At 44.6% G+C, this 140617-nt stretch overlaps 1 protein-coding gene across 3 annotated transcripts; it reads right to left on the bottom strand.

Moving 5' to 3' along the window:
* Positions 1–29872: 29872 nt before the first annotated feature.
* On the bottom strand, positions 29873–132540 carry LOC147108792 (uncharacterized). 3 transcript variants are annotated; one of them, XR_015080655.1, is made up of 17 exons: positions 121425–121800; positions 117997–118076; positions 112583–112691; positions 112267–112309; positions 109246–109341; positions 103274–103386; positions 103106–103181; positions 101598–101764; positions 97078–97133; positions 94423–94559; positions 93631–94069; positions 92167–92275; positions 91598–91659; positions 81770–81899; positions 58564–58693; positions 31288–35028; positions 29873–31213 (listed from the first exon to the last, which is right to left on the bottom strand). XR_015080655.1 is itself a non-coding variant. In XM_086005628.1 (16 exons), the coding sequence occupies exons 3-15, from the start codon at positions 112647–112649 to the stop codon at positions 58575–58577; spliced, it is 1614 nt and encodes a 537-aa protein (XP_085861754.1). In that variant the 5' UTR covers positions 112650–112691; positions 117997–118076; positions 132374–132540; the 3' UTR covers positions 29873–35028; positions 58564–58574. The 3 variants fall into 3 exon arrangements, 2 of the variants coding, with proteins under 2 accessions (XP_085861754.1, XP_085861753.1); XM_086005628.1 differs by lacking the exon at positions 121425–121800 and adding an exon at positions 132374–132540 and having other exon boundaries at positions 29873–35028; XM_086005627.1 differs by having other exon boundaries at positions 29873–35028.
* Between the last annotated feature and the right edge of the window lie 8077 nt (positions 132541–140617).

Genomic DNA, 140617 nt, shown 5'->3' with positions numbered 1-140617 from the left:
CAGTAACCAGTGGTGTTCCGCAGGGGTCAGTGCTGGGTCCCCAACTCTTTACAATCTATATTAACGATTTGGAGGAGGGGACCGAGTGTAACATATCAAAGTTTGCAGATGATACTAAGATGGGAGGGAAAGTAGTGAGAGAGGAGGACATAAAAAACCTGCAAGGGGACATAGACAGGCTAAGTAAGTGGGCAGAGACTTGGCAGATGGAATACAATACTGGAAAGTGTGAGGTTATGCACTTTGGCAGGAAAAATCGTAGAGCAAGTTATTATTTTAATGGCAAGAAACTGGAAAGTACTGAAGTACAAAGGGATCTGGGGGTCCTGGTGCACGAAACTCAAAAGGTTAGTATGCAGGTGCAGCAAGTGATTAAGAAGGCCAATGGAATGTTGGCTTTCATTGCTAGGGGGATAGAATATAAAAATAGGGAGGTATTGCTTCAGTTGTACAAGGTATTGGTGAGACCGCACCTGGAATACTGCATACAGTTTTGGTGTCCATACTTAAGAAAAGACATACTTGCTCTCGAGTCAGTACAAAGAAGGTTCACACGGTTAATCCCGGGGATGAGGGGATGGACATATGAGGAGAGGTTGAGTAGGTTGGGACTCTACTCATTGGAGTTCAGAAGAATGAGAGGCGATCTTATTGAAACATATAAGATTGTGAAGGGGTTGGATCGGGTGGATGCGGGGAGGATGTTCCAGATGATGGGTGAAACTAGAACTAGGGGGCATAGTCTTAGAATAAGGGGCTGCTCTTTCAAAACTGAGATGAGGAGGAACTACTTCACTCAGAGGGTGGTAGGTCCATGGAATATGCTGCCCCAAAAAGCTGTCGAAGCTACATCATTACATAAATTTAAAACAGAAATAGACAGTTTCCTAGAAGAAAAGGGAATTAAGGGTTACGGGGAGCGGGCAGGAATTTGGACATGAGTTTAGGTGCGGATCGGTCATGGCCCTGTGGGTAGCGGAGCGGGCCCAGGGGCCGTGTAGCCTGATCCTGCTCCTGTTTCGTGTGTCTAATTCTGTTAGATTCAGGAGATAGTCCTGTCATAGTGGATTGGCGGTTAGGATCAGATCAGCCATGATCTTATTGAATGGCGGAGCAGGCTCGAGGGGCCAATTGGCCTACTCCTGCTCCTATTTCTTATGTTCTTATGTTCTTATACTCATTCCATCACTCTCACTCAACCTTCTCTTCCTTCCCTCCTTGCAGGAAAAGAGAGCGCTCAATAAGAGGGAGAGGGAGAGAACTGGAGGTGGACCTCCATTATTTGCCACCCTCACAACAGCAGAGGAGGCTGCACTGGAAGTATCAGGATTGGCCGAGCAGCTGGAGGTGAGTGACAGAGAGAGGACGACATCTCAGCAACCTGGTGATAGAATTACATATCATACAGCTACACGGCATACATCAGTCACTCATATGGGGACTGATGTCATCAGCCACTGAATGGACATTATACATAATGGTATCGGTACCCATTCTTCATATGGCATATTTAACTCACCTCTTTACTCTCCCACAGGTCCATCAAGAGCCCCCCCACCCCACTGTCCAGGAGGAAGAGGAAGACGACTAATCAGAGGAGCCTCCAGTCTCTAAGGGTGCAGCGTCACCAGACATAAACGCACCCAGCACCAGTGCAGAGACACACACCTCGGTGGGTCCCACGCAAGATAGAGTAGTGTTGTCACCGGGTCCGTCACAAGTCACAAGTGAGCAAGAGCAGATGGTGGAGACAGGGACAGTAGTGGAGACTCCTTGCCGGAGGGTGCAGGATGCTCCCAGCACTGCTCCCCTCCACACACCACCCTGACTTAGAAGTATATCCCCGATCCTTCATCGTCGCTGGGTCAAAATCCTGGAACTCCCTACCTAACAGCACTGTGGGAGTACCTTCACCACACGAACTACAGTGGTTCAAGAAGGCAGCTCACCACCACCTTCTCAAGGGCAATTAGGGATGGGCAATAAATGCTGGCCTTACCAGCGACGCCCACATCCCATAAAACGAATAAAAAAGCAGTTGCATTCAGACGCTGAGCCTCGGGGGACATTCAGGAAGAGGGCGATCCTGGAGGTGCAGGAACAAGTGCAGGGGGCTCTGACAGGTTTTGCAACCGCAATGTCTGCAAATGTTCAGAGAATGGAGGAGTCCATCTCCAACATGAGCACCACCGTGGCACAGGCAATGGCGACTGTACGTCTTCCATGGATAGGATGGCCACCTGTATGGAGCAGCTAATGCGCCACTCACAGGAGCACATGGTCTCTATGGTGAATAGATGGCTATCTATGGAGCATAGATGGCAGAGGCTCATAGACCTCCTGTCTAGGAGGGATGTCAGTGTAGATGTGGGCACTCATGGCCCCACTGATGTGCAGCAAGGTGCTCTCCAGCTTCTTGCTAGCAGGGAAGTGCGGGTGGCCCATGAGAGGGATGACGGTGAGAGGGGACATGGAAGTGTGGGCTCCTCTCAAAGCACCCACACTTCTCCCCCATTGTCACCTCCTCAGTCAGAGCCCCAGATGCCTCCTCGGACACCGACGGCTGAGTCTTCCCCTGCACAGGCTCCAAGACCCAGAGGACGTCTGCCAAAAGTGTCTAAGCAGTCGCAGCAACAGAAGTGATCAGGCTGCCTCTACCTCTGCTGAAGCCATAGGGGTAGTGCCTCGTGGAAGCATGCATAAGAGAAAGATGACACACACGTAGATTCACAACGGTAGCCACTTGGGTGTTTTATTCAATATTAATGTCATGTTTCCATTAATGTAACGTCAACCATAAAAATCCTTATTTTCACCACTTTCCGGTCTTGGACAGATTTGTGTGCACCTTTGGAAGTGGCTTAGTGAGTTGCAGTGAATGGTGAGACATAACGTTACCTCCAACAATGGTGGTCAGCGTGAAAGGAACGGCTTGGTCATTGTAGAGATCCTTTATGGTGTTGCTGTGGGGTGGTCTCAACCTAGCGCAGCATGTGGCAACCATAATGGGTGTAATGCCTGAAGTTAAGTAAATCTGGCCATGATGAGGCCGTCCCTGGCCTCCTGAGCAGCAATGTGCTTGGGTGCTGGTGGGATCTGGCCCACAGGTCGCTCCAGCTCCTGCTCCTCCTTGTCTTCCAGCTGATGCTCCTCCTCCTCCACCTGTTCCTCCTCCACTGAAGAGGCTGTGTGCTCAGTGCCTTGTTCTTCATACAGCGCTAATCCTCGCTGCTGCGCTATGTTGTGCGGGGCGCAGCAGACCATGATGATTCTGTAGACCCTGGCTGGTCTGTACTGAAGGGCTCCTTCAGATCTGTCAAGGCATCTGAAGCGTATTTTGAGCATGCCTATTGTCTGCTCTATGACACATAGGAACATAGGAATAGGAGTAGGCCATTCAGCCCCTCGGCCTGTTCCGCCATTCAATAAGATCATGGCTGATCTGCGATCTAACTCCATATACCCGCCTTTGGCCCATATCCCTTAATACCTTTGGTTAACAAAAAGCTATCAATCTCCGATTTAAAATTAACAATTGATCTAGCATCAATTGTCATTTGTGGAAGAGAGTTCCAAACTTCTACCACCCTTTGTGTGTAGAAGTGTTTCCTAATTTCACTCCTGAAAGGTCTGGCTCTAAATTTTTAGACTATGCCCCCTAGTCCTAGACTCCCCAACCAGCGGAAATAGTTTCTCTCCATCTGTTCCCCTTAATATCTTGAAAACTTCGATCAGATCACGCCTTAACCTTCTAAATTCTGGGGGATACAACTCTAATTTGTGTAATCTCTCGTCATAGCTTAACCCTTGAAGTCCGGGTATCATTCTAGTAAACCTACACTGCACTCCCTCTAAGGCCAATATATCCTTCCTAGGGTGTGGTGCCCAGAACTGCTCAAATACTCCAGGTGTGGTCTAACCAGGGTTTTGTACAGCTGCAGCATAACTTCTACCCCCTTGTATTCTAGTCCTCTAGATATAAAGGACAGCATTCCATTAGCCTTTTTGATTATTTTCTGTACCTGTTCATGATATTTAAATAATCTATGTACCTGGGCCCCCCAAGTCTCTTTGGACATCCACTGTTTTTAGCTTTTCACCATTTAGGAAGTACCCTGTTCTATCCTTTTTAGGTCCAAAGTGGATGACCTCACATTTGCTTACATTGAAATCCATTTGCCACAGTTTTGCCGATTCACTTAATCTATCAATATCCCTTTGTCATTTTATGCTTTCATCTACACTGCCTACAATGCTGCCTATCTTTGTGTCATCGGCAAATTTGGATATATGACTTTCTATGCCATCATCTAAGTCATTAATAAATATAGTGAATAGTTGAGGCCCCAACACAAATCCCTGCGGAACACCACTAATCACATTCTGCCAACTTGAGTACCTACCCATTATCCCTACTCTCTGTCTCCTGCCGCTCAGCCAATTTCCTAACCAGGTCAATAGTTTACCCTCAATTCCTTGGGCTTCTACCTTAGATAACAGTCTCTTATGTGGGACTTTATCAAATGCCTTCTGGAAGTCCATATAAATAACATCCATAGACATTCCCCTGTCCACTACTTTAGTCACCTCTTCAAAAAATTTAATCAGGTTTGTCAGGCATGACCTGCCTTTCACAAATCCCTGCCGATTCTCTGATCAACTGAAAATTTTTGAGGTGTTCATTCTTAATTATAGACTCTAGCAATTTTCCGACAACAGATGAAATTCCCTGCTTTCCCTCTCTCGCCATTCTTAAAAAGCGCAATTTTCCAATCTAAAGGGATGGATCCTGAATCTAGAGAATGTTGGAAGATTGTAGTTAGGGCATCTGCAATGTGCTCACCTACAGCCTTAAAACCCTGGGATGGAAACCATCGGGCCCTGGGGATTTGTCACTCTTTAGTGCCATTATTTACTTCATTACTGTTATTTTACTTACATTAATTTTATTGAGTCCCTGTCCCCGATCAATATTAGTTTCTTTGGGATTTCTGGCATGCTATCCTCTTCTACTGTAAATACAGATGCAAAGTAATTATTCAACATGTCTGCCATTTCCCCATTGTAATTGACAATATCACCACATTCAGTTTCTAAGGGGCCGACATTGCTCCTGACCACCCTCTTTTTCCTAAAGTAACTGTAAAAATTCTTCATATTGATTTTGATCTTGCAAGTTTCTTTTCATACTCCCTTTTTGTAGCTCTTACTATCTGTTTTGTTACTATCATATCTGGTGGAAATGTAGCTTTCATTATATCTCTCCTTGGTCTCAGTACTTGGTCTCCTCAAGTGTGTCGTGAGCCATGTCTTCAGTGGATAGCCCTTGTCTCCAAATAGCTAGCCGGAAAGTCTGTTTGAAGGAGCGAAGAGCTGAAGGAGGGTGGACTGGTGAAGGACGAAAGAGTCATGGCAGCTGCCAGGGAACTTGGCACACATATGCATGATGATCTTCCTATGGTTGCAGACCAGCTGCACATTGAGGGAGTGGAAGCCTTTGCAGTTGACAAAGACTCCTGGGTGATGATGGGGTGCCCTGATGGCCACATGTGTGCAGTCGATGACGTCCTGCACCCGTGGGAAGCCAGCCAGAGTGGCAAAGCCGAGCGCCCGCTCAATAACACTGGCTTCATCAGTGGCAAAGTTGATATAATTGGCTGACTTGTCAAAGAGGGCATCGGTGACCTGTGTGATGCATCTGTGGCAGCCGACAGTGAGATGCTGCAGATCCCTGGAAGGAGCCTGAGGTGAAGAAGTTGATGGCATAGTGACTTTGACAGCCACTAGTAAGCCATGTCCACTCACTCCTCTGGGCTGCAGGTCTTGCTCGAGCAATGTGCAAATGTCTGCGACGATCTGGCTCGAGAGTCTGAGCCTCCTTTGGCACTGCTGCTCAGTCATGTTGAGCAAGCTCATCCTCTGTGTTGGGGGCATCGCCTTTGGCACGGTGCAGCCCTGCGCTGATGCCCTCTGTCCTGTGCAGCATCAGGTGGTTGGGGAGAAGGTTGGTGGTGTTGTTGTTGGTGTCGCTGGTGCTGGGGATCATAGTGGTCCGATTCTGAGGACCAAGGTGAGACAGTATAAATGGCACCCATGCTGATGGAATAGATGGCAAGTCAAGTAGAGATGAGAGAAGCAATCTGATAGGTTGTACCAATGAGGCGACTTTGCTGCAAACACCTGAAACCCGTAGAAAGCTAAATGTGCGCTGGGAATGCAGTCTGCAGCAGCTTTTGCCAGAGGAAAGTGATCAGCTGTGAGGTGGGAGCTTTTATACGAACATACATACGAACATACGAATTAGGAGCAGGAGTAGGCCACTCGGCCCTTCGAGCCTGCTCTGCCATTCAATAAGATCATGGCTGATCTGATTACTCCACGTTCCCGCCTACCCCTGATAACTTTTCACCCCCTTGCTTACCAAGAATCTATCTACCTCTGCCTTAAAAATATTCAAAGACTCTGCTTCCACTGCCCTCTGAGGAAGAGAGTTCCAAAGACTCACGACCCTCTGTGAGAAAAAATTTCTCCTCATCTCTGTCTTAAATGGGCGACCCCTTATTTTTAAACAGTGACCCCTAGTTCTAGATTCTCCTACAAGAGGAAACATCCTCTCCACATCCACCCTGTCCAGACCCCTCAGGATCTTATATGTTTCAATCAAGTCACCTCTTATTCTTCTAAACTCCAGCAGATACAAGCCTAGCCTGTCCAACCTTTCCTCATAAGACAACCTGCCCATTCTAGTAAACCTTCTCTGAACTGCTTCCAACGCATTTACATCCTTCCTTAAATAAGGAGACCAATACTGTACACAGTACTCCAGATGTGGTCTCACCAATGCCCTGTATAACTGAAGCATAACCTCCCTACTTTTGTATTCAATTCCCCATGCTGTGATCTAATCAGCTGGAACAATGGCCACTCAACTCCCGCCTCAGGTTCACAGACGTGGTTCCCGAGCTGCGTGATTCCCGTAGGCAGCCAGGGAAATTTGAAAGGCAGGCTGAAAAAGGCACTTAAGGGTCTGACAACAAGGTGGTAATGATTTGAATTAGGTCTCCTGCCTCTGCCAGTCGGGTTGCTGTCGCACTGGCAAATGCGCCCGAGGGAATTGCGGGATGATGGCAGGTTCCCGACCAGCTGCAACTTATTTTAAATTTACCACTACAATCACGCCCGCATGGACCCCAGAAAATTCTGGTCCTAATATTTCTAATTTGCTTCAATGATTTAAATTCATAAATTCAATGCAAATTTGTCAAATTAACAGTGGATACTAGGAGGGCAAGCAAGGCTAATGGAGCAACCAAGGACTTACATAATGAACTGGACAAAATCTGTACGAGGACATAACAATAGCAGTTGAAATTCAATGCAGATAAATGTAAGGTATTGCACTTTGGAAGAAAAATGGGCAATGTATGTACAACAACAACAAATTGTATTTGTATAGCGCCTTTAACGTAGTAAAATGTCCCCAGGCGCTTCACAGGAGTATTACAAGACAAAAAATTTGACACTGAGCCACATAAGGAGAAGTTAGGGCAGATGATCGAAAGCTTGGTCAAAGAGGTAGGTTTTAAGGAGCGTCTTAAAGGAGGAAAGAGAGGTGGAGAGGTTTAGGCAGGGAATTCCAAAGCTTAGGGCCTAGGCAACAGACGGCATGGCCACCAAAGGTTGGGTGATTATAATCAGGGATGCTCAAGATGGCAGAAGGAGGAGCGCAGACATCCTGGGGGTGCGGGGGGGGGGTGCGTTGTGGGACTGGAGGAGATTACAGAGATAGGGAGAAGTGAGTCCATGGAGGGATTTGAAATCAAGGATGAGAATTTTGAAATTGAGGCGTTGCTTAACCGGGAGCCAATGTAGGTCAGCGAGCACAGGGGTGATGGGTGAACAGGATTTGGTGCGAGTTAGGACACGGACAGCCGAGTTTTGGATGACTTCAAGTTTACGTAGGGTAGAACATGGGAGGCCAGCCAGGAATGCATTGGAATAGTCAAGTCTAGAGGTAACAAAGGCATGGATGAGGGTTTCAGCAGTGGATGAGCTGAGGGAAACATAGAAACATAGAAACATAAAAGATAGGAGCAGGAGTAGGCCATTCGGCCCCTCGAGCCTGCTCCACCATTCAATGAGATCATGGCTGATCATCCTTTTTCAGTAACCTGTCCCTGCCTTCTCCCCATATCCCTTGATCCCTTTAGCCTTAAGAAATATATCCAACTCCTTCTTGAATATATTTAATGAACTGGCCTCCACCGCCCTCTGTGGCATAGAATTCCACAGGTTCACCACTCTCTGGGTGAAGAAATTCCACCTCATCTCAGTCCTAAATGGCTTACCCCTTATCCTTAGACTATGACCCCTGGTTCTGGACTCCCCGGCCATCGGGAACATCCTTCCTGCATCTTGTCTGTCCAGGCCTGACAGAATTTTATAGGTTTCGATGAGATCCCCTCTCAATCTTCTAAACTCCAGTGAGTATAAGCCCAATCGACCCAATCGCTCCTCATACGTCATTCCTGCCATCCCAGGTATCAGCCTGGTGAATCTTCGCTGCACTCCTTCCATGGCAAGAACATCATTCCTCAGATAAGGCAACCAAAACTGCACACAATACTCAAGGTGCAGTCTCACCAAGGCCCTGTACAACTGCAGCAAGACATCCTTGTTCCTGTACTCGAACCCTCTTGCTACGAAAGCCAACATACCATTTGCCTTCTTAACCGCCTGCTGCACCTGCATGCTTACCTTCAGCGACTGGAACACAAGAACACCCAGGTCTCTTTGCACTTCCCCTTCTCCCAATCTATTGCCATTCAAATAATAATCTGCCTTCCTGTTTTTGCCACCAAAGTGGATAACCTCACATTTATCCACATTATAGTGCATTTGCCATGTTTCTGCCCAATCACCCAACCTGTCCAAATCGTACTGGGGTTTCACGACATCCTCCTCACAGCATACCCTCCCACCCAGCTTTGTGTCGTCTGCAAATTTGGAGATATTACATCCAATTCCCTCGTCCAGATCATTAATATATATTGTGAACAGCTGGGGTCCTAGGACCGATCCTTGCGGTACCCCACTAGTCACTGCCTGCCACTCGGAAAACGACCCGTTTATTCCAACTCTTTGCTTTCTATCTGCCAACCAGTTCTCTATCCAAGTCAATACCTTGCCCCCAATCCCATGTGCCTTAATTTTGCACGCTAATCTCTTATGCGGGACCTTATCGAAAGCCTTCTGAAAGTCCAAATACACCACATCCACTGGTTCTCCCTTACCTATTTTACCAGTTACATCCTCAAAAAATTCCAGTAGATTAGTCAAGCACGATTTACCTTTTGTAAATCCATGTTGACTTTGTCCGATTCTCTCACTGCTTTCCAAGTGCTCTGTTATTACATCTTTCATAATGGACTCTAGCATTTTCTCCACTACCGATGTCAGGCTTACCGGTCTATAATTCCCTGCTTTTTCTCTACCACCTTTTTTGAATAGTGGGGTAACATTAGCTACCCTCCAATCCATGGGTACTGTTCCAGAGTCTATCGAGTTCTGGAAGATGACCAGCAATGCATCTACTATCTCCAGGGCCACTTCCTTAAGTACCCTAGGATGTAGATTATCAGACCCTGGGGATTTTTCGGCCTTCAATCCCGTCAACTTCCCCAACACCATTTCCCTACAAATACTGATTTCTTTCAGTTCCTCCCTCTCATTAGTCCCTATGTTCCCTGACACCTCTGGGAGGTTATTTGTGTCCTCCTTTGTGAAGACAGTACCAAAATATGTATTTAATTGGTCTGCCATTTCTTTGTTCCCCATTATAAATTCCCCTGATTCTGACTGCAAGGGACCTACACTTGACTTCACCAATCTTTTTCTCTTCACATATCTATGAAAGCTTTTACAGTCAGTTTTTATGTTCCCTGCAAGCTTACTTTCATAATCTATTTCCCCCCTCTTAATTAATCCCTTTGTCCTGCTTTGCTGAATCCTAAACTGCTCCCAATCCTCAGGTTTGCTGCTTTTTTTGGCCAATTTATATGTCCTCTCTTTGGATCTTATGTTATCCCTAATTTCCCTTGTTAGCCACGGTTGAGTCACCTTTTTTGATTTATTTTTATGCCAAACTGGGATAAACAAATTCTGTAGTTCATCCATGCAATCTTTGAATGTTTGCCATTGCCTATCCACCATCAACCCTTTGAGTGACATTACCCAATCAATCCTACCCAACTCGCGTCTCATACCATCATAGTTCCCTTTATTTAAATTCAGGACCTTAGTCTCTGAGTCAACTACAGAAAACTCTCGTTTAAACGGCACCTAAATTCGGAATTCTATATTAACCGGCAAAATTCATACTCCGAAAACACCTCAATAACCGGAAATGTTGCCAAGTCCGAGTCAGAGTCTCCCGCGTGGCCGAGTTAGTCAGTGGGGGTAGTTCTCCAAACTGCCACTACTCGGCTTCTTGGCACTGTCAGAAGTCCGAACACCTCAATAACAGGAGTCTGACTCTTTGTTTGTTAAAAATAGCCTCAGTAGATAACCCTCTCTGTCATCCGGAATTTTTAATCAACCGGCACAATCCCGGTCCCATCGGTGCCGGATACTAGAGAGTTTCCTGTACTTCACTCTCCATCTTAATGAAGAATTCTATCATATTTTGATCGCTCCGACCCAAGGGGCCTCGCACAACAAGATTGCTAATTAATCCTTTCTCATTGCATAATACCCAGTCTAAGATGGCCTGATCCCTAGTTGGTTCCTCAACATATTGGTCCAGGAAACCATCCCGTATACACTCCAGGAATTTCTCCTCCACAGTATTGTTACTAATTTGGTTAGCCCAATCTATATGTAGATTAAAGTCACCCATGATGACTGCTGCGCCCTTTTTGCACGCTTCCCTAATTTCCCTTTTAATGCCATCCCCAACCTCTGCATTACTGTTTGGGGGTCTATACACCACTCCCACTGATGTTTTCTGCCCTTTGGTATTTCTCAGTTCTACCCATACAGATTCCACATCATCAGAGCTAATATCTTTCCTTACAATTGTGTTAATCTGCTCTTTAACCAGCAATGCTACCCCACCTCCCTTTCCTTTTTGCCTATCTTTCCTGAATATTGAATACTCCTGGATGTTGAGTTCCCAGCCTTGGTCCCCCTGGAGCCATGTTTCTGTAATCCCAATCATATTGTATTCATTTACCTCTATTTGCGCTGCTAATTCATCCACCTTATTACGAATGCTCCTCGCATTAAGACACAAAGCCTTCAGGCTTGTTTTTTTAACACTCTTAGACCTTTTAGAATAATTATTTACTGTGGCCATGTTTGTTTTAAACCCTTGATTTCTCTGATTGCCACCTTTGTTTTTCTCCTTCCTGTCTTTTGCTTCTATCCTTGTTTCCCTTTCCTTTGTCTCCCTGCTCAGATTCCCAACACCCTGCCATTTTAGTTTAAACCCTCCCCCACAGCACTAACAAACACTCCCCCAAGGACATCGGTCCCGGTCCTGCCCAGGTGCAGACTGTCCGGTTTGTACTGGTCCCACCTCCCCCAGAACCGGTTCCAATGTCCTAGGAATTTGAATCCCTCCCCCTTGCACCATTCCTCTAGCCACGTATTCATTTGAAGTATCCTTCTATTTCTACTCTGACTAGCACGTGGCACTGTTAGCAATCCTGAGATTACTACCTTTGAGGTCCTATTTTTTAATTTACCTCCTAACTCCCTATATTCAGCTTTTAGGACCTCATCCCATTCTTTACCTATATCGTTGGTACCTATATGCAGCACGACAACTGGCTGTTCACCTTCCCTTTCCAAAATTTTCTGCAGCTTCTCCGAGACATCCTTGACCCTTGCACCAGGGAGACAACACACCATCCTGGAATCTCGTTTGCTGCCGCAGAAACGCCTAACATCTGTGGTTGGTAAAATGTTGGAGTCCATTATTAAGGAGACAGTAACGGGACATTTGGATAAACATAATTTAATAGGACAAACTCAGCATGGTTTCATGAAGGGGAAGTCATGTTTGACAAATTTGCTGGAGTTTTTTGAGGAAGTAACATACAGGGTGGATAAAGGGGAACCAGTGGACGTAGTGTATTTAGACTTCCAAAAGGCATTTGACAAGGTGCCACACAAAAGATTATTGCTCAAGATAAAAAATCACAGGATTGGGGGTAATATTCTGGCGTGGGTGGAGGATTGGCTCTCTAACAGAAAGCAGAGAGTTGGGATAAATGGTTCGTTCTCAGATTGGCAACCAGTAACTAGTGGTGTTCCGCAGGGGTCAGTGCTGGGTCCCCAACTCTTTACAATCTATATTAACGATTTGGAGGAGGGGACCGAGTGTAACATATCAAAGTTTGCAGATGATACCAAGATGGGATGGAAAGTAGTGAGTGAGGAGGACATAAAAAACCTGCAAAGGGACATAGACAGGCTAAGTAAGTGGGCAGAGATTTGGCAGATGGAATACAATACTGGAAAGTGTGAGGTTATGCACTTTGGCAGGAAAAATCATAGAGCAAGTTATTATCTTAATGGCAAGAAACTGGAAAGTACTGTAGTACAAAGGGGTCTGGGGGTCCTGGTGCACGAAACTCAAAGTTAGTATGCAGGTGCAGCAAGTGATCAAGAAGGCCAATGGAATGTTGGCTTTTATTGCTAGGGGAATGGAATATAAAAACAGGGAGATATTGCTGCAGTTGTACAAGGTATTGGTGAGACCGCACCTGGAATACTGCATACAGTTTTGGTGTCCATACTTAAGAAAAGACATACTTGCTCTCGAGTCAGTACAAAGAAGGTTCACTCGGTTAATCCCGGGGATGAGGGGGTGGTCATATGAGGAGAGGTTGAGTAGATTGGGACTCTACTCATTGGAGTTCAGAAGAATGAGAGGCGATCTCATTGAAACATATAAGATTGTGAAGGGGCTTGATCGGGTGGATGCGGTGAGGATGTTCCCAATGATGGGTGAAACTAGAACTAGGGGGCATAATCTTAAAATAAGGGGCTGCTCTTTCAAAACTGAGATGAGGAGAAACTTCTTCACTCAGAGGGTGGTAGGTTTGTGGAATTTGCTGCCCCAGAAAGCTGTGGAAGCTACATCATTAAATAAATTTAAAACAGAAATAGATAGTTTCCTAGAAGTAAAGGGAATTAAGGGTTACGGGGAGCGGGCAGGAAATTGGACATGAGTCTAGGTTCGGAATGGTCATGGCCCTGTGGGTAGTGGAGTGGGCCCAGGGGCCGTGTAGCCTGGTTCTGCTCCTACTGTGTTCTAATTCTGTGTTAGATTTCAGGAGATGGTTTTATTCCTGTTCCTGGCTGGGGTGGAGATCGCCTTTACAGAAGGTAAGTACTGTAGAAAATATAGGAACAGAGTGATCTCCTGGAAGAATTTCGATCGCCTAGATGGGTCGGAGAGGAATTTCCCAGATTTTTTTCTCCCAAATTGGCCATTGGGTCTTTATCTGGTTTTTCGCCTCTCCCGGGAGATCACATGGGTTCGGGTGGATGCAGAGTGATAGAAGATTTGAGGTTAGGATCAGATCAGCCATGATCTTATTGGATGGTGGAGCAGGCTCGAGGGGCCAATTGGCCTACTCCTGCTCCTATTTCTTATGTTCTTATGTATTCCCCTTATAATAGAATCCCCTATCTATAGCTCTACCCCTCTTTTTCCTCCCGTCCTGTGCAGCAGAACCACCCCTGGTGCCAGGAGGTTGGCTGCTGCTGCCTTCCCCTGTTAAGCCACCCCCCCAACAGTATCCAAAATGGTATAACTGTTTGAGAGGGGGATGACCCCAGGGGATTCCTGCACTACCTGCCTGCGCCTAGTATTCTGCCTGATGGTCACCCATTCCCTTTCTGCCTGTGCAACCTTTACCTGCGGTGTGACCACCTCCGTAAACGTGCTATCCATGACTTCCTCAGCTTCGCGAATGCTCCAATATGTATCCATCTGTTGCTCCAGTGCCGCAATGCGGTCTGTCAGTAGCTTCAGCTGGACACACTTACCGCACACATGGTCATCAGGGACACAGGAAGTGTCCCTGATTTCCCACATAGCGCAGGAGGAGCAAACTACGTGGCTGAGCTGTCCTGACATGACTTTCCCTTTACTTCCTTTAAATTAAGTTAAATTTTTGGTTACCAGCATCCCCCGCTACACCTCAGAGCTTAGAAACTATAAACCACAGAGTTTAAGTTTGGAAAAAAAGGAGAAAGAGAGAAATACTCACCAACCAATCACTTACCTGCTTTCTGGTGACGTCACACTTTGATTACTTTTTACCTTTCTCTCCCGCTGCTGAATTGGTAAGCCTCGCCTCGCTGCTGCCGCTTTTAGGCAAGGGCGGAGATGGGTTATGTTATGGAGGTAGAAATAGGCGGTCTTAGTTATGCCACGTATATGATGTTGGAAGCTCATTTCAGGGTTAAATATGACACCAAGGTTGCGAATAGTCTGGTTCAGCCTTAGACAGATGTTAGGAAGAGGGATGGAGTCAGTGGCTAGGGATCGGAGTTTGTGGCGGGGACCAATGACTTCAATCTTCCCAATATTTAATTGGAGAAAATTACTGCTCATCCAGAACTGGATGTTGGACAAACAGTCTGACAATTTAGAGACTGTGAAGGGATCGAGAGAAGCAGTGGTAAAGTAGAGCTGGGTGTCATCAGTGTACATGTGCAAACTGACGTCGTGTTTTCGGATGATGTCGTTAAGGGGCAGCGTGTAGATGAGAAATTGGAGGGGTTAAGAATAGATCCTTGGGGGACACCAGAGGTAACGATGTGGGAGCGGGAAGAGAAGCTGTTGCAGGTGATTCTCTGGCTACGATTAGATAGATAAGAATGGAACCAGGCGAGTGCAGTCCCATCCAGCTGGACGACGGTGGAGAGGCGTTGGAGAAGGATGGAGTGGTCAACTGTGTCAAAGTCAAGAAGGACGAGGAGGGATAGTTTACCTTTGTTACCATCACAAAGGATGTCATTTGTGACTTTGATGAGAGTCGTTTCGGTACTGTGGCAAGGGTGGAAACCTGATTGGAGGGATTCAAACATGGAATTGTGGGAAAGATGGGCATGGATTTGGGAGTCAACAACACGTTCAAGGACTTTGGAGAGGAAAGGGAGGTTGGAGATGGGTCGGTAGTTTGCAAGGACGGAGGGGTCAAGGGTTGGTTTTTTGAGGAGATGGGTGATGACGGCAGATTTGAGGGAGAGGGGGACAGTACCTGAGGAGAGAGAACCATTAACAATGTCAGCTAACATGGGAGCCAGAAAAGGAAGTTGGGTGGTCAGCAGTTTGGTGGGAATAGGATCGAGGGAGCAGGAAGTGGGTCTCATAGACAAGATGAGCGCAGAGAGGTCATGAGGGGAGATTGGAGAGAAACTGGAGAAAGATGTGAGTTCAGGGCTAGAGCAGGGGGGAACCTTAGAGGAAGTTTGGACTGGTGGGCTAGGGGAAGGAAGGGCTGTGGCAGAGGCAGCTGAACGGATGGTCTCAATCTTAGAGACAAAGAAGTCCATGAGCTCCTCATACTTGTTGTCAGAGGTGAGGGTGGAGGAGACAGGACAGAGAGGCTTAAGAAGACAGTTAGCAGTAAAGAATAGGAGCCGGGGTTTATCTTTGCATTCCAGAATGATTCTGGAATAGTGAGCAATTTTGACAGGCGAGAGCAGGTCCCGATAATGCTTTATGTGGTCCAGCAAGATCTGGCGGTGAATGGCTAAACCAGTTGTCCGCCATATCCGTTCAAGTCTGCGTCCCTTGGACTTAAGGAAGCAAAGATGAGGGCCGTATCAGGGGGAATGGCCATGGTGAGAGAGAGTGATTGTTTTAATAGGGACTAAGGCATCAAAGTTTGTGGTGAGGGTGTGGTTGAGCAGATCGGTAGCTGCAGAAATGTTGTGGTGAATGGAGGGCCAAAGGCTGGACAGTTGGGATTTCATAAGTGCAGTTGTAAGAGAGTTAGGAGAGAGTTTTTTCCAGGGGTAGACACAGAAGGAAGTAGGGTTGGGGGGGGGAGTGGGGTGGGGGTGGTGGGGGGGCAGGGGTAAGGGGGATGTAGGTGGAGTGTGATACGAGGAAATGACCTTATCTGCAATTGACATGATGCGAGTAGCGATGCCACGAAAAATGGCAAGGTCGAGGGGGTGGCCCTGAATATGGGCTGGGGAGTTTACATGGAGGGAGAGATTAAGGGAGGATAGTGAAATAAGAGGAGAGAGCATGATGAATTGAGATGGAGGTTGAAATCACAGAGGATGAGAAGTCGCTCGGTGCAGAGGCGGAGGGAGGAAAGCAGTATTCAATGAAAGATGTTAAACTAGTTACAGGTTAAGTGAAAGAGGCCTAGGAGTTTTGATAGTCTTGCAATTTTGAATGTCCAGTCAGTATAGAGCAGTGAACGAAGTAAATAGAATGTTGAACTATATTACTAAATCAATATAATGGAAAGGAAGAGCTATTCACAAGCTCATGGCATCCAAAGCACTTTACAGCCAATTAAGTACTTTTGAAGTGTAGTCACTGTTGTAATGTAGGAAATGCGGCAGCTATTTTGCACACAGCAAACAGACTCACAAACAGTAATCAGATACGTGACTGTAGTGATCAATAGCATGTCATTCTATAGTGGACACTAGGTGGAGCCGTAGAGCTGTATATAGCTGTATGTATACAAGACTACACTACCCAGCTGTATAGATATTAAGACTACATTACCCATGAGGCACGAGGCTACCCAGAGGGCAACAGTCAAGATGGCAGCCTGCACACAGCACACATGCAGCATCTCTACAGATACTGTACCTAGAGAACGTGTACTGAATAAATAACTAGCTAGAAGCTAGCTGTGTTCATAATAAGAATGTCTATTTATTAATGAACATAACATGGTACCAGGGTGGTGAAGATCTGCTGAAAATTGTGAAAAGCGACATGGAGAATTTGAAGCCACCAGAGCGTTTGAATCTCGAGGGAAATGTCGACTACAACTGGCGGATTTTTAAACAACAATTCAAACTCTACATTGCAGCCATCGGATTCGGTACGAAGCCAGATGCAAGGAAGATAGCGTTGCTGCTTACGGTTGCAGGCCCACAGGCGATAGAGGTATTTAATACATTTGTATTTAATCCAGCGGAGAACAGAGAAAAATTAGAAGATGTGCTAAAAAAATTTGATGCACATTGCTCTCCCAAAAAGAATGAGACGTATGAAAGATACATCTTCCATTCTCGGACACAGCAACAAAATGAGACTTTTGATAGCTTTCTAACTGATCTGAAACTGAAAGCACAGACATGTAATTTCTCTGAGCTCAAAGCATCCATGATTCGTGACCAGATTGTGTTTGGTATTCATGATAAAAAAGTCAGGGAACGTCTGTTGAGAGAAACCGAACTAAATTTGGAAAATGCAGTGAAAATATGCCAAGCCAGCGAGCTAGCTCGAAAGCATGCGAAGACTTTCAGTGAAATCAATAATGATGCGATTGTAATGAGTGATAATGCTGCTGTCGGTTCTGTGTCCTACAAGGGGAAGAAACGTGGGCAGAACAGAAATGAAAAGCAATCGGAGGATGAAATTTTTAATTGTAAACGCTGTGGTTACAAACACCAGTTAAGACAATGCCCAGCATTTGGAAAAATGTGCACAAAATGTAATGGAAAGAATCACTTTGCCAAACAATGCTTGTCAAAAGTACAAGCTAAGAAAGGGCAACGAGTTAATGTAATTGAGGACACTGATTTAAGTGAGACATTTTTTGTCGGAATGGTGTCATGTGACGATATCAAAAAAGATACAGAAAATGTGCAGCCCTCAGAAATGGACAATGCTGAACATAAAGTCAATGCAGTAAAAGTGGACAAATGGATGATCCCACTGCAGGTAAATGGAGCATTAGTTACCTTGAAACTAGACACTGGGGCAAAAGCAAACTTAATCAGTATGAGTGACATTAACAATATGAAAGAAAAGTCCAAAATACAGAAAAAGTCAGTACTACTGAAGAACTATAATGGACAGAAAATAGATAGCTTAGGTGTATGCAGACTTAAAGTGACAGTCAAAGACAAAGTGCATCATCTCATGTTTTCTGTTGTGGCTGAAAGACTTGATTCGATACTAGGTGACAAAGCTTGTGAAGACTTAGAACTGGTCAAGAGAGTCTACCGTATAAACTGTGCCATAAGCAGACCAGATGACTCAGGTGATGAAGCAGAGAGCCCATCAAGGATGAAAAGGCCAAAGGGTATCCATGTCTTCAAAAAGCCTAGTTTCTCCAAGAAGAAAGAAAAAGACTTTAAGGTCAAAGAGAAGCCAAAGGAAGAAAAGCACAAAGAGGAAAAACACAAGGAGAAAAAGTCCAAAGATATAACCGCAGCAGATGTTGTTAAGCAGTGGAAAGAGAAAAAGAAAAAGAAGAAGCCTGCACCAGAGCAGGAAGCAGTTCTGGTGGATACTCCTTCTTCCCTCAGGCCAATCTTTGGTGTTCCATTAGCAGAGGCTGCTGAGAGGACTATGCTGTATGATGGGATCCAGCTGCCAGCAGTTTTTCGAGAGTGCATTGACTACATTGAGAGTTATGGCATGAAGAGTGAAGGAAACACTGAAACCCTCTCCAAGCAAAGATCGCAAGGAGACCTCGATCTATACAAGAGCAGATTGATGACAATGCCGCAACTGCATCTTGTCATTCACCGCCAGAACAATCTCATGAAGACACATCAGACTTACCCGTGTTGAGAAGATCCACACGTGAAGTAAAAAAGCCTGATAGACTTAATCTTTGAGTACAATGTAAAGCTTTGAAAATGTGTTGACTGTTTTGAAAATGTTTATGTTTATAGAGCACTAACAAAAGTGTTACTGATATTATCTTTATTGTTTTCTTGAAAGTTGATTGATATTGATTTTGTTAAATCTCAAAGAAAGGGGGATGTAGTGATCAATAGCATGTCATTCTATAGTGGACACTAGGTGGAGCCGTAGAGCTGTATATAGCTGTATGTATACAAGACTACACTACCCAGCTGTATAGATATTAAGACTACATTACCCATGAGGCATGAGGCTACCCAGAGGGCAACAGTCAAGATGGCAGCCTGCACACAGGAGCACACATGCAGCATCTCTACAGATACTGTACCTAGAGAACGTGTACTGAATAAATAACTAGCTAGAAGCTAGCTGTGTTCATAATAAGAATGTCTATTTATTAATGAACATAACAGTGACTAGATAATCTGTTTTAGTGATATTGATTGAGGGATAAATATTGGCCAGTACATCAGGAGAACTCCCCTGCTATCCTTCAAATAGTGCTATGGGATCTTTTACATCCGCCTGACAGGGAAGACATTTAACGTCTCATCCGATAGTGCAGCACTCCCTCAGTACAGTTCTGAGATGTCAGCCTGGATTATGTGGGGCTTGAACTCACAACCTATGACCGGAAAGCCCTGCAGCGGGTAGTCAAAACTGCCCAACGCATTACCGGCACCCGGCTACCGACCATAGAGCACATATACCAGAAACGCTGTTTACGGAGGTCACGGTCCATCATCAAAGATCCTACCCACCCCAGCCACAGTCTGTTCGCCCTCCTGCCATCTGGGAGACGCTACAGATGCATTCGCACCCGAACGACCAGATTTAGGAACAGCTTCTTTCCCAGGGCTGTCATCCTACTGAACTCCACAAATAAACTCTAAAGCCTGCACATTTGCCAATGCACTTTATTATGGTTATGTTTATGTTAATGTATTACAAGCCAAATGTATGTTGAATGTTTAAATGTCTTAATCTAAATGTACACTCTCGGGAGCCGCAAGCCTACATTTCGTTGTACTGCACTTGTGCACTAACAATGACAATAAAAGTTGATTTGATTTTTGATTTCTGACTCAGAGGCACGAGTGCTACTACTGAACCAAGGCTTACATCGTGCATAAATTCAATATAATTTCCTTACTCCCTCAATGTCCCTTTTGTATGAAACTCAGAATTCCATTTGCCTTTTTATGGCCTCTCTACCTGATTTCCACCTTTAAAAATCAACACCCCTCAATCTATCTGTTCCCTCAACTAGTTAAGGATTTTACCATTTAAAGTATATTGCCTCTCACTGTGCTTTTTCATGACATGTAATACTTCACATTTCTCTGCACTGAATTGCACTTGCCATCTATTTAGCAACCTGTTCTCCTGTAATTTCCTACATTCGTTATCAGAGTATGATGTGTCTCCAAACTTGGTATTAGCGCAAATTTTAATATAATTCTTCTTGTGCATGTGTCCAAATCATTTGTATAAATGGAAAACAAAAGAGGCCCCACCACAGATCCATGCGTCACACCACAACCCACATTTCACCAACTTGAAGAACATCCATTTGTTCTAATTCTTAACTTTCTGTCTTGAACCAATTTTCATCCATCGATATATTCCCTCAAGTACCATATGCTTTAATTTTCATGTTTCTTATCTTCTGAAAATCCACATGTATGTTGACTGCTTTCCCTTTATCTATACACTGATTTCCTCAAAGATTGAACTTAATTTGTAAAATTCAACAATATATTTAGAAATTCACAGATTATTCTTGATTTGAGAATGTGTGGTGCTAGTAGGTAGGGAGTTCCAGGATATTGAGCCAGTGACAATGAAGGAAAAGCATGTCAAGTTCAGGATGGTGTATGGCGTAGAGGTGACGGTGTTCCCAAGCACCTGCTGCCCTTGTCCGTCAAGGTGGTGGAGATAGTGGGTTGGGAGGTGCTGCCAAAGGAGCCTTGGCAACTTGCTGCAATGCTTCCTGTAGATAATACACACTGCAGCCATGGAACGCTGATGGTGGAGGGAGTTGATGTTTAAGCTACTGGTTGGGGTGCCGTTCTAGTAGACTGCTTTGTCCTAGTTGTACATTTCATGAGGAAATACAGTACATGGGAAAATGAACACACTTATCTTACTGTTTACAACATTTGTGTTTGTGTTGAATGAATAGAATGCAAATATTAACATTTTATTGAACAGGGACATTCTTTCCCACCGCCTTTGTTGCCGTTATCGTTAAAGAACATCTGATGTGTTTATTATTAGGTCAGTTTTCATCAGCAAACAGATTTCATTCTCTGGCTTCAGCAGCAGTCCACTGTAGTGCACAGCTCAGATCATGTAGTAGTGGGCCGCAGGTTTTGAAATAAGAATAATGCGTGGGAACGATTGGGCGTAATGCCAGCTATGCAGTTTGGTGGATAAGCCTGAACTGATTACTGGAGCATAGTCCGTTGCATCATTTGCCAGGTTTCACATTAGATGAGAACAGATAGAAAGAGAGTCAATGACAAGCACTGTGACCTGGTGTAGGATTACAAACCACACAGTAATGTAAGCCATTGATTGATGTGTCAGAGTAGAACATACACCTTTGTTTCTTCTATAGGTGCCGATTCCTCTGGGGTATTTTTCCATGGGTGCCAGCAGCCCCTCCACTGCCTCGTTCAAGTGGCACTTTCTCATGTATGAGCCGGGACAGTTAATGTTGGCAGGCTATTTGAGCATGAAGGGCAACATTCTACAGCCCAGCTAGGACTAATAACATTTAAAACTGCGGACATACTTGGTGCAATATGCATAATGTGAATACTTTGATAACGGGGCAGCTTGTCAGTTCAAACAGTTCCCTGCTTAGAACAACAGCTTGCATTTATATAGTGCCTTTAACGTAGTAAAACGTTCCAAGGAGCTTCACAGGAGCGTTATCAAACAAAATTTGACACCGTGCCGCATAAGGAGATATTAGGGCAGATGACCAAAAACTTGGTCAAACAGGTAGGTTTTAAGGAGTGTCTTAAAGGAGGAGAGAGGGAGGTATAGATGCAGAGAGGTTTAGGGAGTGAATTCCAGAGCATAGTGCCTCGGTAGCGGAGAGGCATGGCCGCTAATGGTGGAGTGATTAAAAATCGGGGATGCGCAAAAGGGCAGAATTGGAGGAGCGCAGATATCTTGGAGGTGTGTAGGGCTGGAGGAGATTACAGAGATAGGGAGGGGCGAGGCCATGGAGGAATTTTAAAACAAGGATGAGAATTTTAAAATGAGGAGAGATTGGGCTTGTACTCGCTGGAGTTTAGAAGAATGAGAGGGGATCTCATCGAAACTTATAAAATTCTAACAGGACTAGACAGACTAGATGCTGGAAGGATGTTCCCGATGGTTGGGGAGTCCAGAACCAGGGGTCACAGTCTAAGGATAAGGGGTAAGCCATTTAGGACAGAGATGAGGAGGAATTTCTTCACCCAGAGAGTGGTGAACCTGTAGAATTCGCTACCACAGAAGGCAGTAGAGGCCAATTCATTAAATATATTCAAGAAGGAGTTAGATATATTTCTTAAGGCTAAAGGGATCAGGGGAGAAGGCAGGGACAGGGTACTGAATTTGGATGATCAGCCATGATCTCATTGAATGGCGGAGCAGGCTCAAGGGGCTGAATGGCCTACTCCTGCTCCTATCTTCTATGTTTCTATGTTTAAAATCGAGGCGTTGCCGGACTAGGTCAGCGAGCACAGGGGCGATGGGTGACCAGGACTTGGTGTGAGTTAGGATACGAGCAGCAGCATTTTGGATAAGCTCTGGTTTACAGAGGGCGCAAGGTGGGAGGCCTGCCAGGAGAAAGAAAAAGAAAAGAGAAAGAACAGAAGGCAGAAAATGTAGGAAACATGTCAGGCAGTATCCGTGGAGTTAGTGCTTCGGGTGAGGACCCTTCATTTTTGGCCTTATTTGCCATGAATTACTTTCTGGGCAAATAATTTATTCTCCTCAAAAACAGAAAAGCCCAGGAATAATCTCAGAGTTAAAATCCGGAGCATAAGGAGCAGACTCTGGTTTTAAGCAAAGTTGAGGTGAGACCAAAGTGAAGTGAAACAAAAATATGAATATACGATTTATATATTTATTCAAAAGCAAAATACTGCAGATGCTGGAAATCTGAAATAAAAACGGAGTTCTGATGAAAGGTCATTGACCTGAAACGTCTGTTTCTTTCTCCACGGATGCTGTCTGACCTGCTGTGTGTTGCCAGCATTTTATGTTTATATATTTACTATTTCTTTCAAATCTAATCCTCGAAGGGCTGGGAGCCCTCTGGCTGATTTTACTCCGCCATGGCATACTGGAACTGAGACCATCTATAACAGCCCAGCTGCTGTTTCAAGCTGAGATCATCTAAGGTAGACCAGATGAGGGCTCAGAACCTTCTCATAGAGTTCACCTTTGTAAGTTGTCTGTGAGGCTCCATCACACAGATGTGGCCTGTGCAGTCAAAAAGCTTGGGCAAAGCAGCTGTCACTCATGAAAAAAAAACATGAAAACATTTACGGAATTAAAATTAAATCCACTTCAAGGCTGGCTTTAATTGCTAAGCCTGCAGATTGTAGATGTGACCATGAGTGTGCAACACCTTATTTGTCCCTTCTGTAAGCCCGAGCTCCATAGTTTACTGTTGTAATACATACCAATATTTGTGTAATAGGATATTGGCATTTTAAACAGATGTATTTTGAAGACTGATACTTCGGGCTGGATTTTGTCACTGGGGCGGGCTGGGGTCGTGTAATCCGCTTTTCGTGTTAGCCACCCGATTCTAAATTGATGTGGGAGATTGATGCGATTTTAACTTAAGTGGGCAATTGAGTTCCAGTGTGTGGGAACCCATGGCCCAATTAGTTTTTTCAGTCTGAAACTCACCTCCGATGATGTCATCATTGCGGCTGCATTTAAGGTCTGCAACAAGCCTTGCTTCTTCTGCAGACTGCCAACCTTTTGGCCTTTCATGTTAGAGGCACCTGGAGGCAGAATGACCAGCGAGAGACCTAGGTCTGCTCCCAGGTTTGATGACGTTGCCTTGCAGGCTTTAGTGGAGGGAGCAAGAGCCAATAAAGAGGTGCTCTTCCCTTCTTCAGGAAGAAGCCTCCCCAGCAGACCAAGGCTGTGTGGATCCAGGTGGCAGAGGAGGTCAACTCTTTGTCGATAAAACGCAGAACCTGGCTTCAGTGCAGGAAGAGGTTTCATGACCTTCTGCGCACTGGAGAAGTGAGTATGACTTTCCCATCACCCTCAATCTGATCCCCATTGCCTCTCCTCACCAGCACTCAGCTTTAGCAATCTCTTCCTCCACATCCCACTTGACACGGACATCCCTGCACCCTTACCCATTCCCTCTCTCTCTATGGTCACATTCACCTAACTATTCGACTATGCAGCCCTCACACTCCCTATCACTGTGATACTATGAAAACAACTGACAACACACAGGGAAGGCCCTTGGTCTTGCCACCTCACTCCATCTTTGTCTCCTTCTAAGCATCTATGCTATGGATTCTCTACACTCACTCCTTCATTCTCACTCAAACTCCACTTGTCTCCCTCATTGCAGGGAAAGAAAGGTCACAATAAGAGGGAAAGAGCGAGGACAGGAGCAGGGCCACCCTCAGTAGCCCAGCTCACCCCTGGGAGGATGCAGTCCTGGAGATCGTGGGCGTGGAGGACGATGCGCAAGTGGGGGACGGACAGACGGGTGCATCCCAGCAAGCTGGTGACAGAATAGTTTTCCATCTCTCTCATTGAAATTGCACGAGTCACCGATAATGTTTCTGAAGCTTTGGGCAGTGTGAGAAGACTGAGGCTCAGATGGTGGCACGTAGCATTTGTTGAAGCATTCACTCACCCTGACCACCCGAGTGGAATTGTTCAATTTCTTCCTGCACTGTGTGTGGACCCTGGGGACCACAGTGGTGCCCGAGACGTGCTGCGCTACCTCCCTCCACATGGTGCAGAAGACTTGTGACGAGGGGCTCCTGCCACCTGCCGGGTAGAGTGCTGACCTCCGTCTCTCCACAGCGAAAACCAATGCCTCCAATGCAAAAACAAATGTCTCCAATGCTTCATCGGAGAATATGTGGGATCTCTCCCTGGGGCGTGGATCTGCCATGAGCACACCTGGTCTGCGTCTGCGTCTGCGTCTGCGTCTGCTTCCGCTTCCGCTTCCGCTTCCGCTTCCTGAGGCAGCTGCACAGCCAGCAATGTTGAGAATGAGGTGCTGCAGCATCATTGAACCTCCCCTTTTTAAGTAGTGAAAAAAGCCTCTGGCAATCATGACTTGTGATTAGACTGCACCTATTGGTCCACCCTTTAAGTCTAACGCCAATGAGCTTGGGTTTTAAGACTTGATTTAGGACTCCAATTATTTTATTGAGCAGTGAGCATGAATTTTGCGTGCAGCCTAAAGCATTTGCGCCTGGCACTAATTCTCCAACTTTTCTACTGACACCGCCCATTCCTGGGCTATAACACATTTCTAGCCTTAAATATCAGTTCAAACATGAGCAGATCAGCACAAACAAGAATTGTAATTTCCTCCTCAAAAATAAATATTTATCACTGAAAAATTTCGTTCTAGGACTGAGGAAAGATAAATCAGCTTACTATCAAAAATGGCAGCTGTAGCCAATACTTCTGCAATGCAATTCTGAAAGTTTTCTCATTTTTCTGCTATTCTGATCCTGCTTAAATCTTTAGTTCTTTGCTTTTGGCGGCAGCAAGAATGAAGAAGTTAAAACATTCAGCGAGTAAATACAATATACATTGGCCACGAGAAGGAAAATATTGTAGGATAGATTCTGCTGACTTTTGTCCCAAGGGAATGCCTATTATCCCAAGTGCAAAGGTGAGGAAAAAGGTGAGGAGATGCATTTCACCGGGTCTCCAGTCCACTCCATTTAAATTTCCTTGGATTCCCACGGCTTTCATAGAATCATAGAAAGTTACAGCACGGAAGGAGGCCATTTCGGCCCATCGTGTCCGCACTGGCCAACAAAGAGCTCTGCAGGTTACAGTATCCCAAGTGCACAGCCAAGTACTTTTTAAATGTGGTTAGGGTTCCTGCCTCTACCACCCTTTCAGGCAGTGAGTTCCAGACCCCCACAACCCTCTGGGTGAAGAAATTTCCCCTCAAATCACCTCTAAACCTTCCACAATTACTTTAAATCTGTGCCCCCTGGTTCTTGACCCCTCTGCTAAGGGAAATAGGTCCTTTCTATCCATTTTATCTAGGTCCCTCATAATTTTATACACCTCAATAAGGTCTCCCCTCAGCCTCCTCTGTTCCAAGGAAAACAAACACAGCCTATCCAGTCTTTCCTCATAGCTAAGATTCTCTACTCCCGGCAACATCCTTGTAAATCTCCTCTGTACCCTCTCTAGTACAATCACATCTTTCCTGTAATGTGGTGACCGGAACTGCACGCAGTACTCTAGCTGAGGCCTAACTAGTGTTTTATACAGTTGAAGCATAACCCCCCCTGCTCTTGTAGTCTATGCCACTGCTAATAAAGGCAAACATTTCGTATGCCTTCTTAACCACCTTATCTACCTGGCCTGCTACTTTCAGGGATCTGTGGACATGCACTCCAAGGTCCCTTTGTTCTTCTATGTTACTCAGTGTCCTACCATTTAATGTGTATTCCCTTTCCTCGTTAGCTCTCTCCAAATGCATTTCCTGAGGGAGTCAGAGATGGTAGATAGAGAGAAACTATTTCCGCTGGTTGGGGAGTCTAGGACTAGGGGGCACAGTCTAAAAATTAGAGCCAGACCTTTCAAGAGTGAAATTAGGAAGCACATCGACACACAAAGGGTGGTAGAAGTTTGGAACTCTCTTCCACAAACAGCAATTGATGCTAGATCATTTGTTAATTTTAAATCTGAGATTGATAGCTTTTTGGGTATTAAAGGATATGGGGCAAAGGCGGGTATATGCAGTTAGGTCGCAGATCAGCCATGATCTCATTGAATGGCGGAACAGGCTCGAGGGGCTAAATGGTGTACTCCTGTTCCTATGTTCACCTGCAGTTGGTTCAGGTCTGAGGATCCTATGCAAATGAGGCAGGAGGAGGCATTCCCAGTTTCCTGCCCTCCTTCCTCATTTCACAAAACCACCCTTGACTGGGCATTCCAGTGCAGGGACATCTCGTGAGACATGGGGCAGGATTTTCATTGGGCCATGGAGTCGGGATTGGAGGCGTGCGGGGGGTTAAAATCCCGAAATCAGGGGTCCCGACCCCATCCCGCACCCAAACCCGCCTCCATGCCAGTTTCAAAGGAGGTGGTTACCCGCCCCGCACTGGGACCCGCCTCCCCGAGGCGGGAAGGGATTAGTGCCAATTAACTGCCTGTTAACAGGTAGTTAACAGGCAGTTTTTAGCCTAATCCCTATTTTTAATGTTGAAGTGTGGGATTCCCGACGGCTCCAAACCACGCCAAGTTAGAGGAGGCGGGCCGTCGGGTTGAAGGACTTGGAGGGGTCGAGATGTCGGTGTTCAGGTGAGTAATGTGTGCATGAGTGTAAAGGTAAGTGTGTTTGCTGTGTCTAAAGTGATTAAATAAGTTTTACATACCTTTTCTTACCTTTTCAGCCTTCCTTCCTTTAGGTCCCGGGAGTCCCTCATCTCACCAGCACAGAAAGAGAATGGCTGCGAACTGTCAAAAGTGACAGCCTGCAGCTTTCTGTGCAGGAGAGATTTCTAACTGAGTCTGTGGCGAAGGACTCGTGTTAGAAGTAAGACTGTCAGTGTTTGACAGCTTCAAACAGCTGTGAAACACTGATATTTCATCTGTCAAAACCTCTTGACAGATGAAATTTCAGTCTGTGACGTCACCTGTTGCCGGGTGGCCCTTAATTGGCCTGCTGAGCTCGCTGGGCGGGCTCAACAAGGTCAATCAAGTTAAAATCGCGTGGATTGGCTGCATCTCTATGGAGGCGGGACTACGCTCCCGAAAGTTGTAGTCCTGCCTCCAACCCAACTCCTGAATGAAAATCCTGCCCATGGCATCTCCATCAGCAGCCAGAGAGCCTTAATCTCACAGGCCTAATATATAGCTGAAAAGCTGAGAGGCCTGCAGCAGTGCCTCACTTTCCTGCCCCTTCTACTGGAGTGGGTCTACACTGGGAATGCCCCAAAGAAGTCCCAATGCTCTGGGCCTGGACAGGAGCAAGACACTCCCAGTTTACGGCTTCTATTCAGCACTGGGGCGTAGGCACGGGCAAGGCAAATCTCCCCTCATCTCACAGCTGCAATGAGAGCAGGAAGAGGAAAGGCACATCTCATCCATGAACAAGCAGCCACAGCAAACTCCATGAGCTAATTCCTGAGTACTCGGCCCAGTGAAGACCCTTGTGCCTCATATTGCAGGCCTGTTGCCATTGCCAGTGTTTAATTGGAAAATGTAGGCAGGCTATCTTTGAGAGCCATACAAAGTCCATGTAGCGGGTAAGACAGAACTGATTTATTTGGGTGTGCTATTACTTTTTAATTTTAGTTTTACACTATCAAAACAGGGGAATGGTAGCTCAGTGGTTATGTTACTGGACTAGTAATCCAGAGGCCTGGACTAATAATCCAGAGACGTGAGTTCAAATCCCACCATGGCAGCTGAGGGAATTTAAATTCAGTTAATTAAATAAATTTGGAATTAAAAAGTTAGTATTATTAATGGTGACCATGAAACTACCGGATTGTTGGAAATACCCAACTGGTTCAGTAATGTCCTTTAGGGAAAGAAATCTGCCGTCCTTACCCGGTCTGGCCTATATGTGACTCCAGACCCACAGCAAAGTGGCTGACTCTTAATTGCCCTCTGAAATGGCCTAGCAAGCCACTCAGTTGTACCAAACTGCTACGTCAAAGTCAGAACTGTGGGAGTACCTTCACCACAAGGACTGCAGCGGTACAACACCAACATCTCAAGGGCAATTAGGGATGGGCAATAAATGCCAGCGATGCCCACAACCTGTGAATGAATAAAAAATACACTTACACAATTGAAGAGTATCGTAGGAGATCCACAGGTAATCTAACTATACATGTGTATATATATATGAAAAATCTTGGGGGAGAAATTCCCCTGGTTTGTGCCTCCCGTTAGCGCATGCGGGGGACGCTAAGGGGTTACCGACCGGGCGTGGCAAATTCACCGACGCCCGCGAACTTCCGTGGCGGATTTGTGCTGGCGCTAAGACTTACCGCCTCGCGCTCTTGCGCCCCGAAGATCGTGATGTCATCTGGTGCGCAGCGCCCCAGAAGTGATATTTGCTCCTGCAGCATCGCCGGGCATCAACAACGGCAGCTGCAGGAGGCATCGTCACCTCAGCTGGTTGCTTGGGGAGTGCTATTTAAAGGCAGCGGTGGTCAGGTAGGGCAAAATTTATTTATGTCCCCATTCTGGTGCCTCCTGCTTTCTTTTGCCCCCGTGATTGTTTAGCCCTGCACTCTCTTAGAGTACTTGGGGCTGCTATGTGCATTGCGCAGGTGCCGTCACCCAACAGACATAGCCTGAAGATTCATTCAATGCAGCATTGGCCCTTCCCTTTAAGGGAGGGAAGGAACCTGTAAAGATGGCAGTGCTGCCCCGAACATTGCTCAGCGCTCTGCCGATACCGCACCTCTCACTCCCTTTAGTGCTCTACGGGACTTGGTAGCACTTGATGCTTAGGAAGCATTAATCTCAGTTTAGAAAATTGTCCATAGTTTTGATTGTATGTGTGTGTCTGTTCATGTGTTTTTATATGTATGCGGGGTGATGTGGGGGGGGGGTGTCGGGTGCGGGGATAGGGGTGAAGGTTATTACCAATGGCAATACAAACATAACAGATTTTCTTGAGCAACTCACTATCATGTGCTACATATCTGGCTTCCAAGTAACAATATTATACATTTACAGTACGTGAACACAAGGGAAACAGGAAGATTAAAATAAATTGGAACAATTAATATTTTAATTTTTAACAGATTCTATGCAGGCATCTACAGCGTAAGCAAGTATTTTTTAGGATAAGTACATTAAATAATACATTCGAATTTAATTGTGAGAAAAAATGGAAAATGTGACCTTTATTCAGATATTACAGTACTAGTTACAATATTCACAAATAAACGGGTCAGTGTACCAGTGCGCCAGAGACGGATGCCAGCTTGCCTGTACACAAACTCGTGGAAATGCTGGTTTCTGAAGAATGTATTGTGCCTTGATCAACCTCTAGAGCAAATAAAAGACCTGCATTTCTATAGCGTCTTTCACGACCTCAGGACGTTCCAGAGCGCTTTACAGCCAATGAAGTACTTTTTTGAAGTGTAGTCGCTGTTATAATGTAGGAAATGCTTGAGCCAATTTGCGCACAGCAAGCTCCCACAAACAGCACTGTGATAATGACCAGATAATCTATTTTTACTGATGTTGATTGAGGGATAAATATTAGCTGAGTTGTTGTAGTAAGGGATTTGTTATCTCGCAGACCTGCTCAGAAATTGGCCTTTTCACTGCTTCTGGGACTTCTTATTTCAGTACTCAGGCAACAAATCACACCACACGTGGTGAGTAAAGACATTCAGGGGATTTGCCTCAGGTATTGTGCCATGATAAATTACTAGCCCCAAGTATAAACAAGGAAAAGGAAACAAGTGATCTGATCAAACTACACAATGTAATCGTAAAGTTTATTAACAGTGGCTGCTATCTTATTAGAGCCTGATGCTAAGGTTTCTTATGATAGAAACGGAAAAGTTTCTCACTTAAACCTTGGCCGGAATTTTGCCAGCGCTCAGGGGGTGGGTTTGGAGGCGGGACATCTGGCAAAATCGCAAAGATTGACAGTGGGTCGGAAACCCGCTGTCAACCCGTCTCCAATCAATCTTCCCAAGTGTCGGGTCCCCGATTTGCGCATGGACCCGACACCTAGCAGCGGGAAGAGGATTATAGCCACTTAACTGCTTGTTAACAGGTTGTTAACAGGCTTTTTCTAATTTTGACACTTCTACTGTGGGCTTCCTGACGTCCAGACACCACGCCAGGGTAAGTGTGGCATGTTGTGAGTCTGCTGTAATGTTTATGCATTGATGACAGCTGCAGAAGTGGTGTGAAGGATCCGATGGTGCACTGGTGAGTTTCAGAGGTAAGGAAATGTTGGGAAACTCATTTTTAATGTATTTACTCTTTTCTGTAGGTAACAGGTTTTGAATTGGCTGTCTAGTCCCACCTCATTGGGAGATCCTCTCTCACCAGTGACAGATCGCTTCTGTAACCTCACCTGCAGCTGCCATCTGTTCTAGCCTAAGGAGGGAGTCACTGGAGAGCCTGGGTGCAAGAGCTCCCCTTTGTACAGTCATTGTCAGTGTTTGCAGCACCTCAATGCTGTCAAACACTGAAAAATCAACTGTCAAAAAAAATTGTGCGTGGTCCCTTTAAGAAAACCGGCAGATGACGCGTCATCAAATGACGTCATCTGACACCGGATTCCTCTTAATTGGCTGGCAAACCCGCAGGGCGGGCTTAACAAGGCCAATTGACGTAAAATTCCGTCTGTGGGCCGGATGTAGTTGTGTAGTTGGGGGCGGGACTGGAACCCGGAAGGCAGCTGACCCGCTCCCAAGCCGCCTCGAAGCATAAAATCGCGGCCCTTGTGTTTGAAACCTATGGTGAACTCATTATATATCAAATGTTTGAAACTAAATCACAGGACTCTCACTTAGTGCAATAGATATTTACATTAGGAGCCAAATAATATTCTGTTAAAAAATTCTCTTTATGTTATGCGCTATCTTAAAGCAAGGCAGAAGGTATACAATCCACTCCCAGGACTTTATTGCTGTATTGCTAGTTACAAGGAGCTGCATGACTCTGTAATTTTCCCTTCTTTGGGAAGGCGTCTAGTCTTCACTCAGTGCCTCTGCACAGCTCTGAGACTCAGATAGGAATTCACTGAGCGGGGTGGAATCACAACTAGAAACTTACTGGCTCCCACTGGATGGGCCAGAACAGTGGAGCTCCGTAGCATGATGCCATCATGTTGTCCTATTTATTTATAAAATGGCAAACACCGGTAAATGATTACATGTAAATGCACTTCCAGCATGGTTTGTGCCACGTGTCAGAATTTTGTAGGCGCTTTGGGAAGGAAATGACCTTGTGTGGTGGATTCACAATCTGAAGGCTGTTTTCCTTGGATTGTAAGGGGGGGGGGGAGGCTGCTTCCATCTACTCAAATAAAAAGAGTGCTCAGGCCTTTCTGGAAGACATCTGTATTAACAGTAAATACGATTTTCTTTAGTAAAATTTTTTCTTTTAATTTACATGTACTGCAAACATCTCTTCACTGAGCATTGCACAGCTTGGTAGTTGTGACGGGTACGACAGGTATGCTACCTAAGAAATAATAAGAAAGTAGCAACTCAGCTATTGAATTCATACAGACTCCTGTTGCTCACTATAAAAGGAATGCACCACAGCAAATGGAAGGGGAAGAATAAATCCCCCGAATTAGGGTCGCGGCTGATTCCATGCTTTTATGGTCACAGCACGGAGTGGCGCTTGAAACGAGCACAGCTCAGGAAATCGGGGTCTGCACGTATGTGCTTTGGGTAGCCCCCCCAATATTCCCTGACCAATCATTGATTATTCAGTTTATAGTTTACAGGTGGAACTGTTATAAACAGGGCGTGTTGTGGCCAACCATGCAATGTGTCAAATATCTCCAAAGTGAAACTGACTGGATAACGGAGAATTGGCTGATGGTCATCCTCACTCATCGGGTGTCTACCTTATGTGGCTGGTCATTCTGCTCTAATATTCGAAGACGAGCTTTAATTGAAACCCCCTCATTTTAACGAGTATTGTGCATTGCTGGAGCCCATAAAAGTGAGTTGGGATTGGTTTGTTGTTTTGATGTTAAAACTGCAGCGATCCGATTTTTATTTCTTTTATATATATATACAATTGCAGTAAATAAAATTACGTAAGTGTGAGGGTGGAGGGCAATTTAGGCTGGATTTATATTGTAACGTTAGCATCGTGAAGTGGGTTCTGCCTTCCTGCAGGAGGCAGTGTCACACTATTTGGCACCACAGGAAGTATCATTCCAGTTTGGGGCCAAAGCTGTTTTGAAATGTGTTCAGGCCCATTTAAAATTTGATTTTAAAATGACTTCAAGTTGATTTTAAATGTTTAGACAATGCGTAATTTCCATCTGCACTCTCAAACGATTTAAGGTTGACCAGTTGGAAATGGATCGCTGCCCATTTGTAACGGAGATGGGGGAATTCCAGTTGGAGCCAGGCAGTATAACTGAGGTGGAACCAATGCTGCAGCTACTAGTCTAAATGCACCCTTTAACAGCCCTATTCCTACACGTGGAAAGGTTTTAACTACTTTATCCCCATAAAGGTTCCCTTTGCAGGTGCAAAGACCAAAACCAGATGCTTTATTAGCACAGAATTAATTTAAAACTGCTTTTATGCTGACTTTAGAGGTGGGTTATTGCCACCAGCTTCCAGTCTTATGCACCAAGCACCAACCTCAATGTAAACTTGCTGGATTCACTGCCCAGCCATTGGGAAGATCTGAAAAAATAGGTCCTCCTTGCGACTGGATTTAGTGAATCTAATAGGTTGGTGCTGGCTGTACACGTTCTATGTGCCAGGAGCTGATGGCGCTGATACCTCTCTAAGGCCAATGTAGAAGTTGCTTCACTTCATAACTTGATTCTTTCATTAGCATTTCAAATGTTACAAAAATGAAAATACATTTAAAAAAACGTCAGCATGTTACTAATCACCAGTAACAGGAATGTGCTTCCTGTTTCTGTTCAAACCTCACCTATTAAATGGGACCCTCTGTAATGACTATGCCCCAGAGAAAGATACAATGCTAGCATTTATGTTCTTTGAAAAATTACAGTGCGTTATGCAGTTACGTTCCTACAGCTTATCCTGAAACAAATTGTGATGCTCTTTTCCGAACACTTATGAAGGTAAGTCAGAGATTGAGAGGGATGTAGGTGGAGCTGAATAAATTATGCAATTGTTGGCAGAATGACTTAGTGTATTGAGATGCTACACCAGAGAGTGGTAGAGCACAGGCACATGAACTCAGGTTGGCCTGTCTGGGAATGAGATAGTGGAGGTCAAGCATTCCCATTAGGGATGAGGGGAAAAAGTCAGAGGGAGGTGTCATTAGGGTCTTTTTCTCAACTGCTCACCTCAATGGAGCAACACAGGAACCATATCAGAGTTCTAAAGACCCAAGACCAGGAGGAACAGTATAACCCACAAGTAATATAAGACTTGTAGAAGTACTGAATGATAGGCTGAAGGCTTCCTCCCTCTGTAAGGGTCCTAAGTGAAATGAATTTAGGCAAATTCAATCCAGTTCCTAGTACGTTAGTGTACAACACTTACTATTAATTTGGCATTAAATTGGTAATCTCATTTGGAGAGGCTGTAGGAATGGCTGGAGTTAGGAAATAGAAGAATGTATGGCAGCAGGAGCTATAATGAAGTTAGGGTTAAGGCACATCATTGTGGTAGAGTAGAGAAAGTCTTATTCTGTGCCTAGGCTGTGTTACATCTGACATGGGAATGCTCAGTATCAATACAGGATATCATAAGTGGAAGTCCTCCATTTCCTCAGCAATTAAGTCATTCCTCAACTCAACAAGAAAATGTCCGTTACAAATGGCAGCTTTTTTTAAAACTGTGTACTGGGTCAGGTAGTGCCTATGGTATTGTGATTCTGTCTATGTAACTTTTTAATTCAGTCTAGACATTTCATAAGTACGTAACATAACTGATTATGAAAAGCAAAATTAATTTCTACTCTTAACTGCGGGTGTTCAATTCTAAATGTGCTATTGATCCACTAGAGGGTTTGGTTGACTAGTGCTCAGGTAATGCAGAAAGAATATTGGAAGTTTGTGTGATTGAACTGCAGCTTAAAATAGTCATGTATGTATTGGTAGTCTTAACTTCTCTTCAGTTCATGGAGAGTCTTCATTCTTCAGCTCTGTAGCTTTGGAATCTTTGTATTAAATCTCCTCCTTAGTTTGGACCACAGAAGAAAACATATATTGTCAACGCGGTAACTGGATTCTTCTGTAACATACAAAGTCATGGAGTATTAATACACAGTCTACAGGCCCTCTCTCATCAGAAACTGTAAACCTTACCAACTACTACCTTTAAAACCTATCTATAAAATACTGAACTATGAATATCTCCATGTTTTTTCCCCAAGTCTATAGTGCCCTAATTTTATCTTTTTTTTTAATCGCTTATGGGATCTGGGCGTCGCTGGCAAGGCCAGCATTTATTGCCCATTCCTAGTTGCCCTTGAGAAGGTGGCGGTGAGCTGCCTTCTTGAACCGCTACAGTCCTTTTGGTGAAAGTACTCCCACAGTGCTATTAGGGAGGGAGTTCTAGGATTTTGACCCAGCGATGATGAAGGAACGGCGTTATACTTCTAAGTCAGAATGGTGTGTGACTTGGAGGGGATCTTGGAGGTGGTGGTGTTCCCATGCGCCTGCTGCCCTTGTCCTTCTAGGTGGAAGAGGTCGCGGGTTTGGGAGGTGCTGCCAAAAAAGCCTTGGCGAGTTGCTGCAGTGCATCTTGTAGATGGTACACACTGCAGCCACGGTACTTCAGTGGTGGAGGGAGTGAATGTTTAAGGTGGTGGATGGGGTGCCAATCAAGCGGGCTGCTTTGTCCTGGATGTTGTTGAGCTTCTTGAGTGTTGTTGGAGCTGCACTCATCCAGGCAAGTGGAGAGTATTCCATCACACTCCTTACTTGTGCCTTGTAGATGGTAGAAAGGCTTTGGGGATTCAGGAGGTGAGACACTCGCCGCAGAATACCTAGCCTCTGACCTGCTCTTGTTGCCACAGTATTTATGTGGCTGGCCCAGTTAAGTTTCTGGTCAATGGTGACCCCCAGGATGTTGATGGTGGGGGGTTCAGCGATGATAATGCCGTTGAATGTCAAGGGGAGGTGGTTAGATTCTCACTTGTTGGAGATAGTCATTGCCTGGCACTTCTGTGGCACGAATGTTACCTGCTTCACTGGAGCTTTAGCAAACAATATTTGACACCGAGCCACATAAAGACATATTAGGACAGTTGACCAAAAGCTTGGTCAAAAAGGTAGGTTTTAAGCAGCGTCTAAAAGGAGGAGAGAGAAGTATGGAGGTGGAGAGGTTTAGGGGGGGAATTCCAGAACTTAGGGCCTAGACAATGGTGGGGTGATGGAAATCGGGGATGCACAAGAGGCCGGAATTGGAGGCATGCAGAGATCTCGGAGGGTTGTAGGGCTGGAGGAGGTCACAGAGATAGGGAGGGGCGAGGCCATGGAAGGATTTGAACACAAAGATGAGAATTTTTAAACTGAGGTGTTGCTGGACCGGGAGCCAATGTAGGTCAGCGAGCACCGGAGTGATGGGTGAATGGGACTTGGTGCGAGTTAGGAGATGGGCAGCAAAGTTTTGGATGAGTTAAATTTTACAGAGGATGGTAGGTGGGAGGCCGGCCAAGAGAGCATTGGAATAGGTAACAAAGACATGGATGAGGGTTTCAGCAGCCGATGGGCTGAGACATTTTAATGATGATGGCGCCTTTCAAAGAATAAAATTAATAAAACTTTAACATTCTGTTGCATTTTATTCTATCCAGTTCTATTTTTTTTCTTTCTCTTCTCTCCTCTCCTTCTGCTAAAAACCATGACTCCTTGCTGAAGTATGGTTGAACGGGCAGCAGCCACCCTCTGCTACCTCGCCCAAATGGCCATTATTCCTGTGTGAGCCTTAACAATGAGGGTAGTTTATCATTAGGGGCCATTACAGCCAAACCCGGTCACGTCCTCTCCTGATGTCCATATGCACTCACTTCCAGCAGGGGGCAGTAATCAGCAGCAAGAGCCCGAGCTGAATTTGGCCCTCCTAATGCAGGAGCGCCAAGGTCAATCGGAGCAACTCTGGTGCCCCTAGTTGCGATGATTTATTTCAGCAAGCACCAGGATTGAACCTGGGACTGTACGGCCCATCATCTACTTAACCAGCTGAACTATTGGGGCAGCTTTACCATGTTATTTAATATCGTCTGCGTTACTGATAGCAGCAGCAGGAGGGAGTTGAATTAATATTGGGGTATTAACCCGGGCTGTTTCTGTGGTTGTTGCATTTCAGCTGTGGGTATTAATTTAACTCCTTCACCTTCACACCATTTGGCACAAGCTTGCTGCCAGGTCAGTCCTCTCATGATATCATCAATACAACAGGAACAAAGCCAAACAGTAACCAATACATAAAAATGCTAAACAAAACATCAAATAAAAAAGAAAATGATGGGTTTAAAGCATAACAATTCTCGATTTTTGATTCTTGACAGTTTGATCTCTAAATGCTAAACTGATGGCAAAACTCCCTCATTAAACTTGATCACAGTGACATGTTAATGTATTTGCTACTCATATTGTACATTGTGATATGAACCCATGCTTTTACATTTATGAAAGAAAGCTATTGTTCAGAGTATAATGGCGATTTTTTGAATTCGTTCCCCAACAAAATGAAATGATGTTTTGTTTTCCACTCAGGAATGCTGCACATCCTTAACTAAATACATCTTGGCATATTCCACATCCACTGACTCCGCCTATTGTAACACAACCAGTATTACATTGATAATGTAGCAGGCAACAAAGGCTTCCTGCTAATGGTGACGGGTAGAAATCGAGCAGGAACAGGGCGGTAAGTCTTTGCACAGCTATTTTAACCGCACACCCACCCTGTTCCCGCTGGGCAGGATGTGGCTGATGCACTAGTGAGTGACTGTGGCTAAAGGGGATATTATTAATAATGGCCCGTATTTTCTTTTAAAAAAGGTACTGTGGCAGTACCACCGGTTGTCCCTTACATAAAGATACATAATTCCCTTTAACTTACCTTACTGTATGTATAACTTACCTGTTTGGGCCGTTGCCCCTTTAACTTACCTGTTGGGGCCGTTGCCCCTTTAAGAGGCGACCTAACGCGCTGACGTCACGCATCACATGACGCACGCGCGCCGGCCGCCGGCCCGACTCGGCCTTCCATGACGGCCGCCGGCACAGCCCGGCCTACCGCGACTTCGGCCGCATCGGCCAGCCGACGGGAGCGACGCGATCTCCCGCTCCCGCGGCAAGCACCGGCACAGCCCAGCCTCGGGACCTTGGCCTCAACGGCCAGCCTCCGTACCGGGGAGATGCACCGATGCAACAGCGCAGGTCACATGACCGCCTAAGCGCACGCGAACGTGCTCACGTCACAACGTGGTCACATGACGCCCAAAGCGCGGGAACACACAGCAGAGCATCATCACGCTCTCCACAGGACTGCGAACTCAGTCCTCATGGAGTCCCCGCTGGGACAAGACCGACACCACGCTGCTCCTACAGTCAGCCATCTTACCTGCTATCTTACCTGCTGTAATTAGCCTGTTCCTGTAAATAAACAACTTATTTATAGTTCGTCGAAGTCGAACTCGATTATTTAGTGGCGATGCACACGAACCGCTACAGTACGTTTATTTTTAGCCCTGTAAAAAACTTTAATTATTTTTTTCAAAAAATTAAATTTTTGTTGAAAATGTTTAATTGAATGTAATTTTAACTAATTTTAAATACGTGATTCAAAAAAATATTTATTTAATGTTTCAGTGTGTTTTTTGAGTGATCCCCATTCATACGTTTGACAGGTCTAAGCTGAGAGACCTGTCAAAAGTATGAAGAGGGATTCCCTTCTTTGATTGGTTCCCTATGGCCCACATGGTCGCAGGGATGCTTGTGAACCGCCTGCGCCCCTGGGATACCCGGGCCTCTGCACGCGCGGACCAGGAGAGGCCCAGGAGTGGAAATATCCGGACCTCCAGAGCCCTCAGGTAAGGGCGTAGATTTTTTCCAGATTGGAGGCATTCGCACGCAGGAAGCCTCCGATCGGAAAATCTGGGCTTACATACTTAAACATAATAATGGCTACTTTCCTAGTTACAAATATTATTCCAGTCCCACATACCAATGTGATTGACTCTTAACTGCCTCCTCAAGTGGTCTAGCGAGCCACTCAGTTCCACCACCACCTTCTCAGGGCAACTGGGAATGGGCAATAAACATTGGCCTTGTCAGTGACGCCCACATCCCGAGAATGGATGATAACACAACAAAATCACAAAGGTGGTAAATTCACCAACTCCTGTGATATTGAGTCACATAGATAAAGAAGACCCCAAGTTTGATCCCTGGTCTGTGCTGGGGTGGGATTGGGGAGGGGGTGGGGGGCACTGCAATTGGTCTTGGCTTTCAGGGGCTGGGAGGGGTAACATCGGCCAAGGTTGCTGCTGCTAATTGGTATCCAGTGACTCCAGGAAGTGCATCTGTATGAAGATCAAGCAAATTCAGGGTTGGGTTCAGCTGTGATGCCCACCAAAATGGAATAGCCCAGTGAAACTGACAAATGATTGGCCAATTGGATGAGGTACCAGAGGGCTGAGGCTGTAGCATAAGTCACTACGCTCAGTCTACATTCCTGCCTGATGTTTGTCCAAGCCACCTCCTACCTGATCCACTATAGCAGTGCTAGCCTATTTACACAGTGTAAGAAAGGAGGCATAACCTCATAGGAATGATGAGGAGGCCATTCAGCCCCTCCAGCCTTTTCCGCCATTCAATTAGATCATGGTTGTCCTGTACCTCAACTGGCCGCTAACCTCATAGTCCCCAACCCCGCACAGCCCGCTTCTACCTCCTTCCCAAGATCCACAAACAGGACTGCCCTGGTAGACCCATCGTTTCAGCCTGTTCTTGCCCCACGGAACTTATCTCTTCCTATCTCGACTCTATTTTTTCTCCCCTTGTCCAGTCTCTTCCCACCTACATTCGCGACTCTTCCGATGCCCTCCGTCACTTTAACAGTTTCCAGTTTCCTGGCCCCAACCGTCTCCTTTTCACCTTGGACGTCCAATCCCTCTACACCTCCATCCCCCACCAGGACGGCCTTCGGGCGCTCCGTTTCTTCCTTGAACAGAGGCCCAGCCAATCCCCATCCACAACCACCCTCCTCCGCCTGGCTGAGCTTGTTCTCACATTGAACAACTTCTCCTTTGACTCCACTCACTTCCTCCAAATTAAAGGTGTTGCTATGGTAATCCGCATGGGCCCTAGCTATGCCTGCCTGTTCATGGGATGTGTGGAACATTCTTTGTTCCAGTCCTACTCAGGTCCCCTCCCTCACCTCTTTTTCCGGTACATCGATGACTGTATTGGTGCCGTTTCCTGCTCTCGCCCTGAACTAGATAAGTTCATTCACTTTACTTCCAATTTCCACCCTTCCCTCACCTTTACATGGTCCATCTCCGACTCTTCCCTTCCCTTCCTTGACTTCTCCGTCTCCATTTCTGGCGATCGGCTTTCAACAAACATCCACTATAAGCCCACCGACTCCCACAGCTACCTGGACTACATTTCCTCCCACCCCGCTTCCTGTAAGGACTCTATTCCATTCTCTCAGTTTCTCCATCTTCGCCGCGTCTGTTCTGACGATGCCACCTTCCATACCAGTGCTTCCGACATGTCTTCCTTTTTCCTCAACCGAGGATTCTCCTCTACCGTGGTTGACACGGCCCTTGACCGTGTCCGTTCTATTTCCCGCATTTCTGCTCTCACCCTTTCCCCTCCCTCCTGGAACCACATTAAGGTTCCCCTTGTTCTCACCTTTCACCCCACCAGCCTCCACATTCAACGGATCATCCTCTGCCATTTCCGCCACCTCCAACGTGATCCCACCACCAAACACATCTTCCCCTCACCTCCCCTTTCAGCATTCCAAAGGGACCGCTCCCTCCGCGACACCCTGGTCCACTCCTCAATCACCCCCAACAGCCCTTCTCCTTCACCTGGCACCTTCCCGTGCAAGCGCAGGAGATGCAACACATGCCCTTTTACCTCCTCCCTTCCCACTGTCCAGGGCCCCAAACACCCCTTCCAGGTGAAACAGCGATTTACTTGTACTTCTTGCAATTTAATATACTGTATTCGCTGCTCACGATGCGATCTCCTCTACATTGGGGAGACCAAACGTAGATCGGGTGACCGCTTTGTAAGGGTGACCCTGAGCTTCCGGTCGCCTGTCACTTTAATTCACCGCTTCACTCCCACTCTGATCTCTCTGTCCTCGGGCTATTGCATTGTTCCAATGAAGCTCAACGTAAGCTCGAGGAACAGCACCTCATCTTTCGATTGGGCACTTTACAGCCTGCCGGACTCAACATTGAGTTCAACAATTTCAGATAATTATCCCTGCCCCCATTTTTCATGCAGTATGATTTTTGCCATTCCCATTTGCAACATTTTATCTTTCCTGCCTCTTACAAAAGTACAGGATGTTCTTTCTATTCCTTCCTCCCCTCCTAACCACCCCCCCCCCCCGTCTCTGCACCTGCTTAATATCTGTTACATCTCCAGCTTTTTCCAGTTCTGATGAAGGGTCCCAGACCTGAAACATTAACTCTGTTTCTCTCTCCACGGATGCTGCCTGGCCTGCTGAGTATTTCCAGCATTTTCTGTTGTTATTTCAGATTTCCAGCATCCGCAGTATTTTGCTATTATATCATCTCCTAACCTCTCTGACCGTGAGACTGAGAACAGGATTGGGACAGCAGATGGAGTTGTTTGGGGTAGCGAGGGGAAACAGACACAGGCAGGAGAGGGAAAATGGCTGGTCATCGACTAAGTGTTTCGAGCATTCCACATGCCTGCAAACACTGCTTGGGCATAAAAACAGAAAATGCTGGAGATACTCAGCAGGTCAGGCAGCATCTGTGAAGAGAGAAACAGAGTTAACGTTTCAGGTCCATGACCTTTCGTCAGAAGTGCTTGGGCACTTGTGATTCTACCTATAAAGCCCAGCATAAAATCAATTGTCCCCCCGACCCCTGCAATGCCCTCTTTGTGCTGGCTGAAAGTGGATGTGGAAGACTAACCCAACAATAAAATGATTGATCTCTGCTCTGCATCTCTCCAGACTAGATGCAGGAAGGATGTTTCTGATGGCCGGGGAGTCCAGAACCAGGGGTCATAGTCTAAGGATAAGGGGTAAGCCATTTAGGACTGAAATGAGGAGGAATTTCTTCACCCAGAGAGTGGTGAACCTGTGGAATTCTCTGCCACAGAGGGCGGTGGAGGCCAGTTCATTAAATATATTCAGAAAGGAGTTGGATATATTTCTTAAGGCTAAAGGGATCAAGGGATATGGGGAGAAAGCAGGGACAGGGTACTGAATTTGGATGATCAGCCATGATCTCATTGAATGGCGGAGCAGGCTCAAGGGGCCGAATGGCCTACTCCTGCTCCTATCTTCTATGTTTCTATGTTTCTATGATGATATGGCTGAGGTCAGTGATTCAGCAGTGTGGGGTGTCACGAGCATAAAACCATGATGTCACATTTTTCGAGGTTCAACATACTGTTCAAAGCTTAACTAGCTCTGAGATTGTATAATCGGAAGCGTTGATATTGATTGATGTTCGGACAGTGAAGGTTATGGCCCCGGAATTCCGATCTGCCTGCTCCACCAGTGAGGAGGCCCGGACCTCGACCCAAATTATGGCGATGGGGGTCAGTTGCATAGCTGGCGCTGGCGCATCAACAGCAGTCGCCCCTATTCACCAGCGACAAAGTTGGAGAAGCACCGTGCCATGCCACGCCAATGGAGGAATGGAGGCCCCCTGGGAGAGCTCGTCTTCAGCTCCTAATGGGCCCAGCAGGGTATTTTCTTTGGGTAATTGATCTCCTCTGTGATCGAATACTTTTAACTGGAGGAGTTTTTGGGTCTTTCCTGGGAATCACTAACTCCCAACTCTCAGCCGACAGGAGCTCTTTAAAAGAAAGATCTACTGGGGTAGTTGGGATCTCCCCCAGTCAGGCCTCTGGATGTGGAAGGGTGGACAGAGACTTGGTCCATGCCTCACCTAACTGGAACCTTTCCTAAGGTGTAAATGGAGGGGAATCTTGGCAGAACTGGGGTCTGCCCCATTTTCCGATGCCCTACCAGAGATCCACTCCCCCCCCCCCACTCCACCACCCCTTACACCTTAGGCCGAAATGGAATTTCAGGGCCCATGGTTTCTCTGAGAAAGTTTCTAATGTTTTCCAGTGACAATAAATAGGCTCTCAAAATGAGTTCAGCAATAATCCTTACATGGAGTTTCTCTCCCTTTCTGTCACTAGGTGGCAGATTGTTAATCAAATTGCTCATTTTCCACAGGGCAGACTACAATTAATTCAAAGTCGTTTCATTGAAACCATTCAATAACTCAAATGATCCAATAGTTCAAATTTTCTCAACTCTAAATCTCACTTTGCTGTGTAATTTACATAGAATTGTTTGAATTAAGCAATTTTTTGGTGCAAAATGTGACTTTGAATCATCAGGAATAGACTGTATTGTCAGGAATTTAAAGGGGACATGATATGCACACCTAGTAAATTGTCTTGGATAAATAAGAGGTGTTCAACAATGTGACTGAGAACTCGGCTACATCACCACAAGGCCAATGGATAGTAACCTGCCTGAACTTAGGGTTTAACGACTCACCTTCCCTCAAATACACAGCAGCGGTTCTTACTGCAGCAATATATCTATATTCAATCTTTTATGTCACTCATAGACATCACCATACCCTGGCACAAAACCAGCAGCAACTCAAAGAGTAAGTAACTCAACCAGTTATAGAGTTAAATAGAATCACACAGCACAGGGGGAGGCCATTCAGCCCATTGTGCCTGAACCGGCTCTTTAAGAGAGCCATCCAGTTAGTCCCATTTCCCTGCTCCTTCCCCCTAGCCCTGCAAAAGTTTTCCTTTTCGAGTATGTAGCATTTGTGGTTGAGCAAACTTACTTCAGAAGCCGACAGTGAACGTTTAGCTGAGCTTTGTGAGCAGCCGAATCCTGTGTGTTGCAGGAATTCAGCCCATCAGAAATCTCCCCAACACAGTGACCGTACCCTTTTACATACCTTTACCTGGCTATTTGCTTCTATTGGTGTATTACAGTAGAAATACAGAATGGTGAACAAGTAAACATTTAGGCTGGGATTCTTCACTTTGGGGTGGAGTTCCGGTGGGCTGGGACTTCTGCTCACCCCTTCGAATACGCCCCACCCTCAACAACCCATTAGCCTGGGTTTAGCTCATTTGTGATGCCTGGTAGGCTCTTGGCACGAAGCCTAAAAAGCTTCAATAACTCAAAAACATCTGGGGGTGGGGAGAATGAAAGCCACTCACCTTCCAACCACTTATGTGCCTGCCCGTGGGATCTGACCCTCCTGTTGGCAGGGTTCCAGTGGTAGGCCATTGCAACATGTTTCACTGGGCACCCTTGTCCTGGGGTGCCCAGTGAGTGTTCCTCTAGGAAAATGAGGCAGGATACCAGGAATATTCCTTTCCTGCCTCATTAGCATGGCTCCAATAGGTCTGTGCCTACTGTTGGTGTAGGCCCAGCTCTGCTCCTGCACGTCAGCCCCAGAAATCCTGTGGCAATATTAAAGTGGTGGAGATCAGTGAGGCTGGGTCTACACCCCTTCTTGACATATGTATCTGGGGAAAGGGAGTCTTAGGGGCAAGGGTCAGCACACTGAAGCTTTAAAGGGGCAGATTTTCTATTTTAATTTTTCCTGTACGTTTATTGCTAGTTTCTGTATATTTTTGTGTTCCTCCCCCTCTATTTAAATTCTCTGGGGGAGAAATTGGGTGGAGCCGCAAACGGGGCGCCAAGCTCGCCTGGGCGCCAGATTTTGCGCTGCGATCGGAGCAGCAGCGATCGCCGGAAATTCAGCTTGAGCGCCCCAAGAGGGACACGGGGCGAGGCTCGAGGCGCTCTGCGTCCCTCTTAGGGCGCTGAAACTGAATATCGCAGTGCAACGTGCCGCAGCGCCACACGCTGCAGCACGGCGCGCTGCGGTACTGCAGGCCTTCCTCCCATTCTTAAGGGGGAGGAGCCTGCACCAGCGCGATGAGCGATTGCGAGTGCCGGCAAAAGAGCCCGGCACCAAGGAGAAGTGCCGGGCTCTCGGAAAACAGCCGGCCATGCCGCGGGGGAAGAACAGGAGGCCGGGGACGGAGGTGCTGGCAGGTGGCCGCCGAAAAAAACGGCCGCCCTGCACCTCCACCTTAATTTGCGCCACTGCCGCCACAGGTAGGCCCCGTGAACCGGGCGCGAGTTGCGAGCGGTGCTACAGAGGCGGTCGCTGCCAAATATCGCGATCGGGGCGGTAGCGGGGCGCTGCGCACACCGATGATGTCATCGGTGGCGGTGCAGCGCAACAGGCTAACGCCGCCATTAGCGCCCCAGCTAAATATCACGGGAGGCGTGGCCAGTGGCGCTAAAGCCACTGAGTGCCCTCTTTAGGCGCTAACTGGTGGCGCAGCCCACCGAATTTCTCCCCCTCTGTTTTTTCTTTAATTTTTAGAATTATTTTGTATCTGAACATCTAGGAAAGTTTATGTTGAAATGAAAAGAGCTGTGTGTGCAAAATCCTCTGAGAGCCAACTGATTATAAACATTTCTAACATTTCAAATGGACAGTAAGAACTTAGCAAAACAGGGGATTTATAGAGGGGTTCTTACAGTACAGAGATTTCACAGGAGCTCTAGGACCATCAAGGCATCTAAATGCATCCTGTGGCATTTGCCTCCTTCCCGGCTATTATAGGGATCATCTGCGGTATCAGTCAATGTATCAGTCAATCACCCAGATGACTGACTGATGCACCAGTCAGCTTGGCCAGCTCTTTTCCACAGAATAGCAACAGAAACATGACACACCTGCTCAATGTCCTGCTGCAGGGAAGATTCCTCTAATTTTTTGTTGTACTGAGCGGGCTGTTAAATCTGTGAGTTGTTTAAGTAATTAATACTCAGACTTAATCAGTAACAATAAAACAGGTCTTTACTGGTTGGAGGTAGGGACTATACGTAGGTCTTTACTTCATGCCCACAGGCGGGAACTGAGGGGAGATCAGTACCCACAGTACTATTTATACCCCTATGGCCAGGAGTGGTACTGCGTATCACTACGCCCAACAAGTAGTGCAGTCCTGTCCATAGGTTCAAAGTAGCACACATATTACATACACAACATTCCTCCCTTCCTAGCTTTACAGTCATCTCCCCATTTAACATAACGTAATAACATATATACATATATAACTTCAGGTTTACATAACAGAATAACATAGATACATAGATAACTTCATGTCAAAACAGATCACAGATTCAGTCTCTGCGGAAAACAGTTCACAGATTCAATCTCTGTGGTGGAGTCGGTTCACGTTGCTGGAGTGACTCATTCAATAGTCCTTCCATGGATTTAACAGTTTGAACTTCCGAACTGAATTGGCTCCGTTCGGAGGGACCACGTGTGTGATCTGGTAGAGGTGATAATGGTTCAGATGGGTCATCTTCTGTTTTTACTTTTCCTTTTCTGCTTCTTGGAGACTCTCTGGGCTCCATTGTCAGCTGCCACAGCTGCCAGCTGCATGCGCAGTTCCTCCTTCTCTTCCTCCTGTTTCCGTCGTAGAGCCAGCTTCTCCCGATGTTCCGTAGACTTTTGGTGCTCCTCCATGATTTCTGCACTTTGGGAGTCGAAGTTACAAGCTGGGCAGGACAGGACATCGTAATATTCGGTGTCGTCCACCAGGTCATAGTAATATTCGGTGTCGTCCTGAGCTAGACCAGTGAGAGGGTCGTCTATTTCCTCCATACCCAGCTGGACGTTAGCCAGCTCTTGTTCCAAATCCAGACATCTTTCCTGAAGAGACTTCTTCATGTGTACCTCTGCATCCAGCTTTTTCTGGGCTTTCAGCAAGTCGTTTACTAGTGACCTCATTTGTGATTTTAATACTTCAACTTCCTTTGGAGATTGATTGATCGGACTATGCAATCCCTCTACCGGAGCAGCTGTTTCAGCGGTCTGTTGTTCTACGTTGACGTGAGTCAGCGTACTTTTGGCATCCAAGGGCTGCTCTGTTGCAGTCATCTCAGTCTGTGTTGCCACCTCAGCTCTTCCAATAACCTTTGAGAGCTCCGAACCCCTTTCGTTTGAATATTGAAGTTCGTGTTCAAGTTTTTCCCATTTCAGAGTCCTGTCCTTCAGCATATGCAGGAGTTGGCTGACCGTTAACTCCTCTGACATCAGACGTTTTGTGTGCTCCTGTTCCATTTTCTCCATCAGCTGCTTCTGTTGTCTTTCCAGATTCTCCAACTCTATATCAAAGAACTCTTTCGTTGCATTCAACTCTTGCTCACAACGGCGAAGCATTTGTTCTAATTGCTGTTGTAATTTGAAATGGAGTTGAGTTCGAGCCCGGTGTCCCTCAGAAATGGGCACATCAGTAGACTTGCCAGACTCAGAATCCACAGTTAAACTATGTTGTTGTTGCTCAGTGGAATTCTGTGCTGAAACTTTGTCTTTTGCACCTGAGTTGGGCTTACCATCATCCGTTCCAGAGTCTGGGCCGACTATCTTCACCGAGTTCTCACTCGTTATTGTTTGTAGGAAATGCCAGTCCATATTCATTTTCCTAATCCACTCCCGTCCTAGTAGTGGAGGACCTCCTTCAGATATCACATATAAGTCCATTATTTGACTGTCTTCGCCCTTGTGGACCACTGCAACCTCTATTTTCCCGATGGGGTACACTCTTTGCCCCGTGTATGTTTCCAATATAATCCCCGTATCCAGTAGGGGAATATGTTGGAATAACTTTCCGTAATCTTTCTTATTTATGACCGTCAATGCCGATCCAGTGTCCAATTCCAGTTTTACTTGGACTCCTTCTATCTGAAGAGTGACCCAAATTGTCTGGAGGTCTGCACCCTTACCAGCGTTGAGTACTCTTAAGCTAGCCAGTTCATTACTGCTAGCGTCTGAATCGGACTCCTGTTCGGTCACCTTGTGTACCTTTGCGTATTTTCCTTGCGGTGACTTCTTGTTGCTGGTCTTCTTCCCTGACCTGCATACTCTAGCTATATGTCCAAGCCTACCACAAGTTCTACATTCTTGGTTTTTAAACCAACACTGGTTCTGATCATGCGTTGTCTTTCCACAACGATAACATTTGCCAGAACTCACACCCAATTTGTGTGCACTGAGCTCCGGTGACCGTAGCTGCATTACTGCCGTGCCTCTCGCTGCGGCTTCGTGTGCTGCTGCCATAGTGACCGCCTTCTCAAGCGTCAGCTCATTCTCCTCGAGCAGTCGCTTTTGTGTATCCTGTTTAAATAAACCACACACAAATTTGTCTCGAAGTGCCTCTGTCAGTCCCGTTCCAAACTGGCAATATTTCGCTAATTTACGCAATTCCAGCAAATAATCAGCATTGCTTTCATGCTGTAGCTGCCTTCTGTCGTAAAATTTAAATCGTTCCGCTAGCATCAGCGGCGTGGGGTTTAGATGATCTTTCAGGACAGTAACAATCTCATCGAACGTCTTATCCGCCGGTTCATCTGGTGATAACAGGTGTTTCAATTGCCCGTATGTCTTCGCACCCATTAAATTTAATAATGTTAGAGCTTTATCTTGGTCACGAATTTTATTGGCCTTACAATAATTTTTTACTCTTTCAACATATATGGCCCAATCTTCGAGGTCACTATCAAAGGTGCTAATATTCCCGTGTTTAGGCATTGTAGATTTGCAATTTCTCAGATTTTTTTTTTTACTGCTATCCAAGATGGCGGCTTCCCGCTCTTGCCGTCGTCCTCCGCCCACAAAATGGCGGTTTTCCCGCGCTTGGCGGTCTTCACCCGTCCCCCAACGCCGTCTCCCTTCAGCCCCGAGTGTGGCCCTTATCTTCGCCGCGATCGCCCGAGTGCGGCCCTTATCAGCGGATGCGATCGCTGGATCGCGAAGCGGCTCTCGGCTCTTATCAGGAGATGCGATCGCTCTGTTGAAACGCCTCCCGCTCGAAGCGGCTCTCGCGCCCTATTCCTCCAGCTCCCCCAGCCCCGTTCGTGCGGCCAACGCGGTCGACTGCCTGTCGCGTCGCTGCCCGGCTCAGACAACGGCTTACCCACCACCAAGCTGGAGAAGAAGCTGACGGTCGCCGATGGAGGCTCCGAGGTCAGGATGTCTTCCAGTGGGGTGGAGAGGGTGGAAACCTCTCTGCAACGTCCTGGCTGTGGACGAAGCTGCCGTGGAGTGACTGCCGCAGGGTCCGAATCAGACTCGTCGCCAGTGTTAAATCTGTGAGTTGTTTAAGTAATTAATACTCAGACTTAATCAGTAACAATAAAACAGGTCTTTACTGGTTGGAGGTAGGGACTATACGTAGGTCTTTACTTCATGCCCACAGGCGGGAACTGAGGGGAGATCAGTACCCACAGTACTATTTATACCCCTATGGCCAGGAGTGGTACTGCGTATCACTACGCCCAACAAGTAGTGCAGTCCTGTCCATAGGTTCAAAGTAGCACACATATTACATACACAACACGGGCCACGAACTCCTTTGAGCGCGACCTTTTCGTCCGTGGGCAAAGTTTATAACAACAACTTTTACAACAACAATGGCAGCAACAGAAACCACTTAGAAGCATACATACAGTAACGCCATATTGCCACCCCACGTCTCAAATCATGAGACAATCAGACAAGGTTCCATACAAGGTTCAGTCCATAAGGATGACCCCGAGCTTCCGGTTGCCTGTCACTTTAATTCACCGCCCCATTCCCACTCAGACCTCACTGTACTCGGGCTCTTGCATTGTTCCATGGAAGCTCAGCGTAAACTTGAGGAACAGCACCTCATCTTCCGATTAGGCACTTTATAGCCTTCCGGACTCAATATCGAGTTCAACAATTTCAGATCATAACCTCGGCCCCCATTACATTTTTACTTATTTTTTATCCACACCTTTGTTTTGGCCCTCCCCCCCCCCTTTTTCTCTCTCCCACATGGCAGCTGTCTCCCATTCTGCCAGCGCATTTCACACCTAATCTAGAGCCGTCTTTTGTCTCCACTAGTCCTATCACCATCTCGTCTCGTTTTGAATACCTCTTAATGTCTCTTCACTTCTCTTTTGTTCTCTCCCAGCCCCCAGCCTGGCCTTTTAACCTATTTCATTTCCTGTGCTTTTCCAGTCTTGACAAAGGGTTTTGACCCAAAACATTGACTCTAATTTCTCTCCACGGATGTTGCCTGGCCTGCTGAGTTTTTCCAGCATTTTCCGTTGTTATTAAGGTTCGATACAGGTTTAACATAACTTCTCTGCTTTTGAATTCTATTCCTCTAGAAATGAACCCCAGTGTTTTATTTGCACTGTTATGGCTTTTTTTAACCTGCGTTGCTACTTTTAATGATTTGTGAATCTATACCCCTAGATCCCTACTCCATTTAGTCTCTTATTTACCAAGGTGTAGGTCGTCTCCTTATTCTTCCTACCAAAATGCACCACCTCACACTTGTCTATATTGAAATTCATTTGTCGTTTACATGCCCATTCTGCAAATTTGTTTACGGTAAAATAAACATCACTTTCTGTAAAGTCCGCGCCTCAATAATACACGGACTTCGGGAGAACAGCTTAACAGGTACTTTTACTGAACAGGAGGCAGCGTCAAACTGAAACTACAGAAGCCTGCTAGGGCCTTTTATACAGTGGTGGTCACTGCCGGTACTGCAGTCTACGACCAGTTATTCCCTTAAAGGTACATACACAACAATTTCCTGTAATTTTTTTCCGGCTTTACACAATTTTCTGAATTTAAAATCTCCTATTTTTGTTTCTGACAAAGGCAACCTTTGTTGCCCCAGGCAGTTTGAATTCTTCAGCAGACAGATGTGCTAATTTGGTTGGCCTGTGGAAAGTGAGGTGCCTCAACGTTTCTAAAAATATAAACCTGACACCAGAATTCTGATTTTCAAAAGTAAGTTCAAATTTTCCCCACTTTTTATGTTATTAAGGGTTTTATTAACTTTGATCAGCAACACGACTAAAACCTAGGGGGCGATTTTGCCAATGGGGACGCGTTGGAGGCGGAACTGCTGCTTGTCGGATTTTAGTCCAACCCACGCTATTTTCCCTTGATTGACCTTGTTAAGCTCGCCCAGCGGGCTAAGCAGGCCAATTAAGGGGAAGCCAGCTACAGAGAACGTCAGCGTATGACGTTTCATCTGTCAAAAACTGACATTCTCTGTTGTTTGATGAATCCTTGTATTCAAGACTCATCAAACCTCTTTTGTGAGCAGAATGCAGCCGCCATGTGTCATCTCTGCCATTGAGATACGGGAGTCTCCGGTTCCCCAACTGTTGAAGCCTGCAGGAAGAAACAAAGGTAAGTAAACATTTTCTATCGCTTTTCACTCACCTCACATACTCACCTCTCCACACTTACACCCATCACCTCCACAGCGCACTTTTGCACCCCTCCGACCCCTGCTGACCCACTGCTCGCCTCGGTGACCCTGGCGGTGTTTCCCGACGTCGGGAAGCCCGCACCTCTGTTGGAAAAATGGGGATAATCCTCTTAATTGCCTGTTAACTGTCTGTTAACAGGCAGTTAAGTGGCTGTAATCCCCTTCCCGCCTCCAGGAGACGGGACCCGGCGCGGGTCGGCCACCCGCCTCCTGGGAAGATGGAGGCGGGTTGGGGTCGGGATGGGTACCCACCCCCAGGTTCTGCCATTTTCCCGGCAGTCCCGCCTCCAAACCTGCCTCCCCAGGGCTGGCAAAACCGCCCCCTAATCCACCCCGGTGCAATATTGGAATTAGTAAAAAGTAGCAAATAAAAGTAAGTTAAAGTTGTGTTAATCACTCTTCTTCCTTCTGCTAAAATACTTCCTTGCTTCACCTGATGATTGAAAGCCTGAGCTTACAAACCCATCCGCCATAGGATCATTTTATTTTAAAAAGCGGATTCACGTACAGCTCAAAATTCGCACAAGCTCGTTTCGCATTTCCTCCCCATAAACATGTCACTGCCATCTGACAGCAACAAAGTTCTTTCTTACTCACCTGTTGCACGTCAAACTCAACGACTCACTCATATTAGATCCGTGTGTTAATGGAGACACGGAATGCAGGAGTTGGTTTAACAAGTCTTTACTGAATGGAGACAACCAGGAAACTGAAACTACAGAAGCCAGCTAGGGCCTTTTATACAGGGGTGGTGACTGCCGGTACTGCAGTCTGAGACCAGTTATTCCCTTAAAGGGACATACACAACAATTCCTCCCCTTTTAGATAAACAGTACATAACATTCATTTAACAACTAAATAATAACTAATTACAATTACAATTACGGTTGCTAGATACATTGGTTGAAGTTAAGCAATTATAAAGTTCAGTCTTTGAGGAGGCTTCCTGATTCTGTCTGGATAACGCCTCTTTGGGATATCAGGTTCTTCTGGCAAGGTTGAGTCGGGATCAATGTCGTTGTTTGGTTCGTCTGCTTCCAATATCACCGATTCGGCGGTAGATGCAATTGGTACTTCGGTTTCATCGCCAGGTGTATCAGATCGTGGTGTGGAGTTGACGTTTTCCAGTGACTCTAGAATCTGATCAGCATGGCGTCTTACAATGCTCTCTCCAACGTCCACGGTATACATTAGAGGTCCTTGCCGTGTACAGATCGTTCCTGGCTGCCATTTCTCTGTGCGGTAGTCCCGGGCCAAAACTGGTTGACCTATCTTAAAACTCCTGGTCGGCCTTTCATTCATATTCTGAAACTGCCTGTTCTCCACATCTCTTCTGACGTTTGGCTTAACCAAATCCAAGCGGCATCGTAGTCTTCGATTGAAGAACATCATGGCTGGAGTTTGGTTGGTAACCGCATGTGTCGCATTCCGGTAGGCAAACAAGAAGCTATCCAGCTTGTGTTGTAGGGGTATATCTTCATTACACATTGCCTTGATAGCCTTCTTGAATGTTTGAACAAACCTCTCGGCCAATCCATTAGTGGCTGGATGATATGGGGCGGATGTGTAATGCTTAACACCATTGTTCTTTAAGAACCTCCGGAACTCTTCAGACACAAACTGTGGTCCATTGTCAGAGCAAATCTGTTCAGGCAGCCCATTCCTGGCGAATATGGTTCGTAAGACTGTGATAGCTTTTTCTGTGGTGGTTGAGGACATTTTTATTACCTCTGGCCACTTTGAATGTGCATCCACCACAATTAAAAACATCGAGTCCATAAAGGGACCAGCAAAATCAATGTGCACCCTTTGCCATGGAGATGAGGGCCACTCCCATGGATGTAGAGGGGCTTGTGGTGGGGCGTTTTGGACCTTCTGGCATCCTGTACAGCTCTTGGTCATCTCTTCGATTTCTCTATCGATTCCCGGCCACCACACAAACGCTCTGGCTAAGTTCTTCATTTTTACCCCTCCCAGATGACCCTCATGAAGCTCATTGAGCACTCTATCCTTCAATTTGGGTGGAATTACTACTCTGGATCCACACATCAAGGTTCCTCTGCACACTGACAGCTGTTCTCTTCTCGGCGAGAATGCTGGCAGCAGTGGTTCGCCATGTGCTGGCCATCCCTTCACCATTAAATCATAGACCCAGGAGAGTGTCGGGTCATTTCATGTTTCCTTTTCTATGTTTGCATTCGTCATAGGGAGACATTCGACTATAGTCGAGTGGAATAACTCCACTGGATCCACTGCCAGTTCTTCTTCCACCATCGGCAACGGTAGGCGCGACAATCCATCAGCATTCCCATGCTGTTTAGTTCCTTTGTACTCGATGTCATATTGGTGTGCCCCTAGGAAAAGGGACCACCTCTGTAGCCGTTGTGCCGTCATTATCGGTACGCCCTTCTGAGGGTTGAAAATGGAGACGAGAGGTTGATGATCAGTTAGTAGAGTAAATTTCTGACCGTGCAGGTAGTGATTGAACTTCTTCACCCCCCACACCAGGCTGAGGGCCTCTCTGTCAATCTGGGTGTAGTTACGCTCGGCTGAAGTTAACGAGCGTGACGCAAAAGCTATCGGCCTCTCAGAACCATCAAGGAATTTATGTGACAGTACCGCCCCAATGCCGTAGGGAGACGCATCACACGCCAGTCTTATCGGTAGTGATGGGTTGTAGTGAGCCAATACTTCTCTTGAAGTGATTAGGTCCTTACTCTTCTGAAAGGCCCACTTACATTCATCGCTCCATTTCCATGCTACTCCCGTTCGTAGTAGGGCGTTCAGTGGATGCAGAATTGTGGACAAATTCGGCAAAAACTTATGGTAGTAATTCACCAATCCGAGGAATGACCTCAGTTGCAACACATTTTCAGGCGCTGGAGCCTTAACTACCGCTTCAATTTTGTCAGGGGACTTATGCAACCCCTCTTCATCAATCACGTGGCCACAATACGATATCTGTTTCTTAAAAAGCTCGCACTTGGGGTGATTGGCTCGTAGCCCATGTTCACGTAGTCTAGTGAGCACCTGCTCTAGGTTGGCAAGGTGTTCACTGTCATCTTCACCTGTCACTAGGATGTCGTCCAAGTAACACTGAGTCCCCGGAATCCCTTGCAGGTCTTGTTCCATCGCTCTTTGCCATATCGCCGGAGCTGATGCTACTCCGAATACCAGTCGATTATACTGGTAAAGACCTTTGTGAGTGTTTATCGTGAGATACTTCCTAGAGGATTCTTCAACCTCCATCTGCAAATATGCTTGTGCTAGGTCAATTTTTGTAAAACACTTCCCTCCAGATAGTGAGGCGAAGATATCTTCTATCCTTGGAAGAGGATATTGTACTGTGTGAAGGACTGGGTTCACCGTCACCTTGAAGTCCCCACAGATGCGAACCTTCCTTGGCTCCTCAGACTTATTGTTTAATGTTTTCTTCATGACAGGAACGATGGGTGTCGCCCACTCGCTCCAGTCTACCTTAGATAACACGCCTGCATTCTCCAGATTCTCCAGCTCTGCCTCGACGGCTGGGCGAATTGCATATGGTACCGGCCTTGCTTTGAAAAACTTGGGAATTGCATTCTCCTCTATTTTTATCAAGGCGGTTACGCCTTTAAGAGTGCCCAGTTCTTGTTGAAATATCTCTTTGGCGTCAGCTAAGATTGTTGACAATCGTCCAGGAGTGACGTCGTCATCCTTTTTACCAGCCACCGTCAGTGCCTGAATGGAGTGCCAGTCTAAACTTATCTTTCTGATCCATTCACGTCCCAATAACGGTGGTCCACCATCTTGCAGAATGTAGAGATACAATTTCTGTATTTTCTTGCCGTTGTATTCGACAGGCACCCTTATTTTTCCTCTGGGGTGTACTTTTTGCCCCGTATACGTCCTCAAGACAATGGATGTCTCTCTCAAGGGTATGTGTGAGAATAGCCGCTCGTAGTCTCATCGATTCATGACGGTTAGAGCTGATCCTGTATCCAATTCCATTTTGACTTGGGACCCTGCTATCGTGAGGGTGACCCAAATGGTTCGGTGATCCTCTTTTGCGATTACGTTGTGAAGCTTGAGACAGCTTAGTCTCCTGTTCCCGGATTCACTATCGCTCATCTGGTCTTCGGAACTACTGTCCGTCATCTTTTGTACTTTCCTGTATGGTTCCTTAGTAGCCTTTTTGTTGTCTTTGGTCTTCTTCCCAGGCCTGCAAACTCGTGCAATGTGTCCCATCTTTCAACATTGCCTGCATATTTTGTCCTTGGACCAGCAGTCCTTCTGGTCATGGTTTGTTCTGCCGCAGCGATAACATTTTGCAAATCCCCGTGTCATTTCGTGGGTGCCGTATTCCTGTGGCTTTTGTTGTATTTCCGCAGCTCCCCTTGCTGCTGCTTTGTACGATACTGCCACGCTGAAAGCCTTATCTAGCATCAGCTCTTTCTCTGAGAGTAACCTCTTCTGGGTTCCTTCACTCAGGAGTCCACAGACAAATTTGTCCCGTAAGGTATCTGCCAGTCCTGCTCCGAACTGGCAGTGCTTTGATAGCTTCCGTAAGGTAATCAGCATTGCTCTCATTTTTATGCTGATTTCTCCTGTGGAATTTAAATCTTTCTGCTATCAGCAGCGGTGTAGGATTTAGGTGTTCCTGTAGGATAGCAACAATTTCGTTAAGACGCTTCGCCTTCGGTTTGGCTGGAGTAATCAGGTCCCGCAATAGGCCGTACGTTCTTGCGCCCATTAACTTTAGCAATACCGATGCCTTTTTCTCATCGGCTATTTCGTTTGCCTCGCAATATACCTCGACTCTTTCCACATACATGGTCCAGTCTTCTATTGCATTATTGAAGGCAGTGATATCGCCAGTCTTTGGCATCTTAAAAATCTAAAATGGCGCCTCCCGCGCTTTTCCTTCTTCCCCGCCGAGTTAAGATGGCGCCTCCCGCGCTTTCCCGCCACTGCCACTGCTGCCAATGCTGTTCTCCACGGTATTTTTATTTTTCTATCGCGCTTCAATATTTGCTCCGTTAATTGAAGAACCGTTCCCGTCGTGGAGCGGACCCTCTGGGACACTTCCCTACCTCTTCTTAGGTCCGAATGCTGCCCGGCTGCGAAGCACCGGCCGCGCCCTGTGTGCTCCACCCTCTCTCTCTCTCTTTGCTTCCCGACTCGCTGCCCGGCCCCGTTGCCGAGCCACCCGATCGAGCTCTAGCCCGCCGCAGCCCAGGAAGGATCAGTGCACTACCTGCCACCAGCCCGATTAGCTGGGAAACCACAGACTGGAGAACCAAGCCTGGCTCTTGACAGTCTCTCCTGCAAGTTTTCAATCCGATGATTTGGAGGGCGGTCGACGCCCGTTTCTCGAGTTTCTTTGGATTATTTTTTTTTCTTTCTTCTGGCTTCGACCTTCAATAACGTCGTCTGAGGTGCTGCTGAGTTGCAGGTAAATTCGTTTCTTACTCGTCGCCAGTATTAGATCCGTGTGTTAATGGAGACACGGAATGCAGGAGTTGGTTTAACAAGTCTTTACTGAATGGAGACAACCTGGAAACTGAAACTACAGAAGCCGGCTAGGGCCTTTTATACAGGGGTGGTGACTGCCGGTACTGCAGTCTGAGACCAGTTATTCCCTTAAAGGGACATACACAACAACTTACCTGTAACAGGTTTAATAAGATGAGGTACATGTGGTGTATCTACCGATCTCTCCCACTGATTTTAAAGCTTCGTCCAGCCCCACAGCGGTGGCTGGCTGGCTGCACTGAGCTGGCCTGCTCCAGAAAGGCTCCGTGGGGTTTGTGTATTATGTATTACAGGCCCCGGCAACATGGCGCCAAAGGGGAAGGAGGGACACATTGCCCTCATCACCATGGCAACCGGCTGAACGCGGCTCCTCCACGGGTTTTGCCTTGCGGCACGTGGAACTTCCCAGAGGGCGACACAACCGACACGTCACCCTCTCCCTCGTCATGTGGCCGCTGCCCCAACTCATTTTTGTTACTTTCCAATGGGGATTGGCTCTCGGGTCACAAGACTCGCAAATGACTTTGCCTGCATTCTGGGCCATTGTGTATTGGCCCCCCCCTCTGCATTCTGGCCCATTGTGTATTGCCCCCCCCTGCATTCTGGGCCTTTGTGTATTGCCCCTCCCTCTGCATTCTGGGCCATTGTGTATTGCCCCTCCCTCTGCATTCTGGGCCATTGTGTATTGCCCCCCCCTCTGCATTCTGGGCCATTGTGTATTGCCCCCCCTCTGCATTCTGGGCCATTGTGTATTGCCCCTCCTCTGCATTCTGGGCCATTGTGTATTGCCCCCCCCTCTGCATTCTGGGCCATTGTGTATTGCCCCCCCCCTGCATTCTGGGCCATTGTGTATTGGGACCCCCCTCTGCATTCTGGGCCATTGTGTATTGCCCCCATCTGCATTCTGGGCCATTGTGTATTACCCCCTCTGCATTCTGGGCCATTGTGTATTGCCCCCCCCTCTGCATTCTGGACCATTGTGGATTGGGCCCCTCTGCATTCTGGGCCATTATGTATTGCACCCCCCCACTCTAGCTGTCCGGCAGTCCAGTTCTCTGTGCGACATTTAATTTGAAGTGCGCGTGAGCTCAGGGGCGTGTGTGCAGCCACGCACCTTAGAGGGAACAGTGCAGGGGACCATTGATGGCAGCCAGGTGGCCATCTGAGCAAGAGGTTCCTGTTCCTCCTTAGCCAACAGTAGTTGCTCCTCCTGACTCACACAGTACTACCTCCCTACTAACTGTATTCTCTGTGTAGCTCTGCTGCTGCTTGCAAATGTTGGTGAGAAAGGGACTGGTGGGTTAAAATTGGTCTTCCACGCTAGCGTAAAATGAGCAATGCCAAATCGGTAGCCCATTTTACATCCTGCCCGAGGGTGGGGCGTAAGACAGGTTGCCAATTGGGTTTAAGGATAAATAATTGGATGGGTTGTGGTACAGGTGGGGAACTCTCCCTGCCTGATTTTCCTCTATGTGCTGTGCCCAAGTGATCCTTTACACCAAATGCAACAATGCAAAACCTAGTTGAGTTTGAATATGAATTATTAGTTTTGTACAACTTGTATTTTTACAGGATGACAGGCATGGTATTAACTTTAATTGTGTCACACTGCTACATTACTGAGAACGCCGATGGCGATACACAGATCCACTTAGAATAGTTACTAATGAACCCTTACCTTTTTGGAACTTACTCTGGAAGAATGGATGTTCTGTTTTCCGGGACTTTTGCACTGCATTGTGAGGAATGTGTGGGGGCTGGTGGTGTTGGTTTGCATCTTTTAAGTCTCCTTCCTCTCTTGTATGCAGCTACAAATAAACAAATGATTACGTGCAGACGTTTAGGATTGTGCTTACTTATGGCTTTGATGATTATGCTGACACTCAATCAAATAACGAACACATGGCAGGGAAAAGGAAAACAATTAAAATCCAGAATAACAACAGAAAATGCTGGAAAAACTCAGCAGGCCAGGCAACATCCGTGGAGAGAAATTAGAGTCAACGTTTCGGGTCTAACCCTTTTTCAAACTGGAAAGGAAATAAAATAGATCGAAGGCAGGGCTGCAATAGAACAAAAGAAGTAAAAGAAGTAAAAGAGACATTAAGAGGTATTCAAAACCAGATGAGATGGTAATAGGACAGTGGAGACAAAAGACGGCAAGATTAGGTGTGAAGTGTACTGGCAGGATGGGAGACAGCTGCCATGTCGGAGAGAGAAAAAAAAGGAAAGGGGGGGAGGAGAATGGAAGATCCAAAACAAAGGGGTGGAAAAAAAATATAAGTAAAAATGTAATAGGGGCCGAGGTTATGATCTGAAATTGTTGAACTCGATATTGAACTTGATATTAAAATCCAGAGCTTGATTCTGCAAGATGGTTGCAAATATCAATCCAGTCACTTCGATTTTGGCTGATCTTATTCCGAATGTGTTCTCCCATCAGTTATTATTTAAAAGTTATTATTTTATTTTACTTTGTCTCTCTCTTTTTTGCATCGAGAATGCTAGAATCAGGCTGCCTACCTAAAGTCACTTGCACTGATACAATGCCTACCCTGACAGCACACCCAAGATTGAGACTTTGCCAATGGGAGACTTGATGGTGCAAACCAGTTAATTGTCTTATATACGGATTGCCTTATATTCAAGTATTTATAGCATGACAGCAACATGAGTGATACTAATCACAGAAGCAACAATATCAACAAAGAATATATTGTATCAGAGAGACAATGAAACAGTGACATTATGTAATCGAGAGTGAGAATTGTATAAAGCAGTGAGACTTCAAATTGAAAAAAGCAAATAACTTTACATTTAATAGTGATATATTTATGTATAATTTTAGGTACAATTTTATACAATTATGTAATTTGATATTTAAAAAATATATATAGTTGGATATATTCAGACATTGCCCGAACCACACTGTTTGCAACCTTGGTGTCATATTTGACCCTGAAATGAGTTTCCGACCACATATCAGCAGCATAACTAAGACCGCCTACTTCCACCTCTGTAACATCGCCCGGCTCCGCCCTTGCCTCGGCTCATCCGCTGCTGAAACCCTCATCTGTGCTTTTGTTACCTCTACACTTGACTATTCCAACGCACTCCTGGCTGGCCTCCCACATTCTACCCTATGTAAACTTGAGGTCATCCAAAACTCAGCCCTAAGCTCTGGGATTCCCTGCCTAAAACTCTCTGCCTCGCTACCTCTCTTTCCTTCCTTATTTAAGACACTCCTTAAAAGCTACCTCTTTGACCAAGCTTTTGGTCACCTGCCCTAATTTCTCCTTATGTGACCCGGTGTCAATTTTTTTGCCTTATAATACTCCTGTGAAGCTCCTTGGGACAGTTTACTACGTTAAAAACGCTATATAAATACAAGCTGTTGTTGTTGCTATATTATAATCTATGTTTTCGATACATCTATACTATTTTTAATTAATATATAACAAAGAGGACGGATGGTTGAGACCACGGATTCCTGTATGCAACTGGCATGGATAACAAATAGAGTTATTTATATAAGTTGGGTGGGCGAGTAGGTGAGGGGCACAGATTCATTTTTGTTTATTCTCAATTATTGCTATTTTATTTTTGTCCATGAGCAATGCCATGGGAGTTCCACCATTTAATAATCAATGGAGCATCTCTCTCAGACTGATAATTTTCAAATGTTATGAGTAGCAATGAGTTATACAACAACAACTTGCATTTATATACAGTATTATCTTTCACCAGAAGAAACAGCTTAAGTAAATAAATAAATGTGGAGAAAAGAGATGCTGAGCCAGGAAGGGAGGGATTGGGAGGGATCATCAAAAGCTTGGTCAAAGAGATAAGTCTTAGAAGGTTTTACAGGTGGAGGTTTAGGGAGAGAGTTCCATAGACCAAAGAGTCTGAAAGCCTGCAGCAAAGGCATTGGGAGAGACACAGAAGGTTAGGGTTAGAGGAACAGAGCATTCAGGAGAGGATATAGGGCTGCCCAAGACTGTAAAGAGATGGATGGGGCATAAGAAATAGGAGCAGGAGTCGGCCATTTGGCCCTTTGAGCCTGCTCCACCATTCAATATCATGGCTGATCTTCTACCTCAACTCCACTTTCCTGAACTATCCCCATATCCCTTGATTCCCTTAATATTCAAAAATCTATCGATCTCTATCTTGAATATACTCAACGACTGAGCCGCCACAGCCCTCTGGGGTAGAGAATTCCAAAGATTCACCACCATCTGAGTGAAGAAATTTCTCCTCATCTCAGTCCTAAATGACCAACCCCTTATCCTGTGACTGTGACCCCTGGTTCTAGACTCCCCAGCCAGGGGAAACATCCTCCCTGCATCTACCCTGTCAAGCCCTGTAAGAATTTTCTATGTTTCAATGCGATCACCTTTCATTCTTCTAAACTCCAGAGAATATAAGCCTAGTCTACTCAATCGCTCCTCATAGGACAATCCCCCCATCCCAGGAACCAGTCTGGTGAACCTTCGTTGCACTCCCTCTATGGCAAGTATATCCTTCCTTAGGTAAGGAGACCAAAACTGTACACAATACTCTCATTAGGGCTCTATATAATTGCAGTAAGATGTCTTTATTCTTATATTCAAATCCTCTTGTAATAAAAGCCAAAATACCATTTGCTTTCCTAATTGCTTGCTGTACCTGCATGTTAACTTTCAGTGATTCGTGTACAATGACACCCAGGTCCCTCTAAACACCAACATTTTCCAATCTCTCACCATTTAAAAAATACTCTGCTTTTCTGTTTTTCCTACCAAAGTGGATAACTTCACATTTCTCCACATTATGTTTCATTTGCTAAATTCTTGCCCACTCACTTAGCCTATTTATATCCCCTTGAAGCCTCCTTGCATCCTCCTCACAGCTTACATTCTCACCCAGCTTTGTATCATCAGCAAACTTGGATTTATTACATTTGGTCCCCTCATCAAAATCATTGATGTAGATTGTGAATAGCTGAGGCCAAAGCACTGATCCTTGCGGTACCCCACTAGTTACAGCCTGCCAACCCGAAAATGACCTGTTTATTCCTACTCTCTGTTTTCCGTCCATTAACCAATCCTCAATCCATGTTAGTATATTACCCCCAATCCCATGAGCCCTAATTTTGTTAAATAATCTCTTGTGTGGCACCTTATTGAATGCCTTCTGAAAATCCAAATACACCACATCCACTGGTTCCCCACTTATCTATTCTACTAGTTAAAACCTCAAAAAACTCTAACAGAATTGTCAAACACGATTTCCCTTTCATAAATCCGTGTTCACTCTGCCTATTATAATTTTCTAAGTGCCCTGTTACCACGTTCTTAATAATAGATTCTAGCATTTTCCCTACTACTGATGTCAGGCTAACTGGTCTGTAGTTCCCCATTTTCTCTCTCCCTCCTTTCTTAAATAGTGGGGTAACATTTACTACCTTCCAATCTGTGGGAACTGATTTAGAATCTATGGAATTTTGGAAAATGACAACCAATGCATTCACTATCTCTATAGCCATCTCTTTCAAAACCCTAGGATGTAGGCCATCAGGTCCAGGGGATTTATCGGCTTTCAGTCCCATTAATTTCTCCAGTACTACTTTTTTACTAATACTAATTGCTTTTGGTTCCTCATTCTCGCTAGACCCTTGGTTGTCCACTATTTCCGGGAAGAATTTTGTGTCTTCTTCTGTGAAGACAGACACAAAGGGCAGGATTTTCATTGGGCCGTGGAGGCGGGATTGGAGGCATGTGGGGTGTTAAAATCTCAAAATCGGGGGGCACAAACCCATCCCGACCCCAACCCGCCTCCATGCCAGTTTCAAAGGAGGCGGATACCCGACCTGTGCTGGGAGCCGCCTCCCCGAGGCGGGAAGGGGATTAATGCCAATTAACTGCCTGTTAACAGGCAGTTTTTAGCCTAATCCCTATTTTTATTCCTGAAGTGTGGGCTTCCCAATGGCTCCAAACCACGCCAAGTTAGCGAGGTGGACCGTCTGGCTGAAGGGCTTGGAGGGTTCGAGATGTCCGGTGTTCAGGTGAGTGATGTGTGCATGAGTGTAGAGGTAAGTGTGTTTGGTGTGTGTAAAGTGTTTAAAGAAGTTTTACTTACCTTTACTTACTTTTACAGCCTTCCTTCCTTCAGGTCTCGAGAGTCCCTCATCTCACCGGCACAGAAAGCAGAATGGCCGCGAGCTGTCAAAAGTTGCAGCATTCAGCTTTCTGTTCTGGAGAGATCTCTAAATCAGCCTGAGAGGAAGGAATTAACTTGGAGTACAGATTGTCAGTGTTTGACAGCTTCAAACAGCTGTCAAACGCTGATATTTCATCTGTCAAAAGCTCTTGACAGATGAAATGTCAATCTGTGACGTCACCTGTTGCCGGGTGGCCCATAATTGGCTTGCTGAGCCCACTGGGCGGGCTCAACAAGGTCAATCAAGTGAAAATCACCTGGGTTGGCCACAACTCGATGGAGGCAGGACTACAACCCCAAAAGTTGTAGTCCTGCCTCCTACACGCCTCCAGTATCAAAATCCAGCCCAAAGTATTTGTTTAATTTCTCTGCCATTTCCTTATTCCCCATTATAATTTCTCCTGTCTCAGCCTGTAAGGGACCCACATTTACTTTTGCTAATCTTTTCCTTTTTACATACCTACAGAAGCTTTTACAGTCTGTTTTTATGTCACCCGCTAGTTTACTCTCATTTTATTTTTCCTTTCCGTATCAATTTCTTGGTCCTCCTTTACTGAATTCTAAAATCCCCCCAATCCTCAGGTTACTATTCTTTTTGGCAGTATTATAAGCCTCTTCTTTTGATCTAATACTATCTTTAACTTCTCTTGTTAGCCACGGTTGGACCACTTTTCTGGGGGGGGGGGGGTGGTGGTTGTGCCTTAAAGGAATGTATATTTGTTGTAAATTATGCATTAATTCTTTAAATGCTAGCCATTGCTCATCCTCTGTCATACCTTTTAATGTAATTTCCCAATCTACCTTAGCCAACTGACCACTCATATCTACGTAGTTTGCTTTGTTTAGATTTAAGACCCTAGTTTCGGATTTAACTAAATCACTTTCAAACTTAACATAAAATTCTGTTATATTATGGTCACTCTTCCCTAAAGGCCCCTTTACTACATGGTTATTAATTAACCCTTTCTCGTTGCACAATACTAGATCTAAAATAGCCTGTTCCCTAGTTGGTTCCTCAACATACTGATCTAAAAAAACTATCTTGCATACATTCTGATGTATTCATCCTCCACACTACTACTGCAAATTTGGTTTGCCCAGTCTATATGTAGATTAAAGTCCCCCATGATTACTGTATTACCCTTGTTACATGCACCTCTAATTTCCTGATTTATACTCTGCCCTACATTACAACTGCTGTTTGAGGGCCTATAAACAACTCCCACCAATGTTTTCTGCCCCTTGCTGTTTCTTAGCTCCACCCAAATTGATTCTACTTCTTGATTTTCAGAGGTAAGATCCTTTCTCTCTACTGTCTTTATCCCATCATTTATTATCAGGGCTACCCCTCCTCCTTTTCCGTTTTGCCTATCCCTTCTAAAAGTTAAGTATCCTGGAATATTTAGTTCCCAACCTTGGCCACTTTGCAACCACATCTCTGTTATGGCTATTAGATCAAACCTGTTCATTTCTATCTGCGCTATTAATTCACCTATTTTATCGTGAATGCTTCGCGCATTCAGATATAGTGCCTTTAGCTTTGACTTACATCCCTTTTTCCCTGATGTCACCTTAGTCACTGATGCCCTATTACCTTTGTTACTCTCTCTGTCCCTTCCTGACCCACTCTGCTTATTTTTACCCAAAACTCTACTCTGCTCTAGAGCCTTGACATTTCTCTCGCTGCTTTTAAATTTACTCTTTCCTTTCCTGAATCCTTCATTAGTTTAAAATCCTGTCTACTGCCTTAGTTATTCAGTTCTGGTCCCAGCCTGGTTTAAGTGGAGCCCGTCCCAACGGAACAGCTCCCTCTTTCCCCAGTACTGGTGCCAGTGCCCCATGAACCAAAACCCCTTCCTCCCACACCACTCTTTGAGCCACACATTTAAACCTCTAATCTGTTTGTCCCTATGCCAATTTGCGTGTGGCTCAGGTAACAATCCAGAGATTATTACCTTTGAGGTTCTGCTTTTTAATTTGGAGCCTAGCTCCTCAAACTCCCTCAGCAGAACTTCATTCCTAGTTCTACCTATGTCGTTGGTTCCTATGTGGACCACGACAACTGGATCCTCCCCCTCCCACTCCAAGCCAAGTTCTTCTCCAGCCGCGAGGAGATGTCTTTAACCCTGGCACCGGGCAGGCAACACAACCTTTGGAACTCTCGGTCGCGGCTGCAGAAAACAGTATCGATCTCCCTGCTATACTGTCCCCTACCACAACTACATTCCCTTTCACTCCCCCCACTTGAATGGCCTCCTGCACCATGGTGCCATGGTCAGCCTGCTCATCCATCTTACAGGCTTTTCCCTCATCCACACAGGCAGCAAGAACCTCATACCTGTTGGACAAGGGCAAAGGCTGAGGCTCCTCCAGCACTGCACCTGGGGTTCCCTTACCTGCCTGAGTTGCAGTCACACCCTCCTGTCCCTGATCACTAACCAGACCTGTACCACTACCTAACCTAAGGGGTGTGACTACCTCCTGGATCAAAGTGTCCAGGTAACTCTCCCCATCCCTGATGCCACGCAATCTCTGCACCTCAGACTCCAGCTCAAAAACTCTGAGCTGAAGTTCCTCAAGATGCAGGCACTTACTGCAAACCTGGTTGTCTAGGATCACAATGCTCTCCACGAACTCCCACATGCTGCAGTTGCAGCACACCGCCTGCATTGCCATCCCTCTATGTCCTTGATTTATTTCATTAAATGTAATTAAATTTGTAATTAGGTAGCTTAGTTTAGGTCTGATGAGAGGGAGGAACTGAAAGAAATCAGTATTTGTAGGGAAATGGTGTTGGGGAAATTGACGGGATTGAAGGCCGATAAATCCCCAGGGCCTGATAATCTACATCCTAGGGTACTTAAGGAAGTGGCCCTAGAAATAGTAGATGCATTGCTGATCATCTTCCAAAATTCACTGGAATCTGGAACTGTACCCATGGATTGGAGGGTAGCTAATGTTACCCCACTATTCAACAAGCGTGGTAGAGAGAAAGCAGGGAATTACAGACCGGTAAGCCGGTAAGTGGGGAAAATGCCAGAGTCCATTATAAAGGATGTAATAGCTGAGCACTTGGAAAGCAGTGACAGGATCGGACAAAGTCAACATGGATTTACAAAAAGTAAATCGTGCTTGACTAATCTACTGGAATTTTTTGAGGATGTAACTGGGAAAATAGATAAGGGAGAACCAGTAGATGTGGTGTATTTGGACTTTCAAAAGGCTTTCGATAAGGTCCCGCATAAGAGATTAGTGTGTAAAGTTAAGGCACATGGGATTGGGGGCAAGGTATTGACTTAGATAGAGAACTGGTTGGCGGACAGAAAGCAGAGAGTAGGAATTAACGGGTCTTTTTCCGAGTGGCAGGCAGTGACTAGTGGGGTACCGCAGGGATCGGTCCTTGGACCCCAGCTATTCACAATATATATTAATGATCTAGATAAGGGAACGAGATGTAATATCTCCAAGTTTGCAGATGACACAAAGCTGGGTGGGCGTGTGTGCTGCGAGGAGGATACCGAGAAACTCCAGGATGATTTGGACAGGTTGGGTGATTGGGCAGAAGCATGGCAGATGCAATATAACATGGATAAATGTGAGGTTATCCACTTTGGTGTCAAAAACAGAAAGGCAGACTATTATCTGAATGGCAATAGATTGGGAGAAGGGGAAGTGCAACGAGACCTGGGTGTCCTTGTGCACCAGTCGCTGAAGGTAAGCATGCAGGTGCAGCAGGCGGTTAAGAAGGCAAATGGTATGTTGGCCTTCATAGCAAAAGGGTTTGAGTACAGGAGCAAGGATGTCCTGCTGCAGTTGTACAGGGCCTTGGTGAGACCACACCTTGAGTACTGTGTGCAGTTTTGGTCACCTTATCTGAGGAAGGATGTTCTTGCCATGGAAGGAGTTCAGCGAAGATTCACAAGGCTGGTCCCTGGGATGGCAGGAATGACGTATGAGGAGAGATTGGGTCGATTGGGCTTATACTCGCTGGAGTTTAGAAGAATGAGAGGGGATCTCATCGAAACTTATAAAATTCTGACAGGTCTGGACAAACTAGATGCAGGTAGAATGTTCCCGATGGTCGGAGAGTCCAGAACCAGGGGTCATAGTCTAAGGATAAGGGGTAAGCCATTTAGGACAGAGATGAGGAAGAATTTCTTCACCCAGAGAGTGGTGAACCTGTGGAATTCTCTACCACAGAAGGCGGTTGAGGCCAAGTCTTTAAATATATTCAAGAAGGAGTTAGATATATTTCTTAGAGCTAAAGGTATCAAGGGATATGGAGAGAAGGCAGGGACAGGGTACTGAGTTTGGATGATCAGCCATGATCTCATCGAAAGGCGGAGCAGGCTCGAGGGGCCGAATGGCCTACTCCTGCTCCTATCTTCTATGTTTTCTATGTTTACAGTGTAGTTTCCTGACTACTTACTTGATCTAGATTAAGTTAAGGTTAGTGAAATTAAATATCTACCTGCAACACAAAGTAGTGTAGGCAAAAAGCAACAGCTCCTTCCCTCTCCTCTGAATTCCCACTCTTTCCAAATTCCCAACCAAAGCACTCTGTTCAAGTCTACTCCGTTTAATCGCGCTCTCTGCAGACCATGGAGGGATTTACAACAAATGACAAGGATTTTGAACTTAATGGGTTGGGCACAGGGAGCCAGTGTACATCAGTGAGAGTGGGGTTGATGGGCAGGTGGGGCTTAGTTTGGGACTGCATATGTGCGACAGAGTTTTAAACAAGTTGGAATATATGGAAGGCGGAGGATGGGATACCAGCAAGGTTAGAGCAGTTGCCTGGATGTGACAAAGAAATTTTAAGTATTTCAAAGGTGCTGAGGCTGACTCAGGGATGGAGACAGGAAATATTGCAGAGCTGAATTTAAATGATCCTGTTAATAGTTAGGATGTGAGGTTTAAAGTTCCAGCACAAGATCAACAGGATGCCAAAATTTCGAACGGTCTGGGTGATTAATTAATCAGTGGCAAAGGGATGGAATTCATAGCGAAGGTGGAAGAAGGTGGCTTTGGTTTTTGTGATGATAAGCTGGAAGAAGTTGTGACTCATCCAAGGCTTGATGTCAGACGAGCAGTTTAACAGCACAGAGGCAGTTGACGAAGTCCAACACCGCCTTCAGTGGGCCAGTGCAGCCTTCAGTCGCCTGAGAAAGAGAGTGTTTGAAGACCAGGACCTCAAACCCGGCACTAAGCTCATGGTCTACAGGGCAGCCGTGATACCCGCCATCGTGAATGCTTCAGAGACATGGACCATGTACAGCAGGCACCTCAAAGCACTGGAGAGGTACCACCAATGCTGCCTCCGCAGGATCCTGCAAATCCATTGGCAGGATAGGCGCACCAACGTCAGTGTTCTCGCTCAGGCCAACATCCTCAGCATCGAAGCTTTGACCACGCTCAATCAGCTCCGATGGACGGGACACATCGTCTGCATGTCCGATACGAGACTCACAAAGCAAGTGCTCTTCTCAGAGCTCCGACATGGCAAGAGAGCCCCAGGTGAGCAGAGGCAACGCTTCAAGGACACCCTCAAAGCCTCCTTGAAAAAGTGCAACGTCCCCACCGACACCTGGGAATCCCTGGCCCAAGACCGCACAAAGTGGAGGAGAAGCTTCCGGGAAGACGCCGAACACCTCGAGTCTCTTCGCCGGGAGCAAGCGGAAGCCAAGTGCAAACAGCGGAAGGAGCGCGCGTCAACCCAAGAACGCCACCCACCCACCCCTTCAACCACCGTCTGCCCCACCTGTGACAGAGACTGTAGGTCCCGCATTGGTCACCTGAGAACTCATTTTTAGTGTGGAAGCAAATCATCCTCGGTTCCGAGGGACTGCCTAAGAAGAAGAAGAAGAGTTGAGGGTCAAGTGAAGTTGTGGATAGATAGACCGAAATATGATCAATGTACACATGAAAACTGAACCTGAACCTGCTGATGATATCACCGAGGGGCAGCATGCAGATCAGGAAGAGGAGGAGGGCCAAGAAAGATCGTTGTGGTACTCTGGAGGTGATTGATTAGGGAAGGGAAAGGAAGCCATTTCTGGAAATGAACTATTTGCATTTGGTTATGTATGAATGCATCCATATAAAGCATGGAGATATTGGCCCAGAAATTTGGGTCGGAGGCTTCCCGCGGGTGCAAGCCTCCGACCTGCACTTACCTAGCGCGCCGGCCGTTGTGCTGTGGGCCCGCGTGGGATTCCGATCCTGGGCCTCCTCCAACTGCCGGCGCGCAGTGCTTGCCTATCCCAGGGGCGCAGTTAGTTCTAAGCATCCCCTGGGATCACGTGGGCCATGGAGAGCCAATGGTAGCAGGGAATGCCCATTCATAAATTTGACAGGAAGACCTGTCAAATCTATGAATACAATTCAGCCCCAAAACATAACTAAAACTTTAAATAAATTAAAAAAAACACCACATTTTTAAAATAACTATAAATTACATAAAATAACTATTTTAAACAATAATTTAAATTTTTGAAAAAATTAATTACAGTTTCTAACAGGGCTAAAAATAAACTTAACTTATTTATGTGGAAAAAATGTTTTAATTTTACTTAATTCACCACTTACCTTGTTAAAAGCAGGCCTTGCAACTGCATTTTAGAAGCGTAGCTGCTGGAAACTTACCCTCCCGGAGAAAGCTGCAAAAAAAACGGAAGTTCCAGGCATACGCGCTGCCTCTCCGACGCACGCGTTCGAGCTGTGAACCCCTTCCTTTAAGGGAATGGAAGTTCCGGTTTCCCGCGTATGTGCAGTGCATGCACGAAACCGGCACTTTCGTTGGGCCTACGCGTGAGTTCTGGCCCATTGCCTCCTTCTTCTGGATTCCCCACCAGAGAAAATAGCTTTTCTGTATCTACGCTTTCAAATCCCTTTATCATTTTAAATATATAAGAACATAAGACGTAGGAGCAGGAGTTGGTCATTCGGCCCCTCGAGCCTGCTCCGCCATTCAATAAGATCATGGCTGATCTGATCTTGGCCTCAACTCCACTTCCCTGCCCGCTCCCCATAACCCTCGACTCCCTTACCTTTCAAAAATCTGTCTATCTCCACCTTAAATATATTCAATGACCCAGCCTCCACAGCTCTCTGGGGAAGAGAATTCCAAAGATTCACGACCCTCTGAGAGAAGAAATTCCTCCTCATTTCCGATTTAAATGGGCGACCCCTTATTCTGAAATTATGCCCCCTAGTTCTAGATTCCCACACGAGGGGAAACATCCTCTCTGCATCCACCCTGTCAAGCCCCATCAGAATCTTATGGGGGAAAAATTCGGTTGCTTTGTGCCTCCCGTTAGTGGCCTAAGAGGGCACTAATGGGGTACAAAGCAACTAGCGTCCGGGCCGCCAACGCCTCCCGTGAAATTCAGCGGGAGGTTAGCGGCGGCGGTAACCGTTAGCGCCCCATGCCGCTGGCGATGATGTCATCGCCGTGCGCAGTGCCCCGGCCGCAATCTTTGGTAGCGCCCCCTGACTTACCACCGGGCGCTATATCTGATGGGGTCAGGAGGGCGGGGCGGTGCTAATTAAAGGAAAGGTGTCGGGCGGCCATTTTTGTTGCTGCCTGCTTTGCCGTCCCCAGCCTTCTGCGAAGCGCCCCCCCCACCGCGGAGTGCCGGCTGCGTTCCGTGAGCCTGGCACTTCTCCTGAGTGCCAGGCTCTTTTGCCGGCACTCTGATTCCCGGTGTCCCAGCTGGGCCCCAGGTCGCGCTGCGCAAGGCCCCAGGTCGGGCTGCGCAAGGCCCCTCCCCTATAATAAGGGGAGGAAGGGCTGCAGTACCATGGTGCGACGTGCTGCAGCGCGCCCCAAGAGGGAGGCGGGGTGCTTCCAGTAGTGCCCCGCTTCCCTCTTGGGGTGTTACCATTCAATTTCAGCCGCGGGGGCGCTAATTTTTTCTGGGCACTAAAAGTAGCGCCCCGGCGAAGTTAGCGCCCAAAGGGGGCACGACACAATTTTTCCCCCTATATGTTTCAATAAGATCCCCTCTCATTCTCGATTAGATCATCCCTCAACCTTCTAACACAATACAAACAAAGTTTATACAATCTGATAATTTAACCCTTTAAGCCCTGGTATCATTCTGTGCTGTACACCCTCGAAGCCCAATATATCTTTCCTGAGTTTCGGTGTCCTAACCTGAATGTAGTGCTCCAGATGATGCCCGACCAAGGCTCTGTACAACTGAAGCATCATTTCCTTACTTTTGATATCCAAACCCCTTGAGATAAAGGCTAACATTTCGTTAGCCTTTTTGTATATGTGTTAGCTTTTAGTGATTTGTGTACAAGGACAGTTAACGTATAGGTGAGAGGAAGAGGTAAAAAATGGTAGAGACACCTGCATGGATGTGCTTGATTTTGGAGACAAAAGACTCCATGGTATTTTATATTGAGGTGAGTGGGGTGGGGAGAAAGGTTTAAGGAGGTGGTTGGTTGCGGTAAAAAGGAATCTTGGGTATTCTTTATCCAACCAGGATTAATAATTATCATCTTTTGCAATTACTAATGCAACGTTCTGTTTACTCATGGATTCTCATCTCTGGTACAGCCTTGTCATTAAAAGTGTGCGGCGTGACAGGCAGAAATTCCTGTTTGTAAATGCTATTAATCCATGGGTTATCAAATTTCAAATCTATAATACAAGCCAACTCTAGTTTTCACAATACTTTATTGCCCATCCCTAGTTGCCCTTGAGAGGTTGCTGGTGTGCAGCCCAGTCTTGGGTGTGGTAGCGCAATGGTTATGTTACTGGACTAGTATTCCAGAGGGCTGGATTGTTGATGGGCAGGTGGGGCTTAGTGTGGGACTGCATATGTGCGACAGAGTTTTAAACAAGTTGGAATATATGGAAGGTGGAGGATGGGATACCAGCAAGTTTAGAGCAGTTGCCTGGATGTTACAAAGGAATTTTAAGTATTTCAAAGGCACTGAGGCTGACTCAGGGGTGGAGACGGGAAATATTGCAGAGCTGAACTTAAATGATCCTGGTAATAGTTAGGATGTGAGGTTTAACGTTCCAGCACAAGATCAACAGGATGCCAAGATTTCGAATGGTCTGGGTGAATTAATTAATCAGTGGCAAAGGAGTGGAGTTCATGGAAAAGGTGGAAGAAGGTGCCTTTGGTTTTTGTGATGATAAGCTGGAAGAAGTTGTGACTCATCCAAGGCTTGATGTCAGTCGAGCAGTTTAACAGCACAGAGGCAATTGAGGGTCAAGTGGAGTAGTGGATAGATAGAGCAAGATATGATCAATGCACACATGAAAACTGAGCTGGAACCTGCCGATGATATCACCGAGGGGCAGCATGCAGATCAGGAAGAGGAGGGGGGCCAGGAAAGATCCTCTGGGTACTCCAGAGGTGATTGATTAGGGAAGGGAAAGGAAGCCATTGCTGGAAATGAACTATTTGCATTTGGTTATGTATGAATGTACCCATATAAAGCATGGAGATTATGCCTCCTTCTTCTAGATTCCCCACCAGAGAAAATAGCTTCTCTGTATCTATGCTTTCAAATCCCTTTATCATTTTAAATACCTCGATTAGATCATCCCTCAACCTTCTAACACGATACAAACAAAGTTTATACAACCTGATAATTTAACCCTTTAAGCCCTGATATCATTCTGTGCTGTACACCCTCGAAGCCCAATATGTCTTTCCTGAGTTTCGGTGTCCTAACCTGAATGTAGTGCTCCAGATGATGCCCGACCAAGGCTCTGTACAACTGAAGCATCATTTTCTTACTTTTTATATCCAAACCCCTTGCGATAAAGGCTAACATTTCATTAGCCTTTTTGTATATGTGCTAGCTTTTAGTGATTTGTGTACAAAGACAGCTAATGTATAGGTGAGAGGAAGAGGTAAAAAATGGTAGAGACACCTGCATGGATGTGCTTGATTTTGGAGATAAAAGGCTCCATAGTATTTTGTATTGAGGTGAGGGGAGTGGGGTGGGTTGGGGAGAAGGGTTTAAGGAGGTGGTTGGTTGTGGTAAGAAGGAATGTCGGGTATTCCTTATCCAACCAGGATTAATAATTATCATCTTTTGCAATTACTAATGCAACGTTCTGTTTACTCATGGAATCTCATCTCTGGTACAGCCTTGTCATTAAAAGTGTGCAGCATGACAGGCAGAAATTCCTGTTTGTAAATGCTATTAATCTGTGGGTTATCAAATTTCAAATCTATAATACAAGCCAACTCTAGTTTTCACAATACTTTATTGCCCATCCCTAGTTGCCCTCGAGAGGTTGCTGGTGTGTCACATTCTTAAATCAGCAGCCCAGTCTTGGGTGCGGTAGCGCAATGGTTATGTTACTGGACTAGTAGGCCTGCTGGACTAATAATCCAGAAACATGAGTTCAAACTCGACCGTGGTAGTTTGTGAATTTAAATTCAGTTAAAAAAAAATCTGGAATATAAAGCTGGTATCAGTAAAAGTAACCAGGAAGCTTATTCTCAAATGTTATGTGTAATTGATACATGTTTTTAAGAGTTAAGTTTTCACATTCCAACTCTAAAAGGACTGACTGAATGGCCTTCCTCTGGACCAAAGCCAGATCAGGATTGCTGAAATGGTCAGATGCTTCCTGTAGCTCAGTAGCAAAGTAAGAACTTGGCTTGGCTCCATGGTGCCATTTTGCCATTGGAAACATTTTAATCTGAGCAGATTCAATCCTAAACCTCAGCAGGCTTGGTTTCGACTTAATTCTACGGAACCACCCAATGTTTGAATGAGCTCGCATTTCAGCCTCCTATGCTTGATCAACCCTGCCCTTGGGCAAAAATCTAAAAAAATATTTTCTTAGCTCTTTACAATGTCATTCAATCTTTGAATTCAACAAGAAATGGTCACTTTTCAGAAACAGTAAGCCCACCAGTACATTGCAATCTCTTATCTTTATTATGCAGCACGAGTTTTAGCTGAAAATATCATGTGATCCTAATTGAATGTTAGAGTTTCAAAATTACATTTTTGTTTTGAATTGAAAGTAAATAAAGCTCTTGTTTAACTAGCGCTTTAAAGAATCCTGTGCTGATATCATGGTCTCCAGTGGCACAATCATATTGTAATTAATTAACTGTGAATAAAAGGTGTGCATAACATCACAGTCTAATGGCTACCTCACCCTTTCTGCACATATGCACCATTAGTAAATGCTAGAGTAAAGGTTATATTTTAGGGCAATGTGTTCCCAGGCCCCAGATAACTTGGAGCTAGCAAATGTAGCTATAAATTCAGTTCCCTCTTAAGTAAACAGTCCATATATGCCACAATAAATAAGCAGGGTTGCCAGTTTGGGGATTTTATCTCCAGTGAAAATCTTTCTTCAACATGGCAAATGATTAGTTGGACGAATACTGAATTTCACAAAGATACCATAGTATTTTCTGAACTGACTCAACAACTTTTAACAGTTCTACAGAAATGGATATAGGACAATAAATGCCTGAGGGGAGCGTTAAAAAGCTGTAATACAATCAAGGGGGTACTATAATATCAACAATAACAACAACTTGTATTTATAGAGCGCCTTTAACATAGTAAAATGTCCCAAAGAGCTTCACAGGAGTATTATAAGACAAAAAAATCTGACACCGATCCATATAAGGAGAAATTAGAGCAGGTGACCAAAAGCTTGGTCAAAGAGGTAGGTTTTAAGGAGCGTCTTAAAGGAGGAGAGGTAGAGAGGCGGAGAGGTTTAGGCAGGGAATTCCAGAGCTTAGGGACTAGGCAACAGAAGGCAGCAATATCAAGCTATTGTTTTAGCCCATGGGCAAAGTGATGGTCAAGGTAGAGAAAATTCTGGTGTAAGCAGCAACCCATTATTTGCCTATGTGTTGCACATTGTCCAAAATTCCTTGTTAGTAGCTGGGGGATTAACAGAGATATAACTGAAACCAATCTGAAACTAAGGTCTTCAATTTAAACAGAGGAAACTACAAGGGTATGAGGGACAAGTTGGCCATGGTAGATTGGGAGGCTACACTAAAAGGCATGAAGGTGGATATACAATGGCTAACATTCAAGGAAATAATGCATAATTTGCAACAAACATATATTCCTCTGGGGCATAAAAACCCAAAAGGAAAAGTGATACAACCGTGGCTAACAAAAGAAATTAAAGCTAATATTAAGTCAAAGGAGGAAGCTTATAAAGTTGCCAGAAAAAGCGGTCAGCCTGAGGATTGGGATCTTTTTCGAAATCAGCAAAGGGGGACCAAGAAATTGATAAAGAGAAAATGGAATATGAGTACAAACTAGCATAAAAATATAAAAACGGATTGTAAAAGCTTCTATAGGTATGTGAAAAGGAAAAGACTGGCAAAGGTAAATGTAGGTCCTTTACAATCAGAGATGGGAGAATTTATAATGGGGAATGAGGAAATGGCAGAGAAATTAAATAAATACTTTAAATTGGCCCAGAAATTCCGGTCGGAGGCCTCCTGCGGGTGTAAGCCCCTGACCTGCACAAATGAACCACGCCGACCGTAATGCACTGAGTCGGCATAGAATTGCGTTGCTGTGCCTGCTCCAGCTGCCGGTGTGCAGGGCACGCGTATCCCAGGGGCGCAGCTAGTTCGCAACATCCCTGAGATCACGTGGGCCATGGGGAGCCAATCGAAGCAGGGAATCTCCATTCATAGATTTGACAGGTAGACCTGTCAAATCTATGAATAGAGATCACCCTCAAAACGTAAGTAAAACTTCAAATAAAAAAAAAAAATCACATTTTTAAAATGACTATAAATTACATAAATTAACTATTTTAAACAAAAATTTAAATTTTTGATAAAAATAATTAGTTTTTAACGGGGCTAAAAATAAACTTACCTTTCTTTAAAGTATTTTAAAATGATAAATAAGTGTTAAAAATGTTTTTCTTTTACTGATATCACCTCTTAACTTGTTAAAAGCAGGCCTTGCGCCTGCTTTTCCAGGCGCAGCTGCTACCGACTTACCCAGACTGCATCAACCTCGAAAAAAACAAAAGTTCCAGGCGTACGCGCTGCCTCTCCGGCGCAGGCATTTGACCTGCGAACCCCTTTCTTCAGAGAACGGAAGTTCCGGTTTCCAGCGCATGCACAGTGCATGCGTGAAACCGGCACTTCCGTTGGCCCTACGGGTGAGTACACAGTGCGTACGCACCCGTAGGGAATGGAATTTCGGGGCCATGGTTTCTGTCTTCATGGAGGAAGACACAAAAAACCTCCCAGAAATACGAGAAAACCAAGGGTGTGGCGAGAATGAGGAACTTAAAGAAATTATTGTTAGTAAAAAAACAGTACTAGCAAAATTAATGGGACTAAAAGTTGATAAATCCCAAGGACTGGATGACCTACATCCTAGGGTTTTGAAAGAGGTGGCCATTGGGATAGTGAACGCATTGGTTGTCATCTTCCAAAATTCTATAGATTCTGGAACGGTTCCTCCAGATTGGAGGATAGCAAAAGTAACCCCGCTATTTAAGAAAGGAGGGAGAGAGAAAATGGGGAACTACAGATCTGTCAGCCTCACCTCAGTAGTTGGGAAAATGCTGGACTCTATTATAAAGGATGCAATAACTGGGCACTTAGAAACTAATAGTAAGATTGGGCAGAGTCAACATGGATTTATGAAAGGGAAATCCTGTTTGACAAACCTTTTGGAGTTCTTTGAGGATGTAACTAGTGGAGTAGACAAAGGGGAACCAGTAGATGTGGTGTATTTGGATTTTCAGAAGGCCTTCGATAAGGTCCCACACAAGAGGTTGGTGAACAAAATTAGGGCACATGGAATCGGGGGTAATATACTAGCATGGATTGAGAATTGGTTAACAGGCAGAAAACAAAGAGTAGGGATAAACAGGTCTTTTTCAGGATGGCAGGCTGTGACTAGTGGGGTACCACAAGGATTGGTGCTTGGGCCCCAACTATTCACAATCTATATCAATGATTTGAATGAGGGGACTAAATGTAACATTTCCAAATTTGCTGATGACACAAAGCTAGGTGGCATTGTCCGTTGCGAAGAGGATGTGAAGAGGCTTCAAGGGGATCTTGACAGGCTTAGTGAGTGGCGAGAACATGGCAGATGGAATATAATGTGGATAAATGTGAAGTTATCCACTTTGGTAGAAAAAACAGAAAGGCAGAGTATTTCCTAAATGGTGAAAGATTGGGGAATGCAGATGCTCAAAGGGCTCCTTGTACATGAGTCACTGAAAGTAAATGTGCAGGTGCAGCAAGCCATTAGGAAGGCAAATGGTATGCTGGCCTTCATTACAAGAGGATTTGAGTACAGGAGTAAATAAGCCTTACTCCAATTATATAGGGCCTTGGTGAGACCACACCTGGAGTACTGTGTACAATTTTGGTCTCCTTACCTAAGGAAGGATATACTTGCCATAGAGGGAGTGCAACGAAGGTTCACGAGATTGATTCCTGGGATGGCGGGACTGTTGTATGAGAAGAGATTGAGTAAGCTAGGCCTGTATTCTTTTGAAATCAGAAGAATGAGAGGGGATCTCATTGAAGCATACAAAATTATTACAGGGCTTGATAGGGTGGATGCTGGGAGAATGTTTCCCTTGGCTGGGGAGTCTAACCAGGGGCCACAGTCTCAGGATAAAGGGTAGGCCATTCAGGACTGAGCTGAGAAGAAATTTCTTCACACAGAGGGTGGTGAATCTTTGGAATTCTCTACCCCAGAGGGTTGTGGAGGCTCAATCATTGGATATATTCAAAACAGAAGTCGATAGATTTCTGACTAGTAAGGGCATCAAGGGATATGGCGTTAGGGCCGGTGAATGGAGTTGAGGCAGAAGATCAGCCATGATCTCATTGAATGGTGGAGCAGGCTCGAAGGGCCGAATGGCCTACTCCTGCTCCTATTTCTTATGTTCTTATGTTAACTGCAACTGACTTTGTTAAATAACTGTTAAATGGCAAGTCAGATTACTTTGTGCAAGATTTCAGAGCTTTGGAATTGCCACATTTTGTACATTCCTTGCCTGTAATTGAATCTGGGCAACACATGTTAAGTGAGGTGGCAGAGTACTGTAAGGAACCAGATGTTCAGGGTTTTGGAGGACACTGTCTTTGTGACAGCATGGGTACTGTATATAGTGCCCACAGCTGCGTTATTCGGAGGATGAGGAACATGAGAAGCAGGAGAATGTAGCCTTGGATTGCAGAGTTAGTAGGAGGAGGATGTATAGGACCCAAAGATACACCAGGCAGAGCAGGTATAGTTCCCAGAACTGCTTCATGGTTCTCATTGAGGAGCTGTACCTCAGGAGGTTGCATCTGCGTATTGGTCAGGTGAAAATCTGCCAACACAATCATGATACATTCTTTGATACAGCACTGAGAGTGCTGCACTCTTGGAGATGCAGCCTTTTGATGAGACGTTGAACTGAGGGCCTGTCTGCCTGCTTAAGTGGATGTAAAACATCCTATGGCACTATTCAAAGAAGAGCAGGGGAGGTATCCTGGACAACATTTATCCCTTAATCAAAAACAGATTAACTGGCCATTTAGCTTAATTGTTGTCTGTGGAACCTCCCCTTTTATAACATTCTCCAGCTCCAAATATGGACCGCCTGATTTCCCGTACCCCCACCCCACTAGAATGGCAAGCTGCCTATCAGCGCTCGGAACATACTGGCTTCTCGCTGTTTCCATGCAAATGAGGCCTGGCCATGAAAATGGTTCAGGCCTCTTGTGAGCTACATCAGGTAGGCGTTGGGATCACTCTGCCCACCACCTGCCTAATGTAGGCTCCACTTCAAAATCACCCCGTAAGCACTCCTTGTCACTTCGTAGCCACTTTCTCTGGGTTTTTGTACACCATCTATTCCCCCCTGTTTCCACTACCTAATCTAACAGATATCGCAATTTGAGCAAAACACAACAACAGATCTCACAATTTATTATACTGTACCCATTTGTTTACTACCTGTTCTATCCAAGCTGTATCCAGCAGAAGCTATGCCCACTCATGCGAGCTTGCTCAATCCCTTCTGTCCCTGAGCTGATGCCTCATTTTTTCTGTACCTCACTTCATTCAACTTTAATCTTGTCACCATGAGCACCAGGTTTGGATCATCAGCCAGGATGCTATTAACTATCCCTTCCACATATTCAAATATCCTCTCCCAGAATTTTTTTTAATTCCACAGTAAATGTGAGTAGTTTGCTTCTAACATTTTTATGTTAAATATTTTCTTGAGCTCAGCATCATTGGTCACTCCTGTAAGACCATGGTGTGCTTTTACCTGCCCGCTATCTAGGTAAGCTATATAAATACATGTTGTTGTTGTTGTTGTAAGTGTAGCGTGACGTGGGGGTTGAACATAGAACCCTTGTCACTCCAGTTTATCGAAACATATCACATGCTGTCATGTGATCTCCTTGTCTTTGGTAGGTGGAAGAATATAGGCTCTATCAAACTGTGGCGCAGGGTATAAATCACAAACCAATTTATTCAACATTAAACAAGTAAATGAACTGTATATTGGAACATAGACAAAGGAGTAGGCCATTCAGCCCCTCGAGCCTGCTCCGCCATTCAATAAGACCATGGCTGATCTGCGACCTAACTCCATCTACCCGCCTTTGGCCCATATCCCTTGATACCTTTGGTTAACAAAAAGCTATCGATCGCCAATTTAAAATTAACAATTGATCCAGCATCAATTGCCGCTTGCGGAAGAGAGTTCCAAACTTCTACTGCCCTTTGTGTGTAGAAGTGTTTCCTAATTTCACTCCTGAAAGGTCTGGCTCTAATTTTTAGACTATTAGTACTCCGTATAAATATTGGGGGCAAAATTGGGTCACGCCCCCTTTGGGGCACTACCTTCGCTGGGGCACTACTTATAGCGCCCGGAAAAAGTTACCACCCCCATGCCCTAAATTCACTGGTAGCGCCCCACGAGGGAGGCGGGGCGCTCCCCCTCCCTCTTGAGGCGCTGCGAGTGAATATCGTGGCGCTACATGCCGCAGTACTACAGGTCTTACTCCCCTTATTAAAGGGGAGGGGCCTAGTGCAGCATGACCTGGGGCCCAGCTGGGCCACCAGGAATCGGAGTGCCGGCTATAGAGGCCGGCACTCAAGAGGAGTGCCGGGCTCACGGAGCGCAGCCGGCACCCCACGGGGGCTTCACAGGAGGCCGAGGACTGCAACGGGGGCAGGTGCTGGCAGGCGGCCAGCAATGAAAATGGCTGCCCGCCCCAGCAGCACGTATGCCCCCCTGACTCTGTTGGACATAGCGTCTGGTGGTAAGTCAGGGGGCGCTCGCGAAGATCGCGGCCAGGGCGCAAGTGGGGCGCTGCACATGGCGATGATGTCATTGCCAGAGGTGCAGCGCCGGGGGGCACTAACGGTTACGCTGCCACTAACATCCTGCTGAATTTCGCGGGAGGCATTAGCGGCACTGCGCCCAGGTGCTAGTTGCTTTGCGCCCCGTTAGCGCCCTCTTAGGGCGCTAACGGGAAGTGCAAAATAACCGAATTTTTCCCCCATTATATTTACAGCAATTAAAACTTTACTTAGCTCCTGGAAATGTCAAAAACAACAAAGATGCTTCTCCTGCACTAAGCTTCAGCATTAAACTAAACTAAAGGAGCCACCAGGGCACAAGACTAGTCAGAAGACTCCATGGTAATGGATAACTATACAACAAGTAAAGGAGCCATCCTTAAAAGATGGCACCTGACTGACTGGTCTTCATGAAATACCATCCAAGATCTTACCCCAAATTCCTTTGAAACTATCCCAGAGTAAAGGACATCTCAAAGCTTCAAAGCTACACTTAGGTGGTCAGGCATTCACAAAATGTAAAATGATGATTGTCCCACCAAACAAAGACATACTTTAAACAGCCCCACAGAATGCTCATAATGGAATCGGCTGCAATAATTCATTAATCAGTTCCAAACACATTGAATGATCTGTGAGACAAATCCCTATCCAAGAATAATGGCAGCAATAAATCCAGAATATTGATATAGCAGACTCAAATGTACATTCGTTGCAGCTTTCAGAAAAAGCTAGCAGTAACCAATTTTAGCCTTGAGTGCATTGTGACCAGTAAGAAAGAATACAATAATCACTTGCACCCCACACACCCCCCCCACACACACACACACACACTTGCTTATCCTGTACAGATGCCTCAGCTTAAGCAAACTCTATGGAGGAGTTTACCTTTTATTAGTCTGCATCAAATGTTTGTGCAAACTGCACACGTACATCTCTATACTTGTCTTCGCATTCCATAATCTGGAAGGCATGTCCATTTCTTGTGCCTATGCCTGCCTCTGCTGGGTTGGGTCCATTTGGCTCGTGTTAATAAGGAGTAAGAAACTGCAACTGGCCAACTTGCTTTCATCAGAAGCCTTAGTAAGACAATCTGTTACTGCCTGGCAACTCTGTGTCTGAGTCCAATAATTACTTGATGGCCAACAATATCTGATATTAACTGAGCACTGGGTACACCCAAACCTGTGTTTCAATAGGGAGAATATGGTATGCCACTGCATCGAGAACAAGCTTTTTTTTTGCTCCAATGTCTCTGCCCCCAATCTGGATTTTTGAACTTCAGAAAATACTGGAACGTTTTTTGTGTTATTTTTCTGATGAAAATACAAATCTATCAGAAAATGTTGCATTCTTACCAGACGTCCAGTAGTCCTGTAGCCGTCTCTTTCTCTTTTTTTTTGGCTGTACCTCATTATATCCGGATTGATGCCTCTCATTTTCAGGTTTTAGCCCTTGGTTTCCTTGCACCTCTTGAAAATCGACAGTCTAATAAGGCAAACAAATTAAAAAACTCACAATGGAATACTGCATACTACAAAATACCAGGGCCATAGAGTTCTCTCTTATCAGTAACCTGAGGATTTTTGTACCTTTTTAATTAGTGCCTAATGATAAGCAAAATTATTTTCTCCTTGCATCTAAAGCCAGTGATGGGGACCTATTGCTGAAGGGGTGGAATAGGCTTCACAAAAGGAGAATAGTGACCACTTGGTCGATTTTCCTTTCTGAAAGGCTGGTAGAGATAAGGCCAGTTAGATTTAGGCTCCTAAAGCCAATTTCATATCGAATATGATTGGAGTCCTCTCCTCAGTGGTCTGGGATCCAGTTGTGTGTTCAAATAGCATTTGAGGAGGTGTGAGGAAAGGGTCCACAAGAAAGGTATTTTTTATCACCCAGGCAGATTTTCTTACCTCAGTGGCATAAGACTCCCACCCCATCAGAAGGCAAAAAACGGCCTGGAGGCAGCTTACACAGAAAATAAATGCAAACTCCCAGGCCAAGGTGACAGGAGTTGCATGCCAGTGGTTAGTTAATGGTTAGTTCAAGGATAAGCGACATATAAAAATAAGATGACAAGATGGACACTGCTGGTGGATCACAGACAAAAGATGAACTCACACCAGCAGAGCAGAAGAATACAGTACTATTCATGAAGGAAGTGTGAAAATCATCCTTATCACCTTTGAGGAATTTGTTTACTAATCCAGTATTATTAATCTTTGCTCTTAACTACACATCCCTATATGGCAATGGTTATCTCTACAATCCTACTTTTCAGCTTCCTTTTCCAATTTTGATCTATTGTGTGCCCCTCCTCCCATTCCCCCCTGCCTCCTCCCCTACCCACCATTGGTGGCAGAGACTCCAGTGTCACACCCCTAAACCCTGGCATTCTCCTCTCTAAACCCCTCCAGTTGGCTCCATCTCTCCCAGCCTTCAAAAGCCTCATCAAAACCTATTTTCAACCACTTTGTTGGTCACCTCCTTTAACACGGACCTAAATGTTGCTTGTTGTCCATTGCCCTCCTCTCTCATCAAGCATCTTCTGTGTTTCACTCTGTCAAAGGTGCCTTATAAGTGCAAGTTGTTGTTGTTATACATTAAATGCTTAAAAGTAATGAATGACCATTCCTATTCACTTGTTACTAGTTGTTCTGAGTTCAGACATCAGATCAAATGTAATGTAATTTGTACCAGAAATGTGATCATTATTAAAAGTGGACAATTGCACACTACCTTTGATGCATTCAAGGTCAAATTTGGTTTTTAGTTGGTTAGGATTTGGAATGCACTGCCTGATCGGGTGGTGGATACAGATTCAATAGTAGCCTTCAAAAGGGAATTGGATAAATACTGGAAGGGCAAAAAATTGCAGGCTTATGGGGAAAGAGCGGGGGAGTGGGACTAACTGGATTGCTCTTTGAAAGAGCCGGTACAGGCTCGATGGGCTGAATGGCTTCCTTCTGTTCTATGAATCTAGTCAGGGAAAAGTCCTATCTCCAGAGTGTAAGAGGCTTCCTCAGTAAACCTCCTTTAGGTTTAAAAAAAAAACTAAATGGATGTTCTCAGCTTGCTAACATCGCTCAGCAGTGTGGAACAAATGAGACAAATACTGTTGTGCATCCAACAGTGTCATTTTCCGCCCGCGAAAGAATTGTCTCGGCAGGAAATAAACTGGATCAGTGAGCAGGCTGGGTAAAACCAAAATGAAATTTGATAAAAATACATTAGCTGTTATTGAAATTTGATCAGCTCCAGGGAGCGAGGGCAATGTCCGACACATAACTTAATATAAAATGGGTGTAGTTATCTTCTGAAATAAGAAAAATTGAACACCATTGACCCACAATGGTTGCCATAGTAACAAATCCCATCACCTCAAATCAAGGGTGAGGGGGTGGAGAGAAGGAAGAAAAAGAAATGAGACATGCTCAGCATTCTTTTTCTGAATAACTGTCACCTTATATAAGGCCAGCGCAAGAGGCAATTGCTCAGTCATGTACAGTTAAGGCAAACTATAAAGGAAGAGAGAAGCATGCAGCAGAAAAACAAGTTTGATTACTTACTTTACATTATAGCTACCCATTGTTCTGTAGTTTGTTTTGTTAGCTTGTGACGTAACTGTAGCTGTGTTGGGTTAGCATGCTTGGCTAGGAGTGTACAGTGCTATGTATGACAAATGCCATAGAATATTCAGGGAGGAATCAATTTGTGTATGTAAAAATCTGCTTGCGTTTGTCCCTGTGCCCCTTAGCCTCTTTCTAACCCAGCCCCGTCTCCAAGTCACAATACTGCAAGAGGAAAATTGGGACAAGGAAAACTCAACAGATTACAGAATATAGCACAGACACTGCTTGTAATTGCACTGACTAAGCAGCACATTGTTATCGTAATAGGTTGGGCATGGAGTAATAGGTTGCAGGTCCACTTTGTTTTCATGCAAAGTGAATTCCTGTTCTAAGGATAGTGCCAACATAAAACCTTCCCAGGTGGAGAGGAAGATGGGGCGCATATGCTCAGTGGGTGGCACCAAAAGACATTTAAAAAAAATTAATTCACAGGATGTGGCTGTCACTGGCAAGGCCAGCATTTATTGCCCATCCCTAATTGCCCTTGAGAAGGTGGTGGTGAGCCGCCTTCTTGAACTGCTGCAGTCCGTGTGGTGAAGGTACTCCCACAGTGCTGTTAGGGAGGGAGTTCTAGGATTTTGACCCAGCGGCGATGAAGGATCGGCGATATACTTCCAAGTCGGGATGGTGTGTGACTTGGAGAGAAACTTGGAGGTGGTGGTGTACCCATGTGCCTGCTGCCCTTGTCCTTCTAGGTGGTAGAGGTCGCGGGTTTGGGAGGTGCTGCTGAAGAAGCAAGTTGCTGCAGTGCATCTTGTAGATGGTACACACTGCAGCCACGGTATGCCGGTGGTGGAGGGAGTGAATGTTTAAGGTGGTGGATGGGGTGCCAATCAAGCGGGCTACTTTGTCCTGGATGCTGTCGAGCTTCTTGAGTGCTGTTGGAGCTGCACTCATCCAGGCAAGTGGAGAATATTCCATCACACTCCTTACTTGTGCCTTGTAGATGGTGGAAAGGCTTTGGGGAGTCAGGAGGTGAGACACTCGCTGCAGAATACCCAGCCTCTGACCTGCTCTTGTAGCCACGGTATTTATGTGGCTGGTCCAGTTAAGTTTCTGATCAATGGTGACCCCCAGGATGTTGATGTTGGGGAATTCGATTATGGTAATGTTGTTGAATGTAAAGGGGCGGTGGTTAGACCCTCTGTTGTTGGAGATGGTCATTGCCTGGCACTTGTGTAGCGCAAATGTTACTTGCCACTTTTCAGCCCAAGCCTGAACTTTGTCCAGGTCTTGGTATAAGTGGGCATGGACAGCTTCATTATCTGAGGAGTTGCAAATGGAACTGAACACTGTGAAATAATCAGAGAATATCCCCACTTCTGACCTTATGTTGGTGGGAAGGTCATTGATGAAGCAGTTGAAGATATTTGGGTCTGGGACACTGCCCTCAGGAACTCCTGCAGCGATGTCCTGTCGCTGAGATGATTGGCCTCCAACAACCACAACCATCTTCCTTTGCGCTAGGTATGACTCTAGCCAGTGGAGAGTTTTCCCCCTGATTCCCATTGACTTCAATTTTACTAGGGCTCCTTGATGCCACACTCAGTCAAATGTTGCCTTGATGTCAAGGGCATTACTCCCACCTCACCTCTGGAATTCAGCTCTTTCGTCCATGTTTGGACCAAGGTTGAAATGAGGTCAGGAGCCGAGTGGTCCTGGCGGAACCCAACCTGTCCATCGGTGAGTGAGTGCCACTTGATAGCACTGTCGACGACCCCTTCCATCACTTTGCTGATGATTGAGAGAGTAGGCTGACGGGGCAGTTATTGGCTGGATTGGATTTGTCCTGCGTTTTGTGGACAGGACAAACCTGGGCAATTTTCCACTTTGCCGGGTAGATACCGGTGTTGTACTGGAACAGCTTCACTAGAGGCGCAGCTAGTTCTGGAGCACAAGTCTCCAGCATTACAGCCGGTACATTGTTGGGGCCCATAGCCATTGCTGTATCCAGTGTGTTCAGCCATTTCTTGATATCACATGGAGTGGATCAAATTGTCTGAAAACTGACTTCTGTGATGATAGGGACATTAGGAAGAGGCCGAGATGAATCATTCACTCGGTACTTCTAGCTGAAGATAGTTGCAAATGCTTCAGCCTTGTCTTTTGCACTCAAGTGCTGATCTCTGCCATCATTCAGGATGGCAGAGACCAGCGCTCCTCCCGTTAGTTGTTTAATTGTCCGCCACCATTCACGACTGGATGTGGTAGGACTGCAGACCTTTGATCTGGTCTGTTGGTTGTGGGATCGCTCGGCTCTGTCTATAGCATGCTGCTTCCGCTGTTTGGCATGCATTTTTGTAGTCCCATGTTGTAGCTTCACCAGGTTGGCACCTCATTTTTAGGTACACCTGGTGCTGCTCCTGGCATGTCCTTCTACACTCCTCATTGAACCAGGGCTGGTCCCCTGGCTTGATGGTAAAGGTAGAGTGAGGGATATGCCGAGCCATGAGGTTACAGATTGTGGTGGAATACAATCCTGCTGTTGGCCCACAGCGCCTCATGGATGCCCAGTTTTGAGCTGCTAGATCGGTTCTGAATCTATCCCATTTAGCACTGGAAAAAAAAATCTGTGCCCTATTCCTTTGGCCCTTTCGAAGCCTTGGGGGGCTCCTGTCAGAGCAGAAGAGAGCTGCCCCGACTACCGGCAGCTCATGGAGTCTGGTGCCTCTGTTGCACCTCTGCTGGCACTGGCCCCCAACTATGAAATACCCCCATTCCCAATATATGGGATGGGATCACCATCAAGGCTTAGTGATGTTGAGAAGTCTTGCCCGGCCACACTTCCGGTGGCAGAGTGGGGCTCCCAGAATTTCAGCCCCCAAGTAGTTTGGAGTTCTTGTACCATAAGAAAATAATTTGAAGAATGTATAGTTGCTTAGTCATCGTAATATTATGCCAACACGAGTAATTTTTATTTCTACTATTTCCTCAAATGAGTGTTAAAGCATATGTTATGTCTGCGTTATACCGTTAACCCTATATTTAAAATTGAGTTTACAATATATCTATTTTACTTCAATTACAACACTTCAAATATCAACAGTTTCCAAAAAAAAAGAAAGACAATTATTTCATGCTGGTTTCTTTTAACCTGGAGCCAGGAATTTATAAGCCCCTGCTAATCTACAAACTTTCCTCAGTAACAGCAATTCACCTCAAACTGACCTCACTATTTGCAGCAGTTAATTATCTGTTCTTGTTTTTCATAGTCTCAGTCTGAACAATTGCACAAAAATCCTTCAGAGTATGTTTTCAGTAACCTGACTGGCATCGTTTTCTATGATCAAAATTACCCAAGTACAGGAAGTTAAAGAACAATTTCAGAATAGGGCTTGAAGTCAAAATAAAACATTCTTAACGCTTGAGTCACTTTGATAAAACAATTGCAGAATATAATTGTAAAAATGAAAAAGAAAAAACATTGCAAAATGTTGGAAATAACATAAAATACTGGAAATACACAGCCGGTCAGCCAGCATCCGTAGAGAAAAGATAGGTTAATGTTTCAGGTGCATATGCTTCATCAGAACTGAAAACTCAACAATCGCAAACATTTGCAATTCTTGCGTATCCTCTACTTTTCAGCACTGATGAAGGATATATGCCTGAAGCATTAACCTGTATTTTCTCTTTACAGATGCTAACTGACCTGCTGAGCATTTCCATCATTTTATATGTTTATTACAGAATCTGACTATTTCTACATACCAGGTGATTTTTTTTTTCATCACTGTGAACAGAACTGTTATCATATGGTTCCATCGCCATGTGGTGAAATTCCTCCTGTGCATCATTTTAATGAAAAATATGGTCTGAACATAAAACTTGCACAATAAATGTCTTCATAAAGAGCTCCTTTGTTTGGATTTCTAACAAAATCATAGATACGTTTTGTTGTAGAACATGACCCAAAATCATCACAAACACATTTATCATGTTGTTACAGGAAATGATCAGAGGAATTTTACTTGAGTGATATTGAGAGGCGGAATTTGCCCACTGGAAGGATAAGCCATTGGCAAGGACATAATGGGTATCGCTACAATTGATTCCCCTTTTCCAAAATGTTAAGACTCATCTAACAGTGAGGGAAATTTTCTTCTTTACATTTAGGCATTAAATCTTCTTCTTCTTAGGCAGTCCCTCGGAACCGAGGATGACTTGCTTCCACATTAAAAATGAGCTCGCAGGTGACTGATGAGTCCAGTGCGGGACCTACAGTCTCTGTCACAGGTGGGGCAGACGGTGGTTGAAGGGGCGAGTGGGTGGGGTGTTTGGGTTGACGTGCGCTCCTTGTGCTGCCTGCGCTTGGCTTCCGCTTGCTCCCGGCGAAGAGTCTCGAGGTGTTCAGCGCCTTCTTGGATGCTTCTCCTCCACTTTGTGCGGTCTTGGGCCAGGGATTCCCAGGTGTCGGTGGGGATGTTACACTTTTTCAAGGAGGCTATGAGGGTGTCCTTGAAGCATTTCCTCTGCCCACCTGGGGCTCTCTTGCCGTGCCGGAGCTCCGAGTAGAGCGCTTGTTTTGGGAGTCTCGTATCGGGCATGCGGACAATGTGACCCATCCATCGGAGCTGATTGAGCGTGGTCAGAGCTTCGATGCTGGGGATGTTGGCCTGAGCAAGAACACTGACGTTGGTGCGCCTATCCTGCCAATGGATTTGCAGGATCTTGCGGAGGCAGCGTTGGTGGTACCTCTCCAGTGCTTTGAGGTGCCTGCTGTACATGGTCCATGTCTCTGAGGCATACAGCAGGGCAGGTATCACTGCTGCCCTGTAGACCATGAGCTTAGTGCCGGGTTTGAGGTCCTGGTCTTCAAACACTCTCTTCCTCAGGCGACCGAAGGCTGCACTGGCACACTGAAGGCGGTGTTGGACTTCGTCGTCGACGTCTGCCCTTGTTGACAGTAGGTTCCCGAGGTATGGAAAGTGGTCCACGTTGTCCAAGGCCTTGTCATGGATTTTGATAATCGGGGGGCAGCACTGTGTGGTGGGGGCAGGTTGGTAGAGGACCTTTGTCTTACGGATGTTTAGTGTAAGGCCCATGCTCTCGTATGCTTCGGTGAAGGTGTTTATGATGGTTTGGAGTTCGACCTCCGAGTGAGCGCAGACGCAAGTATCGTCTGCATACTGTAATTCGACGACAGAGGATGGGACGACCTTGGATCTGGACTGAAGGTGACAGAGGTTGAACAGTTTCCCTTTTGTTCTGTAAATTAGCTCCACTCCAGTGGGGAGCATACTGAGGGTGAGCTGGAGCATTGCAGCAAGGAAGATTGTGAAGAGCGTTGGTGCGATGACACAGCCTTGCTTGACCCCGGTTCGTATGTGAATTGGGTCTGTGGTGGAACCATTGATCAGGATCATGGCTTGCATGTTGTCGTGAAGCAGGCAGAGGATAGTGACAAACTTTTGAGGGCAGCCGAATTTGAGGAGGACACTCCATAATCCCTCACGGTTGACAGTGTCGAAGGCCTTTGTGAGATCAAAGAAGGCCATGTACAGTGGTTGGTGCTGTTCCCTGCATTTCTCTTGTAATTGACGTGCGGTGAAGATCATGTCCATTGTGCCCCTTAGTGGGTGGAATCCACATTGCGACTCTGGGAGGAGCTCTTCGGCCACTGGGAGAAGGCGATTGAGGAGGATTCTTGCGATGACTTTCCCTGTGGCAGACAGCAGGGAAACTCCTCTGTAATTACCACAATCGGACTTGTCACCTTTCTTGAAGATGGTCACAATTGCGGCGACAAGATGACTCCTGTGCTGGCAGCTCCCTAGGGAGCTCCTTTACCATCCTTGACAATCCATTGCCATCCTTTGCTCTCTTTCCCCCCAGTCTCCTCTCTTCTGCTGTTTAAGCTCCCCTGGCTCTACTAGTGGGTGCATTTTTATCCCTAACTGCAAGTCCAAGCTACAAGGTTAAAGTTACCTGAGCCCACGGCCCATCCCCTGACCATGCCTGTTCTTTGTTCTCCGTGAGCACTGGCTCTTCACTTAAACTTAGGCATTAAATAATAAGCTGAGCGGGGATGCTTTGAGGAAAACTGGGAAGAGAGAACTGCATGCTGGTAATGGAGTCCACCTGATTTTCAAACCATTAAAATTAATTAAAAAAAATTAGGCAGGCTCCGTTAAAGGCAAGTAATCTTCCCTGTTCAATTTTCCTCTGCAAACTCTGCCCAGGTGATTATTTAATATCAAAGTAAGTAAGAGGAAAATCGTCCCCCATTGTGCTTTTTCAATGTCATAATAATTGCTACGGTGTTACAATATAGCATCCTATAAAGTAGATCAACTATCTTCACTGTTTAACATTCAAAACGTTTCTAAATTTGAACATATTTTTACTAGTTTATACCTTCAAATTTCAACCTGCGACATAAATAGAAGACACCATGAAATCACTTAACTAGACACAGGTTCAGCGTCTTCCCACGAACAATTGTCGACTGGAACCAGTTAGATGACAAAATAGTAACAGTAAGCTCACTGGACGCAAGTGATCAAGAAGGCCAATGGAATGTTGGCTTTCATTGCTAGGGGGATAGAATATAAAAATAGGGAGGTATTGCTTCAGTTGTACAAGGTATTGGTGAGACCGCACCTGGAATACTGCGTACAGTTTTGGTGTCCATACTTAAGAAAAGACATACTTGCTCTCGAGTCAGTACAAAGAAGGTTCACTCGGTTAATCCCGGGGATGAGGGGATGGACATATGAGGAGAGGTTGAGTAGATTGGGACTCTACTCATTGGAGTTCAGAAGAATGAGAGGCGATCTTATTGAAACATATAAGATTGTGAAGGGGTTGGATTGGGTGGATGCAGGGAAGATGTTCCCGATGATGGGTGAAACTAGAACTAGGGGGCATAGTCTTAGAATAAGGGGCTGCTCTTTCAAAACTGAGATGAGGAGGAACTACTTCACTCAGAGGGCGGTAGGTCCATGGAATATGCTGCCCCAAAAAGCTGTAGAAGCTACATCATTACATAAATTTAAAACAGAAATAGACAGTTTCCTAGAAGGGAATTAAAGGTTACGGGGAGCGGGCAGGAATTTGGACATGAGTCTAGGTTCGGATCGGTCATGGCCCTGTGGGTAGCGGAGCGGGCCCAGGGGCCGTGTAGCCTGATCCTGCTCCTATTTCGTGTGTCTAATTCTGTTAGATTCAGGAGATGGTTCTGTGATAGTGGATTGGCGGTTAGGATCAGATCAGCCATGATCTTATTGAATGGCGGAGCAGGCTCGAGGGGCCGATTGGCCTACTCCTGCTCCTATTTCTTATGTTCTTATGTTCTTATGTAAACATAAACTAAAGAATTTGAATGAGTAATGTCACTGTTGCGCTCGCCCAGTGACCTCACCCCTTACAGGTGAGTTGGCGGAGTACAGCTAGACTGCATATGCTGACTCAACCAAGACCAGACAACTACCAAGTACATTCCAAACGCGAGGAAGATCATTACATCGCATTCACAACATTATCACTTATGAGTTCTGAGGACTTCCTCACTTGTGGATCAAACTATTTACATGACGTAGCCTCTGTACTAACCTCATTTTGAGGGGGATCAGGTGCATCTGGCTGTATGTTCAAAAATTGGAGATGAACCTCCACTGAGGGGGAAAAAAAAGCGTATGTTAATCACACTGCAATTTATAATAGATATATTTTAACTTAATAGAAAGCAAATTTGAATTTTGGCTATCTGCAGTTTTTGCTGTCTACGAGGAAAATTGGACAGCTGTCTTCCTGGAGGATTACAGTTGATTATTGAAATAGTTTTAAGCAAATGCCAATTTATTAATCCAATGCTTGCTATTTCAAAATCTTTAACACTTCAGAAACTTATTTCACTTGAATGATTTAATGTGACTGATGTATACCCATAATAACGAAGCCCCATACACAAGTGACTCCAGCTCAGAGAAACAATATTATTTTGACTCTTCAGTCTAGATACTCCATTATAGGGAAAGATTTGGTCTGAGAGCTCGGCATAGCAAAATCATAAATGGGTTTAGAAAGAAAATTTTCTCTACACCTGACAGTCAAAATAGAAGCTGAAATCAACAGTTGCATGTTTGACATTTCTATTCGTTTTTGGAGGTCAATATTCTTACCACTTGGATTTCCGCCACTCCTGGTCTTGGGTCTTTTAGTACATAGTTTCATTCTAATTCTTGGATTGACGTCTGCCTCTCTGGGTTTAGAATTGCTGTCATATTGTGCCTGCAAGCAGAGTATCTGATCCTCCATCTCAGCTCATACAGCATAGTTCATATAGGACAGCACAATACAGTTTACAGTTATTGTACGTACTTAGAAGACTAACTATGAAATTGTATCAAACTGCACAATATATTTTGTTGTTTATTTTAGTTGTGTGGGATACTAGTATCTGTAAAAGCTAATTGCTTACTCTTAGCAAGATGCTCATTCTTATTGCACTCGGTCTGTTATACCATGTGACCTTTGCTGATGCCAGTAAAAAGGTTGGGGTAAACATAAAACTGGTAAAATGCACTCACTAGTAATTGACTCATAAGTGAGATAGTTTGTGTGATGGACAGTTTCCCTTGAGAACTTTAAAAGGATGCATATACGTACATCATTGTTTATGGTTATATTTGGCATCAATATGATTGCAAATGCGACTCTATAATTTAAAAAAATCCCAACTCTGCACTGCTTACAGCCTTGTGTAAGCAGCTTAGAAGATGGTCCAGCATGATAAAAGACTGAGCTGTTGGAAGTGTTGAGGGGACGGTTGCTATGGCTCTGTATGTCTTTATTACAGTAACATTTTTCTCTTTAATTCAAACCTAGAAAGTTACAATATTAATCACGGAAGTGGGTACCTTTCAGCTTTCACTAATAACACATGTGTTTCATTTATATTTTATAATTAGCTTACTTTTGCTAAAAAATGATTGTTTATTTTGCAGGGGGAAAAGGACACATTATAGATTAGCATAAATACGGCGAGCTGCATGTTCCGAACTGACATCCTGATGCAGCTCCCGTTAATGGAGCAGGGCGAGGGGGAAATGCAAATAATGCAGTTGATAACCCTTTATTTTAATTGGTTCAATGCCTCTGCTAAATAGTGGATACAGGAATGCCAGACAAAGGCTTTAAGTGCTCGTCTGGTAATATTGCCAAGAATAATTTCCACTCTAAAGTCATGCAAAGTTGTGTTCCTTTACCTTTATTTACCTTGGGTTAATCAACTAGATGGGACGAGCACAAAAGGTAGGAAAAACAAGTTAAAACAAATCAGCGTCTGAACCGCAGAATTTAATAGAATGTTTTCCTAGTATCTAGTTCCTTGCATTAATTCACTTTTATTATTTAATCTACAGAGAAAATAAAAGTGACTGGGGTTTCTCTAAGTCTCAAGGATTAACATTACACTTTTGAGAACCATAAGGTATTTAACCCATAATTGCCAGCTACAATCGACTTTTTTCCCACTGCTGATATGAGATATATATGTTCAATATTGAACAGTAATGTTTACAAATAAAGATAACAGTAATTCCATAGCACTGATATTTTATTAATTACAAAACATGATAACACACCTTAATGTTCAAATTCTTGTACACTTTGTCTTCATTGCCACTCAATTCTAATCCACCTTTAGGGCTCGACACAACCTGTGTCTTATCCTTATCTTTACTGGATGGTTCAACACTCACCATCTTGGCGACTGTTTCATAAGAGTGTGTATTGTCCTGGGAATTTCCACTTGCTAAACTATCATGAGTGCATTTCTTCTGTTCTGGCTCTTTGAATCTTGGCTTCTTGGGCTCAAATTGAATGGACCAAGATGGCTCCTTATTTTTACTGTAATCTGATAAATCCAGAGGTTTCTCCACTGGTCCACCAACACTTCCCATAGTCTTTGTACAGAGACCAGGTGGATCCTTTTCTTCTCCAACGTGTTTTTGCCTTATCGTGTCAGGTTGCTCTGTACTGTATCTATATTTTCTGTTGTCTTTAGACCAATTATATGCCTCCCTGTAATCAGGATAAGAAAGCATATTATGTTGACATCTGGCCAACTAGTTTTAAGTTTGAATTATTCAGATAACATATTTATTTACATATTATTATTCTAAGTGCTGCCCCTAAAACTTGTGCATTCCAGCATTTCAGTCTCATTGATATTATGCAGGTACAGACATTGTTTTGGTCTCCTGTGGCAGACACTGACACAGACATTGATTAACCTCTGAAGTGGCCTAGCAAGCCATTCAATTGTATCAAACTGCTAGTGTTAGTATTTGAATAGTTCTTCCAAACTTTTATAAAAATACGCATTCGGCTTCTGTCATCATTAACCACCTGTAGCAATATGAAATGTTACGTACTCATACTGTCTCTGCTCTTTGTGTTTCACACCCAGTTGTAGTGTAGCGATATCTTCCTCTGATGTACAGTAAGGTCCAGTGCCAGCCCGCACCACTGCTATTGTTCCATGCAACTGATTAGATATTCTTTGGGGATGCTAGAATCAAGGATAAATATCATCAGGAGTAGCATTGAATTAATTATAATCGCATAGGATTACATAGGATATACAGCACAATAACAGGCCATTCGGCCCAACCAGTCCATGCCGACGTTTATGCTCCACTCGAGCCTCCTGCCGTCTTTCCTCATCTAACTCTATCAGCATAACCCTCTATTCTCCCTCATATGCTTGTCTAGCCTCCCTTTAAATGCATCTATACTATTTGCTTCAACCACTCCCTGTGGTAGAGAGTTCCACGTTCTTACCCCTCTCTGGGTAAAGAAGTATCTTTTGAATTCCCGATTGGATTTCTTGGTGACTATCTTATATTGATGGCCTCTAGTTTTGATCTTCCCCACAAGTGGAAACCTTCTCTCTGTATCTACTCTATCAAAACCTTTCATCATTTTATAGACCTCTAATAGGTCATCCCTCAGCCTTGTTTTTTCAAGAGAAAAGAGACCCAGCCTGTTCATCCTCCCCTGATGGGTATAACAAATTGCAGTTAATGCAACTGCAGTTAATAAGCAAATTAATATGTCTTGCTATTAGGACAGAATTCCCTTTAAAGCTGAATATTGTCTAGCTCTGCATCATTGACTCACAGCCCTATAACGAGTACTACATTGTTCTATCCATGAGATAAGGTACGGTAATGTGATGGCTATATTACTGAACTAGTCATCCAGAGGCCCGGACAATAATACTGAGAAAGAGAGTTTAACCCCACTGTGGCAGTTTTTAGAATTTGAATTCAGTTTTTAAAATACTGGAAATTAAAAAGCTGGTATCAGTAATTTCGTTTATATGTCCCTGAGTTCTGTTCAAAGTTATTAAAGAAAGCAAATGATCTGTGAACTTTGATTGGGCAGCTCATTACTGGGGCTCCGTGTCAGGCGGCTGGCTGTCCTTTTGAGGTTTAACCTTGTCTGATGATCTAATTCACTTTATAAGTCTGAAGACAAGTCTAAAAAAAAAAGTGACCACGGAGCTGTCAGATGGTTGTTAAAATCCCAACTGGTTCGCTAATGTGCTTTAGGGAAGGAAACCTGTTATCCTTACCCGTTCTGGCCTACATATGACTCCAGTCCCGCACCAATGTGATTGATGCTTAACTGCCCCCTTCAGAAAAAGTACAGGTGAGAGACAAAAAAGGCTTAAACCAAAACTAACCTATTAGATTTTCTGATATTTATAGTACTAAGCTATTTGTTCCTGACTGATTGTTGTAATTATATACACATTTTCTGTTTCCTACATAAAAATAGTCACTGCAATTCAAAAATAATTGTGTGACGTGCTTTCAGATGTTTCAACATGTTAAGGTGCTATATAAGTGTAAATGTTACTTATTTATCTGTTGCCTCCAATTAACTAAAGGGGTAATCTTAACCCTATCTGCCCAGCGGAAACTGGGTGGGTGGGCGGGCAGTTAAAATCGCCCATGGGAGCAACCCGCCGAGATCCCATTCTCTTTCTGAAGGCTCTGATTTTAACCTGCTCTTCTGAGCAGGCGGAAAGGTCACCAGGCAACAAGTGGCAGGGTCCTTCTTTAAATATGCAGATCAAAATTTGATGATGTCATTATGGCCCGACTGCTATTTTAACAAGAGGCCTGCATGGGTAGCCCTCGTGGCTTTTCCACCAGGCCAACCCAGCGGAAAGAGTTTGGTCCAGAATAGGCCCAAAAAGGTACGTTGTTTATTTTCCTTGTGGGGCCAGGAGGAACAGGAGTGCTCCTCTGAGCTTCACAAAGAAAGTTTAGTCTTCCCCTGCCTGGGCTTCCCTCCCCCCCCACCACGCCTTGCCTGATCGTGAGGCCCTCCTGAACTCCCTCCCGACGACTTACTTGAGTGCCAGGACTGTGCCTTTGGTCCTTGGTCACGGCCTCCTGCTGCCTGACATTCCGCAGTGGCCCGGAGGCCAGCTACTGCTTCATGTTGGTTTTGGGCGGGAGACTGACTGAGGGGTATGCAGATGAGGCCCGAGAGTTAAGATCCCCCGTGCCTCACGCCTCCCTCTCACCCGATTCGACCTCCACCTGCCAGACTCCCACCTCGAGTTCAAATCGGGGTCTAAGAGCCTGAGGTAACTTGTACTAGTTTCAGTTTAGATCTAGGTAGATGGTGTTTATAAATAAAATATGCACTCAGTCTGCACTCTTGTGTTTCACTTGATTACGTGGATTGCAGAGGTAATGGCTAAAACTGTGTCATTAAGATAGTATTTTGTCTTAATTATTGTTCCTCACAAGATATGTGACCTGGCAATATTAACGTTTGAAATGCTACAGATAAAAGGCATAAATTCTATTCTGTAGCATTGACAAATAAAGCTCATGCAGAAATATATGTTCTGAATCAGAATGCTTAAATAAATAAACAGTTTTCAATGGGCAGAACCACCTAATCACTACTAATAATACTAGGGCATTGACTTTTTAATACTAATTGCACTTTGACTTGTACTTTGGGTTGCTGAAAAGACACCAATTAAATAATCCCATACTTACCAAATCAAATAATGGCAGATTATGACAGGGTGACCTTTTAAGGGGTGTGGTGCTTTCTAAAAGTGAAAATAGATATTGGAAAATATTAAGACAATGGAAGGAATTTTCACCTCCTTGTAGGCAAATATAAAAATGTGCATAATAACATCTCTGAAAATCCATTTACATAGATACATAGAAGATAGGAGCAAGAGTAGGCCATTCGGCCCCTCGAGCCTGCTCCGCCATTCAACGAGATCATGGCTGATCATCCAAATTTAGTACCCTGTCCCTGCCTTCTCCCCATATCCCTTAATCCCTTTAGCCTTAAGAAATATTTCCAACTCCTTCTTGAATATAGTTAATGAATTGGCCTCCACTGCCTTCTGTGGTAGAGAATTCCACAGGTTCACCACTCCCTGGGTGAAGTAATTCCTCCTCATCTCTGTCCTAAATGGCTTACCCCTTATCCTTAGACTGTGACCCCTGGTTCTGGACTCCCCGACCATCGGGAACATCCTTCCTACATCTAGTCTGTCTAGTCCTGTTAGAATTTTATAAGTTTCAATGAGATCCCCTCTCATTCTTCTAAACTCCAGTGAGTACAAGCCCAATCGACCCAATCTCTCCTCATACGTCATTCCTGCCATCCCAGGTATCAGCCTGGTGAATCTTCGCTGCTCTCCCTCCATGGCAAGAACATCCTTCCTCAGATAAGGCGACCAAAACTGCACACAATACTCAAGGTGTGGTCTCACCAAGGCCCTGTATCCCTTTTTCTCATCTACAATGTAGGTATATGACAGGAGTATCAGCCCTGGCTCAGTGGTAGCACTCTTGCCTCTGAGTCAGAAGGGTTTCAGTTCAAGCCCCACTCCAGAGACTTGAGCACAAAATCAAGGCTGACACCGAAGTGTCGTACTGAGGGAGTGCTGCACGGTCAGAGGTGCGTCTTTCGGATGAGACGTTAAACCAAGGCCCCATCTGCTCTCTCAGGTGGATGTAAAAGATCCCATGGTACTATTCGAAGAAGAGCAGCGGAGTTCTTCCTGGTGTCCTGGGCAATATTTATCCCTGAACCAACATCAGTAAAAGCAGATTATCTGGTCATTATCAGTGACTGTTCTTCATTGGCTGTAAAACACTTTGGGATCCTGAGGTCATGAAAGGCACTATATAAATGCAAGTCTTTCTTTCTTTTTAACTACAAACAGCAATCAGGTACCAGATCAAAATACCCTTGTAATAAAATGGACAGGTGCATGACTTGCCTATGGATAATAATGGAAATTACAGAATGCTGAGGAAAATGTGGGAAGAGGTTCATAAAAACTTGCCTTCCAATCAGGTAATGAAGCATCTATGCCCGCATGCAACAAGACCTGGACGACATTCAGGCTTGGGCTGATAAGTGGCAGGTAACATTTGCGTCACACAAGTGCCAGGCAATGACTATCTCCAACAAGTGGGAGTCTAACCACCGCCCCTTGACATTCAACATCATTACCAGCACCGAATCCACCACCATCAACATCCTGGGGGTCACCATTAACCAGAAACTTAACTGGACCAGCCACATAAATACTGTGGCAACAGGAGCAGGTCAGAGATTAGGTATTCTGCAGCAAGCATCTCATCTCCTGACTCCCCAAAGCCTTTCCACCATCTACAAGGCACAAGTAAGGAGTATGATGGAATATTCTCCACTTGCCTGGATGAGTGCATCTCCAACAACACTCAAGAAGCTCGACACCATCCAGGGCAAACCAGCCCACTTGATTCGCACCCCGTCCACCACTTTAAACATTCACTCCCTCCACCATCAGCGTACCGTGGCTGCAGTGTGTGCCATCTACAAGATGCACTGCAGCAACTCGCCAAGGCTTCTTCGGCAGCACCTCCCAAACCCGCGACCTCTTCCACATAGAAGGACAAGGGCAGCAGGCGCATGGGAACAGCACCACCTCCAAGTTCCCCTCCAAGTCACACACCACCCTGACTTGGAAGTATATCGCCGTTCCTTCATCGTTGCTGAGTCAAAATCCTGGAACTCCCTACATAACAGCACGGTGGGAGTACCTTCACCACACGGACTGCAGTGGTTCAAGAAGGTGGCACACCACCACCTTCTCGAGGGCAACTGGGGATGGGCAATAAATGCTGGCCTTGCCAGCGATGCCCACATCTCATGAATGAATAAAAAAAAGGAGCTTCAATTACGCAAGACTCATAAAAAAAGAAAAACAACTGAGAACCAGAACAAATCTCTGCACGCTAGAAGCCACTGCTGAATAATTTGAGTGTCAGCCATGGCTCAGTTGGTAGCATTCTCGCCTTCTGCGTCAGAAGATCGTGTGTTCAAGTCCCACTCCAGAGACTTGAGCACAAAAATCTAGGTTGACACTCCAGTGCAGTGCTGAGGGAGTGTTGCACTGTTGGAGGTGCCGTCTTTCAGGTGAGGTGTCAACCCATCTCTCTCGGGTAGATGTAAAAGATCACACAGCACTATTTTGAAGAAGAGCAGGGGTGTTAGCCCCAGTGTCCGATACTTGCCAATATTTATCTCTAAATCAACATCACTAAAAAACAGATTATCTGGTCATTATCACCTTGCTGTTTGTGGGAGCTTGCTGTGTGCAATTGCTGCATTTCTTACACTACAACAGTGACTACACTTCAAGAGTACTTCATTGGCTGTAACCTGAGGTCGTGAAAAGCACCATATAAATGCAAGTCTTTCTTTTTATCTTGCACAATGAGGTGGGAAGGACTTCAGGAAAGTTTATCAATCTGAAGTGGTGATTGAGGGATAAGCTACATGACATTAGGTGTTCCCATCAAGGTTACTGTCTGTGCATCTCTTTACGTTATGCAGTACACCTCATCTAAATGACTAGCCTCAAAGAGGCCATGCTTTTCTCCTGATCAACTAGAGGTGGGAGGGAGCAACAAGGTACAGTTGTCTTTGGAACAGAAAAGGCCACTTGGTTGTCCTTTCCAAGCACTAGAATAGTGTGACTCCTACTGACCACTGAAAGTTCAATAATTGCACTGCTCACCTAGATGAACCCATCAGCAATGAGAATCCACTGTTATTTCAATTGGAAGCTAAATGTTTACATGGAATTTCAATCTTCAATTTAGGTGGACAAAAATGCTAGGCATTAAATATTTGATAATTCTTGCTATAAGTGAGTGATTGCTCTATTGTTTTCTCTATAATGAGATGAATGAAGCCATGTTTATGCTTAATTATGTGAGAAAGATCACAACTTACTTACTGAACACTACTTGGGGTACTGTCTGTTTTATATCAATGCCATGCTGAAAACATCCACAGCTGCTAGTGGCTATCTACAATCTTTGTGGAGGGATTAGTTACTTCCTCATGCTTCTGAAGGTTGCCCAAACTTAAGGTTGAAAAATGCCGTATTTATTTACTCTGTGATTGGAAATAAAAATGTGCATGTCACGGAGAGTGGTTGCTCTTGCCCGGCCATTAGTAAACTCACAGGGAAGGTCCATGAGTGCTGGTACTTCTGTTACCTTCTGGTACTTTACATAAAAGGGAGATGCTGAGAGGTTGTTTCCCCTGGCTGGAGAGTCAAGAAATAGGGGGCATAGTCTTAGGATAAGAGGTCGGCCATTTAAGACTGAGATGAGGAGGAATCACTCAGAGGGTTGTGAATCTTTGGAATTCTCTATCCCAAAGGGCTGTGGATGCTGAATCGTTGAGTATATTCAAGGCTGAAATAGCGAGATTTTTGGACTCTAGGGGAATCATGGAATATGGGGATTGGGCGGGAAAGTGGACTTGAGGTTGATGATCAGCCATGATCTTATTGAATGGCAGAGCAGGCTCGAGGGGCCGCATGGCCTACTCCTGCTCCTAATTCTTATGTTCTTATCAATGGCTATTCTACATATGTGAGCCTAGGCAGTAAGTTAGCGCTGGGGACATCACAGCAGAGCCCAATAATGCCTTCACCCTATGTTTGCACACATGCACGTTCCAGCAGGAGTCACTGCATAGTGATCAAGGGCAGGAACCATTCCTTGCTGGAGGAAGCCTTGTGTGGTGCCCCCACTGCCATTATAACAGATATTAGCCAATTCAGTGCTGACCATGTATCAAGCCTTCCTGTTCAGTAAGACTTAGTATCTGACCTCACAGTACATTTACCTATTGACCCATTGGGGAGCCTCATAAACATTTATTTATGAAGTTGAACCTGAGACACCCAAATCAGCCTCTTGGTGTAATTTGGGGTATGTTGCTGAGCTCCTGATGTGTTCCAGTTGAAACTTATTTAAATAAGTTGGCTATTCTTTCTAGATTACCTCATGAGAAAAACGAGTTACTAAGATTATTACTAATTATGACTAACATTACATGAAATAAGATAACTTGACAAATGGATAGAAAATGACATACTTTTTTGAACAAAACGGTTTTCATGCACTCAAAGATTTACATTAATAATTTAAAGTAAGCACCCAGCAGCTATCAAACATACTCAAGAATCACTGCATGTGATTACCTTTTGTAGGAAGCTTGAAGTCCTGCTTTTGTCTCTGATGCTCTGCCATTGAACTGAAGGCACCATCCAAACTGTGTTTCCTTCTGGTATTCAAGGATGCATCACAAGATATAGTATTGTCCGACAAGGAACGGCTTCCTCTCACAAAGGCTTGACTTTGCCTATCGCTGTCAAATTTCAAAAGGCAAGCACAGACAAACGTATTACAGTACAAGCAAAAAATACACAGCTATAACGTTCGGGTGTTGACACTGTTTCTTTATGTTCTTCCTATATATTTATTGTAGAATGATAAAGGTCATTGTAACCTAACCCATCTGGCGGGATAGTGACGGGACAGGTCGACCGCCCAATTTATACCCTGCTTGCATTGTGTAATATAAAATTGGGCAGGGTGTATAATGGGTGGCTTGTCCGATCCTGTCAGTTTTCCGCTGGGCGGATTAGGTTAAAATTAGCCCTCTTGCGTGTTACTGCTTAGAAACAGGTCCATCAGGTCTGTGCAGGCATTTTCTCCATTCCATGAGCTATTTTGTCTAATCCCACTGTTCTCCTTGCTTCCATATCCTTTAATATCCCTTTATTACCAAGTAGTATACAATGCTATTATGCAGCAGGTTCCCTTTATTCAGTACCAATGGGCTCTTCTTCAGCAGCGATTCCACATCCAAATCATGCTCTGTGTAAAGAACTGTTTTCTAATCTCCCCTTTAATTCTTTTTTCTGATTATCTCAAATTTGTAGCCTGCTGTTACCATCATGCTGACCAATGGAACAATGTGCCACCATTTACTCTACCATACCCGCAGGCACCAAAGGGGCATTCTGCTGCAGCTTACCAGTTGTGAGAGGGTGGGAAATCGGCCTGACTCCCAACACTGAGCCAGCCGGCAGCTCGGACCTGGGGGAAGGGGGAGAGCAGGCGCCAATCCCCGAGCGGGTCGCGCACTGGCTGGCAGGGAGCCGCAGCATTTTTTGTGGAGCCTGGAGGGGCACCCCTGCTCCTCTTGGCCCCCACGGAATTCTCCCATAATTGTTTTTGAGCCTTTTCTTAGCGGTCCCTTTAAGGACCGCAGGCTGGGCTGCTCACCACCCTTACAGGTTAGCAATCACTAAAGATGTGGAGAATTGTGGTATTTCTCCAACACCTCATGAAAGGACCGGTCAAACTCACTATCAATATGGTTGGCAGATCAGACTTTCAGGCACTCCAAGTGAACCATATCGTTTGGAATCGTAATATAATAGCTGAGCCTTTCTGATCCTTGGTGGCACCTAAATCTACCCGAGCTTATAAGAGTTCAGCTACTTTATGGAAGAACATGTTTGCACCATAATTCCTGTTAAGAAATATTTGTTTAAATGGTAGTCTTTTTGAATGAAAAGCCTACTTGTTCTCGATACAATAAACTCGACTGAATTCCTCTGAAGTGACAGCTATCCTGATCCCCACCCCATAAGAATATTTTGATACTGTTAATGTAACAATAACTACCCCGTTTACTCACTCCAGGAGATATTTCAGCTTTCTCAGCTCTTGGTGAAGCGTTTTGTTTTCTTCTTTCAATCCATTGATTTCATAAGCTGCAAAATGTCCAACCAGAAGCAAGTAAGAGGCAGTGCCTTGAAAAACCGAGTAGGAAATGCACCAATACAGAGATTTGTAGAGTTCTTACTGAGAGCAGAAATATGCTGAAGGCTTTGGAGTTGAGAACTTTCAAATTCCTGTTGTTTTTTCCTGGCCAGTTCCTGCGTGACTGTACATCTGTCACATAGACCTGCTCGTAACCTAACTCAAACATATGGTTAGTGTGGTTCATTGATTTGAACAAAGTACAGTGAAACCACCATTATAAAAGAAAAGAGAGACTTGCATTTATGTAGCACCTTTCACGACCTCAGGACATTCCCCAAGTGCTTTACAATGAAGTACTTTTTGAAGTGTAGTCACTGCTGTAATGTAGGAAACGCAGCAGCCAATTTGCACACAGCAAGCTCCCACAAACAGCAATGTGATAATGATCAGATTATTTGTTTTTTAGTGATGTTGATTGAGGGATAAATATTGGCCAGGACACCGGGGATAACTCCCCTGCTCCTCTCCGAAATAGTGCCATGGGATCTTTTACATCCACCTGAGAGAGGAGATGGGGTTCATCTGAACCTCCAACAGTGCAGTTTTCCTTCAATACTGGACTGGAGTGTCAGCCTAGGTTTTTGTACTCAAGTCTCTGGAGAGTGACGTGAACCCACGACCTTCTGACTCAGAGGCAAGAGTGTTACTCACCTGAAGCACAGCTGACACTGTATCAATAGAGGCAACTCTCCCTCCAAACCACAGTGGATAATCAAAATGGTGGTTAATGGAAAGTAGCAATTGGTATGCATTGCGCCTCTTTCACTAAGGCATAAAACGGGCGCAAAGCATACCAATGCAGCAGTGGGATGGCCTGCACCCAATCTGCGCAGGCGTTGATTCTGCTACTAAACTCGTGGGCCCCATTTTTGATGCGTCTTGGGCAGTTGATTAGGGGCCTAATGCCTGTTGAAGGACCCCTTGGTGAAATTAGTCAGCACCGAGCTGCTGTGCTCAGAATTCTTCAGCAGCCCGCATGGTCGGCAATGGAAGGTAAGTTTCGAAAATTCTTTATAAGAAAGTCCCTTCCTGTGGAGCTAGGAGGAGCAGGAGTGCTTCGCCAACTCCACAGACACTGCGGTCAAGTGTGGAGGTGTGACCAGCACCGGCAGCTCACCCTGAGTAGGCTGATGAGGCCCAAGAACCAATTTCCATCAATCCTTGGGCCTCTGGGTTCGGGCGTGCGCTCCTCTGGCCCCGGACACATCCCAGACTGATGCCTACACCAGATTTTGTTCTCGCACATATTGGTGTACTAACAGGGAATGAAGACAAGCATAAGGCAAATAATATAAATGGAATTTAATCTGGTTGAGTTAAGGTTGATCTATGTCAGACAGGAGGAGAATGGAGCAATGAAAGAATTTCTTCCGCAAATGCTTTGTCGCACTAAAATTCTGCCTGATAATCTGGAAGGTGAATGATAATGGTGGTTCTACTGTAATATCAGGGTAAGATGAGACTGCATTTAAGCTTGTGTTAGTTTCCTTCGTTGTCAACACAATATCAACTACAAGAGAGTTATTTAAAGCACTCCATACATTGATAATATTGATTGGAGGAACAGAAAACACAGACTGTAGTGTTCTCTGATGTGTCTTTGCCTCTGATATAACATACATTATTCATGGATCCTTCACTCATGGAGAAACTGTATCAAAGACCATCCCTGTAATGCAGTTGTTGCTATAACATGGTTTGTAATGACTCCCCATGACAGTATTAGATTTATCTTCCCTTCCATTTCTCAATACTTCAATCTGAGCATTAAAATAAAGGCATCAACTGAGCAATTCTAGAAAGCAATTGAGGAGAAATATACTCTCAAAATGAAGGCAACTTAGGAAGCTTTATATCAATCATTAATATATGCTTAAAAATAGCAGTAGCAGCCCATTAGAGCAGTTGCATCCACACAATGGGATGGTAGAATTTGTGTTCTGCCCATGATTAACAACACTGAAATCCTGATCTCATCTGGACCAACTGGGTTGATGCAAATTGAAGGACAGGAAAATCATCAACCGACCACCCCACCCCCATGCAACAACAACTTGCATTTATATAGCGCCTTCGACGTAGTAAAACATCCAAAGGCACCACAGGAGCATTATCAAACAAAATTTGAAATCGGGCCACCTAAGGCGACCTAAAGCTTGGTCAAGGAGGTCGGTTTTAAGAAGCGTCTAAAAGGAGGAAAGAGAGGCAGAGAGGTTCAGGGAGGGAATTCCAGAGCTTAGGGCCAAGGCAGCTGAAGGCACGGCTGCCAATGGTGGAGCGATGAAAATCAAGGATGTGCAAGAGGACAGAATTGGAGGAGTGCAGAGACCGCATAGATTTACATAGAATTACAAATATATACAGCACATAAACAGGCCATTCAGCCCAACTAGTCTATACTAGTGTTTATACTCCACACGAGTCTCCTCCAATTCCATTTACCTCATCTCAACCTTTCACCATATCTTTCTGTTCTTTTTTCTCTCGTACTCGTCTAGTTTCCTTTAGAAAGCATCTAAGCTATTTGCCTCAAATACTTCCTGTGGTAGCGATTTCCACATTCTAGCCACACTCTGAGTAAAGACATTTTTTTTTATTCGTTTATGGGATGTGGGTGTCACTGGCAAGGCCAGCATTTATTGCCCATCCCTAATTGCCCTTGAGAAGGTGGTGGTGAGTCGCCTTCTTGAACCGCTGCAGTCGGTGTGGTGAAGGTACTCCCACAGTGCTGTTAGGTATAAGTTCCAGGATTTTGACCCAGTGACGATGAAGGAACAGCGATATATTTCCAAGTCAGGATGGTGTGTGACTTGGAGAAAAACTTGCAGGTGGTGGGGTTCCCATGCGCCTGCTGCCCTTGTCCTTCTAGGTGGAAGAGGTCACGGGTTTGGGAGGTGCTGCCAAAGAAGCCTTGGCGAGTTGCTGCAATGCATCTTGTAGATGGTACACATTGCAGCCACGGTGTGCTGGTGGTGGAGGGAGTGAATGTTTAAAGTGATGGATGGGGTGCCAATCAAGCGGGCTGCTTTGTTCTGGATGGTGTTGAGCTTCTTGAGTGTTGTTGGAGCTGCACTCATCCAGGCAAGTGGAGAGTATTCCATCACACTCCTTACTTGTACCTTGTAGATGGTGGAAAGGCGTTGGGGAGTCAGGAGGTGAGACACTCGCTGCAGAATACCTAACCTCTGACCTGCTCTTGTTGCCACAGTATTTATGTGGCTGGTCCAGCTAAGTTTCTGGTCAATGGTGACCCCCCAGGATGTTGATAGTGGGAGATTTGGTGATGGTAATGCCATTGAATGCCAGAGATGGCTAGATTCTTGCTTGTTGGAGATAGTCATTGCCTGGCACTTCTGTGGCGCAAATGTTACCTGCCACTTCTCAGCCCAAGCCTGAACGCTGTCCAAGTCTTGTTGCATGTGTGCATGGACTGCTTCATTATCTGAGGAGTTGTGAATGGTGCTGAACACTGTGCAGTCATCAGCGAACATCCCCATTTCTAACCATATGTTGGAGGGAAGGTCATTGATGAAGCAGCTGAAGATGGTTGGGCCTAGGACACTACCCTGAGGAACTCCTGCAGCGATGTCCTGGGGCTGTGATGATTGACCTTCATCCATCACAACCATCTTCCTTTGTGCTAGGTATGACTCCTTATTTCCCTATTGGATTTATTATTAACTATCTTGTATTTATGGCCCCTAGTTTTGGATTTTCTAACAAGTGGAAATATTCTTTCCACATCTACCCTGTCCAATGCACTCATAACTTTAAAGACAACTCTAAGTCTTCTCTTTTCTATAGGAAATAGCCCCAACCTGTTTAATCTTTCCCGATAGCTGTAATCTCTCAGTTCTGGTATCATCCTTGTAAATCTTTTGTGCACTTTCTCCAGTGCTTCTATGTCCTTTTTATAATATGGAGACCAGACTGTGCACAGTACTCCAAATATGGCCTGACCAGGGTTCTATACACCATAATTTCACTGCTTTTGAATTCTGTATCCTTAGAAATAAATCCCAGTGCTTTGTTAGCATTTTTAATTGCTTTGCTAACCTGCAATGCTGCTTTTAATGATTTGTTCACCCATATCTCTAGATCACTTTGCTCAGCTACCCCATTCAGTTTTTTTATTTTCTAACGTGTAGAGATGTTCCTGTTTTTCCTACCAAAGTGCACCTCACCTCACATTTATCTATGTTAAAGTTCTTCTCAGAGGGTTGTAAGGGCTGGAGAAAGTTACAGAGATCCTAGCATTCCCTGGTAACTAATCTGAACTGGCATTTGGCAAAAGCTTTAGGTCATTCTACCTACCATTTGTCTTCAAAAGAAATTATATCGGGGAGCTTCTCAAAATCATATTAATTCATTTACCACTGTCCCCTGTTTTCAGTGATTTGTTTCAGTGATCTATTATAGCATTTTTTGAGGGGTGGATGATTATGGCTTGTGCTGCAGGTTCTATAATCATACACTGGGCCCTGTCTGAGCTTAACCTAAGCAGTACTGGCACTGTAAATCGTTTACACCTATTATAGCAGATGATGTTCCATTCTTCATATTTAGCTTCGAGACTGCCAAGATTTTTCAATGCAGGATTATTTTTGCATGGAGGGCTTGTGACCATTGGCTCCAAAACACAAACAAACTTTATTTTCTCAACTCACCTGACTTCTAAATGAGCTTGAGCCAGAAATTCCTGAGCTGATATCAAACTCTAGGAATAAAAGGTTTCCATCTGATATGTCAACACTTCATTCAAAGAGAAAAGCTACTTACTTTGTCTAACAACTTGTAATGTTTGTTTGCATTTACACACTAAAGCTAAATCACATTCCATTGGTACCTGGAACAAATTCTGTCCTCAAATATTTTGCTTCCATAGCTTTACACAAAATGTTGCACAGCAACCTGGTTCCTCTTCTTTTTTACAAAGAAAGTTGCCAGCAGTTTTGCTCCTCTCCTCTCCTCTAAGCACTGATGTACTCTGTGATCCATGGGCACTAGTTGTGCTCTAGTCCGTGAGACCAGACAGTGTCAGGAGGCTACTCAATGGTAGGGGGGCATCGCAACAAAGCCCTATCCCGTTCTCACCCAATGTCAACGCATGTTTGGCTTCCCACAAAAGTCACATCAACAACAACAACAACAATTTGCATTTATATTGCACCTTTTAACATAGTAAAAACGTCTCAAGGCGCTTCACAGGAGCGTTATGAAACAAAATTTGACACTGAGCCCCATAAGGAGATATTACAGGAAACTTTGGTTTATCTGGAGGTTGTATGCCCAGAAACCTTGATCTAACGGCAGAAATCAGCAGCTGTTTTGGTTAGGTTTTTTTTCTTCTCCTAGCATTTTTTTAACAGTCAGGCTCTGGAAAGCGTCTCTGTAGCTTAGCAACAGCTTCAGAGACGCTTCCAAGGTACGGGCCGAGTGTTTACAAGCTGTTGCTAAGCAACAGTGTTTGTTGTCAGATACGGAGATGAAAACCTCCGTATCCTTCAACATTAGCGCTGGTCTATCCGGAAGTTTTGATAGATCGGCAGCAGCTCGGTCCCGTCGGTGCCGGATATCAGAACTTTTCCTGTAGTTTGGTCAAAGAGGTGGGTTTTCAGGAGCGTCTTAAAGGAGGAGCGAGAGGTATAGAGAGGGAATTCCGGAGCTTTGGGCCTCGGCAGCTGAAGGCACGGCCACCAATGGTGGAGCAATAACAATAGCAACCGGGAAGGAAACTTGGCCGATTATTTCACCTCAATATACTGAGGCCAATTGTAGCACCGTCAAACTATATATTTTATTTGGCGAACATCTGAATCATTCAGCAATAAATGTAAATAAAATATCAACTTAATATATAACCTTTATATTCAAGTACATAAAAGTACATTTTGGGAGGATTTTTAAAGGTTTCAATGCAGTTTAGATGTATTCAAGTTTAAAGGGTGTCTCAGTTTAGAAACAACAGGAAAAAGGCTTAATATGCTTCTCCTTTCTTCAAGTTCTTCCTACCTGTTTTCCAAAATCTTGACATTGTCGTTCATTATCTTGTGCTGTTCCCTCAGTTGGTGGTTCTTGCTAAACAGCTCTTCCAGTCTCCGTGCGTCACTGTGTAACACAGTACTGCTGTTATACCAGAGGTAAGTGAAAAGCTTTGTACATTGAATGTTCTAAATAATGAAATTCTTTCTTCTATTATTGCAATTTCTAACATGTGTTGTATAAACAGAATTCTTAATCATAAATCAAGAGTTTGGAATTTATCCCATTCATGAGAAGGATCTGCACAACTTACTCATGCCTGCATGTGGCAAATTCAACTATGCAGCTGGGTATGATACTAGCTTCACTGTATGCATCAGCTGTTGTTAGCCTTTCTTTAGTTTCAAGAAAAAACAGATTCTTTTCAAAAGAAATGAGATTCAAAACAACCACAACGCTAGCTAGTTATACCATAGGGAGATTGTGCAAGTAAATGAATATTACATAGTATTACGTAATATTTACAGCACGCAAACATGCCATTTGGCCCAACAGGTCCATGCCGGTGTTGATGCTCCACACGAGCCTCCTCCCACCCCTTCTTCATAATAATAATAATAATCAACTTTATTGTAATTGTTAGTGCACAAGTGCAGTACAACGAAATGTAGGCTTGCGGCTCCCGAGAGTGTACATTTTGATTGAGACATTTAACATTCAACATTCATTTGGCTTGTAATACATAAACATAAACATAATAAAGTGCATTGGCAGATGTGCAGGCTTTAGAGTTTATTTGTGGAGTTCAGTAGGATGACAGCCCTGGGAAAGAAGCTGTTCCTAAATCTGGTCGTTCGGGTGCGAATGCATCTGTAGCGTCTCCCAGATGGCAGGGGGGCGAACAAACTGTGGCTGGGGTGGGTAGGGTCTTTGATGATGGTCAGTGACCTCCGTAAACAGCGTTTCTGATATATGTTCTCTATGGTCGGTAGCCGGGTGCCGGTAATGCGTTGGGCAGTTTTCACTACCCGCTGCAGGGCTTTCCGGTCATAGGAGCTACAGCTGCCATACCACACTGTGATACAGTTAATCAGGATGCTCTCTATTGTGCAGCGGTAAAGTTAGCGAGGATCAGGGGTGACAGGTTACATCCCTTCAGCCTCCTTAGGAAGTATAGGCGCTGCTGGGCCTTCTTCACCAAAGAGGAGGTATTGAGGGACCAGGAGAGGTCTTCCGTGATGTGGACTCCGAGGAACTGACCCCAGCAACATATCCTTCTATTCCTTTCTCCCTCATGTGCTTATCTAGCTTCCCTTTAAATGCCTCTATGCTAGTCGCCTCAACTACTCCTTGTGGTAGCGAGTTCCACTTTCGTACCACTCTCTGGGCAAAGAGGTTTCTCCTGAATTCCCTGTTGGATTTATTAGTGACTGTCTTATATTTATGGCCCCAAGCTCTGGTCTCACCCACAAGTAGAAGCATCTCCTCTACGTCTACCCTGCATTTATAGTGCACCTTTAACACGGTAAAACATCCCAAGGAGCGTTATCAAACTAAATTTGACTCCGAGCCACGTAAGGAGATATTAGGACGGTGACCAAAAGCTTGTTCAAAGAGGTAGGTTTTCAGGAGTGTCTTAAGGGAGGAGAGAGATAGAGATGCTTTCATAGTCTTAAAGACCTCTATCAGGTCTCCCCTCATGAATAGATGTTGCTTGATGGCACTATTAATGATTTCTTTCACCATGTTACCACTGATAGGGCGATAATTGTGTAATCTTCCACATTGTTGGGTCGATGCCAGTGTACTAACTGCTCTGAAACAACTGGGCTAAGGGAATGACATGACCTTTCTTTTGTAAACCCATGCTGAGCCTGACCAATTAGTTTCTATCTCCACATAGTTTCCACCAGCTTGTCCTTCAGGCCATAAAAAAAGCCAAATGGATTTCTTGGTTTTGTATCTAGAGGCATAGAATACAAATGCAAGGAGGTACGGTTGAACTTATACTAAACCTTAATAATGCCACATTTGCAACATAATGCACAGTTTTGGCAGCCTATTAATGAAGGGTATAGAAGCAGTGGAAAAGACGCACTAGATTCACTAGAATGTTGTCTGGGATGATGGGTCATAGTTATGAAGAGAGATTTGAGAAGTTACGGTTTTTTCACTAGAGCTGAGGGGTGACCTGATTGAGTGTTCAAGATTAGGAAGGGTAAATAGTAATGGATTCTTTCTACAGAGTGAAACTGTTCCCATTGGAGGAAGCGTCAAGAACCAGAGGACACAGATTTAAGGTGACTGGCAGAAGAACCAAAGGCAACATGAGGAAAAACTTTTTTACCACATCTTGAGTATTGTGTGCAGTTTTGGTCGCCTTATCTGAGGAAGGATGTTCTTGCCATGGAAGGAGTTCAGCGAAGATTCACAGGCTGATACCTGGGATGGCAGGAATGATGTATGAGGAGAGATTGGGTCGATTGGGCTTGTCCTCACTGGAGTTTAGAAGAATGAGAGGGGATCTCATTGAAACTTATAAAATTCTGACAGGACTGGACAGACTAGATGCAGGAAGGATGTTCCCGATGGTCGGGGAGTCCAGAACCAGGGGTCACAGTCTAAGGATAAGGGGTAAGCCATTTAGGACAGAAATGAGGAGGAATTTCTTCACCCAGAGAGTGGTGAACCTGTGGAATTCTCTACCACAGAAGGCAGTAGAGGCCAATACATTCAATATATTCAAGAAGGAGTTGGATGTATTTTTTAAGGCTAAAGGGATCAAGGGGTATGGGGAGAAAGCAGGGACCGGGTACTGAATTTGGATGATCAGCTATGATCGCATTGAATGGTGGAGCAGGCTCGAGGGGCCGAATGGCCTCCTTTTGTGCTGTAACCATTGTATGATTCTATATGGGTCAATGAGTTGGTAACAAGAGGGAACAAATTTAAGATAATCACAGAAAGCATTAGGAGTTTTGTAATACAGGATATTGAGTTTATATATAGAGAAAGAAAAGTGCAATCAAAAGCATAATGTGCTATACTCACAGACATCGCTCCATGTTTATCTCAGTTAACTTTGCGTACAGTCCTAAACAGTAAAGGTAAAAGGGAACCAGGAGAAAAAAAAACTTTAGAAACAATGTAATCATTGTCCATATTCTCACAAAATTTTCCTGAAAGGATGTGACTATTCGGTGTTAAAATAAATTTTGCAAATATGTGTTGTTGCCAAATACTTCAAGTGAAGATAAAAGATAACCCGACTATTACGTTTTATATTTAACAGTGGCTGTTTAAAGCGAATACGTTTACGATGTAAAGGAATGTGTGGAACTGCGAACATCTTTGATAATTTCTGTACCTTGCACTTCTTGGTCATGCAGCTCCTTGAGCTTTGCCCAGACTTCTGTAAAGTTGTCCATAGCCATTGCTCACTGCGCTGAAGTGATTAGGCTGAGCTTTGACTCCAGCTATATAAGCACACAAACATATAAACTTTAAACAAGATGGAAACATGTTTATTGTACTTACAATAACAACAACTCACATTCATATAGCGCCTTTAATGTAGTAAACGTCCTAAGGTGCTTCACAGGAGTATTATCAGTCAAGAATTGACACCGAGCCAAAGAAGGTTACCAAAAGATTGGTCAAAGAGGTAGGTTTTAAGGAACGTCTTAAAGGAGGAGAGAGAGGTGGAGAGGTAGAGAGCTTTAGGGAGGGAACTATAGTGCTTAGGGTCATGCGCTGAAGGCACGGGTGCCAATGGTGGGGCAAAGGAATGCTGGGCACAAGAGGCCAGAGTTAGAGGGATGCAGGGTTCTCAGAGGGTTGTTGTGCTGGTGGAGGTTACAGAGATAGGGAGGAGCAAGGCCTTGGAGGAATTTGAACATGAGGATGAGAATTTTAAAATGAAGTTGTTGGTGGAGCGGGAACCAATGTAGGTCAGCAAGCACAGAAGTGATGGGTGGACGGGATAGCATATGGGCAGCAGAACTTGGGATGATCTTTAGTTTATGGGAGGTGGAAGATGGGACGCTGGCCAGGAGAACATTGGAATATTCGAGTCTAGAAGTAACAAATGCATGGATGAGCATTTCAGCAGCAAAAGGACTGAAGCAGGGATGGAGATAAGTGATATTATGGAGGTGGAAGTAGGCAGTCCTGGTGATGGAGAGGATATGGGGTTGGAAGCTCAGCTCAGGGTCAAATTGGGTGCCAGGTTAACCTAATCCTGAAGCTGTATTACAGGTAGTGTTTATGGTAGTATTGTAAGAATGATAGTCACACATTCTTACAACTGTGGGTGTGATCTTTTTTGAACCAATCCCACAATTTGACAGAAAATAATCTGTTTACACAAATTCCCGCCTGTGCTTTTTTTACTGGAGTCATTATCCTGTTTATTTTAAATAGATTAATGTTTGTATTGAAAAGATACAATAAAAATAGTGCCCAGAGGGTATTAAGCGCAAGGATATTATATGTGTCAACTGAAATTACAAGGAGTGTTTTTGGGTTTCAGTCCTGAAGAGACCTGAATAAACATTCTAGCAGAATATCAAAAAGTTCGCTGTCAGTGAGCATTGGGAAATTTGATGCATGGAGCTCTTAAAGGGCTGCAGCTGTTATTTCAGGGGGCTTATTATTTGTTGGCTAGTTAAGAAGTCATTGGCCAGAAAGTCTTGCTATAGAAAAGTACAAGTGGCTGAGGAACATCACAGAACACCTCCTTTTACCAGATACTGCACTGGGGATACTTTTGCATGAAGTGCAGGAAAGGAGGTTGCCCTGTTTGAGACTCTGTGGCACTCCCATCCAAGAGAATTGCGCACTCTGCTGTGGGCCAATGAGTTAGTGCAGTGTCCAGCACCTAAAGATTAAGAGAGCAGATGAGGAAAACGTTTAAAAGCTGAAGGAAGTCTTCCAGGGTAAGGCTAGTCAGGTGGGCAAAGTATGCAAGCCAAAAAGAGTTGCCTCCCAACCTGTTACTCCATAGGTTAGTCCAGAAGAGAGCTTATGACAAAACCTAGCTGCATGATGCATGTTCATTTACTCTTGCAGAAGCTGGGATACAGCTGGGCACTTGGATGCCACTCTCATGCTCTTCAGAACTTCCAACTCTCAGAACTACTTATCTGCTTTCAGACAAGGTAGCACATAAAAGGAAGGGACAAACCAAATGGGAGTTGAGCCCTGTACGTGTAGAGCCTTAAGATCTGAACATCTCGGGGCTAGAGGACAGTGAGTGAGTTGGCCAGGATGAAGCCGTGGTCTTCCTGATGCTAAGGCTTAGTACCAACTTATATAGTCTTTTTCCAATCACTCATTCATTCATTCACATGCACTTATGCACACCACAATCACACATTCTATATAGCGTTTAAAGGGATGTCGCAGGCAGAATTCTGACATAAGTTTGTCTGTTTCTGTTAATGAACCCCAGGAAGAACCACATGGTGAGAAACCAAGCACCCTATATCAAGAACCAACATTATTTTTGCTGTAATTAAGGAGTATGGCAAACACTTTGAAAGGTGTGGCAGTGACTGTAGAGGAGTCTTCTACCTGTATCTGTGCAGCCACTTACTTACAATGTAGTCTAGCACAGCATGTGAGGCTCAATGGGTGAGCACTCTTGCCTCTGAGTCAGAAGGTCATAGGTTCAAGTCCCACTCTTACAACTTGAGCACAAAATCTAGGCTGACACTTCAGTGCAGTACTGAGGGAGTGGTGCACTGTTGGAGGTACAGCCTTTTGGATGAGGTGTTAAACCATCTCCCTCTCATGTGGATGTAAAAGATCTCGAGCATTATTCCAAAGAAGAGCAGGGGAGTTCTCCCTGGTGGCCAGGCCAATATTTATCCCTCAACCAACATCATTAAAACAGATTATCTGGTCATTATCACATTGCTATTTGTGGAACCTTGCTGTGCACAAAATGGCTGCTGTGACTACACTTCAAAACTACTTCATTGGCTGTGAAGTGCTTTGGGACAGCCCGAGGCCATGAAAGGTGCTATATAAATGGAAATGTTTCTTTTACTTCAGGGCTATCTACATTGAAACCTCCTCCGACAGAGGCCATTCGCACAGTGGGGAAAACTCTCCTGATTGCTCACATTGTTGCTCTAGTGACCTTGAGCTGTGAACTCCAAGAGAACCTTCTGTCCATTTTCGCTATACAGGAGATGGAGCGAACCATTTTGCAGTGCTTCAACGCCCTCATTGTTACCCTGAGGTCTATTCTAGTACAGATCATGGGACATGTTGCAGTAGTGCCCAGCAACAGGGCCATGATTGAAGCAGACACAGATGAGGCTGCTGTTTCGCAGAGTGGTGCCACTGTTGCTCAAAACCAGCCTGACCCTCAACGCCATTTCATGTACACAAACTGAGCGTCAGTGCATTTCCCTGCAAGGTAATCAGACAATTGTGTTTGTGCTCATCATACTGCCATTATCTTTGATTTTTAACATATAAATGGAGCTCTAGCACATGCTGGCTAGAAGATCATAAGAGAGAAAATTGGGTGTAAATTCATTGATATAGCTCTCTGCCCAATATCCCAGTCCCTACTCTCCCCATCCACTCTACCACCACTGTCTACTGGAATGGAAAATATGCTCTTATATATTGTACTGTATGCAACAACAGTGATAAAGCTTTTACAAGAAAACTTGGATTGAGAAGAAGTTACTCAGCCCATCAAATCATGAGCATGTGCAATTGCAAACTCTATTCAACCCAATTAGTCTCTTGGGGTGTGCAGAGATTTCCCCCCACTTCTGTGGTAAACCAACTAAAATTCTAGAGAACACATTTAACCGTACACCTTTCATTATCCATCTTTGACCAGTTACTTCCCTTGGCATGGTATTTCCGAGGACTTATCAGCTCAGGATCATCATGTATTTATCAAAGATTTAATCATTACTTTCTGTATTTATTCTTACAACATTCAAACCTCTTCTGGACCAGATATCCTCAAGCTCTTTCAACCCACAGCCAGACAGCATTAATAGTTTTAATCATTTAGGAATTGTTCCAAAGCGACGTAATGACAAGGTTAATTAATGCTGAGGAAGCTTTAGAAATCAGGAAGAGGAAACTCTTCAGACCACATATCTTCTCTAGAACACAGCCAATCGTTATTGAATGCATGCTAATGCAACTTCTATTAAATCATTTTGTGCAATCAGTTTTATATACAGATATTAAAATGTCAATTTGGGATTTTTGTGGTGGCACCCTTGGGTCTCAGAATTGGCTTTAGCAGCCAAGCACTGGGTACTGTCCAAAGCACAGTGTATAATGTATATTTACAGTACTTTCCAAAATAATCCTGTGAAATTAGTTCCAGTGCAACTGTTGCTTCAAACAAAGAATGGCATTTCCTTAAAGATTGTGAAAAATCTATCTTCATAGTCAAGAATGGAAAATCATATCATCCATAATATCACACATACTGATATACCAAAAGTGCTTTGGTGAGATGCTCCGGTTGAACAGTGGGTTGTTGAGAAAATGAGCACTACAAAGAATGTTTCTGAGCTGTCAAGGGTAAGGAATAATTTGAGGCAAGGTGCTTTCTCATAGTGAGAGAGGAAAATGGAGGATGTGCTACCCTGTGGCAGAATCACACACCAGTGATCGGAACATAGGAACAGGAGGAGGCCATTCAGCCCCTCGAGCCTGTTCCGCCATTCAATGAGATCATGGCTGATCTGCGACCTAACTCCATATACCCGCCTTTGCCCAAGTAGCGACCTGCATTCCTACTAACTTAGCTAGGCAGTATAGCAAAGTTTATGGGGGCAAAGATAGTCTGTTTAGGGAGTAACCACACTTTAAAAGAAAAATGGAAGGGAAAAGCTGTTGATTCAAAAAATAAACATAGAAACAGAAAAATAGGAGCAGGAGTAGGCCATTCGGCCCTTTGAGCCTGCTCCACCATTCAATAAGATCATGGCTGATCCTCTATCTCAAAACCATATTCCCGCTCTCTCCCCATACCCCTTGATGCCTTTTGTGTCTAGAAATCTATCTATCTCCTTCTTAAATATATTCAGTGTCTTAGCCTCCACAGCCTTCTGTGGTAGAGAATTCCATAGGTTTAGCGCCCTCTGAGTGAAGAAATTTCTCCTCATCTCAGTCCTAAATGTCCTACCCCGTATCCTGAGACTGTGACCCCTCGTTCTAGACCCCCCCAGCCAGGGGAAATATCCTCCCTGTATCCAGTCTGTCTAGCCTTGTCAGAATTTTATACGTTTCCACGAGATCCCCTCTCATTCTTCTAAACTCTAGTGAATACAAGCCTAGTTGACCCAATCTCTCCTCATATGACAGTCCTGCCATCCCAGGAATCAGTCTGGTGAACCTTTGCTGCACTCCCTCTATGGAAAGTATATCCTTTCTTAGGTAACATTTGATGGGATCTAATGCTTGATGTAAATTTGGCCAGTTATGGCTAGATTTATCAATGAAGATTCCAAGGTGGTCCAGTGATGAGGCCATTCCACAGACTCATAGCTAGGTGACAGTGCCTGGTAGAATCTTGGTCTAACTGACCAAGAAGTTGTGGAGAACAAGCACGGACCACTGTTTTTCACTAACCACAATCAAAACCTTTTCTGCACTATCATAATAGTATTGTTGCCCACTGAATTATAAATCTATAGTACAAGGGGATTTATTCATAATTTTCTGCACTTCTTGCCTCAATATCGACCTGAAACATTAACTCTGTTTCTCTCCCCACAGATGCTGACTGACCTGCTGAGTGTTTCCAGCGTTTTCTGTTTTTATTTCAGATTTCCAGCATCCGCAGTGTTTTGCTTTGGTCTCCTCATTATCTATTGGATATAAAGGGGGAAATAATTCAACCATAGATACTGCCAATCTTGATTTGTAGCTCATTTGACAGGAGATACACTTGAGCAGTGCAGTAAGGGTTCCCCAACCAGTTTTCTCACAGAAGACATGGCCAAGTCTTAGTAAAATTTCTTTAGTGAAATTTATGTTTTGAGAAAGCCTCGATAATATCTGGGTAAACTGACTTTTTGAACTCAGGCTTATTACGGCCAGAGCAATTTAGAACTCTAGTTTAAATAATAGCTAAAACCCTATTGATACACTCAGATGTCTGGTATAGATTTAAAGTAATTGGTAGAAGGATTAGAGTGGAGTTGAGGAGACCCTTTTTCATCTAGAGGGTGGGGGGGTGGTTACATAGAAGGTAGGAGCAGGAGTAGGCCATTCGGCCCCTCGAGCCTGCTCCGCCATTCAATGCGATCATGGCTGATCATCCAAATTCAGTACCCGGTCCCTGCTTTCTCCCCATACCCCTTGATCCCTTTAGCCTTAAGAAATATATCCAACTCCTTCTTGAATATATTTAATGAACTGGCCTCCACCGCCTTCTGTGGTAGAGAGTTCCACAGGTTCAACACTCTCTTGGTGAAGAAATTCTTCCTCATTTCTGTCCTAAATGGCCTACCCTTTATCCTTAGACTGTGTCCCCTGGTTCTGGACTCCCCGACCATCGGGAACATCCTTCCTGCACCTAGTCTGTCCAGTCCTGTCAGAATTTTATAAGTTTCAATGAGGTCACCTCTCATTCTTCTAAACTCCAGCGAGTACAAGCCCAATCGACCCACTCTCTCCTCATACGTCATTCCTGCCATCCCAGGTATCAGCCTGGTAAATCTTCGCTGAACTCCTTCCATGGCAAGAACATCCTTCCTCAGATAAGGCGACCAAAACTGCACACAATACTCAAGATGTGGTCTCACCAAGGCCCTGTACAACTGCAGCAAGACATCCTTGTTCCTGTACTCAAACCCTCTTGCTACGAAGGCCAACATACCATTTGCCTTCTTAACCGTCTGCTGCACCTGCATGCTTACCTTCAGCGACTGGTGCACTTCCTCTTCTCCCAATCTATTGCCATTTAGATAATAATCTGCCTTCCTGTTTTTGTCACCAAAGTGGATACCCACACATTTATCCACATTATATTGCATCTGCCATGTTTCTGCCCAATCACCCAACATGTCCAAATCATCCTGGAGTTTCTCGACATCCTCCTCACAGCACACACGCCCACCCAGCTTTGTGTCGTCTGCAAATTTGGAGATATTACATCTAGTTCCCTTGTCTAGATCATTAATATATATTGTGAATAGCTGGGGTCCAAGGACCGATCCCTGCGGTACCCCACTAGTCACTGCCTGCCACTCGGAAAAAGACCCATTTATTCCAACTCTTTGCTTTCTGTCTGCCAACCAGTTCTCTATCCAAGTCAATACCTTGCCCCCAATCCCATGTGCCTTAACTTTACACACTAATCTCTTATGCGGGACCTTATCGAAGGCCTTCTGAAAGTCCAGATACACCACATCCACTGGTTCTCCCTTATCTATTTTACCAGTTACATCCTCAAAAAATTCCAGTAGATTAGTCAAGCACGATTTACCTTTTGTGAATCCATGTTGACTTTGTCTGATCCTGTCACTGTTTTCCAAGTGCTCTGCTATTACATCTTTTATAATGGACTCTAGCATTTTCCCCACTACCGATGTCAGGCTTACCGGTCTGTAATTCCCCGTTTTCTCTCTACCACCTTTTTTGAATAGTGGGGTAACATTAGCTACCCTCCAATCCATGGGTACTGTTCCAGATTCCATCGAATGTTGGAAGATGACCAGCAATGCATCTACTATTTCTAGGGCCACTTCCTTAAGTACCCTAGGATGTAGATTATCAGGCCCTGGGGATTTATCGGCCTTCAATCCCATCAATTTCCCTAACACCATTTCCCTACAAATACTGATTTCTTTCAGTTCCTCCCTTTCATCAGACCCTATGTTCCCCGGCATCTCTGGGAGGTTATTTGTGTCCTCCTTTGTGAAGACAGAACCAAAATATTTATTTAGTTGGTCTGCCATTTCTTTGTTCTCCATTATAAATTCCCCTGATTCTGACTGCAAGGGACCTACGCTTGACTTCACCAATCTTTTTCTCTTTACATATCTATAGAAGCTTTTACAGTCAGTTTTTATGTTCCCTGCAAGCTTACTCTCATATTCTATTTTCCCCTTCTTAATTAATCCCTTTGTCCTCCTTTGTTGAATCCTAAACTGCTCCCAATCCTCAGGATTATTGCTTTTTCTGGCCAATTTATATGTCGTCTCCTTGGATCTTATGCTATCCCTAATTTCCCTTGTTAGCCACAGTTGAGTCACCTTTTTTGTTTTATTTTTATGCCAAACCGGGATGAACAAATTCTGCAGTTCATCCATGCAGTCTTTGAATGTTTGCCATTGCCTATCCACCGTCAACCCTTTGAGTGACATTCCCCAATCAATCCTACCCAACACGCGCCTCAGGGTTCTGGAACGCACTGCCTGAAACCTGAGGCAGAAACCCTCATCACTTTTAAAAAGTACTGCGATATGTGCTTGAAGTGCCGTAACATACAAGGCTATGGACCAAGAGCTGGAAAGGCAGGATAGCTCTTTTTCGGCAGGCACAGACACGCTGGGCCACATGGCCTCCTTCTGTGTCTTCAATTTCTATGATTTTATGATTCTATGGTATGATGTGTTCTTTGAAGCTTTTATGAACGTGAAGCAATGCTGGGGTAGATTGTGATAAAAAGAAAAACACTGCAACTGCTAGAATTCAGAAGTTAAAAAAAACAGAAAAAATGTTGAAAATACACAGCACGTCAACCAACATCAGAAAATGAAAAAAGACAAGGTAACATCTTGGGAAATGACTCTTCATCAGAACTAGTTCTGACGAGGGATCTGCACCTCAAATGTTAACGCATCTTTTTCTGTTTTTGGATGTTAATGGACTGAAGTGTGTATTTTACAAATTCACGCTTGCCCCGCCCCCACCCCAGCACAGTGCTTCACATGCCAGGTGCATATTGGGAATCTGGACACAGAGGTCAGCAGGTCCCGCAGGATTTTGCCAGCTAGGAGCGTGAGTTAATAAAGTTTACCCTTTGAGTACATTTCTAGCACTTACTGTGAGAATACATAATTACACCTACTGTATTTTACGGCTACCAAAGAGAGTATTGCAACATTTAACAGGAACCAGCAAGCATATAGCAGCTAAGATTAAAAGTACCACAGGCAGATAATTGTAATTATTTTACATCAGAGAGCAACAAATGTCATTATCCACACCTTCCAGAAATAGCTGCAGTCATCAACACAGTAGGTTCCTCCACAGCTTCCTCTGGGCATAGATGTGAGAGAGCCCTAGTCTTAGGTTGCGTGTCGTTGGCGAGATAGCGATCGTATTTACATATAGCTTCTACTAGTCGTTCAGTCTGACTTTGAGAGCATTAATCATTTATAGTTGTTTGTTGCCTAAAATGGTATTTAACCCGTATTCTGAGGCATAAGCTGAAACTCCATACATTTGGAACTAGTACTTTAACAGGATGCGTGAGACAGCACCCTAAGCAAATGTGATTGTGCAATTAGTGGACTTTGTCACTTTCAATTTATTGACCTTTTGAGTTCTGGGTGCAGTGTTCTACCTGGGTTCCTCACCTGAATGCATAATAGCTGTGCAATATACATTTAAAGTGACATTACCATGTATGGCTTGGAAACCAGGAACTTGTTGTATATAAACACAGACTGTTTCAGGGCAATTAAGAGAAGGTGGTACACATCTGAATGGGTTTTAATTTTACACTGACATTGAATGGTTGGGTAGATATGGCCAATCTCTGCTCATTCATAATCAATGGGTAGAAAATTCAGCCACATTTATCCATTAACATTTCAAAATTGATCAAAACTGCGTCATTGCAAAAACTCCAGTTAATGTGCTGCTAGCTTTGGTTTCCTTAAAATGTCAGGCAGTATTCATACCTTGATAGATTCCTGGTGCTATCGGAGGTTCTAGATAAACCCTAATTCTTCAGTACTCATCGTCTCTCCTACTGCTGCCCCAGACTTGATTCGCTCTTATATAATTCTATAGCTTCCCTCTGAACCTCCCCTGGCATCCTCCGAAAAGCCCACCGAGGTACTCATCGCTGCCTCCTAACGAGTAGCAACCCCAATTGCCCCATCCTATTCTTTTCCCGTCCTACGTGCCTGCTGCAGGCTAATCTTGCCAACCTCCTCCCAGTCCCTCCCTGCTCTGCCCCTTTGGATTCTGCAAGCAAATTGGGTATCATCGCCCCTCTCCGCATTTCCTTTCAAAATGTACGTTCATCTGTAAATAAGGGCCTTGCCATCCATGATCTTATTGTGGACAATCACGTTGACATCATGGCCTTGACGAACACCTGGTTGAGGGGTGATGACACCTCTCCCCTTAATGAAGCTTCCCCACCTGGCTATACTTTCCACCATTTGCCCTGCCCAAACTGCCAAGGTGGTGGTATAGCCCTTATCTCTAAATCACACTTTGGTCTGTCTCCCTACTCGTCTGGCAACTTCTCCACCTTTGAGCATCTCACCTTGTTCCACCCCTCACATTGCTCTTTTAAAATTCTTGTTCTATATCACCCACCCAAGTATCACACCAGTTTTCTCACTGAGATATCTTCTCTGCTTTCCTCCCTCTGCACCGAGCAACTTCTCATCCTCGGTGATTTCAACCTCCACCTCATCTCTTGTTCTCTGTCCTCTGAAATCACTGCCCTCTTTTCTTCCCTTAATCTCTCCATCCATATAAACTCTCCTACCCAGATGCATGGCCACCCCCTCGATCTTGTCATCTCACGTTCCCCCTCTGTAACTATCACTGATAAGGCACTCTCTAATTATTTTCTTATATCACGCTCTACCCATATTCCCTTTCTCCCCCCAACCCCACTTCTTTCTGTGTCCTCTCCTGGAAAAAACTCTCCCTCACATCCCTTACTTTCTAATTCCCAACTACCTATCCTTTGGCCTACAATTCTTCATGACATTTCTACAGCTACCAATTTGCTAAATCACACCCTCTCCACCATCTTTGATGCCCTTGTCCCCACCAAAACCATTACACTCGCTCACAATAGTCATTCCCCTTAGTATACCCCTCATCTCCACTCCCTTAAGTCCAAAGGACGCTGAATTGAATGTCTTTGGCAGACAACTGGTCTAACCATCTATCACCAGATATGGCTGGATCCTATAAAGCATTATAGGGTCCTGCTCCCCATTTCTAAAACTACCCACTAAGATCATCTAAGAAGGCAAAGATAACACCCAACTTCTCTCCACCTCAAACCACCCTCCTCTGCTTCCTCCTCCCTCACCTCCATCGGTGACATCATCTGACGACACAGCGTGAGTTTTCACATGTACGCTGATAATACCCCGCTCTACCTCCCATCCACCTCTCTCGAACCCCCCACTATCTCTATGCTGTCAGACTGCTTGTCCGACATCCAACACTGGATGAGCAGAAATTTCCTCCAATTAAATATCGGGAAGACTGAAGCCATCGTTTTCGGTCCACGCCACAAACTCTGTTCCCTTGCCACTGATTCGATCCCTCTCTCTGGCAACAGTCTGAAGCTGACCCAGTTCGTTTGCAACCTTGGTTTTATATTTGATCATGAGTTGAGCTTCCTATCTCATATCCACTCCATCAATAAGACTGTCCATTTCCACCTCAGTAACATTGCCCGTCTCCGCCTTTGCTTCAGCTTATCTGCTGCTGAAACCCTCATCCATGCCTTTGTTACCTCTAGACCTAATTATTCCAACGCATGCCTGGCCGGCCTCCCTAGTTCTACCCTCCATAATCTTGAGTTCGTCCAAAACTCTGCTGCCCGTGTCCCAACTCGCACCAAGTGCCACGCACATATCTCCCCTTTGCTAGAATTCCACCATTTTAAAAAATCAAAATGATTGTGCTCTATAGAAACTAAACGCTAGTGAAAGAAAGTGTGACATTGCACCATACAAGTTCTAAACTGACCTATGGTCTGCACTACTGTCATAAAGTTATAAAACATGCTTTTACCTGCCAGATGGAAGAACTTGGCAACTGTATAACATGATAACTTTGCGAAGGTAAATACTATGAAACTCTTCAAAAACAAATGCTTGGGAGTGTATTCATAACACTCAAGCCCCGAGGTGCATTTCTGTGTTGAAACACACTCCCAGGCATTATTTTTTATGTACTTTACCACTTTAATTTACAATGTGTTGTCAAACAGTCAAATCCTTCTTTTAACAGGCAGACGACTAAGAAAGGATGAAAACACCTTGAGCAGATCACGAGTTAGGCATTAACGGAGGAAGACAAAATTCTTGTCTTCTACTATAATGATACAAGAATTTTCATGTTTATTTTCACTAAAATATAATGGTTGTACTTATGGTAAAATAAGAAGGATGAAGAAAATGTATCTGTAACCCTCGTGCAACTATTTTAAATGCACTGACATATAATCCTATTCCAAGTCAAACTGCTCCAGAGATTGGATCCCACGAGTGAAATTTGATCACTTCCTTTCATTGGGATACATTCCTGTATTCACCGCCTGTTGGGTAATCTAGCAGAGTGGAATGCCCTTGTAGTACCCTCGCGCCCCTCCACCCCCGCTATTTTCATTCTACTCTGAGCAATCTACCCTATCAGATTACTAACCAGGTGACGAAGGTGAAAATTTATCCCATTCTGCTTTAGTTCACATTCTGTGGCGAATACACTGTGGAGAATTCAGGTCTAATAGACTGAACTGCGTAGAGAAAAAGGATGGATGGCACCTTGGTGATGTGATGTCACATCACTATGCTGAAGTCTTCTGTTACCCAACCACAAATATCGCGGTAAATTTATCGTCTTCATCGCCTGGCCAGTATTCTGGCGGAGCGGACCACCCACCTGTTGTGGAACAAATTTTTGTCCCATTGAAATGAAAGGAATGAAGGTTGGATGGATTCTACAGTGGGAGATCGATCGGCTCTGCCAGGTTATGGCCCAGGCAGTGAAGACGAAAATATACCCCACTGACATAAAAATTGACTGCTGAGGTCCACGTTTACACTGTAGATTCTGCACTCAATCTGAAGTGAAACTTGGGGATGAGCATTTGGATGAATTACAACCTTAGATTTGGAATCAGATCTAAATTTGGATGGTTCAATTACATCTATCAATAAACATTGTTGGTATATAAGCAGGGATAACTAACGAGATTGTTAGAGAATTGGACACAAACCATTATTTGATGAGTAAATCAGAACTACATCCATCACTAGATTATTAGTAAGTCTCACCCATACCCATCACTAGATAAGCAGTAACTCAAACCTACACCCATCACTAGATAACCAATAACTCAAACCTACACCTATCACTAGATAACCAGTAACTCAAACCTACACCCATCACTAGATAACCAATAACTCAAACCTACACCTATCACTAGATAACCAGTAACTCAAACCTACACCCATCACTAGATAACCAATAACTCAAACCTACACCCACCACTAGATAACCAGTAACTCAAACCTACACCTATCACTAGATAACCAGTAACTCAAACCTACAGCTATCACTAGATAACCAATAACTCAAACCTACACCCACCACTAGATAACCAGTAACTCAAACCTACACCCACCACTAGATAACCAGTAACTCAAACCTACACCCACCACTAGTTAACCAATAACTCAAACCTACACCCACCACTAGATAACCAGTAACTCAAACCTACACCCACCACTAGATAACCAGTAACTCAAACCTACACCTATCACTAGATAACCAGTAACTCAAACCTACACCCACCACTAGATAACCAGTAACTCAAACCTACACCCATTACTAGATAACCAGTAACTCAAACCTATACCCATCACTAGATAACCAGTAACTCAAACTTAAACCCACCACTAGATAACCAGTAACTCAAACTTAAACCCACCACTAGATAACCAGTAACTCAAACCTACAACCACCACTAGATAACCAATAACTCAAACCAACACCCATCACTAGATAACCAGTAACTCAAACTTACACCCACCACTAGATAACCAGTAACTCAAACTTACACCCACCACTAGATAACCAGTAACTCAAACCTACACCCATCACTAGATAACCAGTAACTCAAACCTACACCCATCACTAGATAACCAGTAACTCAAACTTACACCCACCACTAGATAACCAGTAACTCAAACCTACACACACCACTAGATAACCAGTAACTCAAACCTACACCCATCACTAGATAACCAGTAACTCAAACTTACACCCACCACTAGATAACCAGTAACTCAAACCTACACCCATCACTAGATAACCAGTAACTCAAACCTACACCCACCACTAGATAACCAGTAACTCAAACCTACACCCACCACTAGATAACCAGTAACTCAAACCAACACCCATCACTAGATAACCAGTAACTCAAACCTACACCCATCACTAGATAACCAGTAACTCAAACCTACACCCATCACTAGATAACCAGTAACTCAAACCTACACCCACCACTAGATAACCAGTAACTCAAACCTACACCCACCACTAGATAACCAGTAACTCAAACCTACACCCACCACTAGATAACCAGTAACTCAAACCTACACCCACCACTAGATAACCAGTAACTCAAACCTACACCCATCACTAGATAACCAGTAACTCAAACCTACACCCACCACTAGATAACCAGTAACTCAAACCTACACCCACCACTAGATAACCAGATTGTACTCACTAGGGGGAAGGAGGCACCTCTTTTGCCTGCTGCACTTACACAGCTCCAGCACTTTGGGAGTATATGGCGGGGGGGGGGGGTGCAGGAGGGATGTTCCTTGGAATTCAGCTTGAAGCACTCCTGATGAGCCCAGCAGGACCTACATTTGCTGAGAGTAGGTATAGGTCCCGTTATGTTCTAAATTGGGGCCTGAAGCTGCAAAGATAAACAGCAATCGATCCCAGAAGGATCAGTGATCATTAATGAGGTGACATGCCTTGCCATAATAAAAAAATTGTTGGCCTTTTATTCGGCCCAATCCAGGCATTAGGTTCTCCTTTCAGGGTGTCACTCGGAGATCTGCTACATAAGATAAGAACATAAGGAGTAGGTCAAACGGCCCCTTGAGCCTGCTCCGCCATTCAATAAGATCATGGCTGATCTTCGACCTCAACTCTACTTTCCCACCCGATCCCCATATCCCTCGATTCCCCTAGAGTCCAAAAATCTATCTTTCTCAGTCTTGAATATACTCAAAGACTCAGCATGCACAGCCCTCTGGGACAGAGAGTTCCAAGGATTCACAACCCTCTGAGTGAAGATAAGGCTGACCCCTTATCCTGAGTCTAAGCCCCCTAGTTCTAGACTTGCTAGCCAGGGGAAACAGCCTTTCAGCATCTACCCTGTCAATCCCTCTCAGAATCTTTTATGTTTCATGAGGAAATGTGAGGTTATTCACTTTGGTAGGAAGAATAGAAAAACAGAGTAGTTTTAAATGGTGAAAAACTATTAAATGTTGGTGTTCAGAGGGATTTGGGTGTCCTTGTACATGAAACACAGAAAGTTAGGAAGGCAATTAGGAAGGCAAATGGTATGTTGGCCTTTATTACAAGGGGGTTGGAATATAAGAGTAAGGAAGTCTTGCTGTAATTGCACAGGGCTTTGGTGAGACCACACCTAGAGTACTGTGTACAGTTTTGAACTCTGTATCTAAGGAAAGATACACTTGCCTTAAAGGCGGTGCAACAAAGGTTCACTAGATTGCTTCCTGGGGTGAGAGGGTTGTCCTTTGAGGAGAGATTGAGTAGAATGGCCTATATGCTCTAGAGTTTAGAAGAATTAGTTCCCCCACATTATACACCATCTGCCACCTTCTTGCCCACTCCCTTAACCTGTCTGTATCCCTTTGCAGACTCTTTGGGCTGGATTTTGATTCTGGAGGCGTGTAGGAGGCGGGACTACAACTTTTGGGGTTGTAGTCCTGTCTCCATCGAGTTGTGGCCAATCCACGCAATGTTCACTTGATTGACCTTGTTGAGCCTGCCCAGTGGGCTCAGCAGACCAATTAAGGGCCACCCGGCAACAGGTGACGTCACAGATTGACATTTCATCTGTCAAGAGCTTTTGACAGATGCAATATCAGCGTTTGACAGCTCTTTGAAGCTGTCAAACACTGACAATCTGTACTCCAAGTTAATTCCTTCCTCTCAGGCTGATTTAGAGATCTCTCCAGAACAGAAAGCTGAATGCTGCAACTTTTGACAGCTCACGGCCATTCTGCTTTCTGTGCCGGTGAGATGAAGGACTCCCGAGACCTGAAGGAAGGAAGGCTGTAAAGGTAAGTAAAACTTCTTTAACACTTTACACACACCAAACACACTTACCTCTGCACTCATGCACCCATCACTCACCTGAACACCAGACATCTCGAACCCTCCAAGTCCTTCAGCCCGACGGCCCGCCTCGCTAACTTTCCGTGGTTTGGAGCCGTCAGGAATCCCACATTTCAACAATGAAAATAGGGATTAGGCTAAAAACTGCCTGTTAACAGGCAGTTAATTGGTACTAATCCCCTTCCCGCCTCGGGGAGGCGGGTCCCAGCACAGGTCAGGTATCCGCCTTCTTTGAAACTGGAATGGAGGCGGTTTGGGGGCGGGATGGGTTCGTGCCCCCTGATTTTGAGATTTTAACCCCCCAGACACCTCCAATCATGCCTCCACGGCCCAATTAAAATCCTGCCCCTTGTGTCCTCCTCACAGCTTATATCTGTGGGGTGAACAGCTCTGTCTACCATTACAGGTGAAGATTCCAGCCCTGATTTTTTTAAAGCGAGTCTGTCCCTAGGATTTGAGACAAGGTCATTGACGGGCATAAGTGACGCACTTCTGGTGCCACAGAATTTCTTCCCTAAATAGTTCTTTATCTTAATTAGTATTGCTGAAAGTGGAAAAGTCTGTTTTGACCTTCAAATTAACCTTCTTTAGCTTCAAAAGAAAAGACACACTTAAACTGGACTGGCGCTCCAAGGTTTTTAGCTCCCTACTTCATATTACCTATTCCATATGAGAAAGAATGAAAAGAAAGAAAGACTTGCATTTATATAGCGTCTTTCCCGACCACTGGACGTCTCAAAGCGCTTTTCAGTCAATGAAGAACTTTTGAAGTGGAGTCGCTGTTGTAATTTGGGAAACACGGCAGCCAATTTGCGCACAGCAAACTCCCACAAACAGCAATGTGATAATGACCAGATAATCTGTTTTAGTAATGTTGATTGAGGCATAAATATTGGCCAGGACACCGGGGATAACTCCCCTGCCCTTCTTCGAAATAGTGCCATGGGATCTTTTACATCCACCTGAGAGAGCAGACGGGACCTCGGTTTAACGTCTCATCTGAAAGACGGCACCTCCAACAGTGCAGCACACCCTCAGCACTGCACTGATGTGTCAGCCTAGCTTTATGTGGTCAAGTCCCTGGAGTTGGACTTAGAACCCACAACCTTCTGGCTCAGAGGTGAGTGTGCTACCCACTGAGCCACAGCTGACACAGGTGGGTATGAGGTGGGTAAGGAGTCGTTTCATGGAATCATTGCAACACATAGCATTTCATCAGAGACTCAATTAAAAATTATATAGAAGAAGCGCTAAGATTTTAAACTTTTTATTGTTTTGGAACAGTTTATGTATCATGAGCCAAGCAATGTACTGCTAGTGTCCTGCTATATACTTATGCTGTGCTTCTGTGTAATTATTTTGTAAATAAATCAAACTATGAGTTTTAGCCTGAATGCAATGATATGAGCGTGTGACCTTTACCAATTTATGGAGTGGACAGGAGAATGTGGTGTGCATCCCATGTGGTTTCTGGTACATAATAGTGTGGTAAAAGGTAAGTGTTACTCCTGCCCTTTCATGACACAACTTTCCATTTGTACAAAACTGCCTTATTGATGTGAGCATGAGTTCAAGGAATTGGGAGAAAGTCCAAATTGTATCACTGCCACCCAAATAACAAATTAATCATTAACAACAACTTACATTTATATAGCACCTTTAATATAACGGAATTTCCTAAGGCACATTGCAAGGGATTGGTATCAGATCACTGAGCAGGAGTTGAATGAACAGTTAGGTGAAGTAACTGAAAGTGTGGCCAAATAAGGCAAAATTCAGGCATTTTGAATATTCATATTATTGTCTTTCAGAACTTTCAAATTTTGACTAGGCAATTATCCATGGTTTTTACTCTGGCGTGAATGTAGCGTTCATGTTTTATAGTGGAATCTTCTCTAGATTCAGTTAAAAGTAACAAAAGTGGAACAGGGCTCATAGGTACAAAATACTGATGATATTTCTAGAGTGCGGTAGGTGTTAGAGCAATTCATGTGGCCACTCATTGAGCATTCTCATCTTATATCACATCACTGGTCTCTGCGCAGTCTCTAAGAATTGGCTTAGGGACTGACCTAATGATTGACTTAAGGTGACATTGAAGTATTGCTCTCCAGCCTTTCATTTGAATTCAGTCTGAGGGAAAACGTCACTTCTGTCAGTCTCCTCATTGGAATTTTTTTTCTTCATTTAATCATAGGTAAAATCCTATCTTTTTAATTGGTTTAACTATCAACATAATACACAAGAGCATTAATCCATGTGGATGCTGTTCCTGTCAAATGCAACTTAATTTCTAATTCTGGCCTCTTGCGTCTCCCCGATTTTAATCGCTCCACCATTGGCGGCCGTGCCTTCAGCTGCCCAGGCCCTAAGCTCTGGAATTCCCTCCCTAAACCTCTCCAACTCTCCACCTCTCGCTCCTCCTTTAAGTCACTTCTTAAAACCTACCTCTTTGACCAAGGATTTGGTCACCTGTCCTAATATCTCTTTATGTAGCTCCTGTGAAGCGCCTTGGGAAGTTTTATTATGTTAAAGGCGCTATATAAATGCAAGTTGTTGTTGTTGTTGTTCAATTCTCCCTCACTATGCTGCTGGAAAGGAAAGCCATGTACATTTAATTTGAATCAAAATGGCCTCAATCTGGAATGTCCTATGCAAAGTAGCCAATTTGTTTTTTTTTCTTAAAAATCTGCAAATGCTACCAAACTATTAACAGCGTAAAGTTCTAAAAACACCAACACAAAGAATGGTCTCTTTAACCCTTGCCCCTTGCAAGTTTGCTTGCTCAACTGAAGCAGTTTGTTTTTCTCAAACAGTAATCAGAACGGTGAGGGCAAGGGACCTGGATAATTATTACAGCTCTTCCGCGAAACACACAAATGCCTGAGTGATTGTATGACTCAAGGTCAGCAAGTAGCAATACGAAGAAACAGTCCCCACCCACATTCATCAAAGACATCACACAGGTAGAGTCAGTTAATAAGGAAGCAGTTAGCAGCGGGGGTGAACAAAAAAAACTGAAATGATATTGAGAGCCAACTTTAACGTCCCTGGACATGTTGCGGTGATTAAATTGTGCTGCTGCCTGTGTTCTCCCTGTGACTTTCATATTCTACGCAGTGCTTATTGCTGTGCCTGATTTTTATCGATCTTCCTCCTCTCATGCCAGCAGAGCAAGACACGAAAGATTATGTTTGCACCAAAAAGATGTGGCACTGAAATACATATTCATTGGCAATTTTGTAATCTGTCAGGAGATGAAATCCTGTGCAGTATGCAAATATCTCTGAAACCACCACTTCACAGAAACTGAAGATTTTTTGACTTGGCTGCAAGCTGAAACATGCCTGTGTTACCTTTAGGCTCCAGTACTGAATACTGAAATAATAATCATAGAAGCATTGGGACGTCTTTAGAAAACATATGAAGTCTCCTTTAAATAAATACTACATTTTATAGAACTATTGCGGGCTGTAATTTAACTTCTAAATGTTGCACTCATCATTTGTCTCAAATTATCGAGTGTAAATTAATGCCTATATTAGACTATTTAATAATCTTATCGGAAACATAAATGGACATTACTTCTATGCGTATACAAATGAAACTTAAACTGGTGATAAGGATCTCACAAACATTAAAAAGCACAGCCATGGAGAGACGAGTAGCAAAGCAGCAGTATACAGATAACCCAAACGATTCTACCCTAAACACACTTCAAAGAAAACTGGAACAGCTATGAACTGTTGACAATATAGAAATATCACATACTTACTCCACAGCCCTTGTTCATGTACCTTTTGTTCGACTTGTGCTTTCCACTAGGATCTGGCATCACCCAGACGCAGCGAGGCAGGATGCATGGAGGTAACAAGATGGTACAGAACGCCCTTAGCTCATACTTGCAAATCTAGTTTGTGCTTCTTTTCCAGTTCTGGCAGCTGCACTAAAGAAAAAAAGTACAGTAAACCTGTCAGGCAGGTTTTGCTATAATATTATAACAGGTAAAACTAGTCTCCTCCATATCATTTAACTATTGAATTAAATGTTTTCTTTATGTTTACTGTGTGACAACCTACTTTCTCCAAGCCACTGCTTTGACAGAAAACAGAAGGCTCATTTTTTTTGCAATATATTGAAGCTTTTACCTGCTTTTTATTTATTTCACAGGCAACCTATTAATTCACCCTATTAAATGGTTTGTTCCTACAGTTCAATTCAACTGCATGCTCTACATCCATTTATCCTATAAACTTTTACAGATGTTGATATTCAAAGATTTTGATGTCACATTAATTTAGCTTTTGCAGCTGCTGTTATACTTTTAAGATATTTCTTCTTACTGCTTATGTTTTTTGGCCTTAACTTGGCAGAAACACTTATATAAAACCTGAGCTTGGCTGATAATTGCATTCTTTGAACTAGCCAAAATTCAACATGTTTGAGCACGAGTGAAAATGGATCCAAAAGGAGAGGAATTTTTTAAATGCAGTGGAGTGAAGAATGCTGTTAACTTCACGTGCTAATTCACTGCAGTCAAATGAATATCGCCAACAGATGCATGATGGGGAGTTACTGGAAAAACTTTGATTCAATCAAACGACTTTTGTGTCATAAATCATGAATGTGAAACTTGAACAGTTTAAGAAACCTGGAGATTGCATTCACGCCAGCTATCTGTTATTCTAGGAGCACAAACAGAATGATTTATGCTTGTCCTTAACTGTTGATATACTGCCAACAAGTAGAGGGTGTGGGAAAGGTGACAAGACCTAAAGCTAGTAGGACCTAAAGCTAGCAGCCATGTAGGACCTCAATGAACATGCATCACATTTCGGTATGAAGTTTTAGCAGCCGAATCAAAGTAAATTAACAATAGTGTTATAAAATGATGTTTTGTTGCAGTGAAATTATTAAAAAGAGAGAATTCATTTTTAATATGAAATTTAACAATGAGAATTAATTAAACTGAATATAAAACTAACAATTGAATGTAGCGCACTGATTGAGAATGCTTTGGGTTCTATTCTTGGTTTATGTCGAGTTAGCCCATCTCAGCCAAGTGATAGTTGACACTAAAATTTGCCTTGGCACCTCTGGGCTGATGGGATGGGGATGGGGGGAGGGGAATCATCCAGGGTTCCTGCTCCCAACCTCTATCCTGAGTCTTTTTCTAGAGATGGCCTGTGTGAACATAAGAACATAAGACATAGGAGCAGGAGTAGGCCATTTGGCCCTTTGAGCCTGCTCCGCCATTCAATAAGATCGTGGCTGATCTTCTACCTCATCTTTACTTTCCTGCATTATCCCCATATCCCTTGATTCCCTTAATATTCAAAAATCTCTATCTTGAATATACTGAAGGTATATATAGGTCAAGATGGCGGCCGTGACGGTCCGGTGCTGAGATCGCTCTCCCTGTTTCGGGCGGCCAGCTCTCGCCACTCGCTCCCGCAACCGGAGCGAGGTGCTCGGCGAGTCGGGCAGAGGCAGCGCAGCGCGGTGAGCAGCAGCAGCAGCCAAGCCGACCCGCTGGAGCACATCGGCCGGCAGCTCCTCGGCGGGAAGGAATTCCGACTGGGAGGAGGGGAGCCGAGCATGGCAGCCAGAGGCCGACCCGTGAAGAGAGAGAAGTAGGCCCCGGGCCGTGGAGCGTGGAGCCGGCGACGGTGAAGAGGAGGCCGCATTGGAGCATTCACATCCCGACGATGTGTTCGGCGAGTCGGGCAGAGGAGCGCAGCGCAACGAGCAGCAGCAGCAGACTCACGACACGCTGCAGCACGTCGGCCGGCAGCTCCATTTCGGGTAACTCGCAGTCCGGATGGGAGGAGGGGAGCTGGGCATGGTGGCCAGAGCGGGAGAAGCAGGCCACCACACGTAGAGCCGGCAACAGTGAGGAGGAGGCCGCGGTGAAGAGGAGGACGGAGTGGCTGAGGGACATCGGGCTCCCACTGCCACGGGAAGCCATTGTATTGACTCTGAACGCGGCGCTGTATGTATAGCTGACGCGTCCCTACGGGGAACAAGCATTCCATTGTACTTGTTACATATGGCAAATAAATCTAATCTGAATCTGAATCTGAATCTGAATGACTGAGCCTCCACAGCCCTCTGGGGTAGAGAATTTCAAAGGCTCACCACTCTCTGAGTGAAAACATTTCTCCTCATCTCAGTCCTAAATGGCCAACCCCTTATTCTGAGGCTGTGACCCCTGGTTCTAGACTCCCCAGCCAGGGGAAACATCCTCCCTGCATCTACTCTGTCAAGTCCTGTAAGAATTTTGTATGTTTCAATGAGATCAGCTCTCATTCTTCTAAACTCTAGAGAATATAGACCTAGTCTACTCAATCTCTCCTCATAGGACAATCCCCCCAATCCCAGGAACTAGTCTGGTGAACCTTCGTTGCACTCCCTCTATGGCAAGTATATCCTTCCTTAGGTAAGGAGACCAAAACACAATACTCCAGGTGTGTTCTCACCAGGGTCCTATATAATTGCAGTAAGACATCTTTACTCTTATACTCAAATCCTATTGTAATAAAGGCTAACATACCATTTGCTTTCCTAACTGCTTGCTGTACCTGCATGTTAACTTTTAGTGATTTGTGTACAAGGATACTCAGGTCCCTCTGAACACCAACATTTCCCAACCTCTCACCATTTAAAAAATGCTCTGCTTTTCTATTTTTCCTACCAAAGTGGATAACTTCACATTTCTGCACATTATATTCCATTTGCCATGTTCTTGCCCACTCACTTAGCCTGTCTATATCCCCTTGAAGCCTCCTTGCATCCGCCTCACAACTTACATTCCCACCCAGCTTTGTATCATCAGCAAACTTGGATATATTACATTTGGTCCCCTCATCCAAATCATTGATGTAGATTGTGAATAGCTGAGGCCCAAGCACTGATCCTTGCGGTACCCCACTGGTTACAGCCTGCCAACCCGAAAATGACCCGTTTATTCCTACTCTCTGTTTTCTGTCTGTTAACCAATCCTCAATCCATGCCAGTATATTACCCGAAATCCCATGAGCCCTTGTTTTGTTTAATAACCTCTTGTGTGGCACCTTATTGAATGCCTTCTGAAAATCCAAATACACCACATCCACTGGTTCCCCCTTATCTATTCTGCTAGTTACAACCTCAAAAAACTCTAACAGATTTGTCAAACATGTTTTCCCTTTCAGAAATCCATGTTGGCTCTGCCCAATCCTATTATAATTTTCTAAGTGCCCTGTTTCCACATCCTTAATAATAGATTCTAGAATTTTCCTTACTACTGATGTCAGGCTAACTGGTCTGTAGTTCCCCGTTTTCTCTCTCTCTCTCATTTCTTAAATAGTGGGGTTACATTTGCTACCTTCCAATCTGCAGGACCCTTTCTAGAATCTATGGAATTTTGAAAAATGACAACCAATGCATCCACTATTTCTATAGCCATCTCTTTTAAAACCCTAAGATGTAGGCCATCAGGTCCAGGAAATTTATTGGCTTTCAGTCCCATTAATTTCTCCAGTACTACTTTTTTACTAATACTAATTTCTTTCAGTTCCTCATTCTCGCTAGACCCTTGGTTCTCCACTATTTCCAGTAAGTTTTTTGCGTCTTCTTCCGCGAAGACAGACACAAGGTATTTGTTTAATTTCTCTGCCATTTCCTTATTCCCCATTATAATTTCTCCTGTCTCAGCCTGTAAGGGACCCACATTTACTTTCACTAATCTTTCCTTTTTACATACCTATGGAAGCTTTTACAGTCTGCTTTTATATCTCTCACTAGTTTACTCTCATATCCTATTTTCCCTTTCTTTATCAATTTCTTGGTCCTCCTTTGCTGAATTCTAAAATATTCCCAATCCTCGGGCTTACTGCTCTTTTTGGCAATGTTATAAGCCTCTTCCTTTGATCTGATACTATCTTAAATTCACTTCTTAGTCACGTTTGGGCCACTTTCTCTGTGGGATTTTTGTGCCTTATAGGAATGTATATTTGTTGCAAATTATGCATTAATTCTTTAAATGCTAGCCATTGCTCGTCCACTGTTATACCTTTTAATGTAGCTTCCCAATCTACCTTAGCCAACTCGCCCCTCATACCTACGTAATTTGCTTTGTTTAGATTTAAGACACTAGTTTTTGATTTAACTAAATGACTTTCAAACGCAATATAAAATTCTATCATATTATGGTCACTCTTCCCTAATGGCCCCTTTACTACAAGGTTATTAATTAACCCTTTCTCGTTGCACAATACTAGATCTAGAATAACCCGTTCCCTAGTTGGTTCCTCAACATACTGATCTAGAAAACTATCTTGCATACATTCCATGAATTTGTCCTCCACACTATTACTGCAAATTTGGTTTACCCAGTCTATATGTAGATTAAAGTCCCCCATGATTACTGTTACGCATGCCTCTAATTTCCTGATTTATACTCTACCCTACATTACAACTACTGTTTGGGAGCCTATGTGTGTGTGCGGGCATCAAATAAGAACAGACTGAGATTCAGCTATGTTATCTCCACAGATTAATAGATATGTAAAATAGGCAGCTGTTAAAAGCAAAGGATATTCAAACTCTTTTAAAGAGAAGTTGAATGAATATCTATACCTGCTGCCTTGTGTGTAACGGTGGGGGTGGGGGCGCGGTGCAGTATGTATGAACTGTCAGACATGCTGTTGGCCCTGGCCTGGCATTCAACCTCCTTCAAATTGTCCCTATCAGTGACAAACCTGAGTTAATGATAAATTAACGCTGTTTTCCTTTTCATTGCAGACTTAGGTGTCAGCTGTGGCTCTGTGGCAATACTCTCACCTCTGAGTCAGTAGGTTGTAGGTTCAAGTCCCACTCCAGTGCAATACTGAGGGAGCGCTGCACTGTCGGAGGTGCCGTTTCTTTGATGATACGTTAATCCAAGTAGCTATTTGCTCTCTCAGGTGGATGTAAAAGATCCCATGGCACTATTCGAAGAAGAGCAGGGGAGTTATCCCCGGTGTCCTGGTAAATATTTATCTGTCAACCAACATCACTAAAAAACAGGTTATCTGGTCATTTATTTCATTGCTGCTTGTGGGACCCTACATTGTGCAAATTGTTGTGTTCATTGTCTGGCAACATTTTCCAGTACAGCTGGATGACAAAATGAAGACTATTTGCATACATTGTATGACTGTCACTAATAGTGGGAAAAAGAAGAGGCACTTGGGTATACATGCTTATGCCATGTTAGAGAAGATTGCATCCAAAAGATTGGTAACAGGGAAGGTAAGAGGAAAGGGGAAGTGTGAGTTTCACAGACTATCATTGGCATGTTGCAGTACATATAACTAGCCTTTGAGAAACTGGAGTTGTTGATGGTCCAGTGTGGACATGTCTGAGCTGTAAGGCACTTTTCCACAGGTGCTGAAAATGCAGTGGTTCCCTGAAGCATATGGACTCATTTTTATCAAGGAGGAAGATGTAAAGACAGGTCTAAAGAGCCTATCAGCGGGAATGAATGAATGTTAATAGCAATGGAGCCAATAATGTGAGGGTGATGAACACATCCACACATCAACTGTTTGGCTCAATATAAGATCTGGTGGTACTTATCTACTTCAACACAAATCAGATTTTTATGCCGTGGTCCTTGGTAAAATAGTTTTCTCAGATATTTTACTGCTCCATAAAAACTATTGAACATAATACAGTTTTGCAGTGAACAAGATTTCACAGTATTCAGTTTATAACAACTGAGTGAGAGCTTGACTTCCTTTTGTTGAAATGCTCAACAGTGTTTAAATGGTGACAGATCTGATAACTCATAGAGTCATAGAAATTTATGGCACAGAAGGAGGCCATTCGGCCCATCGTGTCTGTGCCGGTCCGTGGTGCAAGCTTTGGTAAAGATCATAAAAACTATCCAGCAATTGAGCTTGAAGATGCTTCCCTCAGTCAATTCTCATCACCCACATGCTCCTGTGGGCGAGTGTATCTCTGCAGAGGTTCCTGCTTTGGCCAAATCAACAAGTTGTGCTGTCGATATCCTGCCTCCAAAGCAGGTCATACCATCAGAGGCATCGATGTTTGTGCATATTAACAGTAGATCACGAGGGATTCACACTTCAATCACCAGGGAATAGAGGCTGTAATGCCTTAGCATGTAAACAAGGCATCTACTATTAAAAAAAAATGAACAAAGAATTGGGTGTTAACTCATTTGGTCTATTGTGTGTTATGAGCTAAATTCCAGATGCCAAAACTGTGTGGGAGAGAGTTCCAGCAGTAGAAGAACAAAGCTTTGCATTATGGATTTGAACATCTTTTTGTTCCAAGCGTAGAATTTTATGAAGAACACATTCATCTCATGTCTTCCCCACATATATATTTTCCCATTACCTTACTGCTGTAAATTAATATAAGGTAAATAGATTGAAATTTAGGCCAGTAATTTATTTCATTTTGTTCAAAGCTATGTAAATTAATTTGTTTCTTCAGAAGATAAACTATTCTAAGTGTATATAAAAGCAAGATAATTGTACCGTCAGAAGGAAAATATAGACCTGTCAGGCTTATACTATTGAAAATAGGTGTTAAGGTGCTGTTGATTAAATCATCCCTGTGTGCCCTCACAGAAATAAAACACAACACAGTAGTGTATCCTGGGAAGAAAAATGGTAGTTTCTCACCTGTGTGAATCCAAATGCTAACATTTTGTTTCTTACTGCAATTATATAGGGCCCTAGTGAGACCACACTGGAGTATTGTTTACAGTTTTGGTCTCCTTACCTAAGGAAGGATATACTTGCCATAGAGGGAGTGCAACGGAGGTTCACCAGACTGGTTCCTGGGATGGGGGGATTGTCCTATGAGGAGAGATTGAGTAGACTAGGCCTATATTCTCTAGAGTTTAGAAGAATGAGAGGTGATCTCATTGAAACATACAGAATTCTTACTGAGGTTGACAGGGAGGATGTCTCCCCTGGCTGGGGAGTCTAGAACCAAGGGCCACAGTCTCAGAATAAGGGGTCGGCCATTTAGGACTGAGATGAGGAGAAATTTCTTCACTCAGAGGGTGGTGAATCTGGAATTCTCTACCCCAGAGGGCTGTGGAGGCTCAGTCATTGAGTATATTCAAGACAGAGATTGATAGATTTTTGAATATTAAGGGAATCAAAGGATATGGGGATAGTGTGGGAAAGTGGAGATGAGAGAGAAGTTCAGCCATGATCTCATTGAATGGCGGAGCAGGCTCGAAGGGCCAAATGGTCTACTGCTACTCCTATTTCTTATGTTCTTATGTTTTTGCCACTTTGTTCTCTGCACCAATGAACGACAATGTTACCAGCAGGTCAGTGCATCATCCTTCTAATGGTTTTGTGTTTTATTTAAAAACTTTTGGCCAGGGCTTTTAGAAAAATGATCATGTGGAATTCATGTTTCTATTAGCACTGCAGTCTAGTATGTATTTTACGGCAAGAGAGCCCCAGGTGGGCAGAGGAAACGTTTCAAGGACACCCTCAAAGCCTCCTTGAAAAAGTGTAACATCCCCACCGACACCTGGGAATCCCTGGCCCAAGACCGCACAAAGTGGAGGAGAAGCATCCGGGAAGGCGCCGAACACCTCGAGTCTCTTCGCCGGGAGCAAGCGGAAGCCAAGCGCAGGCAGCGCAAGGAGCGCACGTCAACCCAAGCACCCCACCCACTCACCCCTTCAACCACCGTCTGCCCCACCTGTGACAGAGACTGTAGGTCCTGCTTTGGACTAATCAGTCACATGCGAGCTCATTTTTAATGTGGAAGCAAGTCATCCTCGGTTCCAAGGGACTGCCTAAGAAGAAGATTTTTATATTTGTATACAATGTTTTCATGTGCTGTGACTTGGTACGCTACTAGAGCATCTCTACCAATGGCTTCTCTTCCCAATCCCGCACTATCACTTTGGGAGTTTTCCATCTTTGGCTTCCTCCTCTTCCTCATTTACATGCTGCCTCTTGGTAATTCATGTGCAGACATTGGATCAGCTTCCAAG

The sequence above is a fragment of the Somniosus microcephalus genome, chromosome 13 (genome assembly GCF_052327205.1).
Source record: "Somniosus microcephalus isolate GS21.2 chromosome 13, FLI_Smic_1.0, whole genome shotgun sequence".
Classification (NCBI taxonomy): domain Eukaryota; kingdom Metazoa; phylum Chordata; class Chondrichthyes; order Squaliformes; family Somniosidae; genus Somniosus; species Somniosus microcephalus.
Note: the sequence above shows the minus strand (reverse complement) of the source record. Positions and strands in the feature narration are given on the sequence as shown.

Bases quoted from the DNA above. Each gene is read 5' to 3' on its own strand.
- LOC147108792 (XM_086005628.1), bottom strand. From the start codon at position 112,649: ATGGCTATGGACAACTTTACAGAAGTCTGGGCAAAGCTCAAGGAGCTG. The intron at 103,387-109,245 runs GTAGGAAGAACT...TGTTTGAGTTAG, and splicing joins GTCAAGATTTTGGAAAACAG to GTTACGAGCAGGTCTATGTG. The intron at 58,694-81,769 runs GTAAGAATGCAA...GTTTATTTGTAG, and splicing joins ACAGGACTACTGGACGTCTG to CTGCATACAAGAGAGGAAGG.